At 34.9% G+C, this 126,521-nt stretch overlaps 14 protein-coding genes, 1 non-coding gene and 4 pseudogenes across 35 annotated transcripts; 7 read left to right on the forward strand and 12 right to left on the reverse strand.

The window, feature by feature from the left end:
- Positions 1 to 2,159: 2,159 nt before the first annotated feature.
- On the reverse strand, positions 2,160 to 3,847 carry LOC111313333 (abscisic acid receptor PYL9-like). Its single transcript, XM_022914000.2, has 3 exons — positions 3,486 to 3,847; positions 2,870 to 3,085; positions 2,160 to 2,795 (listed from the first exon to the last, which is right to left on the reverse strand). The coding sequence occupies exons 1-3, from the start codon at positions 3,609 to 3,611 to the stop codon at positions 2,586 to 2,588; spliced, it is 552 nt and encodes a 183-aa protein (XP_022769735.2). The 5' UTR covers positions 3,612 to 3,847; the 3' UTR covers positions 2,160 to 2,585.
- Positions 3,848 to 8,692: 4,845 nt separating this feature from the next.
- On the forward strand, positions 8,693 to 16,330 carry LOC111313938 (uncharacterized). 4 transcript variants are annotated; one of them, XR_016332412.1, is made up of 9 exons: positions 8,693 to 9,865; positions 10,169 to 10,357; positions 10,666 to 10,758; positions 10,868 to 11,050; positions 11,135 to 11,237; positions 11,351 to 11,527; positions 12,107 to 14,526; positions 14,840 to 15,681; positions 15,867 to 16,330. XR_016332412.1 is itself a non-coding variant. In XM_022914824.2 (9 exons), exons 1-9 carry the CDS (start codon positions 9,626 to 9,628, stop codon positions 15,874 to 15,876), a joined length of 4,017 nt encoding a protein of 1,338 aa, XP_022770559.2. In that variant the 5' UTR covers positions 8,695 to 9,625; the 3' UTR covers positions 15,877 to 16,330. The 4 variants fall into 4 exon arrangements, 3 of the variants coding, with proteins under 3 accessions (XP_022770559.2, XP_089608379.1, XP_089608380.1); XM_022914824.2 differs by having other exon boundaries at positions 8,695 to 9,865; positions 14,840 to 15,441; XM_089752253.1 differs by having other exon boundaries at positions 8,734 to 9,865; positions 14,840 to 15,441; positions 15,864 to 16,330.
- A 4,501-nt stretch (positions 16,331 to 20,831) lies between these two features.
- On the forward strand, positions 20,832 to 25,930 carry LOC111313939 (uncharacterized). Of its 5 annotated transcripts, none has more exons than XM_022914826.2 (10): positions 20,832 to 21,281; positions 21,443 to 21,511; positions 22,118 to 22,244; positions 22,446 to 22,601; positions 22,748 to 22,853; positions 23,100 to 23,282; positions 23,873 to 24,032; positions 24,552 to 24,877; positions 25,165 to 25,242; positions 25,597 to 25,930. In XM_022914826.2, the coding sequence occupies exons 3-10, from the start codon at positions 22,230 to 22,232 to the stop codon at positions 25,662 to 25,664; spliced, it is 1,092 nt and encodes a 363-aa protein (XP_022770561.1). In that variant the 5' UTR covers positions 20,832 to 21,281; positions 21,443 to 21,511; positions 22,118 to 22,229; the 3' UTR covers positions 25,665 to 25,930. The 5 variants fall into 5 exon arrangements, with proteins under 5 accessions (XP_022770561.1, XP_089608383.1, XP_089608384.1 ...); XM_089752257.1 differs by having other exon boundaries at positions 22,118 to 22,209; XM_089752258.1 differs by having other exon boundaries at positions 21,446 to 21,511; positions 22,118 to 22,209.
- A 3,064-nt stretch (positions 25,931 to 28,994) lies between these two features.
- On the forward strand, positions 28,995 to 33,122 carry LOC111313941 (cyclic nucleotide-gated ion channel 1-like). 3 transcript variants are annotated; one of them, XM_089752804.1, is made up of 10 exons: positions 29,081 to 29,297; positions 29,767 to 29,860; positions 29,946 to 30,075; positions 30,197 to 30,746; positions 30,894 to 31,106; positions 31,196 to 31,494; positions 31,596 to 31,707; positions 31,790 to 32,026; positions 32,099 to 32,493; positions 32,594 to 33,122. In XM_089752804.1, the coding sequence occupies exons 3-10, from the start codon at positions 30,050 to 30,052 to the stop codon at positions 32,895 to 32,897; spliced, it is 2,136 nt and encodes a 711-aa protein (XP_089608930.1). In that variant the 5' UTR covers positions 29,081 to 29,297; positions 29,767 to 29,860; positions 29,946 to 30,049; the 3' UTR covers positions 32,898 to 33,122. The 3 variants fall into 3 exon arrangements, with proteins under 3 accessions (XP_022770568.2, XP_022770565.2, XP_089608930.1); XM_022914833.2 differs by lacking the exon at positions 29,946 to 30,075 and having other exon boundaries at positions 28,995 to 29,372; XM_022914830.2 differs by lacking the exon at positions 29,946 to 30,075 and having other exon boundaries at positions 28,995 to 29,297.
- Positions 33,123 to 33,766: 644 nt separating this feature from the next.
- On the reverse strand, positions 33,767 to 37,689 carry LOC111313942 (beclin-1-like protein). Of its 2 annotated transcripts, XM_022914835.2 has the most exons (10): positions 37,447 to 37,689; positions 36,766 to 37,106; positions 36,519 to 36,689; positions 35,912 to 36,036; positions 35,647 to 35,695; positions 35,209 to 35,367; positions 35,039 to 35,124; positions 34,708 to 34,779; positions 34,353 to 34,502; positions 33,767 to 34,187 (listed from the first exon to the last, which is right to left on the reverse strand). In XM_022914835.2, exons 1-10 carry the CDS (start codon positions 37,595 to 37,597, stop codon positions 33,938 to 33,940), a joined length of 1,554 nt encoding a protein of 517 aa, XP_022770570.1. In that variant the 5' UTR covers positions 37,598 to 37,689; the 3' UTR covers positions 33,767 to 33,937. The 2 variants fall into 2 exon arrangements, with proteins under 2 accessions (XP_022770570.1, XP_022770572.1); XM_022914837.2 differs by lacking the exon at positions 34,353 to 34,502.
- A 944-nt stretch (positions 37,690 to 38,633) lies between these two features.
- On the forward strand, positions 38,634 to 40,945 carry LOC111313943 (uncharacterized). Its single transcript, XM_022914840.2, has 3 exons — positions 38,634 to 39,343; positions 39,429 to 40,035; positions 40,597 to 40,945. Exons 1-3 carry the CDS (start codon positions 38,700 to 38,702, stop codon positions 40,741 to 40,743), a joined length of 1,398 nt encoding a protein of 465 aa, XP_022770575.2. The 5' UTR covers positions 38,634 to 38,699; the 3' UTR covers positions 40,744 to 40,945.
- Positions 40,946 to 40,987: 42 nt separating this feature from the next.
- Positions 40,988 to 41,965, reverse strand: LOC111313946 (putative RING-H2 finger protein ATL21A). The gene has a single exon (XM_022914843.2). It carries the CDS (start codon positions 41,830 to 41,832, stop codon positions 41,128 to 41,130), a length of 705 nt encoding a protein of 234 aa, XP_022770578.1. The 5' UTR covers positions 41,833 to 41,965; the 3' UTR covers positions 40,988 to 41,127.
- Positions 41,966 to 42,525: 560 nt separating this feature from the next.
- Positions 42,526 to 46,331, reverse strand: LOC111313033 (putative F-box protein At5g36000). The gene is made up of 10 exons (XM_089752193.1): positions 46,139 to 46,331; positions 45,806 to 45,858; positions 45,430 to 45,569; positions 45,084 to 45,283; positions 44,962 to 45,006; positions 44,596 to 44,760; positions 44,444 to 44,491; positions 43,702 to 43,872; positions 42,927 to 43,034; positions 42,526 to 42,720 (listed from the first exon to the last, which is right to left on the reverse strand). The coding sequence occupies exons 1-10, from the start codon at positions 46,329 to 46,331 to the stop codon at positions 42,638 to 42,640; spliced, it is 1,206 nt and encodes a 401-aa protein (XP_089608319.1). The 3' UTR covers positions 42,526 to 42,637.
- Positions 46,332 to 47,125: 794 nt separating this feature from the next.
- LOC111313947 (histone-lysine N-methyltransferase ATX3-like) lies at positions 47,126 to 54,690 on the reverse strand (annotated as a pseudogene). Its single transcript, XR_016332365.1, has 23 exons — positions 53,705 to 54,690; positions 53,574 to 53,629; positions 53,296 to 53,479; positions 52,937 to 53,044; positions 52,773 to 52,841; positions 52,607 to 52,675; positions 52,417 to 52,505; positions 52,198 to 52,281; positions 51,944 to 52,084; positions 51,351 to 51,421; positions 51,118 to 51,223; positions 50,898 to 51,025; positions 50,452 to 50,597; positions 50,158 to 50,262; positions 49,895 to 49,959; positions 49,538 to 49,751; positions 49,170 to 49,256; positions 48,964 to 49,020; positions 48,791 to 48,880; positions 48,570 to 48,669; positions 47,844 to 47,893; positions 47,587 to 47,687; positions 47,126 to 47,456 (listed from the first exon to the last, which is right to left on the reverse strand). The product of XR_016332365.1 is annotated as a histone-lysine N-methyltransferase ATX3-like (transcript).
- Positions 54,691 to 63,253: 8,563 nt separating this feature from the next.
- LOC111313948 (protein REDUCED CHLOROPLAST COVERAGE 1) lies at positions 63,254 to 85,025 on the forward strand. Of its 6 annotated transcripts, XM_089752411.1 has the most exons (27): positions 63,284 to 63,582; positions 63,931 to 64,050; positions 64,161 to 64,222; positions 64,865 to 64,957; positions 65,562 to 65,634; positions 65,854 to 66,171; positions 66,254 to 66,321; positions 66,427 to 66,558; positions 68,044 to 68,085; positions 68,229 to 68,753; positions 68,862 to 69,016; positions 69,711 to 70,218; positions 70,297 to 70,359; positions 70,453 to 70,554; positions 70,884 to 71,201; positions 71,660 to 71,752; positions 71,861 to 71,962; positions 72,070 to 72,174; positions 72,344 to 72,477; positions 77,140 to 77,323; positions 77,844 to 77,975; positions 78,288 to 78,400; positions 79,249 to 79,339; positions 80,082 to 82,621; positions 82,868 to 82,938; positions 83,405 to 83,450; positions 84,118 to 85,025. In XM_089752411.1, exons 2-24 carry the CDS (start codon positions 63,990 to 63,992, stop codon positions 82,464 to 82,466), a joined length of 5,859 nt encoding a protein of 1,952 aa, XP_089608537.1. In that variant the 5' UTR covers positions 63,284 to 63,582; positions 63,931 to 63,989; the 3' UTR covers positions 82,467 to 82,621; positions 82,868 to 82,938; positions 83,405 to 83,450; positions 84,118 to 85,025. The 6 variants fall into 6 exon arrangements, with proteins under 6 accessions (XP_022770581.1, XP_089608537.1, XP_022770580.1 ...); XM_022914846.2 differs by lacking the exon at positions 84,118 to 85,025 and having other exon boundaries at positions 63,254 to 63,582; positions 63,939 to 64,050; positions 83,405 to 83,687; XM_022914845.2 differs by lacking the exon at positions 84,118 to 85,025 and having other exon boundaries at positions 83,405 to 83,687.
- On the reverse strand, positions 83,915 to 86,469 carry LOC111313949 (cytochrome b561 and DOMON domain-containing protein At3g61750-like). Its single transcript, XM_022914850.2, has 4 exons — positions 85,899 to 86,469; positions 85,047 to 85,443; positions 84,652 to 84,929; positions 83,915 to 84,576 (listed from the first exon to the last, which is right to left on the reverse strand). The coding sequence occupies exons 1-4, from the start codon at positions 86,235 to 86,237 to the stop codon at positions 84,301 to 84,303; spliced, it is 1,290 nt and encodes a 429-aa protein (XP_022770585.1). The 5' UTR covers positions 86,238 to 86,469; the 3' UTR covers positions 83,915 to 84,300.
- A 2,365-nt stretch (positions 86,470 to 88,834) lies between these two features.
- On the reverse strand, positions 88,835 to 89,712 carry LOC111313334 (pathogenesis-related protein 1A). The gene has a single exon (XM_022914001.2). It carries the CDS (start codon positions 89,579 to 89,581, stop codon positions 88,970 to 88,972), a length of 612 nt encoding a protein of 203 aa, XP_022769736.2. The 5' UTR covers positions 89,582 to 89,712; the 3' UTR covers positions 88,835 to 88,969.
- Positions 89,713 to 89,794: 82 nt separating this feature from the next.
- Positions 89,795 to 92,403, reverse strand: LOC111313335 (medium-chain-alcohol O-fatty-acyltransferase-like; annotated as a pseudogene). Its single transcript, XR_016332503.1, has 7 exons — positions 91,970 to 92,403; positions 91,111 to 91,660; positions 90,896 to 90,988; positions 90,741 to 90,852; positions 90,387 to 90,596; positions 90,169 to 90,294; positions 89,795 to 90,086 (listed from the first exon to the last, which is right to left on the reverse strand). The product of XR_016332503.1 is annotated as a medium-chain-alcohol O-fatty-acyltransferase-like (transcript).
- Positions 92,404 to 92,485: 82 nt separating this feature from the next.
- On the forward strand, positions 92,486 to 92,558 carry TRNAA-CGC (transfer RNA alanine (anticodon CGC)). Its single transcript has one exon. It is a non-coding gene; the product is annotated as a tRNA-Ala (tRNA).
- A 448-nt stretch (positions 92,559 to 93,006) lies between these two features.
- On the reverse strand, positions 93,007 to 99,440 carry LOC111313950 (phragmoplastin DRP1B). 2 transcript variants are annotated; one of them, XM_022914853.2, is made up of 16 exons: positions 99,176 to 99,440; positions 98,734 to 98,797; positions 98,549 to 98,653; positions 98,244 to 98,345; positions 97,780 to 97,830; positions 97,615 to 97,676; positions 97,260 to 97,350; positions 96,030 to 96,094; positions 95,562 to 95,756; positions 95,115 to 95,234; positions 94,822 to 94,892; positions 94,504 to 94,729; positions 94,367 to 94,417; positions 93,908 to 94,136; positions 93,425 to 93,564; positions 93,007 to 93,305 (listed from the first exon to the last, which is right to left on the reverse strand). In XM_022914853.2, the coding sequence occupies exons 1-16, from the start codon at positions 99,302 to 99,304 to the stop codon at positions 93,177 to 93,179; spliced, it is 1,830 nt and encodes a 609-aa protein (XP_022770588.2). In that variant the 5' UTR covers positions 99,305 to 99,440; the 3' UTR covers positions 93,007 to 93,176. The 2 variants fall into 2 exon arrangements, with proteins under 2 accessions (XP_022770588.2, XP_089608540.1); XM_089752414.1 differs by lacking the exon at positions 98,244 to 98,345 and having other exon boundaries at positions 99,176 to 99,439.
- Positions 99,441 to 104,223: 4,783 nt separating this feature from the next.
- On the forward strand, positions 104,224 to 107,249 carry LOC111313952 (phosphatidylinositol 4-kinase gamma 4-like). 2 transcript variants are annotated; one of them, XM_089752421.1, is made up of 3 exons: positions 104,224 to 104,359; positions 104,506 to 106,103; positions 106,641 to 107,249. In XM_089752421.1, exons 2-3 carry the CDS (start codon positions 104,700 to 104,702, stop codon positions 107,025 to 107,027), a joined length of 1,791 nt encoding a protein of 596 aa, XP_089608547.1. In that variant the 5' UTR covers positions 104,224 to 104,359; positions 104,506 to 104,699; the 3' UTR covers positions 107,028 to 107,249. The 2 variants fall into 2 exon arrangements, with proteins under 2 accessions (XP_089608547.1, XP_022770590.1); XM_022914855.2 differs by having other exon boundaries at positions 104,224 to 106,103.
- A 753-nt stretch (positions 107,250 to 108,002) lies between these two features.
- LOC111313953 (E3 ubiquitin-protein ligase SINAT3-like) lies at positions 108,003 to 112,161 on the reverse strand. The gene is made up of 3 exons (XM_022914856.2): positions 111,325 to 112,161; positions 109,236 to 109,622; positions 108,003 to 108,541 (listed from the first exon to the last, which is right to left on the reverse strand). Exons 1-3 carry the CDS (start codon positions 111,559 to 111,561, stop codon positions 108,179 to 108,181), a joined length of 987 nt encoding a protein of 328 aa, XP_022770591.1. The 5' UTR covers positions 111,562 to 112,161; the 3' UTR covers positions 108,003 to 108,178.
- Positions 112,162 to 114,027: 1,866 nt separating this feature from the next.
- LOC111313034 (UV-stimulated scaffold protein A homolog) lies at positions 114,028 to 116,383 on the reverse strand (annotated as a pseudogene).
- Positions 116,384 to 118,898: 2,515 nt separating this feature from the next.
- LOC111313954 (aspartyl protease family protein 2 pseudogene) lies at positions 118,899 to 121,037 on the reverse strand (annotated as a pseudogene). Its single transcript, XR_016332495.1, has one exon. The product of XR_016332495.1 is annotated as an aspartyl protease family protein 2 pseudogene (transcript).
- Positions 121,038 to 126,521: the final 5,484 nt, after the last annotated feature.

Raw genomic sequence — 126,521 nt, forward strand, 5'->3', positions numbered from 1 at the left:
TTGGTGTGGATCGAACGATTTAGGGCTGGCTCTGATACCACTTGTCACGGGTCGAGACTTAAGCTCCGAACCCGCGCGGCTCCGGGACCCGGGCATTCACCCTTCCGGCGTCCCGAATCAGCCTGACCACCACAGTTCACACCCTTGTGAGGTATTGTCCGCTCTGGCCCCCCTGGCCTCACGGTTTTGTCCTACAAAAGGCGCCTCACAAGGCGGAGATGGTGTGAACCCTTTTATACCCCAGGGACCTTTCTATTATGTTCGATGTGGGATTCAGGACTCTTCCTTAGGTCCGTGACACTGGGATAGTAGTGGCCATTCCTAACCAGTTCCGTAAGGCTTCGCTCATGCTGGAGTGAGCATCCCCACTTAGTGATCGGTCCGCTAGTTCACGCGAATCCGAAGAAGTTATCACGGATGATCCACACGCAGGAGAATTTACACGTGTGAAAAATTTACTAAAAAAGTAATTAAATAACTTCACTTTAAAAAATTTTTAAATTAAGATGTGAAGAATAAAAAGCATGATAATTAGGAGCCCTCATCCGAACCGAAATTGCTATTAGGTGAGGTGGTCAAGAATGTTTATTCTGCCTTCCAAAGGAATAAGATTGGAATAGTCATTCCATAAAATCGCCTTTCAGTCAACCAAACATTGTTTTTACTGTTTAGTTTAGAATAGAGACGGAAAATAATTGTGCTTCCGCCCGACCAAACGTGCTCTCAGGGTAATCAAGAACACAAGGATTTGCCCCGGCTGCCACACTGTAGCTAAATACATGTCTTTGGCAAAGGACCAAGAGATTTTCTTAAGGAATGATAGTCGGTTTCACCATTTTAGCTAAGGGAAGCGTTCCTGCAATGATAGTTGGCAACAATGGGCCTTGATGGCTTTCACCATCATCATGCAAAATCCTGCGGAAGGGTAAAAGGTGGTTGGAAACCGTCACTTTCTCCCGCTCAAGCGGAGGAAATGCATCTACCAGGCGGGAAGTTTGAACATTTTTTTTGACAACGAAAGGAGAATCAATCATTCCATAATTCAATTCTACACTCATCAGCAGAGAGCTAAAAGCAATAATACAGGCTTGAAAATAGTAGAACCCAGACTAAATTAAATGTAAATTTCATTACCCACTTACCTTCATGCATAGAAATTTAAAAGCTTCTTCTTGGGAGCATTGCGCTGTTACAGCTTCAAAACTAGAAGCATTACATCCCTATAACCTTTCAGGGAAAGAATGAATTTATGTTACTAACTTGCTATGACATGCTCCCGGTAATATTAGTGAACCAGATCTGCAACAGTTTAACAAAAAAAAAAAAAAAAACAGAGCTAATCACGAGTTCTCTCGTTTGGATACGTGTTGGAAATTCACTACATAAAAAATGAGTGATTGGTTGCTCCAGAGGAACCTTCTAGCGTGGTATGTCTAACTCAATAAAAATCGTCGCAAGATCTTTTCAGTTGAGAGTGCTCTGCGACTTTATGACTCAAAAAGCGACCCCTTGGTGCATTTCCATGTGTTCCCGCAATTTCTGCACTCAAATTCAGAGGCTGAGAACTGAACAAATATAAACTTAATAACGTGCTTGAATGTTGAAAAAAAGCATTCGTTAATGGTTTACCCAATCAAGCAGAAAAACCAAAAATAATCCAACAAGAAACTATTGAAAAGACACCAATACATACAAAACAGAGAAACGTGTGTAAATGTGAAAATTTACACTCGAGTTATAAAATATTATATATTTTATCTAAAAAATCTCACAATTTTATATAATATCTCACAAATCCTCAAAAATTTTAAGTTTATTTACCTAAGTATAAATTATTTTTATTCACGTTCTTTTAATATAATATTAAAAATATTATAATCTTTTCACTTTTAAAACTTAACAACTGATTTTAAATCAAATTTTAAAATTTTAAAAATAACTCCTTACCATCAAATAACACATTAAAATTTTAAAAGTAACTCTCATTCATCATATAACATTTAATAATTCTTACTATCCAACCAAATATCATTTAATAAATCTCATAATATAACACTTAATTTTTACTCATAAAAATTATTTCACATATTTAAATTTAAATATATATATTATTTTTTATTCACACTTTTTTTTCAAGGTGAGATCAAAGGCGTTTCAAGAAGAGTTAAAATGGTTCTCCAAATTCATCCTGCACCTACAGCTGCAGGTACAATACGGAAAGAAAAGCCTCCATCTTTGCTCATCTTACACAAATATTTACAAATAAGACTATAGTAGCGTACATTACCACCATTGTACAATACCCAGATAACCAGAAACAACGATGAAAAAAGAACCCCATGTTCTTCGACTTGGGAACCCCAAACCCCATTTATAGAACAGAAACTCACAGATAACTACTAAGGCATTCAACAAAGAAAGCTAAGAAAGCAGGAAAAAAAGAGTGTTAAGGACCACCCATGACAAAGTGAAAAATCACATCGAGCATTGTATCCAAAACTTGTTCAGACCACGAAATCCACAGCTCCTACCCCTCATCTTTCTCCACAAAAGCTAGTCTTCTTTGTCATCAAAATTCCACCTTCTCAATTTGTATTGGTTGATAGGCTCACAGCCATCCTCTCTGAAACATCGGCTAACGATTTCAGATTACATCGGATTAAAGCCTCGACAAAGTAACAAGTTTCATCCTTGGTGTTCCCTTCTGGCACATCGACAACGAATGATTCGATCACCATTGTCTCTTGCCTTCCTTCAATAACCTCAGGATGGACCGTTATGATTGAAGAATAATTCTGCAAATATATCAGTCAACAGAATTAGTACCAAAAAAAACATGTAAGGGAGAAAGAATAAATAGCATTTGTACCCTGAGACGGTGATCACCACCGACGATTTTGATGCCGAGAATGTGTTCTTCATCATCAAGAAGTTCTAATCGTTCGGTGCTGGTTGTGGCAGGAAGGCCAGATTTGACATTGACTTCTCTAACGCAACCAATTCCGAGGTCCCCTTCCATGATGCACCTGCTTACGAACGGCTTGTACTTTTGCGGCTGATCAAACCGCCTTACCAATGACCATACCTATCCATTATTAGTTGCAATAAAATTAATAAAAATTACTAAACTCCAACTAATTCGGATTCCCATTCCTGAGGGGAAAAAAAAAACCCATGTAACAAAATAATCAAAATCAAATCTCAGATCTGAGTGAAAAAGTGTGCTTTTTATATGTGAAAAAATAGAAAAAAAAATACTTAAAGATTTTTTTTGCTGTTAAATTTCCGACATGAACGTAGATTTGACTTTTGGTTGACAATTAAAGATGGGAAAGAGATGCCGGTTTTAGAAGTCCAGGGGAGAAAAAAAACAAGTCAACGGCCTAAGCGGTGGCAACAAAATCGAACAACAGACGCATTACGCATTAGGAAAAAAAAACGAAAATTTTGAAGGACAGATAGGTGAATCAGAGACAGAATCTTACGAGATGAACAGGAGCTTTGATGTGTTTCACAAGAGCAGAGGTGCACCGGTCATCTCTGATTTCGTTCCAGTGGTGTCTCCTTATGTACTGCCCCTCCATCATACCGTGAACGTCATCACCGTTCATTTTTTCTTTTCTTCTTTTCCTGACTGATATATCTGATGAATGAACAAATGCTCTTTCTTCTCTATAAATGAGAAGCTGAAAATAAGAGGAGAGTTCCAAGAGAGATTAGCTTCTTTCTTTCTTTTGGTTTTGGCAGGAGATGATTTGTTGTGGAAATCTTTCCAGCTTTAACCTATAGGGGGCTTTGCTTTGCTTTGCTCAGCTTGGATTGGATTGGCAGTCTATAAAAAATCTATAGATCCACTAAATACTGTGTTAATAAAAAAAAAAAAAAACTCAAAAACCTGCTTGCAGCTTTGCCCCTGGGCCCACTGTCCTCTTCCAATTGCCCTTATCCTCTTGCAATTGGAATTGCTTGGTTTTTACTTCTTTTATATATAAAATAATAATATTTTCTTTTCTATTAACATTAAATACCAAGTATAAAAAAGTTATCTAACGTTAGTTATGGTACGTCAAGGTTTCCCCTCACTCACGGTCCACCCTTTTGTCTCTGATTCGCCAATCAGAACTGGACATTTCCCCTCTCGTTTTTTTTATTTTTTTATTTTTCGTTTCCCTTAAAACCATAATTTTAGGTAAAAAATATAGTCATATCTACCGTGAAGAGGAGTTCCTAGTTTTTCCTTTTTCTATATAAAAATCGAAAATACAGTTTACATTAGTTTTTTTTTTTTCCCTAATTTTTGGTTAGATAATATATATTTCATATCTGCAATGGTTAAGTTATTTTCAAATTAACGTCTGGATTCTGCAACCTTTGTACCTCAGCCATCCATACCCAATTGAAGAATCTAATAGGACCATGAGAGCATTGAAATTTTATCTCCACATGTTTTATATGAAACCAATTGAATTTCCATCACCCACTTGGTGCGATTTGCACAAAAGACAAAATTGATCCAAATTTGCTTTACTCTCGGGCTTTTTTCTTATATATATATATATGTATTTCTTTGTTATTTTGATGGCCGACAAATAAAAAAAAAAACCTTCCTTTTTTTTATGTGCAATATCTAAAATAGCTAATAGTTATTGAACATTTTATCTTATGGTGTAATTTATGATCAAAAGTTGAAATTTTAATTTTAATAATTAAAATTTAATTTATGGCACTCAAATATATAAAAAATCATTATTTTATTTTTAAAAAATAATTGTTTGATTCTCTATTACAATTATTAACAAAATCTTTGTTTTTTGTCATGATATATGACATGTAATTTTTTTTTTTAATCATAATCTAAATAAAAAGATTGTAAATATTAAATTTTAAATTTTAAATTTAAATATATTTTTTTAAAGTAATTGAATTAAGCACACAATTTTATAAATAATGAAATTGAATCAAAAGTTTCGAACTTGAACCGTATATTTTGACCATTGTGACAAATGCCATAGTGCTTAAATGATATTTAACGATATTACTCTTTAACTATTTTTAAATTTTAATCATGGATCTATGAGGTTTTTTTTTTTTTTTTTTTTTTTTTTTTAACTTATCAATGAATTTCATATGAAAGTTAAACGTTCTTTTTTGGTTAGTTGAACCTAATTTATTTCGAATTTAAAATAAAAAAATATGTTATTGTAGAACTAATAATTCATATTTTTATATCGTATTTGATATAATTAATGATATGAATTATTAAAACATAAATACGATATGAATTATTAAATATATTTAAATCATAAATATAAGTATAATATATTTATTATACATGTTACAAGTGATAAAATGATTGACACGTATATAATTAATCAGTTTAAATATGATATCAATAACTAAGATATATACGAATAGACATGATAAACACGAATATACATGAATAAATATGATTAACACAAATATATACAAAACATAATTAAAATAATAAATAATTATAAATTATCAATAATTTACAAATTAATAAACTTCTCATATTAATAATATAAAAAATTACTTACGTATTAAAAAAATAAAAAATTTAATATCCATTTAATATGTATTTAATATATATATATATATTTAAAATTTAATACATATTACATAATTATATTAATTTTTAATACTAAATTCAAAATGATAAACTATTAAGATTAAAAAATAAAATAATAATGTATAGGATTAATGTTAATATTATATTTATATTATTAATATGAAAATATAATTTTATAATAATTATTAAATGAATATCATAATTAAATATTTAAAATCACTTTTTATACTATATTAAATTACTAATTAAATATCATAATTAAAATATTAAAAATCAAAATATTTTTTTTATATTTTTATATTAAATTAAAATAATTATAAAAAATATGTTTGTGTTAAAAATATATAATATATTAAAAATTAAATTAAACGTATTATTTATATTATATCATATATTTAAACATGTTAATATATATAAAATATAAATTATATTATATTAAAATTCGTATAAATATAAATAAATACGGAACACGTTTTTAAAACACAATATAATTTTTTTTTTATCATTTTTATGCCTTATAGTCGTGTCGTTTAGTTACGTTGCTGCCATTGTTTTGGCGACACACGGGGTACGGAGGATGAAGATGGGGTTACGTCAAGTAGTAGGTGGCAGGCAACTATTTGGGGAGGTCTTAAAGTTTAGTGAAAGGACCCACTATAAAGTAATTGTCATTCAACAAGACACTTTATGCTGCAACACTAAAGAAAATTCAGGAATCGACCCTTGGTGCCACGCTCAATGTTTCCGTCCGTTCGTTTTTTCCATCGAAATAAAATTCCACAACATTGAGTTGAAGCTAATTGCTTCCCACTGAAAATATTTTAAGTCAGGCCTGCAAAAACCACAGAGGGAAATGGCCGACTCGTGGGACCTCCATGTGACATTCACTAACCACTGATTTTTAATTTAAAAATAGTATATTGTTTCTGTAAGCCATTGCTGTATAAAAAAACAGAGGGCCAAAGGCTTCTCGGCACAAAGGAGAAAATGTTGAAATTTGGTCAGACTGCGAACATGGTCCTCAAATGCTTTTACAGCAAATGTAATTTTTAGAAAAATTTTTTTATTGAGTTGAAAAGTTAAATTTTTAACACAAAATTCATTTGCAAACAGCAATATCAAAGAAGACCTAAGTCTCCATTGAAGATCGCGTGAGTTATCTAGTGACCTTCTTCATTTTGATTGGATGTTTAGTATAGATCTTGTAATTCATATCAAAATATCATATAAAATATTATGTTCATAATTATTTTATATAAAAATTATATTATATTTTACATTAATATAAAAATATAAAATATAAATTTTTATTTTATTAAATTTATTTATAATTTTTAAAATTTTAAATTATATTATTTTTAAATCATATTATGTATCATGTTACAAATTATTTATCCAAAACTTTCCGCCTTGAAATAGGGTTCGGATAATCTTCAAAAAAACATCATAGAAAAAGAGGTAGCGTCCAAATTTTTGTTCTATTGTTTCAGCGTTGAATACTTGCAAGGGAAACACATTACTCAGTTGGGCCAATTTTCACAGAGCATAAGAAAGGACAACCTTATCTCCACCAAACATTATTTCATTAGCATTATTTTGTCCACTGCAGATAAAGTTCTCATTGATGCCATGCAGATTCTCACCTCAGCTTTCTTTAAAAGTTTTTTTTTTTTTTTTTGGGGAGGGGGGGTAGAGACAAGAAAACAAAGACAAATCTCATTTGAACTCCAAGCCATTCCAAAAATGATAAAGAAAGAATGATAAAGCCATTTCATTCTCTGCAAAAAAGCTTTTTTTTTTTTTTTTCAAAAATGGTTCAAGCATTATCCATTGCATTGAATTCTAGGACCACTTTCGGCACAAATATGAATCAAAATTTAATGTTAAAATCCAACAAACAAAAGTAGCATCAATAAATGCAAGATTCCTAACGTGTTCGTTTGTAAATGGGTTTTCCACTTCCTGTCAGCCTTTGAACGTTCCAAGCTCGGCTTTCAGTACTCTTCAGCAGGATACTTAGCTATCAAGGTAACAATTTCACGATTCTCAGCTAATTTTGAGATTTGCAGTTGAATGGATAAGATCCAGGCTTTTTTCATTTGTTCTTTTTTTTTTTCTCGTTTTTTTGACTGGCTGCCTAAAGGAAAGTTCAAGTCAATTTCTAATATTCTATGTAGGATGCACCGTCCAAAACATTTTTAAAGATTAAAATTCCAGAAGAATGCTCTCGTCTTTTCTCCATAAATAAGTATCTGTCTTGTTTTCAGCCGTTTCCGTTTGTTTCTTTGTCACTTTTGACCATTCCAAAAGGTCATCAATTTGCATTTAAGATTGAAGTTAGAACAATAAATCAACGAGTAATTGTCACTAATAAAGATTGGACTGCTTGTATCCTGGTGGTCCAGAACTCGAGGACTCATACCAGGCACAGTCCAAAAACCTCAGCCGATCCAATCACATCATTTCTCGGACCACTGGGTCAGACTTCTCCAACTAATGGGCTCGTGTTTTTAATTGGTCCAGGTGTGGTCTCATTCTCACTTTCCCCTTAATTTTAGAAGTTTCAATATATTTCAGGCTTCGGCCCTGGCTTTTTCTTAAACCTGATTACCTGAATATTTCTACTTAAAGGGAGCAAGCTACAGAATTGGTGTCAGTACGTGAATTTGATTTGAAATATTTTCAAAATAAACCATGCATCAGATCATCCAAAGTTGCAGCAAGTAGGAGATCTAGACTTCCCCTTGTCAAAGTTCTCGTCTCCAACCCGAAGCTTTCTGTTCCTTTTTCTGTTAGTAATGCATCGATATGTTACGAACAACAGAGCACAAAAATTACATGGACAAGGCCACCAGAAAAGGGATAAACTATACCCAGATTCATAATAAAGACAACAAACAAGCTTATAATATACTACATACTTATTAGTACTATAATTCTTCTTCTGTCTTGCCTCTGTTCTTAGCAGAGAAAAAACAAAGTAATTTTAAGTTACTACGCGAACTAACGGGTATCTTAGCAGGCTGCACCTACCCAATTCTTTTGGGCCTAAAAGTTTAGGGCCTAACTGTTTCTTAAAAGGCCAGACCATTTAAAGGGAATGCAGAATTTTTTTAATTCATTTTTCTATTTTCCATTTATTTTTTCTCTTCTCTTTTTCTGGAAGTGACTATCATCCCCTTCCTCCGAATTAAAATTTCCATTAAAAAAACCCTCAAATGCACAAACCTCCTCACCGTTAAACAATTACTATATGACTCTATCACGCCTACATAATCCCTTATTCTTGTAACCAAACGCCTCCTTCTCTCTTTCCCACCCCGTCTTTCGTTTCTCGGTCTCTTACCACAAAAACGTAAAGAAGTAGTATTATTCTTTTTGATCCTCTACACCCTTCTCTCTTTTCACCATTTATGAATTTCTCCCCAATCTTTTCTTTACATTTGCTATTTCGTGCTTCTTTGCCTTTCTTTTTGATTCTCCAACACTTCCCAATTTCCAGGATCGGTGCAATTTCTATTTAGGGTTTTGAATAATCTCACCGCCCCATTGCTTCCTTTTTCTTTACCCTCTAGCGCTTCCTTCTCCCTTTTCTCTTTTCCTGTTTCATTTTTTTGAATTTCTAGGATTTTCTTATCCATTTCTTTAGATTTTCTTAATCGACTAGAAAAAAAGAAAAAATAACCTGCATATTTTTTTTCATCATTTTACCTGGGAAATTAATTGGAATATCCCCTTCATTTTGGCAGTATTTACTGCACTTGCCATATTATTACTTCAGAAACGTTAAATACAATCTAGGGTTCTAACCTGATTAATTAAAAAAATTAAAACTAATTTCAAAGTTCCTTTCTTTTTTTCAAGTCAATAGTTTTACCAACAAACCGTACATATTGAAAAACAATCCATTTTTTTCGGATTAGTTTTTTTTTTTATTTTTCTTAATTTGAAATATATTTTCTTTGTTTTTGGTTGCGCTGTGGCTTCTGGGAGAGTTGAGAAGGTTTTTAGGGAGGAAAAGTGGTTTAGGATTGCATGGGAGAGCATGAAGGGTGGGCGGCGCAGAGGCCACCGAGCGGCCTATTGCCGAACGGTTTGTTACCGAACGAAGCCTCCTCGGTGGTTCAGATAATTGACTCGGAACGATGGATGAAGGCTGAGGAAAGAACCGCTGACCTCATTGCCTGCATTCAGCCTGATGCACCCTCGGAAGGTCTCCGCAATGCCGTTGCTGATTATGTCCAGCGTCTCATCTCCAAATGCTTCCCTTGTCAGGTTCAATCAAATGCCACTCCATTATAATTTCTTTTCTTAGTGAATGCCATTATATGAAATTATACATGTTTAATTCTACATTTTTATTTTATATGTTAACGAAATGATTGAATATTTTATAAAAAATGTCGAGGATGGATAAGTGGTATTCGTATAGAGGATCAAAAGGTTCCAATGTCTACATTTCATGTTGAGTGGAGGAATGAATGTAACTTAGATTATATGAAGATGTAACTTTTCTGGACTGGCATATTGAGTTCATCAATTAATTTTAATGTGGAGTTGCTTACTTTTTGTTGACAGGTGTTTACTTTTGGGTCTGTGCCCCTCAAGACATATTTGCCTGATGGGGATATTGACTTAACGGCCTTTAGTAAGAAGCAAAATTTGAAGGATTCATGGGCTTATCAGGTTCGGGATATGCTGGAAAATGAAGAAGAAAATGAGAATGCTGAATTCCGAGTAAAAGAAGTTCAGTACATTCAGGCTGAGGTAAAGTCATAATGAAATGCATTTTCTACCTAATCATGTGGAATCTTTCTCAGGAGTCTCAGATTTTGTCTCTTATTGGAATCCCTTGTTTACCATTTGCCAGATTTCTTTGATTAAAATTTGAGCATTTGTGACACTTGCTGCGGTGCTGGGACTCCTTATGTTCAGTGTTATTCTTCCTATTTTTCACGTTACCTATAGAAATGTCTTGCATAGAACTAGTTGTAGAATACTTCTGCACATTTGCTCAATGTTGTTGTCTTCATTAATTCATTTTGATATTTTTGTTTCCTTCACATACATTTCAGGTGAAGATAATAAAATGTCTTGTAGAAAATATTGTGGTAGACATTTCATTTAATCAGCTTGGTGGATTATGTACCCTTTGTTTCCTTGAAGAGGTTAGTGATGCAAAACTTGCCACTGTGTATCTTTAGATTTATTTTTGGAATGATAGACCTTTTAGGAATTAATGTAAGTTTTAACCTAATTTAACATCCATTTGTGTAGGTTGATCGTTTGATAAATCAGAACCATTTGTTCAAACGTAGCATCATATTGATAAAAGCATGGTGTTATTATGAGAGCCGTATATTGGGTGCTCATCATGGACTTATCTCAACTTACGCCCTGGAAACCTTGGTTCTTTACATATTCCATGTTTTCAATAAGTCATTTTCTGGACCACTTGAGGTTGATATGTTTATCTTTCTATTTTCTTATGCTTTTTGCATTTGTCTGTACATCTGTCTGATTTTTTTTCCTTTTTGTGCATAGGTCCTGTTTCGGTTTCTTGAGTTCTTTAGCAAGTTTGATTGGGAAAATTTTTGTGTTAGCCTCTGGGGTCCCGTTCCAATTAGTTCACTGCCGGACATAACAGGTACTACCATTTCTGAGAAATCTAATACTAGGCTTTGAACAAGAAGCTTCTACTTACAGAATATTTGCCAATTTCCTAGTCTTAATTATATTGTTTGAAATACTTTTTCACAGCGGAACCTCCTCGACAAGATGGTGGAGAGTTGTTACTTTGCAAGTATTTTCTTGATACTTGCAGTTCAAGATATGCTGTTTGCCAAGAAAATCAGGGCCAACCCTTTGTTTGTAAACATTTCAATGTGATTGATCCTTTGCGTATAAATAACAATCTTGGACGTAGTGTTAGCAAAGGTAGTTACATCTCTAATTTTTTAGTGGTTATTCGTTGTACTCTTTTGCGGTTTCTCTCCATTTTGGGACTCCCCCCCCCCCCCCCCTTTATAGCAATTCTGTGTTTCCATTACCATTGCTGCATGCTTTTGTTGGTCATAAGTTTATATCCTGGGCATAACTATTTGATATATTTAAATGTCCTTTCTCTCTATCTTGTTCCTGTAAGAAATCCTTTTGAGTATATATTGCAATGAACTTTTTAGATTCACATGATTACAAACTTTTGAAAATATTGAACTTAAATTGGTAGAAAGCAAGGTGAAGAGACTGTAATTGGAGGGAAGAAAGGTGATTGCAAACAATTGGAATCTTACTTTTGTTTACTTCTGCACAGTTTTGGCACTTACTAGAAACTTATATGATTCAGCATGTCATGAATCAAAAATGTATACTATTCAATTTCTACTGTACAACTATGTAAATCTTTCTCACAGTTTTAATGCTTTTGCAATAGCTGAGTTGTCAATTTTTTGGTTCGCTGTACGCATTGCTAATGATAGGTTTTATTGTGCATAAAAATAATATACTATTCTCCAGGTAATTTCTTTAGGATACGCAGTGCATTTGCATTTGGGGCCAAAAAGTTGGAAAGATTACTTGATTGTCCCAAAGAGGACCTGTATTATGAAGTAAATCAATTCTTTATGAATACATGGGAAAGGCATGGCAGTGGCCAACGCCCTGATGCACCTAGGAATGATCTGTGGTGCTTGAGATTGTCAAATTCAGATCACACTCATGGATCCAAGAATGCCGGGAACAATTCAAGCAGCAAAGGAAATGATATCTCTTCAGGGCATGAAACTCAAGCTGAAGGAGCTCAAGGATCATTTGGTGTGTCTTCACAGCATGTTAATTATCCATCGGAAAACACAACTAAGATTAGTGATGTATCTACTGTTTCTCGTACTCAATGCCAAAAGAGTTATGGTAGCATTAGCAACTCAAAGACCTCTGATCAGGTTATACCTGATTCTAATTCCAATCAGAATGCGCATAATGATGCAGGTCAGAGAATTTCTAAAGTAGAGAATTTGGTGACTGATGTTCAAGGAAGATATCTTTTTGCAAGGACACGTTCTAGTCCTGAGCTTACTGAAACGTATGGGGAAGTTACTTCTCGAGGAAGGCGGAACGGAATGCCAGAGAGTGGGAAAACCCATATTGCTTCTATGAGGTCAGATAATAACAGGAGGAAGAATATGGAATCTGATATGACGGCAGGCCGAAATGTTAAAACTTCACCTATTAGGCATGCTTCAACCCGTCAAAGCATTGATGCTGCTGCTGATCCAAACAGTCTTCTAAATACTTACCAAGATGATTTAGGCTTGGGAACTATGGGTCAGAACTTTTCTTCAATTCCAGGTGCACAAGCAATGCATCAAGAAGAGCAAGATCTAGTGAACATGATGGCTTCTTTTACAGCTTATGGCTTTAATGGTCAGGTTCCTGTTCCACTAAATTTAGCTGCAGGTCACTTACCTTTTCCTATCCAATCTCTATCAATGGGATACAATCAGAGAAATTTGGGCAGAATTGTACCGACAAATATTCAAATGTTTCCACAAGGATTGGTCTCTTCTCCTTTGGCCCATTATTTTTCTGGCATTGGGTTATCCTCAAATGCAGAGGATCCAATTGAGCCCGGCAGTGAAAATTTTGGTTCCTTAGAAATGAACCCAGAGGAAATGGAACATGAGCTATGGCATGAACAAGATAGGGGCTCTAGTGGTGGCTTTGATCTGGATAATGGAAGTTTTGAAATGCTTCAGCCAGATGATAAGCAACAGTCAACTTTAGCTGGCTATAATTTTGTCGCTTCATCTAGGGTAGGCAGCTCTGGTAGTTCTACTGAAGTCCAACCGAAATTTACTAAAGAAACTCGGGGATCAAGTTGGGAAGATCATGTAGATGTTTGCCAATATCAAGATAACAGAGGTAATGATGTCTACTTTAATGAAAGAACTGCAAGTTCTAGATCCATGCCTGCTTCTCATACTAGTTCACACAGAAGTAAAACCTCCTCAGAGAGTTCTTGGGAAGGGTCTTCAGCAAAGGTCTCTAAGCCAGCTAGGGAGAAGCCGGGTAGGAAAACAGCTGCTTCTGTGCTTTCTTCTACTGCATGTGGGAAAGGTAAGAATGTATCTGAACATTCCTCTCTGGAAGATGACAATGGTAGAGACTGGAATCCACCATCAATAGTGGGCAATGAAATGGCAGAAAGAACTACTGGACCTCAACCAATTGGTTCTTTGCCTGTTTCAAGAATGCCTGGATTTGAGGCAGCTCAGACAAGTGGCTCGGATCCACTGATACCAATTGCTTCATTCCTTTTAGGTCCAGGTTCAGGGCAAAGAACTATTGATAATTCTGGAGTTCCTCCCTTGGCATTCACGATAACAGGGCCACCAGTTCCCTTTTTGTTGTGCCCTGTGTACAACATTCCAGCTGAAACTGGAACTCCAGATGCATCAACAAGCCCTTTTAGTTGGGATGAAGGTTCGGATAACAATGATTCTGGTCAAAATTTTGAATCATCCGAGGGATTTGATCGGTCTGAGGTGTTAAATACTTCTAGTTCTACAACAAAGGTTACATCTCTTGAGCCATTGGAGCGTAAATCTGACATTCTTAATGGTGACATTGCTAGCCACTGGCAAAACTTGCAGTATGGACGGTTTTGCCAAAATTCACGATATCCTCGACCTCTGATTTATCCTTCTCCTGTTGTGATGCCATCTGTCTATTTACAAGGTCATTCTGCATGGGATGGTCCCGGGGACCCTCTTTCATCCAACTTGAACCTCTTTTCTCAACTTATGAATTATGGGCCTCGTAATGTTCCTGTTACTCCACACCAATCTGTTTCAAATGGACCTGCCAGTGTATACCAACGGTATGTTGATGAAATGCCAAGACATCGCACTGGTACTGGGACATACCTGCCAAACCCTGTAAGTCACATATTGACAATCTGTAATGAGCTTTTATTACCTTACATTTCTGCTCTTCAATTTTGCATGATTTGGAGAGTAATGTTGGTTACATGGTCCTGTTTTTCCCATTCTCAATTCATTGGGTATTCACTGTTATAGTGGACAATCATTCGAAATGCAGTTTTATATTGGTCTAAGATACTATTAGATTAGTCTGTTTTCATCATTTTTTGAAGTGATATTAACGTTGTTTAGTTTCCATTTCTGTGACATTTAACCTTGAGAACCATAGGCTTCAATAAATTTTTTATGTGATTTTTTTTTACTGCAGAAAGTTTCATCGAGAGAACGCCATTCTGCAAATATGAGGAGGGGAAAATACAATTATGATAGAAATGACCACCATGGCAATAGGGAAGGGAGCTGGAATGCCAATTCAAAGTCGCGAGCTGCTGGGCGCAGCCATAGTCGCCATCAAAATGAAAAATCAAGGTTAACATTTGACCAATTGGCAGCTGTTGCTGGTGAGAGCAGAGCTGAGAGGCCTTGGTTATCACATAGACATGATTCATTTACTTCATCCCAGTCTCATAATGAACCAGTCCCCTCAAGCTGTTCGCAAAATAGTTCTGCCAGCACGTCATATGGCATTTACCCACTGCCAGCCATGAACCCTAACGGGTTGTCATCTAATGGACCTACCATTCCGTCTGTTGTCATGCTGTATCCCTATGATCATAATTCTGGTTATGGTTCCCCTGCTGAACAGCTTGAGTTTGGCTCTCTTGGACCAGTGGGTTTGTCAGGCATGAATGAAGTATCACAGCTAAGTGATGGAAGCAGCTCAGGTGGGGTATTTGAGGAGCAAAGGTTTCATGGTACCTCTGCTCAACATTCTTCACCAGACCAGCCGCCTTCACCCCACCTGCAAAGGTAATTTGTCTTCTTGTTTGTCTGAGGTAGTTTCTTTACAAGACTTACTGAAAGCAGTTGGCCTGGAAAGTACCCTGCATGTTGAGTTAATTTGTCCAACTGCCTTTGCTGGTCTAACAATAGAGTTGATGGTGTAGTAATTTCTATGACCCAACTTGAATGAGCTGTGTGGAAATTGCTGCCTGCTCCCCCATCATCCCACCCTGACATAACCTTCTGCTGGTGATTCTCACATTTCTGGTGGGTTGTCTTTCAGTCCTAAACCATGAGTCTGTGACTAGCGGTTATATCATATATGGCAACTAAATTGAATTTAAAATTGGATCACAACTCTCTTTTTTAAGTTTATACCTTTAATATTCTGATTTCATTCCCTTTGTTGCAATCGGATTGTTTTATGATGCCCTCATTTATTATCTTAGCAGGGGATTTTGATTTTATTGCCAGTTCAGTGGCTAAGAAGAATCACAATTGAAAGATGAGGATTCTCCATCCCATGCTTTTCCATCTGAGGGAAGAAGAAATGATGGTGGGAGAACCTATAATGAGAAACCCTCCCCTTACCAGGCGTTTTTGTTCTCATCATCTTACTCATGAAAGCAGGAATTGGGTTTTCTGATTCTATGATTCTTAATGGTTTTCTCACAAGATGGCCACCCATGCTTCTTGGCTTGTGCTTGTATGTACACTATGAATAATGGTGAAAGGAAAACAGGACTCGGAGGTTAGAGTTTAAATTTAGGATTCTACACATTGTAACTGAAATAGGAGCTCGTTAGGATTACATCTAATTTCTATATCATGTTATAAACTACAAGGATTAGGATTCTTTCCCACAATGTTATAGGGTTTTTCATTATTGATTTCATGATTTCAGTCTTCTAGCTCATTTTTTTTAACTTTCTTGTTGAAAGTTACCTGTGTATTGATTACATTTCCATGGTAAAAAAAAAAAAAACGAGTCGAGTATAATTTATCATTTTTCAGAAACAGAAACTAGATGTGTTCATGGTTGTGATGACTTCATATTCTTCGTCTTCTAATTCACTACCTAACAGTTTACTGAACCGGATTTCCAAAATGACCGTAATGGTGAGTAGGGTTTTCGAAGGGTTTAAAGTTTGAATGACACGGGGATAGGATTCTAGACTTAACTTTTGTCAGTTGAAAAGGAAGAAAATTTTCGCACAGTACCTGGCCCATTTGCCCAAAAAATCTGACTGATGTGGGCTGAAAAAAAAGAAAGTTTTTCCCTATTGTAAGATAGGTTCAATGAATATCAGAATATGAGTTTGACGTTCCATCGTACCATCAATTCGTTTGTAATTTTGTTGTGTATAGTGTACATAAAAATAATCTAAAACAAGGAAACAAAAAATCAAACATTGATATTGAAGACAAATATAATTGGAAATAAATTTTATTTATTTTCCAGGCCTTTCTATACCAAACGGAGCGAGCAAGCAAGAAGAAAAAATCGACACCGTCACATCGTTGATCGGAATATAAATTTGGAAGAAGCTAGGCGGCAAGGCAAAGGCTTATTTGCTTGCCGGGTTTCTGTCCCTTGTTTAGACACAAAAGAATTTTTAGTGGCTCAAAATAATGAAAGTGTTTTCAAAGTGTGGACAAATGTATGAAAGAAGAAATATAGTTGGTGAAAGCCGATAGAAAGTGGTCCTGCTCCCAATAATTCCCATAATGAGTTTAAACAATGTGTTGGCCCATCTCATGCATGTTTTGTTTGCTCATTCTTTCATTCCTTTATGTTGTATATGCTAATTAGGAAAAATTGCTCAAAATAAAACTCGCTTAATCTTTCAATATTTCTTTATGTTAACGTGTCATGGAATGTGTAATGTAATAATCAAGTGGGGCACAGGGAATTTTTTGTGGTTTTGTGTAAAATGAAAACTACGGTCGTTGGTCGATTTTCTCTCTCTCTTTTTTTTTTTTTTTTCTTTCTTTTATGTTCCTTTTGTGCTGTTTGACATAACCAAAGGGTTGCTATGAAAGACCTTTGGAGGGCTTGGAAGATGAGAGTTGAGACACCACACGATCCAAAATAAATCCGACATATATGAATAAGAATATATATGATGCTTGAAAATGAATTGATGGTTCATCTGTAACATCCATATGCTGCATGCAGCCGACAATTCCTGACCTTCTCCCCTTTTTTGGTGGACTCTATTTTTCTATGGAGATTGAGACAAAAATGTTTGCCTACTGAAGCCATTTATATTATCAATTTACCATTCCTACATAACCTCTTTGCTATCAACCAATGAACAATAATTGAAAAGGAAGTTATTGTGGCCCAAACTTGTTAGTTAAATTTTGGAGTCATTAGTTTGTTTGGATATGACAGTGTAGGGGGCATCGGGTTTTGCCCGTTCGTTTTAATATGAATTAGTTCATGATAATCCACCACCACCATCGTCACTAAAACGTACGGTAACCGTTGTCATCATCATCACGATGTTAATGATATATCTTCATTACAAAAAACTGATTGATAGATGTTGCAAAAAAGTTTGAAGTAAGAGAGAGCATTATTGCTCAGAGTTTACTCGATCGGAAAAGCCAAATTACAAGTTACCAACACAATCACGAAAAACCTTGAATTGACATTGATTGGTATTTCATACTGGAAATTTCATGTTTATCAACAGAAATAGAAAGCACCGGACGACAAATTCTCAAATCACAACCAGAATTTTTTTTTTTTTTTTGAAATCAACGTTTCCCCAAACATGATGCTACTGCCCGTTGGTATTTGTCACCCGGCAAATACACTCTTTTGGAACTGTGAGTGCTGAGTGGGTCAAGGCTTGGAGATTTGTATGGGAAGAGGGGCCGCGGGGGTGGGGGGACATGTCAGTCAAGTGACTGGATTTGCAAATGGGACCGAACCAGTTGAAAGGGAAACTTAATTTCAGTCAAGACGATGGCGCCAAATGTCAGGACAGCAACCTTAGCCGGAATTTTGAAAGTCGTACCTTTTATCCCTCCCCGGCCCTTAAAACCACCCCAAATCCCAAGGCAATAAACGGCCACATATCGCCACGCTCCGCCTCTACCTTTTTGACATGTGTAATTCCATAGCCGGAGTATGTGTGATGCACTATTATTGGTTGGTGTGTGTAAGAAAACAAAAGCCGTCACATGTGTCGGTTTTATTGGTTTCTTTCTCTTCCGTCTTTACAATGCTAATGACTTGGAAAATGTTATCCTTTCTGAGTAATGATTCATTGGTTAGTGCCTGATTACCTTTTGCCTTTAACTTATACCACATGTATCTGCACGCTTGGCTCGTGATGGCTCACGAGCCAGCTTCCAAGTATTAATATATACATATATAAAAATATCTTGCATAATATTTCAAATTTTTTTATATTAAAAGAACAAAAATACATCTTTCTTTATTTTGATCTTGAAAAAGAAAAAATCTGTGTCTTCTAGTAAATGATTTGCTACTCGAACTTAGATTGAATAATAAGCCTAAGGTTAAATTTACGTTTAAATTTTAAATTTAATCGTAGAATTCTTTTTTGTTATTAACATAAAATTATTTACTAATTCAAAAAAATGTTAATAAGTGAATAATGATATTGATGAAAATAATATTTGAAAATTTTGAAAATTTATTTTTTATTGATTATGATAAAATAATACATTAAACTTTTTAAAATTAATATTTAATTAATATTTAATGTTTTAATAAATATCGGTTAACCTGACCCATTAAAAAACGTTGAAGTTTATCATTGAAAAATATTTTTAAAGTTGGATCTCAACTATAATTGTGGGGTGTGGTCCTAGGCTCCTAGCCAGCCACTTCTAAGTGGCAATAATATCTAGGAGTATGAGATCTCATTTCATGATCACGGATCGGCTTGATGGGCAAATGAAGATTTCCAGGGCATGGACCACGTTTCTAGTGGGCCTCCTGTACACGTTAAAGAAAATATATATGCATATCTGATTTCCATGGCGGGCATCATGCCATCATGTTATGTAGGCCAGGAATACCAATAAAACAACAATCAACAACTTGAATTGCATTACAGCATTCCTTGTCGTTTTCTTAGGTCCCTTAATGAAGAAGGCCGAACCCACTCCACCTTACATTTTTTTTTCTCGTTTCTTCTTTTGTTCTCCCACTTTTCCATATTCCTTATGTCTATACCTGAATTTTTATTTTTATTTTAACTAGTTTAAAAATCTTGTTATGCTCATAACAAGCAGAATCAATTACTGAAATTTTGGTTACGTTGGTTCCATTATTCATATAATGTAAATAAAAATTAAATTTTAGATTTGTTTTGATGTAAAAAATGTTATTTGAAAGTTTTTTATATTAAAAAATTACGAATAAAATTCAATTTGTAAGAACTAAAAATATCCAAATACTTTCAAATTAAATATTTTGAGTATATACATATATACTTGACCAATTATTTTTTATTTTTTATATAAAAATCTTAATTAAAGGATAAAAAATTTATAAATATTTAAATTTGAATTTTAAATTTATTAAATGTTATTTTTTTAAAATGATTATATAAATTAATTAAATTAAAATTTAAAATTATTATTTTTAAATTTTGATACAATAATTGAATTGCACAATATTAAATTATATGATAGTTATTCTCAAGCAATTTTACTTATCCCCCATCAACATGTCAATTTGGTTATTTCATTTTAAACATAGCAATATGTTAGTAATATATTAATAAATAAATTTGTATTTGATATATTATTAAAGTATATATGCAGTCAATAAATTAAATGATATTATTTTATTAATGAATAAATATTAATTTTAAAATAAATATATAAATATTTTTATATTTATTTATTAATAAAATAATATTATCTTATTTACATAATTAATAATATTATATTATTTAATTTATTAATAAAATATAAAATTTATATACAAACAATACATTAAATATAAATATTTATATATATATATATAAGTATTTCTCTATCGCAAATTTACTTGGGATTACCTTTAGTTTGATTTTAAAAAATTAAAATCCATCAAACTAAACAACAATAATTTAAATCACACAAAAATACGTTGTTTGTCATAAAGATGCTCAAATCACGACAGCCTCGTGAACCGTGATAAGTAAACATCATCCGCCCAAAGCCGAAGCTTAAGCCGTTGAAGCCGTGTCGGAATTTCAAAAGGCATCTTGTATTTTATCAAATCTATAAATATTTAAGATTAAAAAAAAAATGTAAATATTTTATATATTTTTTCTATTTCTCTTTTTTTCTCTTTTGTTCCAACCGTCATTTTCTCCCCAATTTGACGCTTTTTGTTACCAGAAAATCAAACCTATAAAAAATCAAAGAAAAACTCACCCATCGCTCGGTGAGATTTTTTTCCCCCAATTTTTTCTTCTCTGGTTTCTCTGCAATCTCCATTCCTTTCCACTTTAGGTTTAAACTTTCAACAACAACAACTACAACAACAACAATAATGCCATGATAAACCCTAAATTCAAAAAGGAAATTTCCAGTTTTTCCTCTTTATTTCGCTGTAAATATCTTTCAAAAGCCTTTCTCAAAATATCTATCAACTCCTAAGCGTTTGCATTTCACCGTCAATCGAGAATCTTCCATCAATAATCCTTCAAGTTACAGTTAAAGCAACTCTTCTGAACGTGTAACTGTTTCGTACAGTAAAATTTTCGGAGCAAATTTTTTTTTTTTTGTATTTCTTAAATCTTAAGTTCGGATCTCTAAATTTGTCGAAATAAAAAGTTTGAATTTCTTTGTTTTCGCGTGCTTTCAAGTTCGGCAACTTTGGTTGTAAGGTAAATTTTGCTAGATCTTTATTTATTTATTTCTTTTTTTTTAGTATTGCTAGCCTACTTAATTATACTTGTTTACTGTAGCTTAATGCCATAAAAAATTTCCAGAAATTTCGTTTTTATTTACTGAAATTGACTGTATTTTGCTTGCTGTTTTGAGCTAGAAGGGGAACAAAAGGGGAAAGTCTGCTTTGAAAAAGCTACGAAGGACTTTCAAAATGATAGCCAGAAAGGTCTTTCTTTTTAGCAAAAACAAGATGGAATGTGCAGATTGTGACTTTGCAAAGTTTATGTAATTATTTTAGATCTGTTTGATTGGATTAAAAAGCTGGACTTCTTTGCTTCTTATTTTTCTTTTTTGGGTAAAATGTGGACTTCATTTTCTTGTCGAAATTTTGCATTTGAAAATCGAAAAGTATCACGAGAAAATTCGAGAGGAAGCAAAGGATTTTAATTGTTAATAATGTTTTCTAAGTAACGAAACACTGATTGGTTCTTTTTGTCGACTTTTTTGGTTTGTGAATTCGAAGTAGTTAGTAGAATACTTTTTGTAAGTTGTTTTGGTGTTAATATTATATAACCTGATGATTGATTTGAGCAAAATGGTCACTTTCGCCTAAGAATGAGTAAAATTTTTTAGGAGAATGGCTAAACATGGCATATTTCTTTGTTTTGCCAAAAGATTCTTAACTCAGTAATTGGTGGCATTTGGGGTATTCTTGTTTCATTATGAACATAGCTCTTGTTTTTATCTGCTAAAATTTATAACAGTTAGTCAGTAGCAGTTCTCTTCACGGTGCTTTTGGCTCACGGCCTCATGTTTGTAAATTTCTTCCCAGGTTGGACGTGATTTACTTAGATGCCAACATTTCAATGTTGGTGAATTATGTGACCTTAGCTGGGAGTGTCTGAGCTGAGCAAAGAGATGCAGGTAGTTGGCTTTCAGTTGGAATGAGGAACTTACAGGTGTTTTTCTATATAAATAAGTAATCATATATAAAAAAATTGCTCTATTCGGTGTCAGCTAAGTAGTCGTTGCATCAAGTTGGAGGTGGTCGTAACTCCAAAAGTAACATATAGAAGAACTGTTTACAGCCTTTTTGTGCATTACTCTGCTTATTATTTCTTCCATATACTTACTTGACAATAAATTTTATTCGATTATAGAACACACAAGATATAAAACCCTCAACTCAAGCTTCACATGAACCAAAAACAGAACAGCAGAACAATCAAACGGCAGATGACCCCTTAGCAGACTCTGGCTCTTTATCTGCTTCAAGCAATGATAGCCGAAAAGTTTCACGGCAAGATATTGAACTTGTAAGAAACTGATCCTTTTTTATACTTCATATATTTCTCTTTTTTTTTTTTTTTAATTTCTTACCATGATGTTTGATGCTAGAGGGAGTTTCATTTATCCGCTTTTTAATAAGTGATTCACAATTTATGTAAACTGGCTGTTGCAGGTCCAGAATTTAATTGAACGATGTTTACAACTATACATGAATAAAGACGAGGTTGTCAAAACCCTCTTGACTCGAGCAAGAATAGACCCTGGATTCACAACTTTAGGTATGCTTTCTGAAATCTCTGTCAGTCTGCTTACGTGATTTTGTTATTCGAATTTTCAATAAAATGCATTGAATATTCCTGTGATAAAGTGGAACATGTCATAAAAGCAAAATAAAAACCAATCTACTGCAATGATATCTTTGAATTAGTTAAATCTTAGCCACCAATCAAGTATATTTCTAGTTTAACAGTGATAGAATTGGGAAACTTACTCTGGTGTGCTCTTTACTGTTCTTGTTTATTCAGTATGGCAGAAGCTGGAAGAGGAAAATGCTGATTTTTTCAGGGCATATTATATAAGGCTGAAATTGAAGAAGCAAATCCTTTTATTTAACCATTTGCTTGAGCATCAATATCATCTGATGAAATATCCTGTGCCTCCAAAGGTTCCTCTGGCCCCAATACAAAATGGGATTCATCCCATGCCTGGTAAGTTCTGACTAAATAAATAATGGAAGCTAGTCTCCATTATTTAGTTACATTATATTGATTATGGTTTTAAGTTAGACATGGTGATGCTTTCATTGCTGACCTAATCATCAGGATCAGCTTGGAATGGCCAAAATTTGCTAAGAAATTTTAAGAGTATTAGCATTGCTATAGAATTGTTTTTTTGAACTGGATAAATATCTGGGATTGTACTGTGCATCACATAATACTAATAATTTTAAAATTGGATGATCACATTCCTTTTTTCAAATTTACAACATAAGGAAAAGGATCCCTGTGTTTTGAACACTTGTAGAGAATGGTTTGTAAATTCACTTGATATGCTGTCTTTGTAGCTGTTTGTTTGACTACTTTCAGTTTAGTAAGTTTGCAGTTCTTTTCTCTATTGAGAGAAGAGAAGAACTGGTGAGAGGGATGGGGCACTAAAACCATATCACAACTTTCCTTTGGGATCAGTATCTGTGAAATATACTCTGAGGCAGAAAGTTTATTGTAGGAGTTCTGATTATTTGGTTTTCATGTTTATAGTCACTATCATGGTTATTCAATACCACTTCTTTGCAGTGCAGTTAACAACTTGCCAATGGGATACCCTGTGCTGCAGCAACCTCCAATTCCAGCTGCAGGGCAGCCTCATCTTGACTCCATGGATATATCAAGCTGTCATGTGGTCAATGGAGTCCCTGTACCCAGCAATTTTCAACCTATGCGGATGAATTCTGGGAATGAGTGAGAACTTAATTATCTTCATTTCTATATATTATTAATTGCTTATTAAACTTACAAATATTTACTTACTGATAATTGTGAAGATGCTTTTCTTTGTTATTTTCATGATCTAATCCTATAAATTATGCTATTTCTTTCAAGATAGCTTGCCTAATTAACCATTTACTACTTGCAACGTAATTATGTGCTGCTTTCTTTCTCCTTTTTTTTGGTTGAAATCTTCTGGAACTGCTTGATAAGATTTGCTGCACATGCATGAATGCTTTAAGGTTATATTACACTATTGTACACCATGTTCAATTAAACTGTTGTCATAAACTCTTTTTGGTTAGCTACATGAATAATTTTTAAAACCACATTCTTAAAGAATGTTTAGGTGTTAAGTCCTTGTCACATTATATCTAGCTTTACCCCTCTTTGTTATGCTTTTTTTTTTGGCTTTTATAATTTTTTATTTCTGTCAAGTATTTTGTTACGGAGAAGTTAAGCTAATGGTAACTGCTTTTCTTCTTATTCTAGCATGGTGATGGACAACAATGTCACTGATGTAACACCTGCGGTTCCTCCAACCACTACCATGTCATCTATGTCAGAGTTGCCTGTGAGCCCTACATCAGTGGCATCCAGTGGGAATTATCCTTTCACTGCATCAGACATGTCAGGGATGGGAGTAGACACGTCAGCACTTGATTCAGCCTTTACAACAGATGTGGCAAGTTCAGTAGGATTGCAGCTGGGACCTGATAATGGAGCTGGGAGTACTAGAGATTCCCTTAGATCACTTGATCAGATTCAGTGGAATTTCAGTCTCACAGATCTGACAGCAGACTTGTCAAACTTGGGAGGTAAGTTGTTACTATGAGACCCACACTAAGATATCCAGTTAAAAATTTTCATTTTTGTTGTTTGTTATCTCTCTCTCTCTCTATCATACACACACACATTTGAAGACTCATGCCTTTGTATTTGCTTTTCAATCTTCTGCTCTTAATAATTTGTGCATTGCTCCATTATTGGTCTAGGAAACCCTTATTCCAGGAACCTGGCATGTTTGTTATTTTATCATTCTTTTCTATTGTTCTTCTTTTATGGAGCTCATTCTCATAAAGTGTGGTCCTTGGAATTGCTACAGATTTAGGAGCCCTTGAGAATTACCCTGGCTCTCCTTTTCTTCCCTCAGATTCAGAAATTTTGGAGCAAGAGGATATAGGTAATGAGGTTGCATAATACTATTTACCTTGATGCCTATTTTGAATCATTAGAGGATGTTGATGTAGCTTAGAAAGTTAGAAACATTGTGATATCCATTCTATTTATTAACAGAAGTGGGATGCTTTAACTGGCATGAAGTATGATTTTACCAGACCTTTCATGCACTTGTTATGGTTGAATTTATATCCATGTGCAATTAAAATCTCCATTTAGGGCTTGTGAATTCTAGTGGTAAGTGGGCAAATGGCATCCATGTGACATTTTGAAATACTCAGCTTGTTGACATTTATGCCATTCATATATACTTGTATCTGTGTGTTTACCCTACACTGATAGATCTCACTTGTTTCAGTGGAGGAATTTTTTGTTGATTCTGTCCCTGGACAGTCATGCTCTCCGTCTGATGAAGAGGGATCCTAGACCAAGGTGAGTGCTGTACCTTATCTTTGTAAAATTGTTAGGATAGAATAGAGTTAGATCAATAAGAACATCATTTGACATTTATCCAGTAGGCATTTTGAATTTTTAACAAATTTGAACATTTCGGCAGTGTAATTTTATCTTGATCAATCAATAGCAATCAACAAACAGGGAAGTAGCCAACTTCTCCTCAGTTGTAATTTTTCAGATTGTGGATACGAGTCTTTTAATGTTACTTGGAGAACCTGAGGACCGTTTGTTCTTAATCTTTTGTTTTGTTTAAAATGAGGAAATCACTGCAATCTTTTCCCATCCTACCTGACTTTGTGATGAGGCAATCGATTGAGCTTCCATTCTGAAAATGGAATAAATTCTGTTATGACAGTAGGAGTATTTAAATGGTTTGCTTAGCATCGGGGACAGGGCATGCCTCGTTAAACTGTTGAATACCCAACTGACCCTGCACTGATAGTGAATTTCACATCACAAGTGGATGTGGCATCCACATGAATGTTAGGGGAAAAAGCATTGCAATGGGAGTATTGTTTACTTTCTTTACTGTGAGTTGATGATTTACCATAATACCTACTGAGCTGCAGCATATGCAATTACATCCTCAAACCAGAAGTTCATTTTTGGAAACTTTGCATTATCAGGTCATCTAGTTTAGAAAGTCGAGCTGTCAAATTTCATTTGTTTGGTGTTGTGGTAATGTTAGTTCCTCGTGACTTTTAGTGGATTCATCTAGAGTGTCAGTTGCTTTGCTCGTGATTAGTTTCTGGAACGACGACTGTGTCCTGACCAAAAAATTATCATTAAGAGACTAGAATTTAGCAGCATCAGCATGAATGAATATAAAACTCAAAGATGGCATTAGAAAAAAAAAAGGTATGGATTAAAGCCCACGAGGCCTACAACTGTTGAGCATATTCATTTCTTGAAAGTACAACTTTGAATGGAACGGACAAGATAAAAGGGTCAAAATAGTCTCTAAATTAAAATTTAATAATTATTTATTTTTATTATTTGAGTTTTTATCAGCGAAAAAATGTTAATTATTTTTGTTTAATTGAAAGTTTAATTGAGTGAAAATATATGTATAAAGATTTAATTAGGTCGAAATAAATTTTAAGTATTTAATTGATTTGAAATAATAAATAAAAAATTTAATTAATTATAATAAAATAGTAAATATTTAATTAATAAATTTTTTTTTATTCGATGAATTTTTAGACTCTAAAACCATAACAATCTAACAATAACAAAAACAAATATAATTAACGTCGTCTCGTCCCCATCGAAGCAAAGGGTACTATATTTTTAATGTGGGGCTCTTGTAGCGAAGGAAATGAGTGAGACAACTCTGACGCGTTAATACGCAAAATGTGACTCGTTGTACGGAACATTCCTCAACCATTTGTTCCGATCGGTGTCATAAAGTAATCCTACCATTATTTTGACTTGGTTGTCTTAAAATCCTCATTATTTGTTTTAAAAATTTTCTTTTCGATTGTTATTTATAATTATATCCGTAGTCGTCTTGTCTGACCAATGTTAGAAAAACATGAATGAGAAACTTCTCCCTTCACTTGTTGAAAAATTAAAAATTTTTTAAGTTTATTTCTTTCACGGCATCATCTTTAAAAAATAATTTTTAATAAAGTTAAATTTTAAATTTTAATACATATAATTTTTTAATTTTAAATTATGACTTTTTTATATAAAAAAACTAATATTTTTTAAATTACATGAATCATCGTAAGTACTAAATTATATAATTTGAATGAAAATTTTTTATGTTAAAATTGAGTTGAAATTAATGATTTTTTTTTCACGTGACATAAAGAATGGTGGAAACTAGAAAGTAAAAATGAAAAAAAAAAGTGCGTGACATTATTGACGGTAATCAATACGTGAGTTTAATCTAGTGGTAGAGACGATATCCTAAGAAATAAATAAATAAAATTTAATTAACAAATTATTGATTTAATCGGTTAAGATTTGATTTTTTTGATAAAAAAATTTTAAATTCGAATTTTATCAGTGATCACTTATTAAGATTATTTCGAATGTACGACTTATAATTATCTATCTTAAGTTATCAGATACAATTTATCTTATTTTGATATGAAAAATTAAATAATTTATCTATTTAAATTTTTTTATAAATAAATAAATAAATAAATAAAATTTAAGATCATGTCACCGTCTTTCCATTAAAGAATTTAATAGCCAAAAAATTTTTTTTTTTTGATTTAATCAAAGATTGAGACACTTATTTTCAACTTGACACACTGCCTTCAAAGGCCAACTGAGTTTTTAAAAGTTGAGAAATTGATGAGGTAAAGGTCATCATATCTAAATACAAATATCATTTGATTAATTGATTCTCAAAAAGAATACAAGAGAAACAATAACCTTTAGTGGTTGTGTTTCTGACTTTGTGCTTCCTAAATTTGGAATGTAGTCCGAAATTAGAAACAACTTACCCTCATAGTAAGACAAGCCAAAATTTCATTTTGTTTGACCAAAATATATTTATCTGCAAATTTACCAAATTCTTTTCTGGGACAACGTGGTTTTGAGAAAAAAAAAAAATCATAGTTTCAACTTAATTTTACTTTTCATCGACCCTCCTTTCTTATCCATAAGGACCATGACCATAGGTTAATCATTAATTTAAAATTCAATTTTCCAATTCCAATTATCCAAACATTTTTGTTTGCAAATAATTAAGCTTTTGTTTGAAATAAATTGTGTGAGAAGGTAATTATTAGTCTCTAATTTATGCGGAGTTAATATATTTTATTACTTTTATCTATTATTTTTTTATATATTATTTTTATTAAATATTTATTTTTAAAAATAATTATATAAATCACCTTAATTAATTTTTAAATTTGCATTCATTGTTACTATTCTATTGACTTCAAAATTAAAAATACAACTATTTTATAAAATCTTCATTAGCTCAATTATCAAAAACAATATATAACAAACCACTTTCGTATTAGGGTCTATAATCGACTGTTTTTAATGTTACTATCTTTGGTCAACAACTGTTCTAATAATTATTTAATAATCCTAGCACTTACTACATTTTCAAAACTTAGCAATTTGGACCGTAAAATCATACGATATAATACTTGAATGATTTTTTTTTTTTAATATGTACTGGTAATGGGCCCCGAAAGCACTGCCCTAACATGGCTTTGGGCTTGACTCCTCTTCCCCGTGGACTCGGTCTTCCTTTGATTTTTCTTTTGTTATATTTTAATATATATATATATATATATATTTCCCTCTCTCTCTTATTATTATTATTTTTTTGACAATAACCGCCATTAGCGACTCCCCTCCATGAACTTTCTTTTCTTCTTTTTAAAAGGGCTGCCCCTTAGCGAAACTTCTCCTTCATTTTCCGCTGTTTTGAACTTCGTTTTTATGTCTTTATGAGACCACAAACAAAACCGCTGCTGCTCTGTTCTTTCCTTTGTTCCTGGTTTGGTTTGGTTGGTCTGAAAAATCTTTGAAAACAATAAATTAAAGAAGTTTTTATCATCTGAATTATTACAGACCCCTCTTCATAAATGAAATCAAACTTAATCCTTCTTGAGTATCGACTTTGTTAAGGTAAGTCTTTCCTATATATTTTTTCTTTTTGGGGAGAAAGCAACGTAACAACGACATTTGTTATTTCGCTTTATGGTGAGTTTTTTCCTGAATTTATAAAAGATTGATGATCATGGTCTTCATTGGATTTTCATCTTGTTCTTCTTTCGTTTTTTGTTGAATACCCTTATTTTCATAGTGATACCAGACATTGTTTTGATTTCTGCAACTTAACGTTTTTTACACGCTGACCAAAAAGACCAAAAACTTGCGTTAGGTAAGGTTGATGGTGATCGTGGGACAAGTTGAAGTTAATGCTTTTTCTTAAATGATTTTATGGATAACTAATCCTTACTCAATATATACGTAAACGTACTTTTCATTATAATACATGCCAATTTATTAGTATTATTTATCTTCCAAGTTATTGGGTTGGTTTTACTTCTTATTTGAAGGCATTGCTAATATGAAGTTTGGTTTTGTTTGGCAGGGTTTGGATTTTAGACAGAGTTGAACATTTTTGCGTTTGAAACTACACAGAACTTGGCTGAAGTAATGAACTTCCGACGAGATAAATTTGTAAGGTTAGTCTTTGTAAGTAGAATTTAATGCTTAAACAGTTCCCATTTTGTTGTATAATAGTAGAATTATTTACCTATTCGTATATAGTACAAATCCTAGCATGAAATCATGAATAGTAGTCAACTGTAACGCCTGTTTGGAGGACCGTGGATTGAGTAATTGTCAACAACCGTAGGAGCTTAATTACATGGATGGTTGGCACAAGAATGAAAGCAGGGTAATTCACTTGTATTAATTATTGGAAGAATGAAAACTTGCCTCATGATTTGATTTTGAAGTAGTCTAATATTGTTTTCAACGAGGCTTTGGTCTTTATGATTTTTTCATGGATTGCTCAGGTTTCAAGATTGGAGTTCGGATGATGGATCATTTCCAATGAAAGTTAGACCATCATTGAATGCTGCCATGGACGGTCTCCGGAGAGTATTTGAGAAGAGTTCTGAAAGGGTTAGAAGCTTGAAGAAACCAATAAGCTTCCGTTCTTCGGGTAATAAACCAACAAAAGAGAAGGCATTGGGTAAGGGTTCCAGGAATAGAATTCTTAATCCACAGGGACAATTTCTTCAGACCTGGAATAAAATGTTTCTTCTCTCCTGTGCAATTGCTCTGGCCGTGGATCCCTTGTTCTTTTACATCCCTGTGATTGATGGCCGACGGAAATGCCTTAACTTGGATGACAGATTGGAAATAACTGCTTGCGTCCTTCGTACATTCATTGATGTCTTTTATATACTTCACATGATCTTTCAATTCCGTACTGCGTTTGTTGCCCCTCCTTCTCGGGTATTTGGTAGGGGTGAGTTGATTGAGGATCCTCGGGCTATAGCAAAGAGATACTTGTCCAAGTACTTCTTTTTTGATTTTCTGGCGATTCTTCCACTGCCGCAGGTATTAAATGCACTTTCTTCATTGAGCTTGAAGCTACACTATCATCTTCATCCATGACCAAATGACAAATGAAAGAAAATTCCATTCGAACTACAATTTTCATCTTCATCTGTTCTGTTGCTTAACACTTGTGTTGGTTTTGCTTAGGTGGTAATCTTAATTATAATTCCTACAATAGATGGCCCGGTTTCATTGATCACAAAGGAGTTATTGAAATCCATTATTTTCTGCCAATATGTTCCAAGAATCATTCGAATCTTTCCTCTTTACAAAGAAGTTACAAGAACTTCTGGCATACTTACTGAAACAGCATGGGCTGGAGCTGCTTTGAATCTCTTCCTCTACATGCTAGCCAGTCATGTAGGTTTGATTTGATATAGTTTATGAATCATTTAACATTATTCCAAGCAATTTTCTAATCTCGAAATAAAAATATGACATACCTGCAGATAGTTGGAGCCTTTTGGTACTTGTTTTCAATAGAACGAGAAGACACGTGCTGGCGCAATGCTATAGGCAGTGGTGAAGAAAGTGCGTTGTCCTGTGATAAACATGGTACAACAAAAAACGCCACATTAGTGAGTCTGCTGAATACTTCATGCCCTTTTACAAATCCTGACGACATAAAGGATCCTGAGGTCTTCAACTTCGGTATATTCATTGATGCACTTAATTCAGGGGTGGTGGAAACCTGGGATTTTCCAAAAAAGTTTTTTTACTGCTTTTGGTGGGGTTTGCGTAATCTAAGGTTTGCAAATAATAACCCATTAGTTTTGTTCATATACGTGACTGACTATTCCTTTGAATAGTTTGTTTACTTGTGGATTATTTTCCCTTTTTCCTGTTTAGTTCTCTGGGCCAAAATCTCAAAACAAGCACTTTTGTATGGGAGATATTCTTTGCTATTGGGATTTCAATTGCTGGACTGGTTCTATTTTCACTGCTTATTGGGAATATGCAGGTATTTCATAACTCTTCTTCATTGGTTTTGGCAATTTAAACTCTTTCATAGTCGCTGAACATTACTTGTTCCATTTTCACAGAAATATCTGCAGTCAACAGGAGTCAGAATAGAGGAAATGAGAGTGAAAAGGCAAGATGCAGAACAATGGATGTCCCATCGAATGCTTCCTGAGAACCTGCGGGAACGTATCAGGCGATATGAACAGTACAAATGGCAAGAAACCAGAGGGGTTGAAGAAGAGACGCTGATGTCTAACCTTCCTAAAGATCTCAAGAGGGATATAAAGAGGCATCTTTGCTTGGATCTTCTCAAGAGAGTGAGTGCGCATGTTCACCTAATTAATAAATTGAATTACGTCAAAGATTAAACCATAATTGTTGTTTTTTAGGTGCCAATGTTTGAAAAAATGGATGAGCAACTATTAGATGCAATGTGTGATCGTCTCAAGCCGGCGCTTTACACTGACAAGAGCTACATTGTCCGAGAGGGGGATCCAGTGGAAGAGATGCTATTTATCATCCGAGGAAATCTAGTAAGTACGACCACCAATGGTGGAAGAACTGGCTTCTTCAATGCTGTTTATCTAAAGGCTGGTGACTTTTGTGGAGATGATCTTCTTACCTGGGCCTTGGATCCCCAGTCCTCTTCCAACTTGCCTATCTCAACTAGAACTGTTCAGGCCGTAACAGAAGTTGAAGCCTTTGGTCTAATGGCAGGTGATTTGAAATTTGTCGCCTCCCAGTTTCGACGTCTTCACAGCAAGCAGTTCCAGCATACGTTCAAGTAAGTCTAGGAGCAACATCTCTCTTTAACTCCTATCCAAGTACTTCCTTTTTCTTTCTATTACCAAATCACATACTTATATCAATTGCTTTATTTTCAGGTTCTACTCGGTGCAATGGCAGACATGGGCAGCATCTTTTATACAAGCAGCTTGGCGCCGGCACTGCAAGAGGAAGCTTGTTAATTCTTTACGTGAAGCGGAGGATAAGCTGCAAGACGCTTTATCAAAAGAGTCTGGAACCTCGCCAAGCCTTGGTGCCACTCTTTATGCATCAAAATTTGCTGCCAATGCATTACGAACCTTGAGGAACAATGGTTCACAAAGCGCCAGATTTCCTCAAAGATTACCATCGCTGCTTCCTCAAAAGCCAGCCGAGCCTCATTTTACTGCTGAAGATAGCTAATTAAGAGTTTTGATCTTATGTTCGAGAAAATTTGGAAGAAATCACTGTTTGTATAATGCATTAAGCTAAACAGATGTCTGCATAATTTTTCTTAATTCCAAAATTTTTCCGGAGGAAATTAAAGTTTCTGTAAAATTTTCTGTATGATATGTATAATACTATATATAAAAAGAGAAAAAAAAAGAAAAAAGAAAAAGAGCAGTGCATGAAGCATGATTTCTCTAACATCAAGTATGATCATAAATGTCCACAATTAGGATTTGTTACACATTAACATCGAGTACAATGTAATTGCGTAACTAATTTCAGAGATGATTGATTCATATAGATACAATTTATTTGATATGCTCTTGTTTTTGACGTTTCTAACTTTTAACTCTTCCCTAGTTTGGCACAATTGATATATCAAAAAAAATGTTAAGCGAAGACCATGCAAGAAGAAAACTCAAAATCAAAATGACTTTTTAACGCTGAAATATTCATAAATGAAAGATGGAAGACAAAGGAAAATATTGGTACTTGCCTACCGGTAACAATCTGTATTGCCAGTAATTGAAGGAATACAAACATCAACACCGCATTTCTTGGCAATTAGAGGCACTCGGGAGGTGTCATATGGGCCAACTTTTGCCAATACTACTTTAAGGCATTCGCATACTACTTGTTGATCTTTTTGGTTTTTGCTTGGTTAGCACTACCTTTAGCACCTGCATAACGTCAACATGCCGGCGATTGGCTGCCTCCAGCATTTTTGCCTTTTAGCGAGGCACGAGCTTACTGCTTTGGTCACATCAATGCGCGACGCTACAGCTGAAATTTATGCAAACGCCAAGGCTGATACATTAAGACAAGCATGGCTAGAAAATTGATTGAGCAAGCTGCCACTTGAGGACTGATTATTGGCGTTTCGATTTGAATTACTGAAAAATATTTAGCCTCGAACATGTGCTATCATACAACAACATTAATAATGCAGTAACTTCACGAAACTAAACAGCCAATCACTATTTACATAATGGTATATTATGTGCAGATCTCTATCACGAATTTGATGGTTTTCGAGCTAAAATTTTGGGATCAGGACCACGTTTTGCATATAAAGAGCCCACAGCTGGAACTTCGGTAGCTGAAGAAACCATGGCGGACAGAGGCTGGAAATTAGTGCTCCCGATAAACCAGTAGAGAGCCCATTTCAGATTGCAGAGTGTATACTTCAGAGCTTTGGTCCAATTCTCTTGTTTATTGAAGCTTTGTGTGATGGAGTAGTTTTCCACTTTGTCGTTCTCAATCCTGTAAGATTCCATGAATAAAGAGGATGAAGCGTGAAGGGAAATGAGGTCACACCGTATACTCAGAGTTTGAATCTACTGTCTATTTAAAACCACCAAAATCACATTGAGATTCAGATACGTAAAAGACTAAGAAGTGCTATTCTATACCGAAAAGAAACCTTACTTATAGGGCAAGTTAAAGCGTTTCTCAGGTGGAATGTTGTTTTCTTGATCCTTGGAATTTGCAAACTCAGCAAAGTCCTTAAGGCATGTCAAGAATAGTGTCATTGCTTTGTCATACCGTGTACTCCAAAACAAGTTCACTGGACCAAACCTAAAACACATTCATGTCAATTGAAACACTACAAGCAACTGAAAACATACAGCAAGCATGATCCATAAAACACATAAGAGGACATTTCCCAGATTAATGCATTATGCATTCTGAGGATACAGCTACCCCTTCATGTTTACATGTTTGTGGTTTAACTAACGTTCCAAATCAAATAATTTAGAAAGTTGAAAGTTTTTATACTTACAAATCATATGTATTGTTGTTGCTGTCCATTATCCGAGGGTAGCTTCCCATGGGAATTATCTTTATCCGATAGCTGGAAGTCACTAATTAAGGATACATCACATATCACCTTATAAACAGCTTTAGGCATGAAAGGTAACAAAGTTCCCCATAGTTGAGACACTGCACATTAAAATATTATTTTACCTTGCGCAGGCAGAATTTGTATAGATGACAACTTGAGAAAAATAGTTGACCATATTCAACTTCAACAATTACACATACACACACATAGTGTAGATATGACTTTTCATGGAACTACTCCATAGACAAACACAGATTAGAAAGGATACAGAAATTTTGGCCGGAAATATTGACACATTGTATGAAGGAGGAGGCAAGCTTGGCCCCAGGCAGCATTTATTTCATCCCACTCAACCTAAACCAAAAGCACCAAATATCAGTCACTATTCACTGTCAACGAAAGCAATTTTCTATATGGAAAATGAAGCCAATTTCATACTGGAATTTTAGGCAGTCGGCCAAGACGAAAATTGTTTATAGTTCCAAATTCTCCATCATGCCAGATGGGGAAAGCATCGTTGAGCACATTAGTTCGCTTTAACAACTCTAAATGTGCTTGTGAAACTTCAGTCTTTGCCAAAATTGCATCTCTCTCTTCCTGTTAAGCAGAAATAATTTGCTCATGTAAGAATGCTGTTAAAGAGTTCTTTTGTTATTTTAAAGAAACATTTGTTAGAAAATGTTGATTAAATTTACTGCTTATAGCTATTTAACTAACACTTTGGTGTTAACAAAGTTTGATCCAATAGCATAGTGTTAAAATAACAACATTAGTAACATTGACATTTGAGAAAATTTCTGAACCATCTTGGACTGAGTTCATTGATTAATAGTAGATCTAAGAAAAAATGGTCATGAAAATGCATCTGCAACAAACCTGATGAGCAATTAATTGAAACTGAAAGTTGTTAAACTCTTGCCAGTACCTGTGACACATTTATTTCAAGAAGCATAAGGAGCTGAGACTTAAAAATCCCAGCCATATATGAATTGAAGTGTGCTTTGCATTCTGGTTTAACAAAGGGAAAACAGCTAAAATAAAAGTGTTGTACACTACAATTTTATCTGAGAACAAATAAGAAGGATAAAAATATAGAGGAATAATTGTCAAAAAAAAAAAAGATATAGAAGAAGAAGCTTACCGTTCTTGCAATTCTTTGAAGCGGTTTGATTTTTGCTCTAATTCTTTTAGTTCAGCATTTACTTCAACATTCTGTTTTTCTATTTCTTTAATTGCTGCTTCAAGTTTTCTTTCTTCTTCCTCAATCTTACAGAATGAACAGATAATCAAATATGCATTTAACTCAGAAAATCATTCAACAATGCAGTTGATGTTTATATTAATTATGAGGAACGTTGTTTACTAGTATCCTGGTTTAAAATCCATATTCTTTCAGTAGTACACTACGAGTTAACTTAGGAAAAAGTTTTAATATAATGAAACAGCTAGCCAACCATGCATTTAAAAAAAATTGCAGTTGATATTTTCCTGCATATTAACCATAGCAGTTGATAATTGATAGACTGAATTAATACCTTGCTTTGAAACCCAAAATTTATTCACATTTGGAAGTGAAACCTCCCTCATCCAACCAATAAGAAAAAGTGGAACTAAAATCTAGAGTGTCCAAACATCGAAAAAAGATTAAAAGCCCTTAATGATTCACTCAGTAGATTAAGCATGGTATGAGAATCATAATGTTTCTGTTCACCATAAAAGTTTACTCATAGAAACTGCCAAACAGTTACCTTTAATTTTTCCTTACAAAAATCAGCCTCACTGAGAACATCTCGTGGCTCCCCCTCCAAGCGCTGAAGACAGGCTTCATATGCTTCGATGTCCCTACTCGCATCTTCAATCTCCTTGTCAAGTTTGTCAGACAACACCCTCATGCATTCAAGGCATAGTGGTTGCTCAACCTAAAAACAGAATCAAATCTAGATACCCTCAACAACAATGAAGAACCAAAAGAAAAAGCCAGAAAATGAGTGACACCTGTGTCTGAGTCGTGGCAATCTCAAATGCACGTTTCAGGACAGTAATAGTTGAGTGAAATCCGGAGTTGTTAGGCTGCAAAGGACTATTTGGCCCACCTTCAGACAATGGTAATTGTGTCCCACCTCCATCAGAAGCAGACTCCGATTTATATACCACCACAAATGATTCTTCCATAGTTTTCCCAGGTTGGGCTGCATCAGACTGACCAGGCACACCACGAGGACCGGGTGGGATCCCTTGTGCAAGGGGCTTTTGCTTTGGCAGCAGAACAAAAGAGTTATCCATTCGTGTTGAACCCAGCACGCTGCTAGCTCCAGGAATTAAAGACCCCTGCATTGCTGCATTGTTCATACAGACCAATTTTCTTAGCACGAAACATCAGCTTGAAATATTGCAATCGTAGTCTGGTTTCGTACTCATTAGCCAAATTTTTGTTAAATAATTGAAGAATCCACAAAGTTTAGGTCTGCTTAAATACATGCAGATAACAGAAAATTACCAAATTTATAAAATTTGGAACTTGCTCTATTCCAAGGTCGATGAGAAAATATAGTAACACCAATTATTTCTCAATTAATTAAACTGAAAAAAAAAGTTAAATTCGACAATTGGACGCAAACCTAAATTTAAGAAGAAATTTACTAAATTTAAATAGGTAAAGATTGGAGAAACCCTAACCGGAGCGAGAGGAGTCGTTTGGGAATTTTTCGACGTAGGAATCGACGCCTACGATGCAGAGGGCGTGGTGACAGTTCTGGCAGACGCATCTAGGAAGATTCGGATCGACGGGAAAGGTCCGACCTTTATCGGGTATATCTTCTTTCTTCATTTAGCTATTCGAATTTTATATGAGGGGAGATGTTCGGGTTGTCGTGTAATCGTGGAGAGATGTGGGTTTCTTTGCTTCGATGGTTGAGCCGTGAGATCTGAAGAAAGAAATCATAACAGTTTTATAACTTGTTTGTTTCGTGATCAAAACGACGGAATCACTTTTTTCCTCTACCCTTTCCTCTTCCTTTCCAGGACTACCCATACCCGGTGGAGTTGAGATGATTCGGATCTAAAATCAGATTCTTTTATTTTTCATTTGCCCTTCATTATTTATTTATTAAAAGAAATGTCCATTAATTATATTATTGGTGGTCGATAGATAGTAGTAGTATTTTTTTTTTATAAAATAGGTAGTACCGTTAGCATTGGTCATGGGTATTTATATTTACGTTCACATGAATATTTATTATTTGATTTATTTTTAAACATATAATTATATATTTTATAATATTAATAATAAAATAATTTATAATAATAATTTAAGAATATAGTGAATATCAATGATTATTTTTGTTAATTTAAAATTTTTTATATCTATATTTTTATATATATTATAAATAGATTATAAATATAAATAAACTTTTTTTTTATTTTTAAAAAGATGTTTTGATTAATTATAAGAAAAAATGTATTTATTAAAATGTTGAAGTACTTTGTTAACTACTTAGTAGTAAGTATATTGATATCACATTTTATTAAAAAAATTTGACAAAAAAAGATTTTTTTTAATCGATTATGTTCAACATAAAATTACAGCAACAAAATTTTTAAAGTTTAAGCAAATAAATGGACAAAACTTGAGGAAGGTTAATAAAAAAAAAAAAAAAGGAAAAATTTGGGACTAATTAAAGCAACAACCCGAATATTTGACCCGGATATCCACAGAATGTAATGTTACTTGTACAAGGCGGGACCCACAAACGGCCATTCACCGCCACTTCCCAAAATAACCCGATTAAAAAAATTGATTACTCGGCAAAATTAGGGATTCTTTATAATCAGGATCCCCAACCCTATTTTCCCTCTTTCACCCTGATCTCCATATTCCATTCAGACAGAACCCAGAAATTTTCCTATCTCAAATCACAAGCTTAACAGTTATGGAAGATCATCAAATCAGTGGAGACAACATCAAGAACCTGAAGCCAAGGCAGTTACAGCTATTCGTTAAACTTCTCAATGGCAAAACTTTATCTCTTCAATTCCCTACCCCACAAGTCGAAGTCGGCTCCATCAAGCACCGAATCCAGAAAATTACCCAAATACCTATCAATTTTCAGCGTCTGATTCATGGTCATCAACTCAAGGACGATTCGGTAATTTCTCACGCCAACGCCACCCTCAACCTCACCTTCCGTCTTCTTGGTGGAAAAGGAGGATTCGGATCGCTGCTACGTGGCGCAGCCACAAAGGCCGGGCAAAAAAAGACGAGCAATTTCGAGGCGTGCCGAGACATGAGTGGAAGGAGGCTGAGGCATGTCAATGCTGAGAAGAGGTTGGAAGAGTGGAAGGCGGAGGAGGAAGAGAGGAAGTTGGAGAAGATCGCAGAGAATTTTATAAAGAAAAAGGCAAAAACTGGGAAAAAGGGGGTTGGAGATGGAGAGGCCGAGAAGTATGTGGAAAAGTACAGGGAGGAGTCAGCGAGGTGCGTGGCGGTGGTTGAAGAGTCCGTTAGGGCAGCGTGCCGGAATGCAAAGCAGAAGGCGGTGCCAGGAGGAGCTGACCCCAAAAGATTGAAAATTTGGTAAGTTTTTAAGATAATTTAACTTGTAATGTAGGGTTTGGTGTTAATATTTGGATTATTTATTTGTTTTTGTTTGCTTATATAGGTTGGGAAAGAGGAAATTGAATGAGAGTGATAGTGATGATAGCAGTGAGGATGAAGATGATGAGGAAAATGAGAAATCTGTAGTTTTGAACAATGGGAATGATTCAGATTCTAGTAAGGGAACTGAGGGGAGTTCTGCTTCAATTTCTGGAGGAAGACAGGATGGAGATTTTTCAGGTGGAGTCTCAAGTGAGAGTGGTTCTGAGGAAGAGAAAAAGATTGCTCTGCAGCAAAGCTCGGAATCTGGTGGGGAAGATGCTAATGCCATGATTGAAGTCGAACCAAAGGTTTATGAAGAGAAGGCTGCACGGTGTGCAAATGTAGCCTGCATGGATTTAGATGTGATTGCTGGAAGTGAAGCAGTTCAACCTGAGATGTTGGAACATAATGGAACTAACATTGAAGATCAGGAGGAAATAGCTAGTCAGCCTCTCAGTGTTCCACTTGCAGATAACGAAGCTGTTGGAAGCCAACTGATTGATGAAGTCAATTGTTCTTCTAATGCAAAATCAGAAGTTCACAAAGAAACGGTCGTTTCAAATACTAATGTGGCAGAACTAGAAAAGCCATTTAACTTTGATGACTTCAATTCTCCAGAAGAGATGGAGGTATGGCTACACACTTGAAGTTCTCTTCCTGTTTCCTCTTTGTGTGTAGGCTTAGTTGATTCCCATCCCTTGCTTCTTTCTCTTTTTTTATCTTTAAAGTTTGTAGATGTAGATGGTTTGAAGGAGAGTGTTTATAGAGTTGCAAAAAGAAATCTCAACTATTTGGCTTTCTCTGCGCTGTAGCCCTTATTACTCTCACCCTTAATATAGATCAATAGCATTGACATATCTAGGAGGTTAAAAAAAAGTTAGAACTTCCAGCCAACTCTATGATTGCATACCTAGACGAGATAGGATATTCAGCCATCTGTAGCTTGTTGTTGCAATTTTATCAAATGCTTTCCTATAGCCCAAGCTTAAATCTGGTCATAGTTATTTGATGTTATTTAGGCTTTTGTCTGTATGTCCTTGCTAAAAAATAGTTGCATCATGCAAACTAGAATATTGAAGATGTCATGGAGTGAAATTGAAATCTGCGTATGAATTAAATTGTCATGGTGATGCTGTTGTTTTTATAGTGCTTAATGTCATTTCAACACTAATATTTTATCATTTCTATAGGTTCTTGGATTGGAGAGGTTGAAATCGGAACTGCAGGCACGTGGTCTAAAATGCGGGGGTACTTTGCAAGAACGAGCTGCCCGTCTTTTCCTGCTAAAATCTATCCCTTTAGATAAGCTTCCAAAGAAGCTGCTTGCAAAGAAATGAAAACCTATGTAGTAGGCTTCATCTCACGTTATAGTATTGTTAAGGAGTTTCATTTTGTCAAACCAAGAATTGATTATATTTTTTTGTTCTGTTTAATATTTGTATGACATGGTATTTGTAAGATGAAACCCTGTTATCTAAGGAGATTGTGACAGTCTGTGCTCTTTTTTAATAAAATGGAACAACAAATGGTTGCTATAAATTACACCTTGCCTAAACTGAATTTGAGATTTGTGGTATGATGATGATGATGATGATGATGATGATGATGTTGATGATTTAGCTTATAAAACCCCATTCTTCTCTTTCTTTTTTATCCTTCCAATAAGTTGGAATATTAAGGTGTTTTTTGGTCTGTGTACATGTTGGTGCTCTCCTTTGGCTTCATAAGCGGATTCGGCATGAAAGATCCTTACCTGATTTAGGAAGATGGAAACGGTCAATTTCTTCACCACTGTTGCTCTTGAACCCGCAGATACCGCACTCTGCTTCACAATCTCCGCATTGAGGTGGTGTGTACCATTTTAGTTGAATATCATCACCAACGTCAGCTGAGAACGCGCCATCATATTGAGCTAGCCATGAGACTGAAATCGGCAATGGAGTAATTATCTGGCATGATGAGGCCACTGAATTCACAAGACTTTTGGAAGAAATAGCTAAGACGGAATTTGTTGAATTGCTTAGGCAATCAATGGTGGTGAAGCGAGACTTTGTGACTTGAGTTGTGCAGTTTAGGAAGGTGTAGTTCTGGTGAAAAGCAGCAAGAAAGGGAGAACCTGAAAGATTGAAGATGAGAAGTCGCCTGGAAAGGCAATTATAAGGGTCATACAGAGATATCCGTTGGTCCAGATAATTTATATGTCGCCAACAAAAAATTATCCAGAATAAGGAAGTTTTAGAACAATTGTACTGTGACATTTGCATCCTAGGTCGAATCCAGGATATCCACAGTTTTCTGGTAGCTTGCCTTCTAGTCAGAAAGGGAATCGGGTAGGAATTTAATTTTTGCCACACTTGGCTATGGAACAAGGCTCTGCTGCATATATAAAGGGAAACAAGAATGAGAAAAAGATTGAGGATATCCATACTCAAAAAGACTAAAGTTAGGGATGGGCATGTCTCAGGGGATAAATGGAGCAATCCATTTCAAGACTCCATTAAATTATTCAACTACATAGAAAGTCAACTATTAAAAAAAAGTTATCTAGCTTGTATGAGGGAAAACTTTCAATGACATCACCCAAGGCCGTCTGTTTATGGTCAGTAATTACTGGGGATTCTATAGACTATATAGACACACCAATCGAAATTCGAAACACCATATGCAAATATTTTATTTCTACTCGTTTTATATTGCATCCAAATGCAGAAAGGCGAAAACCCTAATGATTAAACATAGAAAGTATACCATGTGCTTGGTGCCATCCACTACAATAGTAAACTGGAAACCTGACGCTACTGACAAGCAAGCGTGTTTACTGCTTTGAATGGCCCTAAATTCTTTGTTTCCGCTCCTCTGGTATCTGTTTTACTCACTTTTTTTGTTTCTTTTTTGTACCGTTGTTTCTCTGGTTCTTGCTCTGATAGCCGAAAAAAAAAAAAGCTCACTGTGCCATTAATCCGCCCACACACACTAAAATTCAGGCAAGTTTACAAGCAGATGTTTGTCCTAACGTGTGGCGTGTCATTTTAATATTGGGCAGAAAAACAAAGCTACGTGAAGGAAGTCCAATCAAAGCAAATCTTATTTGAGTTAATTTTTCCTATTCTATTGGAACGGTTAGAAGTAAGAACAAATCAATTTGAATGATGAGAAAATTTTGAAAGGCATCACAACGGCCTTCGAGAGAGAAACAGAACTTCTGCGACATCGTGTGGTGTTCAAGCAATGTCATAGGAGCTGCTGAGAGATTCTAATTGAAACAACTTCTCCTTGAGCTCCAGCTCTCATGGTATGGTACTTTATTAGAATTCCTGCTTCTTAGAAAAAGAAAGAACAGTGAGCAAATCATTAAGAATTACTTAATAGGAAAAGAGATCTTCTGTAATCAATCATGTCATGCATAGTTGAAATCCGCAATGAATAATTCCAATCTAAGCCAGGTACAGCCCATCTGTTTATGCAATTTGCAAATTTCCTTCAACTTTCACACAAGATTTGTAGTTTATGGATTTGTTACCTTGATTTTCTTGTAAATTGGTGTTGACCGCAACTGCATGAAGAGCAATTATAGCTTTTGGTTGAAAGTCATTGGCTTTTCCTATCCATGACTTATAATTGAAGACCCCTGCGAGGTCATTGGTAAACTAATTCAGATCCTCAAATTTTTTTTCAATAATAGGTACTGTTTGATATTTGATGGCCTCAGCCGATCTCAAGAAAATATGTTAATGTTCTAAGCCAATAATATATATTAACCAATTAAATTAAGAGTTGCTGTGATCGAATGTAATTTTCGTTTTAAAACAGTTTATCTTTTTGTTAACAGGATTACTCGAGGTTTAGCTATGCAGGCAACCAAAAAGAGGACTATCCTTTAGCCTTATACTAAATGCAAACAAGGACTATTCTACCTCTCCAACTTATTACATAATTTGTTGAATGGTTAACGAAAACTGGAATTTTAGAACACCAAAAGCTGCCCCAATCCCATTGTATAAAAGTCCCAGTTTTCAATTGTCAATTTAATTCTTAGCAGTCTGTTGGAGGCTTGGACCACATACGTCAGCTTTGTGGGGCAAAGGTTTTCATTCCTTATCTTACCTAATTCACTAAGCAAAGCTCAGTAAATAAACTTCTCTGGCATGATCAAGCATGGATCAGGCATCCAAAAAAGCATTGTCATCTTAATAGTTGTTTGATTCTATCGAGCGTACCCAGCGGGCTAATGTTAATGCATTCTAGACAAGAAGAGAATGACGCGAGTAAATTTCAGGTGGAGAATTAGGTTTTACCCGCTGTTATCTTGCTTGTAAGGTACTTGAAGTCAAAAATGGCCCCATAAGCTCCTCGTACTCTCTTTTTGATTTCATGAGATCCAACAAGTTCATAGCCCCAACTTCCATCCTGGTAACCCTGGCTTAGGAACAGCTCAATGTGCCTTGCATCTAACATCTGCATTGTACCTACATAAACAATCAAAAGTTCTTTCTTCAGGTCTGTTGCTTCCTTTTTTGAAAAAAGTAAGCACCTTGTGTATGGTACAATTTAGAGTCCAAAGTCTAAACTCATGCTCTGCAGATTACTCAACTTGCCCTCGGATAAATTTGGCACCACACAAAACAAACCAGTAATCTAGGTTTCAACGGGAAACAGTGATATGATGCATCCATGATCCTCTTAGTTTTTTTTTCTCTACGTCATCCAGTGTCAAGCATGGTGTCCTGCCAAACACAAAGATATCCTTTCTGTTGATTAATTAGCACCTTTGTTAATGTGGCAACTATGATCCCTGCCGAAAGTAGTTGAGACTCCAGAGAACAGAACAGAGATCAGCAGAAAATGAGGCAAAAGAGATGAATGAAAGAGGAATATCATAGATTTCAATGCCACTATCATACTTGCACGTTCATAATCTACTATCATACTTGCACGTTCATAATCTACTATCATACTTGCATGTTCATTATCTGCTATCAAGAACAAAATCTCACACTGCACTTTCATGGGCAGTAGTATGTCATTTTCATTGCTCACCTTCACATTTTTCTTGGTCACACACTGGGCACCGAACAAGCTGTAAATCTGAAAAATCAACCATATTAAAATACAAACTTAGTTGGAATTTTGATCACAACTTGCATAAGAGCATGTTCCATATTACAAAAGAAAAATGCCAGGAGTTATACCAGCTATCCAGATTCCTGTCTTGACTTCCCTTAGCAGGCATGTCCCACACGATTGCAAAATATCATCTATAATTTCTTGTTTCGGGATTTTCACAGGTGGACTCATCCTTTCGCTCAAAAATGCTACTTCGGAATCGAATGAAAACGCCCCAATGCGCATCCAGTCTGATTACTCCCCAGGAAAAAGTATAATGCAGTCAATACCAAATTGTCCTTATACACGAAGACCACCAGCTCATAATCTCACTATAGATTAATGATCAAGTGCACCCAACAAAATCTAAAGTGAAAGGTGATAGAATGGTGATAGACTTGAAACTTCTAACTATTAACAAGCAAATTAATGGGTTGATAAAGAGAGCTCACCAATATGTTTCTCCTGTTGGCGGAGCATGTAAGAGTGACTCCCATCTAGCAAAAACGTTGGAATTTAAATTTCAAACAGTTAATATACACGTCAAAGATATCTAAAGGTATTTGATGTTTACCAAAAGCTGAAGCATAGAGTTTGGACCAACTGAATGACACTTGGCCAGTATCTGGAACCTGAAGATCACGCAAGCATGCGAACTTCCATATACAGTCTTGCATGATAACGCTGTTGAACCATTTACTCGTCACTCCCAGCATTACCAATGATTTTCCGCCCAAAAACCTAGCTATGTATGTCCATAGATCCTGCTCGTACCTTTTTAAGCATATGAAAAATATAGATTAATTTAACCATATGTCAAGAATTTAACAATTAATAACTCTTTGGCTGCTAAGAAAAAAAAAACTAAAAAAAAAAAAAAGAAATTGAATCAGTATATGAACTTGACTTGGACCAATCACTTTCTAGAAAATTGATTCGTGAGAATCGAAAATTTAAGAGTTGTCCCATTCTGTTTTGAGCTACCAAACAGTGAATATTTCAGATTCCGCCATTTCTCATCTACCAAACAGATCTTGACAATTAAAATAAACTCGATTGACTGAAAGTTGGTACAACCAACTCAAAAACAGAGACCGATTCCATTCGAGGAACAAAATGCATTTGCAATGCCAAAATTTCTAGGATTAACGGAGTTTAAAAGTGATTTATCCCTGAAGAGAATAGACTCGTTGAAACTTCTAGATCAACGGTTCGTAGAGAACTTTTTCCTGGAAAAAAAAAAAAAAAACAACAGAAATGATTTTTTTTTCTTTGCTTTGCTTTCTTTGAAAACACCTCATCGATGCATGAAGAAGCGCGAAACTTCGAGGATCGAAGAATGAGAAGAACTATCATAAACGGAAAAAGATTCATCATGTAATTGTTTTAGCTGAATCAGCTAAAACTCAAGAAGTTCAAATCCTTTTGATCGCTCGCTTCATTAGATTTAACTTTCATAGTTACTAAAATGACATAATTAAATCTAAATTTAACTTTGGGAAAAAAAACTGAATTTAGGTTAAAATGAACTGAACCAGCTCAGAATTTCAAAGGAATAAAGAAGAGATCGAAAATTCAAAATCATCATCAAGCTCCAAATCGTAAAAGAGAGAGAGAGAGGTTACCAACTGAAAGTAGAGCGATCAGTGCAAAGAGGAGAGGTGCAACTGCTAATTCCCTTCGTTCTCTTCAATCGCTTCCTCATTCTGTCTCTCTTCCGTGTTCCTTTCTGAATCTGGAAAGAAATTTGAAATCGATTGATATTTAAGAGGTTTTTAAATTCCGTGTATATACATATATAAGCGACGCGCCAAATCCTCATATTTAAAAATAATTCAAAAAGGAAAATGAAAATTGAACGGGATCGATTCAATAACGGATCTGAAACCTGGACCTTGCTATTGGGCTTTCTAAAAATATTTTTGAGCCACCCTGCTCCGTATCTGTTTGATTGGGCTTGGGAGATAATGGCGAAGGCCTAATACCTTAATTCCTATTATACGTTTTCTATAACGATTTAATTTTAAATTTAAGAGCAACAATATTATTATAGTATAAAAGCACCAGTAAGAGCTTATAAATTTACATGTTATTGAAAAAGAATTAAAACTATGTTGTCAAGGGGACAAAAAAGGAAAGAATTACAAGCTCACTGGTGACAAAATTAGAAGTATAAACAAACAAAATTTTCAACATATTGTTTGTAAATATATTCAATTTTTATTCATTTATATTTATTTATTAAATTTCTATTCATTTATGGTTATTTATTAAATTTAACAAGCAATTTTAAACAAATATTTTTATATTTATTTATTAAATAAATAAAAAATAAACAAAAATCTCTTCAATTTTTTTATATTCATAAATAAATTCATTTAAAATTTATTTAAAATTCATTCATTTATTATTTATAATAATACTAATAAAATTATATTTTTATCTTTAATCTTAATCTATTTTAAGATTTATTTTTATGTTAATTTAAATTCGTTTACATTCATTTAAAATTTGTTTATTTAAATTTATTTTATTATAATTTATTTATTATTTGTAAACAAATTCGTTTAATATTTACAAACGAATTTATTTAATTTAATTAAATCAAATATAAACTGAACATAAATATCATATCATTTAAACAAACTAAACTTGAATAAATAAAATAATTTTCTTATCAAACACTTTTAAAAATAAACAAACAAACAAAACACAAATATAAATCTATTCATTTATATTTAGCTCGTTTACAACCCTAAAAAAAACTGTGAGCAAAATACTGTCTCGAGGGGAGACGTTCCCCATCAGTTAGGAGCTCTTTAACGCTTCTTTCAGAGATAAATGGGACTGTAGATCTTAGTTCATATATTTTTGACAGTTGGGAGCTTTACATAGGCAAGGAACTTTGAGTTCATCCTGCTCATCAGGATCAAACAAATAATCATACCTGTCAGACAAATCATACAGATGTGATTATTGTATCATCCAAATTGTAATTAGAGTATTGATGAATGAATGCAGTAACTTGAATATCCAAGAACAAAAATAGGGAGAAAAGAGGGATCCACAAATCTTACATTAGCTCATCGCCTGCAGACACATTGGCCTTAGCAATAAGAACTATCCGGCTCTCCTCTTCACCAACACTGATGATCCTTGCGTAGCAATTAGGCATGCACTGCAAAAAGGATGATATTTTCAGCATACAAAGAGAATTCAGAAGGCTACACTAGTAACACCAACACTAAAGTAATCATAGGGGCATCATTTTCTGTTTTTCTTCATGGGGAGGAACAGGGGGTGAGGATGCATCAATCCAATTGTAAGCCGTTACCGAATGATTGATTAAGCATTGATCACTACTTCCTCATTGATTTTGAACAACTGCATTACATATTCAACAATCATTAAGAATTCAGTATGTAAAACAAAAAAATCAGCGGGCAGCAGCAGCAACAATAAAAAATAGACCTGTCCAAATAGCAAGGGTGATTCAAGCTTGATTAATTAGAAACAATCAAAGAGGCTCTAAGACTCTAGCATGTGTCAAGTCAGTACAGTAAATGGAGAAACTTCACACGTTCTATAAATGCTGTTAACAGACACATGATCACAAAGATGATAATGACATTTATCTTGGCCTACATTCAGTTCAATATTTGATGGTTGAGTCAAACCGTTGACATGCAATCTATTTCCGGAACTCCACCGATTCATCCAATCTACAGTATATATCAAGGTGTTCCAAAAGTCTAGGAACCTTTTCCAAACAGACTACATAGTCAAATGGGCACTTCAGCATTATCAAACCTTAAAAGTTCATGAAACCAAGAAAATATTGACATTCGCTTATCAATTTAACACTCTAAGTAGTACTTGTATACTATAAGCCGCTGAAAAATCTTGTGCAGAACTACAGTACTTCATGACAATTCATTGGTATGTAAATTTTATTTCTATCAACTAAAAATCTAGACCACAAAGATAGTCAAATCTAAACTGATTGAAATACCAATGCAGCACATCCACAAATTAAACAGAGGGATTATAAGAAACTTACATAGCAATCTTTTCCTTCAGAACGATATTGTGCCTCCCTAAGATCTGCAACACTGCCTAACCTGCTCGCCACAATACTCAACAACCAGGAGATGGACATGCTGATTATCAACACACCAAACATAATAATGGTTGTCTGAATGAAAATGCAACTTCCAACCCAATCTACATAGATGCTTTAAGAAATGGACAGAAACAGAGATAGCAGTACAAACAAAGTACCATTTCTCCCTCCTGAATGTTCCAACGTGCAAAGAGGCCCCATCCAGGAATACCAGATTTACCAAAACAAACTCAGTGATTCTCAGTTCTCTAAAAGTACATATGTAAATTGAATTAGAAAGCTACATCAAATGAAGAAATAATCATGGGACATAATCAAGAATCATAGCTACCTGTAACTGGTACAGTCAATCCTTGAATGACAAGAAAATGGTAGAATCATCTACTTCCTGTTATAAGACAAAGGAATTATAAAGATAGTAACTTCATTGACCAATCCAAAAGGACCAAGAAGGCAAAGATAAATGACGTCTGTTCCAAATGAAAAACTTGTGTTCAAAAGACAGGAGATCTAAAACAACAAAGACAAGAATAGTACCTTATATGTGCTCAATGCACTTAATGCATCTATAGGATGACGACTTGGCCTACTCAGTCATTGGAATATCGGCTCCGCTTCAGCCCTCTGCAAATAACAAGAGTAGTATAAGTAAGATAATAATGATACCAATAATTTCACCATGTTAGGAGTTTACTTTATATGAAGCTATTGGTAACTAGTACCAGCAATCGGCTTTAGCTTAAATTTGAAAAATTAATCACATAAAATCAATGGACTTCACCTTCATGAAGAAGGAAATAAAAAGGTTTAAGGAAGTATAAAAATAATAATCAGAGAATTAGAAAATATTAACAGAATAAAAAAAAATTAAATGAAAGCACATCACAAAATTCCTGGACATCTACCTTAAAATTTGACCTTCTAAAAACATGACATCTTGCGGCAGAGTATGCATCAAATTTATTTGTCTCTGGAGCTGGGGATCCAGGGAGCTCTGCATTCTTGGACGAAATTAGCCTTGAAACTTGAAGACATTCATTCTCGTTCTGAAGAATGTTTCTGGCGGCAAAAACCCCTGAAAGAGTATGCATAACAACCACTGCATCTGGATTTGGCCTCCTGTATCAAAGACCAAACTATGAGGATCCAATCCAAAGAAAAGATATGATGCATACAGGAGCAGAACCAAAATTTTATGCTTCCAGTTGTTGAGAAAATAGGTACAAGAAAAAATGAAAAAAGAGAAGGGACATAATCCAAACCTATGAACAGCACAGTACACTAACGTTTTTGTTCTCTGTGTCCCATTCTTCTCTGAGCAGTGTAGCTGTAAATTTAATATGTAAAATAGGCATAAATATGAGTTGACAATAAAAGAACATTTTCTATAAAAGTACGAACACCTAAAAAGTCAGTCATATGCATTCCAGCAGCCATTGGAGTTCATACAAGACTCTTCCACTTAGAAATCTAGTATAAACATTTGCCATTAACCAAAACATTAAAAAAAAAATTAAAGACTTACTTCCATGCTATATCCTGCTTTTGATGCACACATCAAATGAAAATAAGTTGCAAACTTGCAACACTGAGTGCAAGAACCATGAGTTTGCTTACTAATCACGCAACTCTGTCATCCACATGATTAAATCACACTTAGATGGAAAGCACCGAATTGTTGTGATGCAATCATAATAATAAGAAAATGCATTGCAGAAAATGATGACATTGCAGTTCTCAAGCTTACCAACAAAAGATCTTAGAACTTAATTCTCAAAAGACATAATAATTTAGAATGATCATTTAGTTCAGAAGGAACCTTCAAAAATGAACTCGATGGAAATCTAAGGATTCCAACAGCAGGTTCCATCCTCTCATGATTCAAGAAACCAATTTCAGGCTGAAACCAGGCATCTGTGACATGAATCCACTGTGACTCAACATCAGTTGGCTTCAAAGCACCCCCTGTAGAAGCAGATTTACATATTAGAAGAACAAACTGTTGAAAGAAACAGTCAAACTCCACAAAAAGCTATTCCATTTATAAGTGACTATATAAATCCCAAAAATGACTTTGATGGCAAGAAGTGAAATATGAGTCAATAAAAGGAGTGCCATTCATATTTTATTGCAACTAAGCAAATATATCCCAAAATTATTTTGCTAAGCAAATAACCCCCCCTCCACCCGCCACCCTCCTAATTCCCTCCTGCTACATAAATGAGAATGAAAAAGAAGCATGAAAACTAATTTTACATGACATGCCTTTTACAGGGCAAAGGCAACACTCCCTCTCAACATCAGGTGTTTCAAAAGTTCTACAAACCCAAGAAGCCAAATCTTTAACAAGGCTTGCCCCATAGCATTCTTGGTGAACAGCTATTTGACACCTGAACAAAGAAATTTCTCTCTTTCCAATAAATCTGGCAGTTATAAAATGGTTTGCAAGTCAACATAAAGAACTGATGCATGATGAAAATATCTGTTGCAGATAATAATTTTGTTATAATCCCGGTCTTCAACCCATCTACATACGGCGCATCTTTCGGTTGTCCATTTTGCATGAACAGGCTCATATTTTTCTATTACAATGAAAGTAATAATTAATTAAGTTTCAACCTTTTCAAAATTGGTTAACTTCTTCAACTCCAAACAAAAATAGGGGATAAAAGAACTTCAAGAAATAGTCCTTATAAAATGTATTTTACATTGCAAATAAACCAATTAACTTCTGCTTATCTAGCTTCAGTGTATCACCACCAAAGGCATTATATTCAACAATCTGCACACTAGAACCACAAATTTATATTTCATGTGAGCATAGATTATATCAAACAACAAAAAAAAATGGGATTATTTTGGCACTTTTGGGAGGTTGAGATGGGGCCTTGAGCTTGACCAATCAGAAATCAGCGACAATTTAGTATCTTCACATCAGTTACAACAGATACACACAAAAGTTAGCCTTAACAACATTATCTGAAAGGATTATAAGCTTAAGTTACATTTACATGTAATGACTACACAATCAAAAGCCAGATATGTACTGCTCAAAAGAAAGAAGAAAAATAGCACATTGGATTCAAGAACATTAAAGAACAGCCATGAACAATAACCATTCATGAGGAGAAGGTGGAAGTAAAATAAAAAAAAGAAAGAAAGTTTGTTTCTTTTGTGGGCTAAACCAAAGAGTACATTCTTCTCCTAATGAACCTATAAATTACCCCAAAAAAAGTTTTAAAGCAAATCAAACTATAAATGAATCAAGTAAAAGATCAAAGCCATACTTCCGAAATCACAAAAACCAGAACAGACCCATTTTTTCCAGAGGTATCATTATGCCTTTCACTTTCATGCTGTACTTCCATTTTTTGGCTCTACAGCCTGTATGCTGCTCCCATTCACTAAGCCAATACTTCTTTGACCCACATGCACCACACTCACATATAACTCTGGAACATAATGGAAATTTTTATGGAAGAAAATTATAGTAGATAGAAACAAAATAGATAACAACCTACTTTTCTAACCTATTCCAAATATGTTAAAGCTTTTCAAGACTTACAAATGAAGTTTTGGAATATAGGATCCTTCCACACCACCACAAACTAGATTTAGCTTGTCAGGAGGAACACTTTCTCCCCTTTTTCTGTAGATCTGTTTAGTGTTTCATCACATTATTAGGTCTAAATTTTGGAAATGAGTCAGAGGATTCCCTTAAGACAAATACATAAATTCAAATTAGAAACTGTCAAGAGGAGGAACACAGATTAAACCAACATACTAGATTTTTGGCTCACTTTTCACTAAGTATGATTCAAATTTGAACTTTGCTTTACATTCAGGGCAGTAATAATCAATGTGCTCCTGATCCTTCAGACAGTGACCAAGTCAGTACTTATGACTTAGGTACAACATAAAATAAGAAAGAATCATAAACATAAAAACAGGCAAGTTGGTTATGATAAGCATACCTTGAAAAGTTTACTGCTAATGTTGTCACATTCAGCATGTACCCACACATTACAACCATCACAACAGACCTAATCCACAGGTTTAAACGAACAATCTCAAAATAAGCAACTGTTTGATCAAAGAAAATACTCAAAATAGTTAAAAGCTCTAAAGCAAATATTTTACCCTGTTGCCACCATCTGAATGGTGCCAAATCTTCCTGCATATGCCACAATACTGCTTTGATTTCCACAGCTGTAATGAAACAAGAACACCATTTTAAGAAAGTAAAATTTTATTGTTCAACTCAAAGACACATACATCCTCAACAGAAAGAATCCTTTATTAACCTTAACACAATGTTTGCACAAAAGCTCAGCCTCATAAGCAGATCTCTTCATTTTCTTCATAGTTTTTAAAGGGACAATTGAGCCACAGCTGTCACAAGGTCTTGCATCCTGCTTAAATCAACAAGCAGTTCCCAAAACTGAAGTACTTTGCAAGCCCTACACACCAAAAAAGGAGAAACCAAAGAGCTTAAACCAAAATTGACATGAAGAAAGAAATATCCAACTGAGCTCGTCCATAGTAGAACTACAGTGCATTCCATGTCACTTAGACCCCCAAAATTAAGGATGCCTCATAAAACTATTAATTTCGAGAAGCTTAAAGTCATAAATACAACATAAATGGTTCTGAATAAACTTGCCAGGTTTTGAGAGTATAAATAATCCAAATCCTGACTTGAACCACTGGGTTGAGCATCTGGGCATCCTATTTGCTGGCTTTCATGGCCTGAGTCCAGGAAAACATTTTCTGCTAAAACTGCCTCCTCCAGTGCCATCTGAAAATCACTTTGTTTCCACTTGTAAAACTGGGTCTATCCCTGGTATCTGAACAAGGAAATTTTCAAGAACATTAGAAACCCCTTATTTCCAAGGCATTATAGTAAAGTCAACTAAGGATGGTCATTTACAAAGTACACACCTGTCCATGAATTTTGCAAATGGGAATATCATTCCGTGTTTCACCCACGCATAATCCTGCTTTCAATTGCAGATAAATGAGCATATTAGCCATTAACTAAACAACAAAAGCTACTTAAGAGATGTGATTACCCACTGAGTTCCATTTTTGAGTAACCAAAAACCATAACGCAAATAGCACCAGGAACACAACAACTTAAGACGGCTTCAGGAGCTTGCAATATCGGATCAATCACAATAGCTGGCCAAGTAGGGTATCTCTTCCCGCATTTAGCCCAAACTATACCACCCAAAGCAAAATCTTCAGGCTTATACACATCTTTCCTTTTTCCAGCTCTCTCTTTTCTCAACCTTTCTAGACCCTTATAAGTGTTATACCTAGGCACAAACTCCTCAGTGTCTGGCAATGCCAAAGAAAAATTCAAATAATTTCCATAATCAAAACTACTATTAACCCCTACGTAATCCATTTCTCTTTCCTCTCTTCTTTTACTAATTAGATACAAGTCGGAGCTTCCATATCCTAACTTAAGTTTCATATATCTCGACTCATCAAATTCATCTTCCTCCAAGCTCGAATCCGTGTAATCGACATTCAATTCTCCATTTTTCGATGAACCAAGAACGGCATCGTTGAATCTGGAAGGAAGCATTTGAGTTCTTCCTCCAGATAATTTTAACAACGGAGGCTTAAAATTCTTCTTGGAACTTTTCTTACATTGTTTTGCTTTATTCAAATTCATTGAATTCGACTTCAATTCACCAGCCTGGTACAACACCTCTCTGCTCCAATAACCTGAGCCACTGCTGAAATCTTCGAAGTCGCCATAGGAATAATAACCTTTCGATTTTAATCTCTTGGGATTCACGTCATAATCGTAGTAAATTTCTTCTTCGTAGGAGTCGTGGCTCGTTTCTTCCATCTTGCAGCGTTTCATGCTCGGCATTTCAAGATTCCCCGTCCGTTTGATTATCCTCCCTATCTGTCTAGGCACGTCAACCAAAACCCTAATTTCACATTGAAACAAAACCCCACTAGATTTAACGTAATCGGTTGCCCCAAATTCAAGTTTCAAGTCGGTAGTTGCGCAATTGAAATCCACGCACTGGAATCCGGATTAAAACCCTAAAAATCTCCCGATCGATTCAATGAAACAAAAAAAGAAGGAAGCTACAATATTTTAACGTAATTTGTTGCCCCAAATTCAAGTCGGTGTTTGCGCAATTGAAAACCAAGCGCACCGAATCCCAATTAAAACCCTAAAAATCTCCCGTTCGATTTAATGAAACAAAAAAGAAGGAAGCTATAAAATTTTAACGTAATTGGTTGCCCCAAATTCAAGTCGGTGTTTGCGCAATTGAAAACCAAGCGCACCGGAATCCCGATTAAAACCCTAAAAAACTCCCGATCGATGCAATGATACAAAAAAGAAGGAAGCTATAAAATTTTAACGTAATTGGTTGCCCCAAATTCAAGTCGGTGGTTGTGCAATTGAAAACCACGCCCACCGGAATCCCGATTAAAACCCTAAAAACTCCCAATCGATGCAATGCACCAAAAATAAAGAAGGGATCTATAAAATTAGCACGTTTCTTCCCGCTTTGTGTTATCTTCCAAGTTCCAACAAAACACTGAAAGAAGGTTCGAATATCAAGACTTAATTTTAGCAAAAGAGATTAAAAAAATGGAAAAACAAAATAGAGTAATAAAAAAGTTGGCGGAGGAATTAGTGCTGATTTGGAATTTTCATAGACAAGGAAAGGAAGGGATCTTGTTTTGTACAAGGACCAAATTTGCCAACGACCTTAAGGCCTACCGAGACGGTTATTATTTTTTTAAAATAATCTTTTAGGGTTTAATTACTGGTGTAAAAGGTGATAATATTATAGGTTTAATTAAAAAGATTGGGGCCGTGTGGCGGGGTGGCACAGATGGCGGCGTGTTTCGTCTCCAAGCCTCCAACTATTGGAATGATGGCGGGAGTTGGAGAGGAGGAGAAATTTTTGAATTCGTGCGAAGCGCGAAATGAAAATCGAAAGGTTGGGAGAAAGTGGCAGTGGGGATGGGTATATAATGGGCTGGGACTTGGGAAGTTTTTCGAGGCTTACTCTTCGGCATGTGGTGTGGGCATTGGGCCTCTGCTCTATCCTGTTTTAAAGTACAGGTGTATCTTCTCTGTTGTCTAGAGCTATAAAAAGATGTCTCGCAGTGAAACTGTCGGTTTAGATCAAAAGAATGTGGTAAAAAAAAAAAAGTTACTACTACTAAAATCCAAACTCGAATGGATAGCCTTTTTCTATCAATAGTAGGAAATTAGGAATCAAGAGGAGTTTGACTCGGTAAAAATTAAAATTTTATTTTTTATAATATATTTTTTGTTTGATATTTTAATATAATTTTTTAAAATTTTTAATTTTATCAAAAAAAGGAGAAAATAAACTTAAATCATAAACCTTCGTTTCCTTAAATTTTTTTTAAGATTTCAAATAAAATATAAAATTTATCTCACTTTTATCATCAATAAATAGTATTTATAATCCATTTTATCCTTCAATATTTCAAAAATTATATAATAAACTTGACTCACAAAACATTTTAAGTCTCATCATTTAGCACTTGACAATGATCATGTTAAAATTTTATTTTTCAAAAAATATAAAATTAATTCAAATTTTATTTGTATTGAGTTTTATCCATTAGGATTAAATTTTTATTTAGTTTATATAATTAATTTTAATTTATTTTAATAAAAATGCAATAATAGTTAACATTTGTATATTTTTTTAATTCACAAACCGATAGTCCATTAGGATATTATGATTGATTACTTATTGAAACGATATCAAGAAATTAGGCAGCTGGCACATTACAAAACGACGCTGTTTTTGGTTGTTTATAAATTATAAACCACCTAATCAGATTTGCTCACGTTTGTTTTCTTTTTCTTTTAATTGTTTATTATGGAATTGGAAATGATGGCCGACAGAAAAAGGTCTGGGAAGGAAAATTATTTTGGTAGTGACAGCATTAATGGAAAGGGGGAGGGCCCTCGTCCTCGTTGAAGTTATAGCATGGTGAGTTTTGCAGCCTCTGCTTAAAATCCTGATCAAAACGGCTGGCAATGGGTTGGAACAAAAGGCATGGGCTGTATGTATTCTAGTATTGAATTCTCTTAAGTCTTGACATTTTTAAAATGTCTTGTCAGCTCCTTCATGATTCCTGCGTTGATCAAATCTCCATGCTGATCCTTAATCCTTTCTTTTATTTTTCATTTATTCTATTGAGAAAGCACTTATAAGATTCACCTTGCATTAACTTCTTTGAAATCATGTTAAGTGTTAGCATCTGGATTTGTTAGAGTGGGAAATCGTTAAACTAACTTTGTGCTTTGAAGGTGGAAATGCCAGTTACAAGCTCTGACACTGTAAACTTTTATTCTGATGAATGCAATCCTCTCTGTTTCCCAGTCAAATTATGAAATATATATATTACTGAAAATGAACCAGGCAATATCTGACCATTAAACAGGGAACTACAATCGTGCAATGTATATAATGTAAAGGAGAATCACTTTTATAAAAGTGCCAACGAACAAAATTTAGTGTGTTTGGTCCCCATCAGGATCATGCAATGCCACTCCCATTATTTGGCGTTTTGAACTCTCCGGTTAACGTAGCTTTTTGGGACTCTTTCATTGGTTCTCTTGGAAAATAAACACAATGACTTCATTGGCCAGTTTTGACCAGTCCGCTGTCATTAAAATTTGTTCAAATTAACATTAAAATACCATGATGATTAATGTAGATACCGAATTTTGTTCGAGTCTATATTTTTTATAATCTAAAAAAAATTAATTAATTAAAAAAATTAAAATTTTAAATTAAAAAAAAAAGAAAAAAAAACAAACAAAAAATCCAAACAGAATAAATAAAATGGAAAGGGTTGGTGCCAGCAGGTGCCGTGCACGGCACCGCTGGCCACCTACGCCCTGTCAAGCTACCCCAGCCATCATACCACCCATCGTCCAATCCCTTCACTCTATCAGCATACGCAACCATCGTTTCTAACCTTATAAAATACTTGATCTCCCTCCTCTAAAATGGTTAGATATCATTTCATCAGAACACCAAAAAATACGCACCCCTACTAACAATCTCTCAGACAAAAAAAAAACCTAAACAACCCCCCAAATACCCAAACAAAAAAATAAACAGATCTACAAAAATCAACACAAAAAAATCATAAAAACAAAAACCATAGTCCTCACCAAATCGGTGAGGAACCAACGCCAAAGAGATACCTACAACAAAAAATAAAGGTTATTAGTTTGAGTTAAAAAAAAAAAGAAGAACAGAAAACTTCGAACCCCGATCTATATCAATCGAGGCTATTTCCAACAAAGAGGAGATCGGATCTGGAAAGATCGCTTCGAAAAGAGCTTTCAGGAGGATTTCAGAATTTTTAATCACTGGCGACCACCGCCGACGGGGACCCACACGGCGGCTGGCCCCACGCACAGCGTCGGATTTCGGCTGAGGATAGAGAGAACTGAAAGCTCTACAAAAATTTTTTTGGTGAAAATGGAGAAATAGTTGAAAAAAATTGACTTTTATAAAAAACATAGAAGCATAACCACGTCGTTTTGAGCATAGAACCAAAACGACATCGTTTCAAGCATAAGAGGATCCACGTGTGGACCAAACCCGACCCGAGATCTACGTAAATCGACTCGTCAATCCGCTTCAGCCAACCTTCAACCGATTTAGATGAACCATTATTGAACCGATTGAACCGGTCCGAACCGTTCCTCAACCGAACTGCGCGCCAAACCAAATCTTTTTCGGTCCAATCGAACCGCCGTTGACTGATCCAATTCAATAAAAAAATTTTTTTATTTTTTTATATATTATTATTTTTGTTATTTTAAGTTTTTATATTTATACATGATAAAAAATTTTAAATTTATTAGGATAAATATTTAATTATTTTTAATAATAATAAATAATAATAAAAGTAAGATAATAATTAAAAAATATATATTTACAATGCTTAAAAATGAATAACAATAATACTTTTGATTATTTTTTTGCCTAGATGTTGGAGGGAATAAAACGTATTCCTAAAAAATAATTTTGCCTAGATGTTGAAAAATTATTATTAATAAATTTTAAAAAAATAAAATATATAATAAATTTTTTATTAATTTTCAAAAATTGTAGAAATTAAACTTACTCCGAAAGTCCGCCTAGATGATGGAAATTTTTAGAGATGTTCACGTTTTAATTAAACCACAAACTTAAATCCTAAACCTTTATCCTAAATCTATTTCAAAACCTTAAGGATACGTGTAAAAATCTCACATAAAATGATTTGTTCCCGAATGCTGCCTAAATAATGTAATTCCGCCTAAATATTAGGGAATTATTATTAATAAATTTTTAAAAAAATTAAATATATAAGAAATTTTTTATTAATTTTCAAAAATTATAGAAATTAAACTTTCTCCGAAAGTTCGCTTAGATGATAGAGATTTTTAAAGATGTTCGCGTTTTAATTAAACCCCAAACTTAAACCCTAAACTTTTACCCTAAGTCTATTTCTAAATCTTAAAGATACGTGCAAAAATCTCACATGAAATGATTTGTTCTCGAATGCTGCTTAAATGATAGGGTATTTATGAAACTCAATTTCATTAAGTTTTTCACACGAGTGCTTAATTCACATTAATAATAAGATTAATAAATAAAAAGTATAATAATAAATTGGGATCTTAAATATAAACAGTCGCACCTAAACTCTGCCTAAATATTACGGTGGTCTCATTATACTTAAGAACTAAACTTTTAAATTGCATTTCATTTTACATGACATTCATTAGTATATATATATTAGCGTGTTATCATTAATAATTGTTGACATTATTCTTTATTTAATTTACTATTTGATGATAAAATATTTTATAATAAAAAAATAATGCTTTAAAATTTTTTTTGTGATATTATAAAGCAAAATAAAAATAACACTCCAAAAAAATAATTTCTGATACTTTGCCTAGATGTTAGAAAGTTATTAACAATTATTTTTTATAAAGATTGTTATTTCATTTTAAGAATTATTGTGTTAAATCTTAACCGAAAATAATTATTTTAAATTTTACCTAGATGTTGAAAAATTTTAAGATAATTCTTTAACTTAAAGAATTTTTTAATATTTTAAAATAAAAATTTTAAAAAATTTTTATTTTTTCAAATGAAGGGAATTAGTGTTAAATTTCAAATTAAAATCATTTTTATCCAACACAAAAAATAACGTAAAATTAAATGGTATCAATTTATGGGCGTTATGGGATGCTAATCATTTTCACGCATAACCGACTCTTAGATTCAACTTGATTTTTAATATACCGAAATTTATCTTTTTGATAAACTTTAAACATATTTTTATAATTTTATTAAAATGATAAACTTTTGAGTGACCAATCACACTTTAATAAAAATTTATGATGACTCTCATTTTATTTTTCTCAATTTTAAAGCACATTACGTCTGACGATTCCAAAATTATTACGATAATTAAATGATAAATGAGTGTGCAAGAGCCCTAAATGCACACTAGCCAATGACGATACCGTTGACAAATGCGAAAAAGAACTTATAATTTATCAAAATCGACTATCTTTTCAAGCATAAACAAAATTAAAACTCAATCTAATGCCGCCCCACTTGGTTTAGTTAAGTGCCCAGTAGAAGTAGTGGCCATTATATTACTTGTTAATCCATGGTATGTTATAGCATGTCACCTTCATAAAAGACTATAGCAAATTATTTTTCTCCACGAGTGATAGAAGAACCCAGTCTTCGCTGACTCGTTTTTCAATATTAAAATTCAATTTTACTTATTCTAATTCTTAATTATTAAGATTGTTCAATCCTTGTAACTGATTTTCAACATTTTTTTTTTGGAATACCGCGTCTCAAGTAAAAATGAAAAAAAAATGATGAATTCAAAAAAAAAAAAAATGTAATCCGATTGGTGAAAAATCCACATGAAATGAAAAATGTTTCGTGTTCATGTAGGCATCATCAAGTGGTATGAAATTTTGATACTAACAGCTAAAGTAATAGCCTAAAAGGAATGTATGTTTGAGATCATGTTAATTTAGGCACAATAGTTTCCTCCACTTTCATGAGTGCTGATGTAATCCATATACAGAAAGCAAATGAAAAACTTAATGCTGCGTCGGTTCTGTCCATCTTTGGTGGAATTCAAAATTATAGTATTTGCTAATGTAATCAAATTTCGTACATGAAACAAAATTATGCTCTTTTCTTGTTATAATATAAATAAACAAATAAATTAATAAAACTACTGACACAATTTGTAGATTGAACTAATAATCTTTTTAATGTGATAGAATTTGTTGTCTTGACCTGAATTCTTGCCTTTATGTTAGCCACTTTGTATATATGCACAGATACGAGTCTTATAATTTATATATTTTTTTTAATTTTTTGAGAACTTGAAAATTTTGTACTCCCAATATCCTAATTTCAATACAATAATTTTGGAAACTATTATAAAATATAAACCGTGAAAATTATGTGGCGATTTAATTGAAGAAAAAACAAAGAAAAAAGTAGAGCAGAAAGTCACGCAACTAGAGATTTATCTGTCAATCAAACTACTGTCTATTTGTCTCTTAATGTAACATTAAATTTCTTTTTTGTTCTCTTTTGTTTTCCATTTGTTATATTTAATAATATATACATATTCAAATGTGCATATTACTTGTTGCAGTATAAATATTTTCTCGTGTTTGGGTAAAAAAAAGTATATATTATGTTTTCAAATAATCAAGTTAATTATTGCTTTAAAAACTAAATTCATCGTAATAGTTAAAGAAATAAATGGAGTGTATAATTTCCAGGAGTGAGAAAAATGGAAGGTCGACGTCAAACTTATCCGGAGAACATCATTTTCAGAGTTATCCAGCCACATGGTTCACGACTACACGTACTACAAACGTTTTTACTGCATTTCTGGGCAAATGGGATTATAGGCATTTTTTTTTTTTTCCGATGGGCAAATGTTGAATTTGATTAATGAAAAGTTTCCCATGCTTAAATTTAAAAAAAAAAAAAAAAATGAAGGACGAGCTTCTATAAGTAGTGTACTATTTAGTACATTTCTTGGCATTCTCACCAGCTAATTGTTCTCGCCCAGCTACTAGTTAATGCCATTAGTCCTAATTATTTCACCTAGACTTTTATACGCAATAAGTGTATGTTTTTTGTATTACTTCCTAAAAGATTGTCATATGCAAGAAGTGTGATTATGTAATTTGGTTGGCAAGAAATTAAAAAGAAAAATGAAAGAAAAGGAGGAAAAATTTTCTTTCATGGTGCTTTTTTTGGCCATTCTTCTTTCGTTGTGTTCATATAAAAAATAAATAAAATAATTAATTTAAGTTGAATAAATAAATTTGTTTTATTCGAAAAAAATAAATAACTTCACTTTTTTTTTTTCATCCTTTTATTTTTCTTCTATCATCAAAAGAGGTGACTAGGAGTTCGTTTTGATCAACGGTTTCTTTCAGAGCGACACGATTAAAGTACCCAATCGCGCCAAAAACTTGTTTAGATAACAAGGTGCTGCGAGATTGAAGCTTGGCCATCGCACTGAAGCTCCAGAGAGCCGCTAGACCTCAAGGTTCTGGTGGAAGTTTCTTCTCCCATCGCAGTCTACCTTTTTCATTTTTGCCCGTGTTTCAATTTTTTTTCTTTAACTCTCCTCACTGAAGTGTTGTAAAAAAAAAAATCCTTGTCACTAACTTTTATTTTTATTAGTTTAATATTATAATTATTTTATTTGTTTAATATAAATATTTTTATTAGTTTAATATAATAATTATTTTATTAAATTTTAACACTATTTTTTGTTTTTAATTTTGATTAGCAAAATTATTAATTTATTTAAAAATAATTTAATAAATTTTAATAAATTATTAATTTTATAAATATTAAATAATTTATTTTTTGTTTTTAATATGATTTTTACTATATTATCTTTAAAGTCATTTTCTTATTATAATTCATTTTATCGTTATCAATATTTTTACATTTAAACATATATTTTATTATTGATTTTAATTTCATCGTTACATTAATTAATATTATATTTATTATTATTTTCAATATCAATGAAATTAATCTCATTGACCATCTAAATGGATCTTTAGTATGAACTCTGATAAGATAAGGATGAGGAGATCCCCCGCTTGCAATGTGAATTATCAAAACTTAGTGTCCAGTTGGATTTAATATACTTTTATAGCAATACAATTAAATTTATTATATCATTAATTGAATTTAAATGTTAATTTTAATTAAATTTATTCAATATAAATTTTTTATTGATATTTTTTAATTACAATTATTATAAAATATTTTTTAACTATAATTATAATAATAATAATTATTATTTTTAATTTATTATAATTAATTTTATCGTCCATACAAATATAACTTTAAATGGTGAGGAGCAGTGGCCAAATATACTTTTCAGTTTTTACCATTTTCTTGAAAGAAACGATTTTATTATTTTATATTTATATTTTTAGGTATACTGGTATTACTAATAAAAAAATATAAGTTAAAAAAATCCACAAAATGATAATCATTATATAAGCCTAGAAGCAGCCATAAATTTCCATATACTCATCTGAATGTTAAATCTCCGCCCTTCCTTCCTTATCACACCCCACACTCTCTTATATCGTCTCCCCACCACCATTCTCTTCTAGCGGATGAGAGCTTCAATTCTTACTGTTTCAATGCTTATGCCCTCTTTGTTATCCTATCTTTAAAATACCTTTGTTTTTCAGCTTTTAACTAATTGGCTATTGCTGCCCTTCCTTGAGAAGTTTGACAGTGCATTAAATACCCCTTTTTTCTCTCTGTTCTTCAACATTGAAGTTTCGGAAAATCTTCTGTTTTGCTGCCGCTGCTCGGTAATTATTGAATCTTAATTCCAACATTCGAAATAAGTAGTCCATATGTTCGAAAGTTTGCTTGAACTGTACTTTTTTTTCTTTTGGGGGAGGGGGGGATTCTTTTGGTATTTTGCATAGAATTTAAGCTAGTTTTAAGGTTTAATGAGGTATAGATATCTAAGCAATGATTCTTTGTTGGAGATACTGAATTTCAGCCTTTTATTTTTTTTTCTTGGAATTGAAATAAGAATTGGATTATGCTCCAAAACATACTTTTACAAATATGATTATTGTTTGCTTAAGTTTTGATTACGACAAAACATTTGGAAAGAAAATGACAAGCAACTAATTCATTTTCTTGGAAAGGCCTGCAGCTATATATATCTAGCTAAAGAAACTCGTTCTTCCTATCTACTCAGTTGAAAATGGCTCCCAGGAACAGCCGCGGAAAGGCCAAAGGAGATAAGAAGAAGAAAGAAGAGAAGGGTATTAGTATTTCTCTATCAGCTTAATTAATTATTTCCACTTCTCACTTCCCCTATTAAAATCTTCTGCATAGCCCGAAAGTAACCTCTCCTTTTTTTTTTCTTTTGCAGTTCTTCCAGTGGTCATGGACATCACCGTACACCTTCCTGACGAAACTCATGTTATTCTCAAGGTTCGTCCGTCGTTCTTAAAATTTCATGTTCTTGTGTCCCCCATAACTAACAAGCTTACTCAAATTATTCCACTTGTAATATTTGTTTACCGTGGCACCATGTCCGCGTGGTGCGTGCGCGTTTCTTTAGGCGTCTTTTCCTTGTTCACGCTTTTCGAGCTTTATATTTCGTTTTACAGATCGTCTTCTCCAGCATTAATATTTTAATACCTTTATCATCAAAACGCTTACTTTCGTTACCTTGATTGGGTTTCAATGAAACGGAGATTACAAACTAAATATCTGAACTACTTATGAAAAATTAAAGCAGTTGAATTATGGAAAAAATGCATTTAAAAAAATCTTTTTTTTTTTCAAAATCATTATTAGTATAAGTTTTTTTTTTTTATTAGTAGGTAGGTATTTTGTCATTTGACTACAGATATGCTACTACTATTTTGTTTTTATTAAAATCAATAAGTGGTTATCAACAATTGCGTGGTTAAGTACCACAACAAAGCAAGGGTTGCGTAATTTGACTATTGTAATAGTATTGGTTTTTATGGTCAAATTGGCTGTTTTTATTTCGGAAGAAATTAACAATTTTATTTATTTATTTATTTTTTCGCAATTGGTCTAAATTTAAATTGAAAAAATGGGCAGGGAATATCAACAGACAGGATCATTGATGTTCGTCGTCTTTTATCGGTGAATACTGAGACCTGCAACATCACAAATTTCTCGTTATCCCATGAGGTAAGGATAACAAGGTGCATGCATTATTTTGGTGAAGTACTTTAGAAAATATATTAGTTTTATAAATATTTATTTTTTATGAGTGATAAAATTATTAGACACGTTAGCATATTTATTTTAAAATTCATAAAATTTTGACCAAAAATCTGAAAAAAGCAGAAGGGACACACACATCAGGTTCAAATTGACAACATGGCTTTTGGAATATTGCATGAAGTCCTGCATTGACTATGACAATCGTTTTCAATCTCTGGAATAATGGACGATTTTTGTTTTTACTTCTTTTCGGTAAAGGGTTCATGTGCATTTCATTTTGCACAAGATACAAATTTTTTTTCAATATTCATAATAATGAAGATATTAGTAAAAATAAATGTTTAACTTAATTATTTCATATGTCGAAAAAATTTTACTACCTATAAAAGAAATTCCAACTTTATATTTTTGTTTTCAGTTTATTATTATAAAAAATATAAATGAGATTTTAGAGAAAGTTAGGCTTAATACTCTTTTTAGCAAATTTAATGCCAAGAAATTTCTTGGCTTAATTGAAGGGCATGACCATTCTTAGTGGAACTAACTTCATTTACCCAACGCTTTAAAGGTTAGAGGGTCGCGGTTAAAAGACACTGTCCACGTTTCAGCGCTCAAGCCGTACGTCCTAACTTTGACCGAAGGTAAGACTTAACGAGGGTAAAAATGTAAAAGACGTAATTTAACCATGTTGGTTTACCATGACCGTTACGTTCTGCTTAGACATGACGCCATTGCATAGCTCAGCTTCATAATTACGCTATTCCCTTCTCCCCCATAAAAGACTTAACGGCTAGTTTCTCTCTCTTTCTGTTTCGCGACATCAAAATTTGTAAAAAAAAAAAAAAAAAACACGCACACAGAGGGCTACGATGAAGAGAGCGCGGTGGCGCACGTTAGACGGGTTCTGGATATCGTGGCTTGCACCACGTGCTTTGGTCCATCGGCCACGGCCAAAGATCAGCCCAAGCCCGACGCCAGCAAGAATGCTCCGTTTGCGCAGGACAAGGGCGGTGCCGCCGCTAAGAAAACCACCACCTGTGCGAATAAGGAATCGTCGTCAAAATCTTCATCTAAGGACGTGGCGGTGGATGTAGAAGGAGAGATGAGCCATTCTTGTCCTAAACTCGGCACCTTCTATGAATTCTTTTCGCTTTCTCATCTCACTCCTCCTCTTCAATGTATTGTCTCTTTCATCCTTCTTTCTTCTTATTTTCTCTTGTTTCAGTTTCAACATAACTTAGCAACTATTCTTTTTTTCAGTCATAAGGAGGACAACTAAGCGGCAAGTTAAGGGGACCTCAGGCGACGATCGTATCTTCTTCCTTGAAGTGAGATCTTCGTCCTTGAACCACTTGCAAGGATGCGACTATTTCATGGCTAAACTGTTCTCTGTATTTCTCTTATATTTATGATATATTTTATGATAATGACAGGTTAAGCTTTGCAATGGAAAGCTGGTTCACGTGGAAGCTTGCCGGGAAGGTTTTTATAGCGTTGGGAAGCAGCGGATTCTTTGTCACAATCTTGTTGATTTGTTACGCCAACTTAGCAGAGCTTTTGATAATGTCAGTTTTTTTGTTTTCCCTTCTCCTAAGATATTACGTATGCGCCTTTATTTTTGGTTTATCTAAATTGAAAAATGCTTTGGAATGTGATAAGCTTTTGATTCTCTTCTTAACCAGCTTGCTGGTATTGAAGATGATAGTCTTTCATGCGTTATTTAATGGTTTTCCCTTGATAATATTTGGTGGCATAGTTTGTTTATCTGCAAATCTTAAGAGTCCATGGAGTTTTTGTGATGAGAGTTTTGATAATATAGATATTTTTAAGCTGAATGAGTATTGTGGAGAATGATTTTGACACTGGGAGATCTTATGGATATGAGATTAGATTTTCAATCTATATAGATTTTGGAGTTGTGATGGATTTTTAGTGAATCTTTGATCATGGATTTGAATTGTGCTACTTTGGGACTAAAGTACGATGTATTGGAGTTGTCATGAGATAATATTTTGAAAATTTGAGGTATTTATTGGTATTACTGTTTTTGAATTGCCTTGGTGGATTTTTTTTTTAACATTACACTTGTGGTGAATCAGTATTATGATGCTTAAGAGGATGTTTGCTTATTTTGGTGTTGTTTGTTTTGGTGAAAAAGTATCTAAACTTGATGCTAAGAATTGGTGTGCGTGCATTTGTTAAAGTTTGCTATTTAAATGTCTATTTTGGTTGGTTTTTGTACTTGAACATCTAATATGATTTCTATTACTTGGAGTTTTATTGGTTGAAAATTTTATAAGCAGATTTTCCTTTTGGTAGATAGATTTTGACTTTGACTTGGAGGTAATAATAATAACAACATATTGGGTTAAAAGGAAATTTTGGGATATTGTGGTTTTTATAAGCTTTGTAGTGCAATTGTTAGGTGATAGTTGACCTTGGAAATTTGAAAGCAATAATATTTGGATTTGGAGTTATGTTGGGTACTCAAAGATTTATGTTTGAATTTGTGTGGTGCGAAACTAGTGAAATATGATCTATTGTATTGGCTTGACCTTTATCATAGTTGTATAAGGGTTAAATTTATGAGAAATATTTCAATAATCAGTGGAAAAGAAAATGATATTAGTATATGATTTTTGAGGTAACTAGATGATTTGTTGACATATTCAGATTTAAAGTTTTATATGGCTATAATTACTTGACATGGATTGGAATAAAGACAATATTGAAAGTAAAATTTGTTGTTTTTAGGTTATATTTGAATGGAATATCAGAGTGCATAGTGGAAGTATTGATTTTGGTTTAGTTCAATATCGATTGCTTTACATGCTTATGGGATTCGTCTTACGAGTATGTGACATTGTTATGTCCTAAATCCTAGGTTTGGGGCCCGACAATTTTATGAATCTGATGCATTTCGTTTTATATGTTTTTTTACTAGTTTTAAATTCATTTTTGTCAAGTTAAATGGCTTCTCTTTGAATGGATGTGTATTATTCAGTTCATGTTTCCTCTTTTATGTTAATATTTTGATAAGAATATTACAGGCATACACTGATCTCATGAAAGCATTTTCAGAACGGAACAAGGTATATGATTATTTCATCATTGTTTGTCCTTTTATTTAGTTACTTTGACTGACAATGCTCAAGAATCAAGATATTGTTCATTAAGATAGCCTAGCTCTTGTATTGTTTCACAATTTTGTTTTTTTTCCTCTTCTCTTTTCCAGTTTGGGAATCTTCCCTATGGCTTCAGAGCCAATACCTGGCTCATACCTCCAATTGCAGCACAATCACCTTCAAATTTCCCACCTCTCCCTATGGAGGATGAAACATGGGGGGGTAATCAAGGCGGTGTAGAAAGAGATTGCAAAACTAATTTGATACCTTGGGCCAATGAGTTTTCATTTCTTGCATCTATGCCCTGCAAGACAGCAGAGGAGAGACAGACACGGGACAGGAAAGCATTCCTTCTTCACAGCCTATTTGTAGACATGGCCATTCTTAGAGCCATTAAGGCTGTGAAGCATGTAATGCAAAAGCTGAATCCCAGTTGTTCAGTAAAAAATTGTGAAACTCTGTACACTGAGAGAGTGGGGGACTTGAATATTATGGTAATGAAAGATGCTTCCAATGCAAGCTGCAAGGTGGATACTAAAATTGATGGAATTCAAGCAATTGGAGTAGATCACAAGAATTTGCTTGAAAGAAACTTATTGAAAGGGATAACAGCTGATGAAAATACGGCTCCAGATGTAAGATATTTTCTGGAAAATGTTAATGACGAATGAAAGTCTGTTCACAGTTCGAGATGCTACTTTCTGAATTGGTAAGATTGAAACAATTTTTCCTTTTGACCGCAGGACATTTCCACTCTTGGTGTACTAAATGTGAGATACTGTGGCTATATTGCCATTGTGAAAGTTGAGGGGAGAGAGAATGAGAAAAGCAGTCCCCCATCTCAAAGCATTGAACTTGAACAGCCTGAAGGCGGGGCCAATGCCCTCAATATTAACAGGTTATTCTTATTCCTACTGTGTGTCAAACATATACATGTATGGCTGTAATATATTTTATATTTTATATTTTATAGTTGAGGGATCAAACTGTTAATTTGAGATATTTTCACAAGTTTGATAAATGAAACTCTTTTTAAGTGTATTTATAGTTTGATTTAAAAATAATAATGTTTCAAGTTTCAACTAAATCTTTTCTGATGTTCAATATTCATCTATCTTGGAGGGAAAACTTAAGCCTCAAAGATGCAAATCATTGGATTGTTGGTCGCTTGACTTGCTTGCATCTAGATGGTGTGGCTCACTTATATTTTTAGGTTTCAACTAAATCATTCCTAGTGTTCAGTATTTATTTGTCCTGGAAGGAAAACTCAAACCCCAATGATGGAAATCATTGGATTGGTGGTTGCTTGACTTGCATCTTGATGGTTTGGCTTACATACGGTTGTTGGTTTTCATGGAGTTTTAACATTTTTATGTCCTTTTATGCATTTTTTTCTTCTTTTTTTTCCTTCAAAAAAGCCTGAAAAAAGAGAGTTGCCTTTGAAATGTTAAGGCATAATAATTGCCTTTGAAATGTTAAGGCATAATAATTCATTTACTGTGATGCATTTATTGCTCAGTAGTTTGTGGTTTTTTTTTTGGCTTCTTCGGCTTCATGAGCAGAATTCTTAACAGTTCCTTTTTTTCTCTCAGTTTGAGATTACTTCTTCACAAAACAATACCTTCAGAACTCAATAAACCAGCTTTGCCTTCACAAATTTTGGAACATGAAGAGCTTAGTTCTTCCCAAGTCTTGGTAGAGAGACTGCTGGAAGAAAGTCTTGCTAAGCTTGAGGAAGAGGAACTCGAAGAGAAACCATTTGTTAGATGGGAACTAGGAGCCTGCTGGATACAACATTTACAGGACCAAAATAATACAGAAAAAGATAAAAAACCATCTGGGGAGAAGCCTAAGAATGAGATGAAGGTTGAGGGACTTGGGACGCCTCTTAGGTCCCTCAAAAACAAGAAAAACTCAGATGGGAATATGGTGTCTGGAAACTCAAATTCTCATCCAGATGCTGTTGAAAATGTTACAGCAGCTTCTATAGAATCTCAGCTTGAAACCAGTTCAAGAGATGATGAACTTGTGCTGAAGAGGAAGTTATCTGAAGAGGCCTTTGCTCGACTAAAAGAATCAGAGACTGGACTTCATTGCAAGGTAGATATTCTTGAATACTGTGGTATTGAATTTTGTATATAGGAAGCATTTGTCTAAGATGTCCATTTTGCTTGACAGTCTTTACAGGAACTAATTGAGTTGTCACAGAAATATTACACTGAAGTTGCTCTTCCAAAACTGGTAATCCTGAGTGTTATTTCCTCACTTTCCTGATTGTGTCTGTTGGTAAGTTTGTAGTAGTTCCTGGTCCTAGTACTTATTATGCAATTACAGGTTGCAGATTTTGGTTCTTTGGAACTTTCACCAGTTGATGGACGGACTCTAACTGATTTCATGCATGCTAGAGGTCTTCAGATGCGTTCTTTGGGACATGTTGTAAGTGCCATACTCTGATATCTTTTGATTTTTAAATGCTTGCCTTGTACAACATCTTTATCCAGCTTGAAAAGGAATTCTTTAACTTTTTCCTTTTTGTTTCCAAAGCTCTGTCAAGCACTGCCAATTTTCTATATATGTGTTTGTTAGAAATGTATACTGCAGACACTGCATCATAGTTTGTGAAAATTCACTACACAGTCCATCCTTTGCTACCTATCCCATGTCATAAAATTGCTCGGGGTGTGTGAGCCTGTGAGATGTGGCACAATGAAATACTTTATTATTTCCCTTATTAAGTTATTGGTTGATATTTCTTTTCTGCTCAGGTCAAGCTTTCAGAAAAGCTATCACATGTGCAGTCACTTTGTATTCATGAGATGATTGTTCGGGCATTCAAGCATGTTCTGCAAGCAGTGATTGCCACTGTTGTTAACACTTATAAAATGGCTCTATCAATAGCTTCTGCTCTGAACCTGATGCTTGGAGTTCCTGAGAACGGAGAACTACACAAGTCATGCAAAATCCATTCCCTAGTGTGGAAGTGGTTGCAGGTCTTCTTGATGAAGCGATATGAATGGGATATTAGCAACTTAGACTTCAAGGACATTAGGAAATATGCAATTCTACGCGGATTATGCCATAAGGTATTAAAGGCTATAACTTCCAGTTAAAGCTTTTAAGGATTTGGAGATGAAGTACATTCCATTCTGTTCACTGAGTAGTTGGAAGAAGCTATATTGCCCTTTGTCACTATTTTTGAAATTGCAATGAGATTATGCATAAGGATCATCCTGGATAGCTTATATTGTAGTTTCATTACTGTTTTTCTCATGGAAAGAGGGATGCATATAAGCTATGTTGGGAAGAATCCGTCTCCGTACCTTGGTCACCTTCCCTCTCTTAGTAGATTTATGATGGATTTTGCTATCAAATTGATTAAAATCAAATTTTACTGATCAGAATTGAGAATAAGGGAACAATTCTCTATGGCTATTTAGGGTACTTTGTATGCCTAGTTAAGTTGCCAAAAGTAGGATGTGGTTGTTGATGAAGCATGAACATTAATTATCAATTTCCTTTTTCTCTCCCTTGCTTCTTTTAGGTAGGAATTGAGTTGGTTCCAAGGGATTTTGACATGGATTCTCCTAGTCCATTCCAACCATCTGATGTTGTCAGCCTGGTTCCTGTGCATAAGGTGATAAATCATTCCCGGAACATTGTCTTTTCTCCTTCCTCAACTTTGTTTCAGAATTTGTTGATTTTATCATGGTTTTGTATTTGATTGCATTTTATTTCTCTTCAGCAAGCGGCATGCTCATCTGCTGATGGAAGGCAACTTTTAGAATCATCAAAAACAGCCTTAGATAAGGGAAAACTGGAAGATGCAGTGACTTTTGGAACCAAGGTATATGACTTGTATCCTCTTTCCAAGATGGTATTTCTATCATGTGCTTCATCAACTTTATTTTCATCTCTAGTCTCTAACCTGTTGTACGTTTCCGGTATTGACAGGCTCTTTCAAAACTGGTAGCAGTTTGTGGTCCATATCATCGAATGACAGCTGGAGTTTACAGCCTTCTTGCTGTAGTTTTATATCACACCGGGGACTTCAATCAGGTCTTGTTGTTAATTGTTTCTATCTGCAATGTATGGAAATCCATATCATACTAGAATAACAGCAGCCTAAACAATTTTATAGAAGTATTCTTACTAAAAACCATTGTTTTGATTTCTGTTCACCGAGGGTTTCAAGTTAGTTTGAATCATTAATCTGTCCCAATTGCAGGCCACAATATACCAGCAAAAAGCCTTGGATATCAACGAGAGAGAACTGGGACTAGATCATCCAGACACAATGAAGAGTTATGGAGACCTTGCTGTATTCTATTACAGGCTTCAACATACAGAACTTGCTGTTAAGTATGTTTGTTTGCATTTTACAAGTTATATTTGGTGCCTTGTAGCTATTGTAGTCAGTGGAAAAACTAAGAAATAAATCAGTGTGGAAACTGAATGTATATTGGAAAACTGCTTATTGAGAATTATACAAGAATCTTAGGTTTATATACAATTAACTAGGGGTTAAATTAGGAAACTAAATCTTCCTAAAAAACTAATCCTATAATTGAGGGATCATAATTTTAGGGATACAAATACTTAATTCTAGAGATACAAATATAAATATACAGATTACAAGATAAGTGTTTTCCCACACTCCCCCTCAAGCTGGTGAATAGGTGTTTTCCATTCCCAGCTTGGAAATAATTTCTTGAAATGTTGCACTACTGAGACCTTTAGTCAATACATCTGTAAGTTGACCCTTGGTTGAAACATAAGGTGTACAAATCAACCCATTGTCTAGTTTCTCCTTTATGAAATGCCGGTCTACTTCAATGTGTTTTGTTCTGTCATGTTGCACAGGATTGTGTGCAATGCTTATTGCAGACTTGTTATCACAGTAGAGTCTCATTGGTCCATCCCACTTGATCTTCAAGTCTTCTAGGATAATTTTTAACCATAGTAGTTCACAAATTCCTTGAGCCATTGCTCTGAACTCTGCTTCAGCACTTGATCTTGCCACCACATTCTGTTTTTTACTCCTCCAAGTCACAAGATTACCACCTAAGAAAGTGCAGTAGCCTGAGGTGGATCTTCTATCAGTTACTGAACCTGCATAATCAGCATCTGTATATGCTTCTAGAAGAACTAACCCCGAATTTCTTTTAAACAAGATACCTCTCCCAGGATTGGCCTTCAAATAGTGTAATATACGGTAGACAGCCTGTAGGTGCACTTCTTTAGGACTATGCATACATTGACTTACCACACTCACAACATATGCTATATATCAGCGCTATATATCAGCTCTAGTATATGAGAGATAAATGAGTCTTCCAACTAATCTTTGGTACATCTCTTTATTTACAGCAGCATCTTCATTAGCTTATCTAATTTTATGATTAGGATCTATAGGGGTATTTGCAGGTTTACATGCAAGCTTCCCAGTTTCTTTCAGAAGATCCATCATATATTTCTGTTGTGAGATGAAAATACCATGCCGTGAGTGACCTGCTTCAATTCCTAGGAAGTACTTCAATCTCCCTAGCTCTTTTATCTCAAATTCTCTAGTCAAACACTGTTTTAGAGATTCTCTCTCTTTTTCATCATCTCCAGTTACAATTATATCATCCACATACACTAATAGAATTGTGACACTCCCTGAATCAGAGTGCTTGATAAACAATGTGTGATCTCCTTGACTCTGTTTATATCCCATTGCTAGCATCACTTTGGCAAATTTCCATAACCAAGCTGTAGGAGACTGTTTAAGGCTATATAAAGCTTTTTTCAGCCTGCATACTTTGTTTGCTTCTAGATGACCTCCAAATCCCGATGGAACCTTCATATATATATTTCTTTTTCCAAATCACCATGTAGAAAAGCATTCTTTACATCAAATTGTTGAAGCTGCCAATTGTAATTTGCAACCAATGATAACAAAATCCTAACTGTATTCATCTTGGCAACTGGAGCAAAGGTTTCCTGGTAATCCACTCCATACCTTTCAACAGTACCATCTGCCTTGTATTTTACAGTGAAAATCCATTTACACCCCACTGGATTTTTTCCTTTAGGCAACTCTACCAACTCCCATGTTTGATTTTTCTCTAAGGCCTCCATTTCTATTTTCATGGCTTGCCTCCATTTCTCACTGGATAATGCCTCGGATAATGTAGTTGGAACAGAAATAGTGTTTAGGCTCACAAGAAAATTTTTGTGGGATGGTGAGAATTTTTCAAATGACACAAAATTAGAGATTGGGTATAGTGGATGCTTGGTACATTCTCTGGTTCCTTTCCTAATGGCAATAGGCAGATCATAATCACTAGTTATAGTTTTAGGATATTCATGCTCATTTTGAGAAACAGAGTCAAAAACTGTAGTTACCTCATTTCTAGAGTTAGGATCAGGTTCTTGGACTGGCACTGGTTCAGGATCTGGAACTTTCTTTCTTGAGTACACCTGTAATTCCTTTATAGAATGGCAATAGGCAGATCATAATCACTAGTTATAGTTTTAGGATATTCATGCTCATTTTGAGAAACAGAGTCAAAAACTGTAGTTACCTCATTTCTAGAGTTAGGATCAGGTTCTTGGACTGGCACTGGTTCAGGATCTGAAACTTTCTTTCTTGAGTACACCTGTAATTCCTTTATAGAATCAAGAACAATATTATCCTTTGTCACATCTTCCGTATTTGGAATGGGTTCAGACTCAAATTCAGTGTTTGACTTAGGCTCAGCAGAAACAGGTTTCGACTCAGAAGAATTAATGGGTGTAAATGTTGAAGAATGAGGCAAATCAAGCAAAAAGAAGTCTTTATCCTTATCTTCCATGAATGAAGTCTCCCCCTGAAGATAAGGTTGAGTAAAAAATGGTTTATTTTCTTCAAAAGTGATATCTGCAGACACATAGAATTTTTTGGTAGGAGGATGATAGCACTTATATCATTTTTGAGTTGAAGAATACCCCACAAAAATACACTTAATCGCTCTTGGATCCAACTTTCCCCTGGTATGACTGTGAACATGAACAAATGATGTACAACCAAATATCCTAGGTGTGAGATTGTTTGTGGTACTGAGGTTGGGATAAAATTGTGAGAGTAGTTCCATAGGAGTTTTAAATCCCAAAATCCTTGAAGGTAACCTATTTATAATATGTGTGGCAATGAGAACAGCTTCCCCCCAATAAAATTTAGGTACATTTGCTTGAAAAAGAAAGGCTCGAGTTGTGGCTAGTAAATGACTATTTTTCCTCTCTGCCATTCCATTCTGCTGTGGAGTATTAACACAAGATGACTCATGGATAATCCCCTCTTTTTGGAAATAGGTAGATAGACTCTGGTTGAAGTAGTCTCTTGCATTATCAGACCTAAATCTCTTGATTCTCACTCCAAATTGATTTTGGATCATGTTTTGGAAACTTAAAAATACACTATTCACATCTGATTTGGATTTAAGTAAAAAAACCCTAGAGACTTTGGTACAATCATCTATGAATGAAACAAACCATCTCGCACCAGAAATATTAGAAATTGTAGAGGGACCCCAAATGTCACTATGAATCAAGTAAAAGGGAGTAGAACTTCTTTTGTTACTGATTGGAAAAGACACGTCTATGCTTTGCAAGTTCGCAAACATCACAATGAAAATCTTCGACATTTAATCCTTTGAACAAAGAAGGAAACATGTTTCTCAAGGTTCCGAAAGAAGGATGTCCAAGACGAAAATGATAAAGCCAGATTTTGTCTTTATTGGAAGATTTTTCAGAAAGAAATGACAAAGGTAAACTATTCTTGATACTACTTGTGTTATTTGATGTCTCAAGATAGTATAGTCCATCCTTTTCCTTAGCAAGTCCAATCATCTTCTCCGAACTCTGGTCCTGAAATTCACAATAAGAGGGATAAAAAGTTACTTTGCAATTCATATCTTTGGTAAGTTTTTGTATAGATATCATATTAGTAGACAATCCAGGAACATGAAGAACATTTTTGAGAACAAACGAAGGATTAACTTGAACATCTCTTAATCCTGCCACTGTGGTAAGTGAACCATCTGCAACAACAATTTTCTTATTACCAGGACACAGATTATATGTACTAAACTTTTGTGAGGAATGTGTCATGTGGTTTGTGACTCCTGAGTCAATGAGCTAAGAACTCATAATAGGCTTAGCCGAGACATTTAATCCATGAGAACCGGAAGCTTTACCTGAATTAGAAACCTTACTATATAGTAGGCTTTTCAAGGATTTTCAATAAGTTTCTCAGCTTTTCAATCTCTTCCCTGTCGAACTCTCCTTGTTTCTGAGACATCTGTAGTACTCCAGTGATTTTTTCAGTTAACATTTCCTCAAATTGGGTGGTAGTGATATCTTTCTTTGAAAGGGTTCGGCAATGAAGGTTGAAAACTTTGCTTCCCAAGAAGAGCCTAAAACTCTGATACCATGTGGAAAAACTAAGAAATAAATCAGTGTGGAAACTGAATGTATATTGGAAAACTGCTTATTGAGAATTATACAAGAATCTTAGGTTTATATACAACTAACTAGAGGTTAAACTAGGAAACTAAATCTTCCTAAAAAACTAATCCTATAATTGAGGGATTGTCTATCCTAATTTTAGGGATACAAATACTTAATTCTAGAGATACAAATATAAATATACAGATTACAAGATTACAACCAGCCGTAAATAAGTGTTTTCCCACATAGTCTACTTTTTAATAGCATACAATATTCATTATAGATGTTGAACCAGCCATCTGCGCATTTTCTAGTGGGCCATTAAATGGATTTCATTGTCATTGATAAAGTTTAATTTGCTTAAATTCCTATAACTAGATGCATTTTCTTTTTCAAATCTTACTTGTTGAACCTAATCTTATTGTTTGCTTCTGTGCATTGTAAGTTTCTGAAGAAATATCTTGCAAGATGGCAGTGGCACTTTCAAATCATATTTTTCATCTTTCTCGTTAACCTTTTAACCTGAACATCTATAAATTATTGTTGGATCAGATATGTAAAGCGCGCTCTGTATCTTTTACATCTTACCTGCGGCCCATCTCATCCAAATACTGCCGCAACATACATAAATGTAGCTATGATGGAAGAAGGCCTGGGCAATGTGCATGTTGCCCTCAGATATCTTCACAAAGCTCTGAAGTGTAACCAAAGGTTACTTGGTCCAGACCATATTCAGGTTTGAGTTTCTATCTTTTCTCACTTAATTTCTTTGAGCTTTTTGTTATATCATCTATGATACTATTTTGTGATCTGGAGAAATTAAATCATTACAAAACCTTTCTTATATGGCTAAATGCCTAAAACTAAAGTCATTGCAGAGGTTTTTGACTTTTTGGCTTGGGTTTCCTTTTAAAGGTTGTTTGGTTGTATAAAACTAATTAACAAAATGCATTCAGGACTACAGAGAATTAATGCTGTTTATAAAAATGATAAAGTTAAGTCATATTGTGGGTGGTAAGACAATGCTGTCTCAGATGTTTTTGCTGAAATGCGGCTTTTTATAAAACATGTAAATGACTGCATGAATGATGAAACTTAATTTTGAGTTTATACATGCTTCCCAATCAGCTGTTAGGAAGTATTGCTAATTTTTTATCCTGTTTTGTACTTTTGTCTTCCTTTTTCTCCGTCATTCTTTTTAATAACAAAGAGAAAACTTTTGAAGGAATGATCCTTTTTTCTGTTAATGCCTTCAGACAGCAGCAAGTTATCATGCAATTGCAATTGCTCTCTCGTTGATGGAAGCATACCCTTTAAGTGTCCAACATGAACAAACAACCTTGCACATTCTCCGAGCAAAGCTAGGCCCAGATGATTTGCGTACCCAGGTATCTTTCTTATGCAGTCCATAGATTGAACATGTGCTCTCTTTCTTGGATATATGATTCGTACCACTAAAAGATTTAAGTAACCTATGAACTAGGGATAATGCAGCTACTGCTTAAAACTCTTTCTTGACGAGCAAAGTATAATGAAGTGAAAGTTGGCAGCAATTGCAGCTCGATAATATTTGACAGAAGCACATCAAATGCATGACTTAAATCAATAATTTCTGGCAGCATGTGATAGATATGATAACTTTTTAGGGTTGTATTTATTTTATTCATCATCACCAGTTCAATTTTGATGAATTCTTGAAGGATGCTGCTGCATGGCTTGAGTACTTTGAGTCCAAGGCATTTGAACAGCAAGAAGCTGCTCGAAATGGTACTAGGAAGCCAGATGCATCCATTGCTAGCAAGGGCCATTTAAGGTAAAATATCTTAACATATTCCCTAAAGAAGTGGACTAGGAAATAGTTTATTGTTTTTGAATGTCATGTAGTTTTGTCTTGCTACTTCATGTGCTATTCACATAATTGGTCCTGCTATTTTGCCAGTTGCTTCTTCTACATCTCCCAGCTTGATGTAGAAAAAGTAATCCATGCCTTTGCTTATGGAACCATCTTTAAATTGCTTATGGAAAGATATTTATATCTGCTTAACCAAAAACGCATCTTGAGCACATTAACAAAATAAGAAATCAGTTTTTATTTATGAGTTCTAATTGGAGAGTGTTTTTAAAGCCTGCGTCAGCCTCTGTTTCTGTAGTACCTCTATTCTTCACCTTTCATGTTGGCTCACCCTACCCAGATCCTTGTTCCCCACACAAAAGAAACAAAACAAAACCTACTCCATTCATGGCTGTTGGACCCAACCTTCATGGTTTATTTGTCCCCGCCATATACCTGTTCTCAAGTTCTTTCTTTGATACCCCATTCATTTCTATTGTGGATTAATGCTTTTTTATATTAATTTGAATCAGCTTATTGTTACAGGTGTGTTAGAGCTGGCATTGTTACCTACATAATATATGAAGGGCTGCTGTAATGATTTAAAAATTAATATAGTAGTAGTTAGTTTAGCTCTCTAAAAATTCTTTTGGTGCTTGGCCAAAGTGAAAAAATTCTTTTGGTCAGCACCTTGTTGGATTATCAGCAGTTGTATACGTATTCTCTATTCTTGTGTCCACTAGAGGTTATGAATGTGACACCCTCTTTTTCCTATAAGCGAAAATTTGGTCATCCTTGTATTGGTGCTGATGTTTTATGCTTCTTTGCAGTGTATCTGATTTGCTTGACTATATTAATCCTAATCACGATGCCAAAGGGAAAGATCTTGCAGCAGGAAAGAGAAGAAGCTATGTTATGAAGGTAGGGTGGAGTTTAATATGTGGTTGGTCAAACTTATTTTTGACATACTATTATTATTCATGATAGGAACCAGACTCAAATCTGATTCTCTTACTAATACCATTGCTTGAAATGAGTTAATATGTAGCTGCTGTCAGTAGGGCATTACCTAGATGTTGGTGAACAAGTTTATGCAGACTGTACCAGTGGCTAAGAACTATAGAAAGAAATTTGTAGTTTCAGGTCCTTAATTACTGAGGTAGCCAAACGGTAATAGCCTGATATTGTGCTTAATTGAACCTGGTCTCAATCTGTCCATGTAACAATCAGAAGGCTTATCATGGGTGGGTGGAGAATGGTGAAAATTAGAACCTTTAGATATGGGGCTGTGTAACTGGCATGGTATCTATAGAATCTGGTGAAAATATTGTCTTCAGAAATGGATTCCATCTTTCTCCAATAGGGAAAAATAACTGTGCCTTCTACAATAAAAGACATGTTGGCACATTCTTCTCCAACGAAGGGAAAATTTTCTCGTTCTAATTTTATTTAACAATTTTAAATTAAAGAGGAAAGTATCTATGCATCTTGGTAGAGGCATAATCATGCAAAGACTCTCCAGACAAGCCTGGATAATTGCAAGTCCATATACCAGGGAAAGGGCTGCATGACTTTTGGAGTGCACCATCAGGTGCATGTGATATATTTCTTTTTCTTTTTACCTAAAATTCACCTTATATGCAATTTCAATTCTCCTCTGCAGGTGAAGGGAAAACTCCATCCATCAAGTTCTGAGGGATCCCCCAAACAGGCTGCAAACGAAGCTTCAGATGAAGAGACACTTTTATCTGAACAGGAAGATAAACCAGATGCTAACAAGGAGACGGGCTCTTCTTTATCAGTGCAGTCCCAGGTTCCTGATGTGGAAGAGACAACAGAAGCAAGACGAAACCTTGATAACCACATTCTGTCTGAATCACATGCTGAAGGGGATGATGGGTGGCAATCTGTTCAAAGGCCAAGAGCATCTGTCTCGCTTGGACGGAGACTAAAGCAGAGGCGAGCAACCATAGGCAAGTTTTTCAGTTATCAGAAAAAGAATGTTGATTCTGATATGGAATTTCCTCTGGTCAAGGCCACTCAACAAAATAGTAGGTTTTACCTTTTAAAGAAACGAACAATATCTCATGGAGCTTATACAGATCAGCGCACAATGAATCCCTCCCAAGGTTCAAAATTTGGACGGAGAATAATTAAAACTGTTACATACAGGGTTAAGCCCACTCCTTCATCTTCTAAAAATTCAACTGAAATCTATAGAAATGGAGGTGAGGTGTTTAATTCTTCAGGGGAATCTGCTTCCAGCCTTGCACCTAATGATCACCGTCCAATAAAAAATTCTATGGTCAGTCTTGGGAAATCTCCTTCGTACAAGGAAGTAGCGTTGGCCCCTCCAGGTAGTATTTTCAAACTGCATTTCAGGCCTGAAACTGATTGTTCTGATAACCCAAACTTCAACACTGAAAAATGTCGAGAGGAAATGAACGAAATGAAAGACAATTTTGATCCGTTGACTACGGGGATAACAAACATATTTGAAAAGAAGAGTGAGAACACCATATTGGATTCAACAGACAGCTCGAAAGAGGAAATTGGTATAGTTGAAAACAAAGAAGGAACTAGGCCAACTGCTGTGATGGAAGATCACTCTCCTTTGGTGGTGTCTGAAGTAGCGTTGGCCCCTCCAGGTAGTATTTTCAAACTGCATTTCAGGCCTGAAACTGATTGTTCTGATAACCCAAACTTCAACACTGAAAAATGTCGAGAGGAAATGAATGAAATGAAAGACAATTTTGATCCGTTGACTACGGGGATAACAAACATATTTGAAAAGAAGAGTGAAAACACCATATTGGATCCAACAGACAGCTCGAAAGAGGAAATTGGTATAGTTGAAAACAAAGAAGGAACTAGGCCAACTGCTGTGATGGAAGATAACTCTCCTTTGGTGATGTCTGAGGGAGTGGAGGGACAAGAACTTGAAGCTGGTGGTCATGAGGTTCTTGAAGTTGTACAGGATGGCATATTCATAAATGGCATGCCGAATTCAATTGATTCTCCTAAAAAGGAACTCTGTAATTCAAACTCCAAATTACAAGGGGTGGAAGAATTGAAGGAGAAACCCTTGGTCCTTAATTCAGGTAATGTTCAGGGACTTGCCACTAAGAAGTTATCTGCATCTGCAGCTCCTTTCAACCCATCAACACCCATTTCACGTGCGGCACCGCTCCCCATCAACATCACCCTTCCTCCTGCTCCTAGACCTGTTCCAGCCATTGCCCCTTGGCCGGTGAACATGCCTATTCACCCTGCACCTCCTACCGTCTTACCAAATCCAATATGCTCTTCCCCTCACCATCCATATCCATCACCCCCTCCAACTCCAAACTTGATGCAGTCTCTACCCTTTATGTATCCACCCTATACCCAAACCCAACCTGTACCAACAAGCACCTTTCCTATAACTAGCAATCCTTTTCATCCCAGTCAATTCTCATGGCAGTGCAATGTGAACCCCAGTGTACCAGAGTTCATTCCTGGGGCAATTTGGCCTGGTCATCCATTGGAGTTCTCTATACCACCATTGATTGTTGAGCCAATTGCTGATCAGATATTGGAGCCCAAAATGCAAGGTGATGTTGCAAACCCAAGTTTCGCTCCAATGCTGCCGGTGGATATTGACACCGTTGGAGAAGCTAAGAAAGAAGTCAACATTTCAGCATCTGAGGCAAAAAATATTGTTAATGAAGTAGCTAGAGTTGGGCCGGAAAGTCTAAAGGAAAATGGTCACTTGAATCAAGGTATGGTTGACAGTTCTGGGAATGGACTGAGCCAATACAACAGCCCAAACAAAAATGCTGAAAGCAGTGCTGAAAGGAAGAGTGATGGTGAGAAAACCTTCAGCATTTTAATCAGGGGTAGAAGAAACCGAAAGCAGACGTTGAGAATGCCAATCAGTTTGCTTAGTCGACCATATGGCTCACAGTCTTTTAAAGTTGTATATAACAGAGTGGTCAGAGGGAGTGAAGCTCCAAAATCTGCTAGCTTCTGTTCGAGTGAAAATTATACAGCTAGTTCTACTAGCTGAAAGTTTTATTTCTTGCTGATTTAGCATAGCAGGATTGTCAGGAACGGGGTAGAAGGAACAAACTTCGATCAATCCTATGAAAGGCAAAGACAAATCTTTCTAGCTTCACGGTAACAAACTACATTGCCCATTGGATTTGTGATCTAAAAATTCAGGTTGGTTTTGTTTAACAGAGAGGCCTTTTGTTTTCCATTTGAAATTGTGCTCACAGTGAAAAATGTATGTGCATGGCCTGCCTCACTATGTTCTGTCAATTTTGATACTTCCATTTCACAAAATTAGGTTATGATAACTCTTTTAAGCTCATCCATCTCTTTCTCTCTTGTAAAATCATACTGATGCAGAAGACTTTTCTCTTTCCCTTTGAACCATCATATTAACAGTCATAAAATTTTTCGCAGATGCTATATATTTGGCTTCTACTTGATTCAGCTGAAGTCTGAACAAGGACGGAAGTGACTTTTCAAATCAGGTATTGTGACTTCACAGTTTCTACGTGTGTCATCTTTTTGCTGCTTAGAAAATTGTAGGAAATGATCCAACTTGGTTAAGAGGGAGGGAGGAGGGGAAGGATGAATGTTCAAAACTCTAGTCTTATTCTAGTTTGTCTTTGTGACTGTTAATTACTCCATATTTTAGAATATGACTTAGGTTATAGTAGTTAAAACATTCATTTAAGAGTGTTCAAACATTTTAAGTGACTATGGTCTGGAAAAGATAACCTTTGATTGAGCTACCTCTTGTATAAAGAGGACGTTTTGAGTCATGTTGGGTCAGAGACTGGAAAAGCATGCCCAACAAGGTGGGGGTAGAGTTCCCTATTTTTTTAATCTTCGGGGCTTTGTCAGTTTGGTTTGTTACAAGGATGAACTTCACTTTCCCCTCATTAAGCTGGTGTGTTTTTATGTGCTCACTTGCCATTTTGGTTTGTTCTGCAGGTTCAAGTGGTAATTAACTATTGGGGATTAAGTAGGCATTGTTAAGGTGACAATTTTGGTTTATACTTAAGTTGGGAAATTTATAATATCTTGGATCACAGAATTTTAGACTGATTTCGCCTTTTTGATTTTCCATGGCAATGACATTGATTATTGATTTCATTCAATTGTATATGACTTCAATTTGGCCTTTTAATTTTTCCACTTGGGTATTGTATTGTTCAAAATAACTTGTTGCTCCGGTATAAAAAGACTGCAACATGAGCAAATAGCTTTTGCTTCCCTTGAACTTCCTCATTGGTGTTATGGAGAGAGATATCCATGAGCACTACTCGATATATATGTTGGTGCTTGCCCTACTCTTGCATGGTAATAGTATTGTAACAGAGCGATATAATGATGAGCTTCATAAATACTAGGATTCGATGAAAAATGTAACTTTATTTTACGGAAACAACATCAAGAAGCTAAAATCAAAATCGCTCTAGATACATCTTTGATGGACCGTCATTATCTGACCACAAAAGACAAATGAATGCATCTTCATTCTTTGAGTAAGATTACAGTTACACTTGGCAGGGAAAGTTGAGTCCCGGTTGTATCCCAGGGAAACTGAAACTAGAATGGTTCAACTTGGAAACAAATATGAAGCTAATTAATCTCCTCACACGAAGAAAACTCACACATCAATTCGGATTGTATTTGTTTTGCAGGGTCAGGTCAGGAGATGAATTCAAACCAGGTCCCATATGAGTTGAAAAATACAGTCACACATGGCTTGACTTACAACGCTAAACTGGTGCAACGCTGAGCGCTCCGTTCAGATGCAAAACACGATCCATCATTATCAACCACTCAGTTCCATCAAAGTATTGAGAATATTTGAACATGAGCTACTAAATTGGATTCATTTGGAAGGTTGGCGGCAGACTAGACTCGTCTCTTCTTCGCAGACACGATAATGCTTCTAAAACAATAACCGCAACTAGAGTTATAGCTAGAAGAAATCCGTAGCCAATCTTCCATTCATCCCCTGCACCTGCAGCTTGAATTCCCAATATTACATTCAAAGATCCAAAAAATAGGGCGATCCTTCCAAACCAATGGTGGTACCAGTTCCAATATCGTCTGTACTTGGAATCTTTATTGGGCCGTAGAAAAAATGCCATTATCTGAAATCATATTTGTCATATTTCATTAGCAATAATTCAAGCTCTATAAAGTAGTATCGGAGATGACGAGCAAACCTGAAGAATGCTAAGCACAAGCACAAAGATTCCTATGCCTCTATGCGCTGGAATATCGGCATTCATGCTTCTGTAAAGTTGTATTCCAAGGACAACAGCAGCGAGTCCTATGATGAATCCTAGAAATTGAATCCCAGCATGAAGATAATACCATAGTGGATCTTCGTGCTTTAAGTATCTCGCAACGATTGCCCCCGCAGGGAGGATTAAACCCCATCCTATGATACCCAATATCCCATGATTCTTTTTCTGGCTCATGTCTATGTTTAAAACGGACGCTGCAAACAGTGTCCATGAGTTTCTGTTAGCAATGGTTCAAATTGTGATAGTTTTGAAAGAATGGTAAGCTAACAGTTGCAAATATTTGAATTGAAGATTTTCTAGGATGAGCAAACCTTGAGAGAAGTCAAATAAAACGGCCGTCTTGTCGTCGTGTTTAGTTAGGCGCAAATGGGTAGGATATCTGCTTCCAAAAGCCAATATAATAGGTTGCCGACCAAGAGGACGTTCGAACTTCGCTTCAAATGCCAAGTAAATCATGGCCCCATGAAGGGCCACAACCGGTGGAATATTGTTAAGGGGCAATTCACCCTTGTCAGGGATGACTTGTGATACATGGGCACCCTGCAAGTAGTATTGCTTAATTCTTGCGTGACCTTTTCTATTAAACCATCCCACCATGGCACTGGATCCAACCATCATTCCATTCCTCGAAAAACCAATCCCTACCCATCCAGTTGTGTAGACTGCCGATAGTATGATTGTCATGACTTTATCTGCTCTCTCATAATACTGCATAAAACGGTGGCAGACATGAGTAGCTAAGTAGAAGATTGGCTAATTCATATTATGTCACTCTGTCTTGTCAACAAAGTCTGATTTCAATGCACAACGATGAACGAACATGATCTTACAATTATTACATGCAATAAAGGCACAACACTGACAACCGCGCCCCCCCCCCCCCCCCTCCCAAAAAAAAAAAAAAAACTCTCCACATTGAAACATAGCATTCTAAAAGAGAAAGAACACAAGACTGCTATTTTAGGTTTCTAGAAGCCATTTTTTTTCTTGCAGCAATAACGGGAAATGACCAACTAATCAATGCCGCAAGACCAAGCTCCACAAATTTCACCATTTTCTAAAACCTCTAAATCAACTAAGGAAATAAGATTCAATTCATTCAAATTTGCAACAATAGACAGAGAAACGTACAAAACCAGAAAATAAGAGTTGAAACAACTTACCCTCAAAACAAAGGTATTCCATATAGGAGAACAGACCATATTGGAAGTGGATATGTTGCCATATGGTGGATCAAGAAAACTTAGATCAGTACCGCAAAGCTCATGTCTTCTACCGTCACCATTACCAGCAGTACTAATAGTGGCATTGGTTAAAGGATCATTGGTATCATGGATGAGGACTTCAAACTTAGCATCATTATCTGGATCAGTTTTATCAGGGTCGACCAGGATCTCATTAAACCCTGCAGTGGCGAAATCCTTAGGTTCTAGGAAAATATAAAGAAGGTATAACCCAACAAGAATCCTGGAAAACAAAACCCTGAATCTTGAAGTTGCCATTGAGATACAAGGGCATCAACTGACAAGCAGTTGCAAGGAAAGGAAAGTCAAGAACAAGAAGAGAAAGTGTGAAGGTGAAGTGAGCCAAGGAGGTTAAGATGTTTCAGTTTCTTTGGTCTCAAGACTGAATTATGTTGTTGTTGGCGATGGTGGGGATGGTGGGTAATCATCATTCTCGCCAGCAAACTCATCAACAAATCGTATTTCTTTTGTCTCTATCTCTCTGTGTTTTATGAACGTTTAATATCTGTTAAAGCCTTTTATATGTTTTGGGTAGCTGTCATTTAGCAACAAGAATTGGCTGAACTGAATTAGAATATTGGAGAGGAAGACGTTTTTGCCTTCCAAAATAAGCCAATTTTTAGCAAATTTAGGTTGTGATGTCAATTCCTTTTGTTTAGTTATTAATGTTTTAGCTCTGATAGATTTTTCAAGACAAAAAGGTTTTATTTAATTTGCTTTGCTTTGCTTTGCAAGAGAGATTTAGTTTTGACAACTCAACCAAAAAAGAAGTTGATGGAACATTGCACTTGATATGTTAATATCAGTCATGTAAGCAAAATTGGTAATCACGCCTTTCATTTTTAACTTTTGCCTTGACCAAAACTTGTAACCAATGTTTTATGCAGTTTCTTGTCTTTTTAATAGATATGATATATAACACAATTAGATTCAAAATAGTAGGTAATCAGTAAGAATTCGGGAATGTCTATGATGACTTTTCCTGATGAAATTTCCTTGGATGGATTGTTTTTGAAGGAAATGAGTCTTTTTAAGCTCGACTTAGTTGTTATGTCCTTTTTTTAATATGCTTTCTTAAAATTTACTACTATAAAGTATAAGTAAATGATTAAAAAATATATTTGATTAGAAACAAATAAAGGGTAAAAAGGTTTATCAATTATAAATAGGAACAATCATTTGAATCTTTTCTTTGAGTCGGAGGAAATTTTCCAGGCAAACATTGCAAGGTTGGAGCCCCGTTTATAACAAGGATCATATCTACTGTAAATTTCCATAACTATTATTTATGAACTAGATTTGTTTTTAGATTTTGAAAATTTTTGAAACATTAGTATTTTAAGATGTATCAATTCGAAATAATATGGATCATATCTATTTTAAATATTTGAAAGGTGCATTTGAACGAAAAATATTTAAAATATTAGCATTTTGAGATGCATTAATTCAAAATAATAAAATTTGTAGTTATATTGTTTGAATAATTACTTTTTAAAAAAATTTTAAATATTAGAATTTGATAAGATAAAAAATAATTATAATAGATAAATAAAATTACGAAAAACAAAATATTAATATATATAATATGGATGTTATTATATAGTTATTACTAATAATATAAAAATTTTACAAAGTTATAATGCGTAAAATCACTAATTTTTTAATTTTATATTCATATATATATATATGTATATGTATATCTATATATATATATTATATTAATAAATTTATCTATTTATCTATCTATCTATTTATATTTTAAATTTTAGACATATATGCCATTCCCTTGCAGTGAAATCACTTTTATTTTTTTCTATTTCTTTTTTTTTACTTTCTTTATTTTCCTTTCTAATTTTATTAAATATTTAATAAATATTTTTATATTTTTAATTTTTGTAAGATCCATTTAATATTATTAATTAAAAACATTTATTTTTTCTTTTTTTAAAATTAGATATATATTTTTTAAAAAGATATTGACAGAAACGTTGGCGGGTCATTTAAATTTTTTTAAATCTATAATATAGATTTTTCAAAAAAAAAAAAAGTTTATCTTGATCACTTAATTTTCTTTTGCTTTTTTTTTTTTTTCCCTTTTTTAGTTTTTTTTATTTTCTTTAATTAGATCAATTTTTTTTAAAAAGTCGACGAATGTGTACACGTGCATTCTATCTTGCTTTTTTTGTTTTTTATTTTTTTATTAAATAAATTTTACAAAAAAAAACAGTGAATAAATTTTTTAAAAAAAGTCAACCCAAGTCCTTTTTTTTTCAATTTTTTCTAATTTTTGGCTGTTGGTTTTTATTTGTTATATTAGGTAAATTTTATAAAAAATAAGATCAAGATATTCACTTATTATCTTTATTTATTTTTTTAATTAAATAAATTTTATAATAAAAAATCGATAAATAAAAAAAAAACAAAATATAAAATTTATCCACGCGCGGTTATCTTCTGGGTATCAACTGACCATGTTAAAAGAAGTTAGATTGCAATATCTCATCATCTGTACTAAGTTTCTGAGAACCTGAGAGGCTCAAGGCTTGAGCTTTGCGTTTTTGCTTTAAATTGATACTGACTAACATTGTTTTCGGAAAAAAATCCCTTCAAATCCAGATGCCCAGTATGCATGCTTTGAAGAGATAAAACAATTTAAACGTTTTTGCGTTTTCCAATTTCTGTTTTTCAGGTTATAACAGATACTACAAAGCCAATAGCAAACTAACGGTGGAAATTTAAACAGACAACAAATGTTACTTCTCATTGACAACACTGACATTTGGACTTCATTGATTTCATGCAAAAACTAAATGAAATCAACCATCAAAATTCACAAATAGCCAAAAGTTACCCAATTAAAAGACAAAAAAAAAGATTATTCCACGTTTGTTAAACGAACAATATACTATAAATAGAATATAAAATATAAAATAAACAATTAATTAAGCTAGAGAGAAGATTGGTTTGCCGGAGATGGTCTACTGTGATTGTTAGTTGTTGTTATTCGGCTGAAATGGGTTTTCATTAACGTAATTTCCAGGAGGATCGTAGGAGCATATAACAAAGACGCCACCGTTTGAACATTTGGTTCGGGCACATCCTAGTCTGACCGTATCCCTCCATACAACCTGTGTATAGTGGCCGCAGAGTTTCCCTGGGAGGCAAGCATTGGTCTTCCGATCGTAAAACCTGTGTTCCTGCACCCATAACTTGACGACATCCAGGGGACTCCAGTGGTCTCTGCCGCCCCAGAAGATGTTCTCGCCGTAGTGCCCGAAGGAGTGGATCATAAGGCAGTCCTCGCTCCGCTTGTTGGCCCACGCGCGAGCGTAGGAGGCCAAGGTTTCATTCCAGACAAAAAGGGGCTCACCCTCCTGGGCCCGGGCCTCGTTGTGGGCAGTGAGGAATTGTTGATGTTCTGATTGAGGCGACTGGGGGGGCCGCGGCAGGGGGGTCTCCGGCTGAGGTTGTTGAAAGTTTGGTTGCCGGAGTGGATTCAAGTTGGGCAAAATTGGGAAAGTGAGAACAATGGGGAATAGTTGAAAGAAGAAGACGAAGATGAAGAGTGTGAAAATCTGGGTTTCGGTGTTTGGGAGTCCCATTGTTGTCTGCCAGATTTTGGTTATTTTCCTCGTATGAGATCAGGGAAAGAGAGGGAGAGACTTGAAAGGAAGATGTGTCATGCACGGACGATTGAACGAAATTATGGGATTACCACAAAATTTTGACAATAATAGATCCTACTGCATTTAGAAAATTACTTAATTCCATTAATATGCAACAATGAGAAATAATTAAATAAACTATAAGATGGTAATGACTTGACGAAAGTCCTCTTTCACCATTATTTAATCTCTAATTAATGCTTGAGGTTCATGAATTATTGGTCGATGGTGAAGATGAGTATCTCATGAAGTAGACTTTGAGGTTCAGGTATGATGTTTCTCTTTTCTATCTAGGCAAGACCCGTAGTCAGTACTGCATCCTTGATGAGCTGGAGTTTTTCCACGAAGTCATCACATATCTGGTGAGGGTTGGGTATAGTTCCTTCATCCACCGATAGTACAATTCTCATCTTGTTGATGTAAAGAAGTTGATCATTAATGCCTGCAATTTTTAGTCACCAGCTGATCGATCAACCCAACATTAACAGGACAAACATAGTAGTTTTTCTCAAATGAACACTAACATAAGGTTGACCATAAGAACTTGGAGCAAGGAAAGCTATGGGATGAATTTCCTCCAGAGGTCCAACCAGATTCGAAAAGCACATTGTTGTGCGAGATACTACTTTCTGGGACAGAGCACTTGCCACCTGTTATTACCAGTGGAAAAACAAACTAATTATAATAGAGGAATTCTTTTCATTTTAGCAGAAAGTAGTCAATTGGAATATTCAAATTAAACCTTGATGCCAAAAAGCTTGAGCGCTAAATCAGCAATAGAGAAAGTGGATACAGCTTCAAGGGAGCGTTTCTTTCTGTCAATTATGGCCTTAGCATCACGAACATAATCTAATGGATCATCTCGTATTGCAATGGTGAAGGAGAGGAGAACATAACCAATCCAGTTACCCCACTTTGCTTCACCATCCTTCCCTCTTATATCTGCTAAAGCCTGGCAGGCATTAAACGTGAATAAGTTTCGAGACTTGGGCAAATATAACACCCAGGATGCCTAATTAAACCTGTAAACCATAATAAGCTTGACATTTGGTGAAATTATATAACTGCTAAATTAGTTTGAAAGAGAACTATTAACCTGGATTCCTGGAGATATATGGTCTTATGTTGACGAGAAGAGTTGATCGAAGGCGAATATTCTTTGGAAGATTATCCTTCTCTATCGCTCCCCCCCCCATCTTTCTTGTTCCCTAGCAAGTGAAAAAATGAATAAGACAATCTTTCTTGTTTCACCCATAAGTTAAAAAAAAAAATCTCACCACATATTCTCTTGATATAGCGGGACAAACCAGCCTGTGTGATCCCGAAAGCAACACTATTTATGGTCTGAACTCTGAAAATTGAGTTTGAAAGATTTTATTTTCTGAAATAACTCATGATCATCAGAGAGCAGCTTGCTTATGGGATTTTCTTCCTAATTAATGCAAGTATGCAACGCATGGACTTACAGTGTTCATTGCAAATTTCACAACTTGATGTCATCCAAGCTAACTGTCCTGTAAACAATTCGCCGAGGAGTCAACTCACTTCCTGGCGGACCCTTGAGAGGATTCTCAATATCTTTCAAGAACAATGCCGTAGCAAGAAACATGAAAACATCAACCACAGTATTCCAAAACAAGAACATAATTCTCCAACATCCTCTATGATCATTCTTCTTCTTCTCTTGGTTCTTCCTGATTGGAATGGTATGCAAAGCCAGAGGATCATTCATTTGACGAGTGCAAGCAAGTAGAAGAGACATCAGAGAAGTGCCATCACCAAGGGAGTGATGGATCCTGAAAACATCAACTGCCTCGAATTCTGAGGTTCTTAAGTTAAGCAGATGAAGGTCCCAGAGAGGTTGTGATTTGTCAATGTTGGTTTGGCTCAGGTTGTAGATGTAATCTTCAAGGAACTTGGCTGGTGAGGTCCATGTTCTGGGACAATAACATGCCTTTCCAAATCCACTTCCGTTCGAACCCATTTCATTTCTCCCTTTTTTTTCTCGTCCACCACCTAACATTTCTATGTATATTGGTGTATTAAAAATGAAAATTAGAAAAGCAAAAGGAAATAAAAAATCAAATTTAAATGAAATCAACTACTTAAAAATTTTTCAAGAAATAATCCTATAATTAATTATTATTAGTAGTAGTATTTAAGATGTATGCAAATAGCCTACTAAATATATAGACATAGTTTCTCTACAAGTTTAAGTATACTTCAATTGGCTAGGAGATGCTGCTTTCAGTACCCAAAAAATAAAAAATAAAAAATAAAGGAGAGAAAGTTTAATATAAAAGTTGAGTAGTGTTCTTTTTGTACCTGCAAACTAGAGAAACGAGGGTGTTTAAGCAAAGTATGGCCCAAGTTGGCTTTGACAACATCTGGGTAAATTCTAGTCTTGCACCCCATGATGGTTATAACATACACGTTGAAGTTTGGTTCGTGATACAGACGAGATGGCGGGCTCAACGGCTCTTCAACGGCTCTTCTTCTGCTGTTCTTTGGCCATTCTTAATATTCTCTCCCTTTTCTTCTTCTCCGTTTCCTGATCTTCTTGTTTCAGTCGGTTTGGGAGCTTGCTTTCTCCATCTGAAACCGTTTCTAGATTCCATTTTACCTCTCAAAGCCTTCTTCCAAACGAAATTCTTTTGGTTTGCTGCTTGGTAAGGATCATGAAAAAAATAAATGGAATTATGGGGGAGTAGCTCCAGTGTGTTGGTGTGTAACTTATGGATACATTAATTAATTTTTTTTTTTTGCATTCACAGGGGGAGTCTGTCGGTGAAAAACAACAAGTACACATTTTAGGTTTATTGATGGCGTTACTTCATCAAAGGGGGTGTAGCTCATATGGTAGAGCGCTCGCTTCGCATGCGAGAGGCACGGGGTTCGATTCCCCGCACCTCCACTATTTTCTTTCTTGCTGAAAAACTCTGTTTTTCTTTTCTGCTGAACATTCAAAGCTAACCATGATTAATCAGAGTGCTTCCTTTCCTTCATGAAGGAACCAAACAGGACAGAGTAGAACTTCTCATTGATCAAAAGGTCTGCCAGTGTCAAAAATGATCTTATTTTTTAAGATGGTGCTGTGAATTAGAGCCACTGGTTATCTACCCTGATTCGGCACTCAGAAAGGTGTCAGTGAACTAAGCACCTTCATTTAGGATGATCACAATTCGCAAGCAGAGGATCAGATCAAACACCTTCAAGTTGAGTTGCGTCAAATTATGCCAGAATTTTGTGTGAACGCAAATATGTATATAGTGACCAACGGAAATATGTATATAGGAGAATTTGATATTAAATGGGAATATATATATATATATATATATATGAAATAAAATGTAGCCGTAAAGGAACTAGAATAAAAGCTGGTTGATATATAATATCAAAATGTCCTAACCAAGATAGCCGTGGCAAATTAACTCTCCACCCTCCTCTTCCAATGAATAAAAGAATCATCCTATGGATAAATCTCAATTCAACTACCAAGAAACGGAACAAGGTTAAAATAGTTAATTCTCCACTACTTCGACCAGGCAACAGCATCGATCTCTTCTTGTGCGCTCCTGTACAATTCCAGTCGCTTTGCAAGGTTGGTACGACGCTGCATAACTGCTGGATCCTCATCCAGCAACTTAGCCAATTGCTTCGACTGCAAATATAGCGAATGGACAGGTTATTAGCAGAGTTCATCCGCTGTCTGCTTTTTCCATTTTCCATTTTGTTGCAATTTGCAACAGGGAGGGGAGACTTGGCCGTGGGAATGCTTACCTCTTTCTTACCCAATTCAGTGAAGAAGTAGTCAAGCAAGCTACGTTTCGCCTCACGAACTTGACAGTAGACAACGGACTTCGGAATAGAGTTTCTCAAACTTGCACAAGTCATGTTGACATATGACAGGACAGTACTACCTGTTTTTGCCAATCAAAAACATTAAGAAACAGGAACGGATCATAGTTAGAATGGGACAGAGTCACAGAGATGAAATGTGTCCCTAGGCCCTAGCTAGCCTTTTAGTAGTCTAGTTATCTGTAGGATATATCATAAATTAACACAGTAACTAACATCTCTTCTGCTTTCCTTTAGGAAACGAGAAAAGGGGGAGAGTCTTCTCTGAGCAAACAATTGATGAAAAAACCATGAAAAATAGAAACTTCAAAAATTTAGAAATTAGAACTCCAAAACATTGCATAAACCAACTGAGCCAAAGCTTCTTTTCCAATAGTAAAACTGTCCGAGCCTTTTAGTACTTACCGACTCGTCGAAGATAGGAATCATTATATCTATCAAAGAGTGAATGTGTAGGATTTCCACCCTTCTCAATATCTTGAGGAAGCTTCCGGAAGAATTCAACCGTCAGATAACCACATTCCATATCAACTAGCTGTAGAGTTGCCTTCTTGCTTTCTTCCCTCAGTCTTTCCAATGATTCAATAGCAGCATTCCCTACTTCCACTCTCAGAGTGGGATACTGTTTTAGTTCCTATATACAATAAAAAATAAATTAAGAATTTAAGATGGAAAAAGGGAAGGGGGAAGGGGGAGTTGATATGGCATTGAACAAGTAATCATCACAACAGAGCAAAGATGGTGAGCAATTATATTTGAGGTCTGAACAAGAAAAGAAGAGATGCTTGACTCTAACATAGAATGTAAAATAAAAAAATATAAAGTATGATAAAAATCATAAAGTTAGCATGGCCAGGAACTTGCCGTTGTCTCACTCATAGCCTTGTGAACAAGATCCTTAAGTATAGAATGAACCTGAAATTGAATCATGAAATGTATCAACCAAACCACATGCCACAAAAAGTTCAGAAAGATGATTGATATAGAAATGAATTTAGTACCGCATCAACAGCTGCTTCAGCAGGACTTTTGATAGATACTAAACAAGAATCAATAAGACGGCGATATCCTTGCTCAGGGGCTATAAGATGTGGTTGGTATCCATCAGCTTCAGTAATTAACTTGCGTACATTTTCCATTGAAAGATGTTTATCAAATTGCAACCTCTTCAAAGCAGCAGGAAGTTGGCTATCAAATACGGAATATATTTTATCACCTCCAGGGCGTCTGTAAACATTGATGTAACCAAAAGCACATTAAATTGGAAATTGGCAAGAGATTAACAAATTGATAAAACACACTAGTACATAAAAACATACACGCCGTCAAGATGTTCTTTGAAGTTTTGGTCAAAAGCTCGACAGATTTCCATGATTGTATATAACTTCCCCTGCACAAAGAAAGAAAATAGTCAGTGGCTAAACCTGTCAACAGCGTTCTCCAAATACCAAAAGACAGAGGGAAAGAAAAGTCCCTCCACCCTACCTATCAAAGACTGACAAATCGGTAATAGTAATACAACTTCCATAAAAAGGTCGTCCAAAATAAATTAAGCTGAGAAAATTTGAAAAGAGGCAAAACATGAAAGGGATAGAATAGGTTTAACGCTTACTCCAGCATCAGCAGCAATAGGCTTCCCAAGACGGCTCAATTCCGCCTCCAGATCAATAATAGTCTTGCTAACAAGAGACTGAAGACCAGGGATTCGAGACTTTATCACACTTTCCAAGTGCTGCAAAATCAGCCAATTTCAGTATTAAGAATAACATTAATAACTTGAAATGCAAATTATCACTTAAGGAATCCCAAAAAAAAAATTTATCAGTAGACAAATTAAATGTTAGTTTAATTTTTTTTCTGTTTTAGATGTTTGAATGAATTTAACTATTAAAATTAACATCAAAGAATAGATGCGTATGCAGGAAACTACCAGATAATTAACTTTTAAGAAAATATGTGTATATCCATCTACATAAAAATCTCTGTATGCCTCAAAATGGATCGAAACACATAATATAAATCTATTTACATAGATTTCAAGAAAATAGTATTCGTATACCTTAGAAAGCATCTTTCCCAAGTGCTCAGAACCCATCCTGCTAGCAAGGTGACTATACTCCGGGCTATTTTGAAAATATTCTCTCTCTCTACGCCGAGCAGCAATCATATCAACACTCTTGTTAATGTCAGCTTGAGAGCGATTAACAACACCAATCCATGGAAACTGTAGCTTATATGCTTTTCCTTCCAGAATCTAAATCCCGAAATATAAGAAGCAAAAATAGTCATTGCAAGAAACTGAATACATGATTATTGGTAACAAAATGCACAAAGATATTGAAATAAATAACAAGTTCAAATACAACTTTCTAAGAATATTCTTGTCTAGGAACGGAAAGGCTTTAAAAGAAAAAAAGTTTAACTTGATTTGTATATATTATAAAAGACAAATATATTATCATATAGCTGCTCCTAACATTATATCATATAATATCAGTTATGTCAACAATTTGAAGTAAAAACTTACATCAACTGCATTGGTACCCTTGTCCATCAGATCAATCTTAGTTAAAACCCCAAATGTCCTCTCTCCTGATTTTTGACAACCAACCAAGATGAAATTCAATATAAGTAAAATGGAAAACTAGGAAAATAATCATCTCGGCAAATAGGAAAAGAAGTTCCAATGCTGAAAATGATGGATAGTTTAAATCAATAACTATCCATTTCTCATTCCAGAAGGCAATTGACACCCGAATCATAGTGAAAAGTATCAAGACCATTAAAATGAAACCCAACAATGCTGCCATAACCATTGCTATTCTCCCTTTGGTCAGTTACATCACCATTCCATACACATTTTTATATCGTCTTTAAGCAGGATCCTTTCTACAAGATGTTTTTATGCAGGATAATAGCTGCAAAATTCAAGTTTCTGCTATAGATGCTTATTATACCACAGAAGCACCAGTTGAAAATACTCAGTTGAGCAGGTCAGCAAAGGCATGAGGCAAGGCGAAGGCAAAGGAAACCGATGCTCCAACAAAGGAAATGGACTTCATTTCTTTAATTGGAATTGTTTTCCAGCCAAATTTCATTCCATCTTTACCTCATACAACTTCTGTCAACCAGTTCAAGAGTGGCTGTTAATCAAATTCAAAGAGGTAATGCAATTTTGGAGGAGACTTGATTCTTTAAGAATAATTTTTCTTGTTATAAACTTAATTACAGCGAAAATCCCATGCTCAGTGCACCGTAACCTATGGGGCACACATGAACCATTCGATCACAATACTCATAGATATTTTACAGGAGGATCCCATCTGTGCTACAAGGGGTGCATGAATTAAAACCATAAAATAATTGCACTGCCAGACGCAATAATTGGTACAAACGAGGTGCATCCAGCAATCCTCGTGTTGTAGGGAAAGATCCTGTCACATTAGTATCCGCATATTGCACAGGGAAAAGCAATTCAAACAACTAGTGTTAACATACAGTAACTTGTAGAGATACCACTCTAGCATGCCCTTCAAAAGCCCTCCATCAACAAGACGATTTTATTTTCCATTTCCCATACTCTTCATTATTGAATCTTATATCAACTTTTAAAATACTTAAGCCTATTTTATTTTGTTTTACCTCCCTTCTTTCACCTATTTCTATTACAGCAAGTAGATTTCTTTCTACTACCAACTTTCTGAATAAAAATAATGTCTATTGTCCAATACATGAAAGAATTTGGCCAAAATCATACCTTTAGGGTCAACCTCGCGCGAGATCTTTATTGCATCAGAAGTAGCAAGATCTTGATTGGCAGGAGAAATTGCCAGTATGATACAGTTGGGCTGCAATAAGAGACAGGTATAGCACAATAATTTTTTTTTCAAAAAGCATACCCTTTTACATATGATAAAAATGTAAGAAACAAAGAATATTTTAGGCATTTACTAGACCCTGGAAAATTACTTCATACCATCATGCTTATCACTTCATAAATATTTACATAATTGCACATTTATTAGATGAACAATAGTTAACACTGTTTTCAATTATGCTAGTTTAGTGTACCAAGAATAAGCAAGAACCTCTCAAGTTCTGCCTCTATTTACCTTTTCAATAAATGCCCGAACCATATTTTCAATGTCTTGCACAATGCTTTCAGATTGTCCCTCTACATGACAAGTCAATTACCACAACTTTTTAGCTAAATTAATCGACATTGTGACATGATTATTTCAACATAAAAAAAACTTGCAAAAGGTTGAAACACTCACCAATAGCTACTTTTGTAAGTCCAGGGAGGTCAACCAATGTCAAGTTCACCACTGCAAAGGAATTGAAGCAAAATAAACAAACAAATAAAAACAAGAGATAAGAAATACATTTAGCAGCTCTTACGAAAGAATTGAAGTTCATAAAATTGGATGTAATAATTCAAGCCAATTTAAAGAAATAGCACAGATCCAATCTACCAATAAACTAATAATAACCACTGAATGATGGGCAGTAGGATTACTTGTTAATCTCAAAAGCAAATTCAGCTCATGTTGATATTGCAAAAAAGTTGGCAAGATGAATTGAAACCATTAAATGTCTAATCTGAAATCCTCTAATTTCTGTTATCTGAGATGAAAATAATTGGGAGGTTCATTTTGGGTACAAATTAATTATTGGTTTATTTTAGATAACGCCTATTCATGAAAAGGGATTAAACAACTTGACTAACACTCTATCTCACCATTAGGAGAGAAGATACTGAGATGAATTGGAACACTAGAGATTTGTTTGGTATGGCCAGTTTCTCTATCTGTCTCATCAGAAATCTCCTTCCTAACAGCAGCTGCAAAAATGTATCATATTCATATATAAGCTAGCCTTCAAGATTAAACAAAGATATAAACAACTAAAAGAAGCTGCAAAAATTAATTCAAGAACACAGCACTAAAGTTAATTGATCATGACTATTAGATTAACAAACGGGAAGAAGATAATATAGATAAGTTAATTAGCACTAAGAAAAACTCTACTCCAACGAGCGCATACCGAAATCAGTGAATTTCTTTCTCGGGAGATGCATAAACTCTGCATATTCTTTTCCTTCATCTATCTTATGAAGTTGCAAGACGAGAGGCCGCCTTGTAACAATCCCTGCAAACAAGAATTTTGCATCATATCCAGGCTTTTACAATGGTGAAGAAATAACAAGAAAAATTAACAGCAAAAATTACCTGCGCCACGAGGCAAGAAATCTTTTCCAACAATACTCTCTAGCACAGATGACTTACCAGAACTCTACAACCATTAAATTTCTGAAATTATTATATCAAAACCTTATTCTATAAAAAGAATGTGAATGTTTAATTAATTAATTAACCATATTTAAGGGGCTAATTTGAATAAATTCAAATTTCAAACTTCAAAATAGGAAAAGCACAACCAAGAAATGATCGTCGCATTTGAGGAAAAGAAAAACAAAATTTTTAGTCAAAATCACCTTAGAATCAAACTGTAAAGGAGACGGATCAACGCAGAAATAAACAAAATAAAATAAATATTAAAATTCGGCAGAATAATTTAAAATCAAACAAAAAGAAAAGATCAAGAGAGGAACACGCAAATCATCAGAAAAATGAAAAGTATAATTCGTAGTTTTAACGAAGGGGATCATACTTGGCCACCGACAACGGCGATGGCAGGCAAGGAATCCCAAAGGGTAGGCAAAGCGCTTTCTTCGCCGTGATCGCCAAGCGCCGTACACGCTCTCTGTATCTTGTTCACCAATGATATCAGGTTCTCCATGTTGTGATGAAGGAGTCAAAAAAATGGGGGAGCCGAGTTTAGGTCGAGGCGAGTGAGCGGACTAGGAAGGTAGCACTTTTTCAAAGAAAAATGTGCTTTGCCTTGTTTTGATTAGAAAATTGAAAGGAAAGAAGAAGGAGGAGGGAGGCTGCATTTTTCTTCAAGTGGGAACTTTGGGTTGGCTAAGGAACCGGGAAAAAGTCGGAAGAGACGGTTGGAGCCTTTGAATGGAGAGAAAAACGAACGTGACGCGGATTCTTTATAACGGTCAACTACTGGCTGGGCTAGTTATTGGGCGGTCTGATTCAATGTGGAAGCCCAATTTGGCTCTTTGATTATATTTTTGCTTATGCTTCGATTATAATAAATAACGCTTTAATTAATTTTTTTATTTTTATTTAAATATTTATATTCTTTAATTTAAATAAAAATAATAATATTTTTTAAAAAATAAATATTTATTAAAGGTCTATCTTATCCCGGTTTACTTAATTTTTTATTTTTATTTTTATGAGGTATGGAGCATTTTTGACATAAAAAATTTGGATATTATTTGGTTGAATTTAATATTTAGATTTTATCTAAATTTTTTATTTTGGATAATATTTATTAGAATAATCAAATTTGATATATTTAACAATTTTTAATGATATTGTGATGATAAATTAAAATTCAGTATTTTATTTGAAAATTAAATGAAAGTTTAATGACATAAAATTATGTGGTTTAGTAAGATGATGTGATTAAGATATGACAGTTTTATCATTTTTTATCAAAATTTAAATGAATTATATTAGAGTGACTAATTTTAATATATTTAATAAATTCAACGACCTAAATGTAACAAATTAAAATTTAATGATCCAAATTAGATTTGAGCATAAATTGGATAAATTACGGTGAAATTTGTCCAAAATTAGGCTTGGATGTTGAATAAAACCTAAATCTAATCGTAGGCCCAACAACTGGCCCAACCAGAAGTAAACCGTTGTAAAGTATCCACGTCACCGTTGTTTTTATCTCCCTCCAAGGCCCCAATAACTAACCCAATCGTCGCCTTATTGAAAAAAAACACTATTACACGACCAATTCGGCTTCACTTATTTATCTGCAAATGGTCGTGAAGGGTCGTGTAAGAGTGCTAACCTTTTTTTTTTTTTTTCAAGCATTATCCGGACAAGTCATTAGTTCTGTTAAATGTGGCGATAATTGGATTAGATGTTTGATTATACATGGTTATTGCCAAAGTTTGAACACTAAAGTATGCCTAAATTGTGGGTGAATGACTAGCCGATGATATCCTCCCTGGAATATGTAACACCATAATATAGTGTTAGAAATAACATTAAGTTTCCATTTTCAAAATCTGGTTGAGGGTCTTAGATATGGTATTATGGGTTACATCCTATGCTTTTATAAGTGAATTTCCTACTATAGTTTTCCCCATGGTGACTGGAGCTTGATTTGATTTAGTATACCGTTGTTTTGGGCTTTGAAGTGGAAATGTGGGAATGGATTCTTTTAATATTGGAGAAGCAAAGATGTTATCACAGTAAACGGTGCTTGAAATTATTTCAAGTTATGAACAGATTTTGACTTGCAGTGTTGCTTTCCTTTGTGTTAATGAATTTATATCAAATAATGAAGTTTTATTCTCATTTAGGTAAATCACAGGACAAGTGATGTGGCTAATTTTGAAAGACACATTTAACATTTTAATAACCTTTTTGCAGCTGGTAATTGAATCTGAATCAGGGAAATAAATATTATAGCTGATATCATGCTTCAACTTATAATGGTTAATTGGCAGTATCTGTCTGCTACATATCAGTGCTATCATATGTAATATGAATGTCTTTGCATTTTTTCTATCACACAGAAATATTGAAACTCAGGGTAAGCATGTTTTTCACAGGTCTATAGCTGCAGTTTCCCTATTGCCTAATGTCTACTTATATCTGCCTAAATTTCATGCGTTTTTTGACCTGGGTTCAAACATGACCTTAACTTGAATTTTATTTCCTCCTCAAATAATTATATGCAATATGTGAACATTCTGGCAGCTAGCTTGCCTTGAGAACTGTCATTTAATTCTGTGATTGCTAACTTGTGTAGGAATCATGGAATAATTTTGTATTCCTGGTTGTAGGTTCTTGGTATGATCGTTGTGGACCTATTTCAAGGGCTGCAGGGCATCCTATCAGTCAAAGAAAACTCAAGGAACTTCTTGGCTCACTCCATCACAGGTCCTTGCTGGAGCTATGCTTGGCATTGTGGTAGCTTGTATATCTTCTGGGACAGTGTTATCTCGAGGCTACCTAATTATCTTCTAGGACACGGCCACCAGCCATTCCAGCATGTGCTAGAAGTGCCATCTCATTTAAGGTTTAGTATGTGTGAAAGGCTTCGAAAGAACCGATAGCAATGCGCCACGTGGTGGGCATATGATCCAACGGCCCACACATCCACCACGTTTGCTGATGACAACCATTAATCCCGGTATCCTCCAAATACCTCCTTGATCAATCTCTCGTTAGATCCTGTCCGAATCATGTACATCTGTGCAGAGGTCAACCAAAAGAGAAACAATAAAAATTTCCGAAGATTCAAGACAACAACTGTCATTCTGTTTATCAGTTTATGTCAGCTGAATATCCCAAAATCTTTGTCTCGTATTTTCTTAAGCATTTCTTTTCGTACATTTTTTCTCATTTCCGTACCATTCAACTAATTTTGTTAATGGCTGATTTGCCTAATATTTGTGAAAGTTAGCCACATCTGTTGAACTAAATTCTCGACGATTCTCACATCATATTCATAATTTCAGCTTTTAGATTATAAAAAAATTTGTAGCAAAACTGAAAAATCTACTACCACCTCCTACCCGCACTTGCCCTGAAAGGTAAAAGAAATTGAAAATAGAAAACGACAAAAGTAAAGAGAAAATAAAGTAGTAGCAGCAAAGTGTATTCATGAAACTTAAATTCACAGATCGATTAATTTTCATTGCAAAATATTATTTCCAGTTAGGGTCTGGTCTAGAGCTCCTTTGAAGCTCAATTGCAACCATTTGATTTCCCAGTTGCCACCTCTGAGTTTGATGAACCGTTTGTTTGATTATGTAGGATGAAATGCTGTATAGACTACAAATTAACGATCAACATTTGTCACCTGAATTACATGTTTGTTAAATAGTTTGCAATGAGTGACTTTGAATTGGTAACGCTTTCATGTCTTTGCACCTTTTTACGGACATTTCTCGAGCATTTCCTAGCTTTGTGCTGAACAGTGAAGCAGAACACTGCAAGCAGCTAGCATACCTGAATGCAAATACAACTTATTTTCGTCATGGTTTCACCTCTCGGCGACTATTCAAAGAAGAAAAGTTCCAGATTGGTGAGAACTGGGGGAAAAATGTTGGCGTCTAGGATACGAATAAGTTTATGCAGCGGCATGTTCAACGAGGAATCCTTCCGCATCTGACAGCAGAATCTGCCTCAATTGAAAACCTAGCCCCTAATTTCTTCTTTAAAACTGGCTTTTTCTGTACTATATATGAAATCTGTCATAACATGTCTCTTGTAGACTCAATAAGCTAACATATTTGATCAATGGGTGAATACACACCCTTTTCAGCTCCCATTCATTGGTTTTTTTTACTATTTTAATTTGAAATATGTGATTGGAAATTATATGACAAGATAGATCGTGAAGAATTTAAATATTTTTTCTTATGTTGTTTTAAATGTTTAGAAAAAAAAATACTAATCTAATAGGAAGGATTAAATTAAAGAGTTCTCCTAACAGTACTAATATATACATATAAATATTTTGAAAGAACTAGTATTATATTTTTATTTTCTTATTTTATTTACTTATCAAATGATTCGTAATTTCCCTTCACTCGAAAGTTAAAAAATGGAGTTTTCACAAAGTAATTATTATCATATTTTTATATAAAAATATTTAATTCTTCAAGCGATCAAGTCTTATCTGCTGAATTTGATTTTTTTTTAATAAAAAATTATTAAAAAGATAGTTGATCGGCCATCTCAGTCGTCATCACCGACCCTCTGGAAAACTTGGAAATTTCGTATCAACAACGCCTGCCGTTTAAAGTATCCTATTCAAATGAGAAATTCCAACCTCCAAAAAATATTATTATCCAAACCGAATATTCCAATGGAATCGGAACAGACGTAACCAATACGCACCGCTGTCCTTGGAATTTGATTGTATTATTACTATATTGTTTTTAACGTCCCTGTGTTTGATTTTGACCAGCTTGTGTTCCACTTCAAAACTTGAGATGTGACGGCAAGAAAACAATAATAATAAAAAAATCTCTATTTCATTTGTAGAATAATATAACATTATTTTAGAATAATTGAGGAACAAATTTTAAGAGGTAAATATTAGTAATAGAAAAAATATTATAAAGTTACTACAGAATATAAATATTATAATAGTAATTATTTTTATTGAAATATTTATGATTTCATTTGAATTATATTTTTATTATTTATATTTATTTTTAAATAAAAAAAAAATTCACCAATCAAATGAAAATATATCACCGTCTATATAAAAGTCTTTTGGGCCATGCATAAATCTTTAGCATTTAATTTGTTTTATATTGGAGAAAATGTGTACTTTAAAACAAATCATTAAAGTTAAGAGTTATCGGAAGGGATAATATCAGGAGAGATGAGTACAAAATTAATAGATAGGGAGACTTGGAAACTACTCCAAGAATTTTACTCTTTTAGGAAAATTTAGATCCTAAATATAGGAAATACCTAAAATCGTTTTCCCTTGTTGCAAAAGTTTCGTACAATTCACACGTATACAAAAATTGGGCAAAGCTAGCACAAGTTTACGCGTTACCTATAAAAGGATGATGGCTCCACGCGACCGTCGCTTCTCCAATCCTTTTCTCTTCAGCTAAACTATTTTCTGCGTAAGCATCAGTTAAAAAAAAACAATAGCTTCCCAAATTTGACTTTTGACTTAAGCTTCAATTTCTTGTCTCCCCTCTCTTCGGTTCTTCTTCTGGTAAGGATCCTCACTCTTTCGTAATTTAATTTTTCTCCTTTTTTATTTTGTTAATAATTTCCGTACATCCAATCTCTAAACCATAATCTTACAAATCAAGATGATTGAGCTGTGAGATTCTTTAATATATCGTTTCTGATACCTAGGGTTTCGATTTCCCTGGTTTAGGGGTTTTTTTCCCTAGGCCTCGATTGGGATTTTTCTTTTCTCTGTTCTGTAGAACTGTTAGATTGTAAGAACATGGGGAAACTGTTGCGAATTTGTACAGTTTAGTTTAAATTTTAGCATTCATTTTTAGAGTGTTGGAATCTCTTGGTTCTTCTAAATTTCACTGTTAGAAATGTCGTCGGCTGGTCTTGCTGTTATTCCGGTTCGAAATGAACATATGGTTCCACCTGTTCACATGAATCCTGAATTGGGTCTTTGCGAAAACGAATCAATTTGGATATATTTGGACCTTTCCGGATTGATGATTCCAATGAAGGTTCTGGAATCAGATTCTATTAAATCCGTGAAGCTACGCATTCAAATCTGTAAAGGGTTTGTTGTGAAGAATCAGAAGTTGGTTTGTGGGGGCCGTGAGCTGGCTCGGAGCAATTCCCTTATTCGTGACTACGGAGTCAATGATGGGAATGTTCTGCAATTGATACTTAGGCTTTCTGATCTTCAGGTCATTAATGTTAAGACCACGTCTGGGAAAGAATTTACATTTCATGTTGAACGGGGACGCGATGTTGGTTATGTGAAACAGCAGATTGCAAAGAGGGAGAAAGGGTTTACCAATCTTGATGAGCAAGAAGTCGTTTGTGATGGGGAGCGATTAGAGGATCAGAGGCTTATTGATGACATATGTAAGCACAATGATGCTGTATTGCATTTATTGGTCCGAAAATCTGCCAAAGTTAGGTCTAAGCCTGTTGCGAAGAATTTTGAGTTGACTATTGTGGCACCAGAATTGAAAGAAGAGCGATATTATGATGTTGGTGAGAAGAACAGTAGAAAACAATATGATGTTGGTGGTGAAGAGAATTATAGTAGAGGATATGAAGTTGATAGGGATGTAGAACCAAGAAAGCCTCCTGATAGAGATTTCTCATTGGAACCAGTTATTGTTAATCCCGAGGTTGAATTACCTTCAGTGATTGTAGATATGATTAATTCCGCATTCGATGGATTAGATAGCAGGAAAATTCCAATCAGGTCCATGGAGGGCACTGGAGGAGCCTATTTCATGCAGGATTCATCAGGCCAAAAATTTGTTGCTGTTTTTAAGCCAATTGATGAGGAGCCTTTAGCTGTTAACAACCCTCGAAAACTACCGGTGTCACCTGATGGGGAAGGTTTGAAGAAGGGTACAAGAGTTGGAGAAGGAGCATTCAGGGAAGTTGCGGCTTATATTTTGGATCATCCTAATAATGAGCAACGCACTATATATGGTCATGAGAAGGGTTTTGCTGGTGTCCCTCCTACTGCTATGATCAAGTGTTTGCATAGTGGGTTTAACAATCCTGATGATTTAGCAACAGTCAAGATTGGGTCATTGCAGATGTTTGTGGAAAACAGTGGAAGTTGTGAGGATATGGGTCCTGGGTCTTTCCCAGTCGAGCAAGTACATAAAATCTGTGTGTTGGATATAAGATTGGCTAATGCAGATAGGCATGCTGGAAATATTTTATTGAGCAAAGATGAAGATGGGCAGACATTGCTGATTCCGATCGATCATGGCTATTGCTTGCCTGAAAGCGTAAGTTTTTCTCTACTGATGTCTTAATTTCCTGCAATTTCATGCATGTTTCATTTTTGGTTTTATTTTTTTCGTACTTTACCCCGACCTTTTTTCTTTTTATTTTTTATTCTAGGTTCATCCACTAGGTTATATATGTTAAATATCATACTGAGGTTTGTTTGAATTCAACTCTGAATTGAACTCAAATCGTATATAGATTCCTGATTAGAAGGCTATTGAACTTGTTTTAAGTCTTATTGAATCAAGATACTCTAATACATTGCAAAAATTCTCAAGATTCACTGATCCGGTTAATTTTAAACTGTCTGGCAAGCTGAGTGGTGCTGCCAGCCTGATTCTGTCCCTACATTTTCTGGGTTTTTTTTTTTTTTTTTTAAACCTTATCTCATGCAGTGTTTATGAGTCTGTCATTACACTTGTCGTTTTTCTTTCACAACCTTGAAAATGTCATATTCTTTCTGTTTTAGGGTCTTTCCAATTTTATTTTCCCGCCTGCATTTGCCTAATCACTATTTATATGTTTTGTTTCTATAGTTTGAAGATTGCACATTTGACTGGCTGTATTGGCCTCAAGCTCACCAATCTTACTCTTCTGAGACAATTGACTATATAAAATCCCTGGATGCCGAAGAAGATATTGCCCTTCTGAAATTCCTTGGATGGGATATGCCACCTAAATGTGCACGCACTCTTCGCATCTCCACCATGCTTCTCAAGAAGGGTGCGGAGAGGGGACTCACTCCCTTTGCCATTGGAAGTATAATGTGCAGAGAGAACTTGAAGGAGGAATCTGTCATTGAGAAAATTGTCCAAGAGGCTCAGGATTCTGTGCTGCCTGGCACAAGTGAAGCTGCATTTCTCGAAACACTATCTCAAATCATGGATCGCCGTCTTGATGAGGTTGATGGGTCACTCCTATGATAGAAGTGCTGAACATCTGTAGAGAATGCTGGTTCATAGTTGATAGTTATGTAGTTGCTGATTCATAGTTGATAGTTGTGTAACTCGTACTTGTGCATGCATTGCTAGATGATGGGACCTCAAATGGCCCGGCAGACTGGTTATGAAGGCACAATGCTTTATTCTTCTCAACCTTTTCTTGTGATTCTCTATTTTTTATGGCACTTAACCAAAGCTTTTTAATTTGAGGCCTTGATTAACGTTCATTTCAATTAATTTGTTGAGATATTTTTTATTGGTCTTTTGAGATTTGAATTGAAGACATGGGTTTCTTTTTATTTCACTGTTTTTTTTTTTTGGTTCATTATTAGGTTTTTCACCCTAGAATGAATTTAAGTACTAGGTTTTAAGTTGTAGTCACTATTAGTTCATAAAAAGTATTAGTTTATCTTACTCTCTCAATCATGTGTGCTGATTCCATAATTTTGGAATAAAATTGTTTCTTTTATTTGCTGAAAGCGTATTCGAGCTACGTAACTTGGATTACATGTGGCATTGAAAAGATATGAAGATGCGTAGATCGGCTGGTAGTATAATTGAATTTTACTCTATAAATCAAGTTAATGGTCATCAGCTCATTGCTGACCCATTGCAGATAAAGAAACAAAGAGGAAGGCTTTCGGTTACCCTATAGGCCACGGACAGTTGAACTGACATATCAGCAGCTTAGTTGTCAGGGAAAGCAAGGATGCAGCAGAAATTGCAAGATGGAAGCCAAGATCTCAGTGCCTCTAATGGATAAGTTGCGTAAGAATGCCTAACTTTCTAATCTGAGAGTGTGACGTCACTCAACACAATCCATAGTTTTAGTTGTTTACTAAACCAAAATTTCTCATCGAGAGAAGATTGGTTTTTGCAAGGGGAATTGATAGATGATTTCATTTAGACTGCATTTCTAATATTTACAATATTATGCAGACCATATAGAACTTTCGTTTTGAGGCTATAAAAAGAGCTGGGAAGCTTATTGTTAATTGAGAAAAGGATTAAGCCTTCAATATCCATACAGAATTCCAGAATCTTCAACAATAACAGCAGGCTACTATTAGTATTACAAGAATATGCAGCAAACATTATAATTGGTTGTGCAGCAGGGATCCAAACTGGACATTTTAACTACAAAGGTTGGGTATGCAGGCACCACCTTCTGGGTTTTGTTGCTCTTTCCATATCCGTCCCGTTACTCGCAGCTTCAACTCTTTCCTATCCCCTCCAGAGAAGAAAAGCGCCATGTTACGCTGTATAATAAGGCCATCATGGCTATCCCTAACCTTTCGATGGCTATCTCTTATGCTTCTTGGGGTGCCTTCCCAAATGAGTTTCCTGCCATTCCCACCGACTTCTAGGCTATAACTGTAGTTGCGAGCTTCAATCTCATCGCCCATGAATCGAAGGAATGCCATATAAACAGGGGCCATCCCAAGCTGGAAGGCTTCAAAATGGAGACAGAAGTACTGGCCAAAACAGTGGAATACCTAAACAGAGATTACGAAAGATACAAACCATTTAGTATTTAGGAAATTTTAAGAAGATTGTAATATACTGTCTGACTTCAGGACTGGAAATTCGAATAACAGGCAATGAACATATGTCAACAGCATATTATTCATTATCTACATCAAAGCGGTTTAGCAAGGTTTACATTGTCACATATCTATATTTCTAATACATTTTATTAAGAAAATTAAAGCAACAGACTGGTTCAGTGGAGGCAGAGAGAGCAAGAACAAGAATGAAGATTTATTTTTTGGATAGACTAAGCATCCTGTCATTGTAATCTCCCTTTTGAGTTTCAAAAAATATTAACGAGTTGAGGCACTTGCTCCCAAAAAAAAAAAAAATACCAACAGTATAACGGGCGATTTTATAATTTGGGAATTACAAACATTACATAACGTAATCGTTAGAATTGTACATTATTGGTTATTCATCATGGATATTAGTTGAACTTCTGGCATTTGTGTGAAGGGTATGGCTACCATGTGGAAAAACTGGTAACTTTTCAAGTACAGAGTATACAGGTGAACTCCTTGTCACATAATTGTCAAGACCATGTTCCATGTATAAAAATGAAATAAATTACCAACAAGATGCATATCTCGTTTATTCTTATCCAATATAGTTCAATTCTTAATCAGAACAAAGATGCTTAAGAATGAGTGTACTTACAGTTAGCATCCACGTGGCATTTTCCACTTCCCGAGGATTAGACTTCACATAACGATGGTTAAATGTGCATCCAGAGTGCATGTCCACCTTGTGGTCATCCCTTAGATGAGCAACAAGAAATGGAATATCACCAACAACAGCACATTCTGATCCAGCATATGGGCAATTGTATGGCCTGAAGTTACATAGGGCCTCATGTTTGAGTTTACTGTAGTATGGAAAGATTTCTGGGCATCCAAGCGATGTATATTTGCAAGGCAGTTCAAGTGATTCAGCTACCTTTTCAAGTGCTAGACACCTAATATCACCAAGCTCCTGTCTACAAGTGGGGCACCGATTGTGTACCCTTGTTTTACAGGTTGAACAGAGGGTATGCCCATTGTGGCACTGTGGAACAACAAATCATTAAACACCTATCATAAGTACCAAATTATTTGGACAGCTAGATCTTCTCTGCTTAGGACAATGAGAAATCCAGTCCAGTGGTACTAGCATTCAAAGAAATTGATAAACTCTATTGCACAAAAGTCAATGGTTTAGAAAACAGAATCTAGCGTTTGAAGTGTGAAATTTGAGAAACCGGCACAATTTTGGGACAACTTTCATAGCAAAACATGCAAATATGGTTATACTAGCACACAACAGAGACAACATAAAAACATGCAGATGTACAACGTCTAAACAAATAATTACATATGCCAAAGTTCCTGCACCCCACCCCCCAACCCCCAAGTGAAAGAACAAAGGAAAAAAGGCTGTTTTAAGCATCATTGATTTTGCTCAGCAGCCTATTTAACCAACCACCTGATCCTGTGCGGGCTAATGATATGTGCTGGCACCCCTAAGAAGGAAAAAGAATAAAAAAAGAAAAATGCACGGAATTCACTTAACTTCAAGATGATACTCCACCTCAATTCAAGTATTTTATCATAGGAAATACATTATTGTGAGAAGGATGAACAGAAACAACAGACCCTAAGGCACTCTTCAGTTACTATAGCTATAAACACAATCTTTATCAGCATTTCTTATTATGTAGATGAAGGCACTATGCTATGTTTTTTTTTCTGTGAAATTATGAAACTTAAAAAACATCCATCTCTGATTTTCTTGACTCCCAAAATATCCTAGTAAACTCCCATGGGAATAGACATGGATTCTTACATATGCCTGACCAGATAGTATTCTAAAAGGTCTTTAGCTTCCTTTTCACTATGCGCTTCTTAGCCTCTCCAGAATGAGAGAAAATGAAAATCAAACTTAAAAACACACTTTTCTAATACCCTTCCCAGAACAGACAGATACGCATGCCACCTCTGCTAATAATCCACAATTCCCTGCACCTGATCTGAAAAGCTCAATCAGCTTAGGAAACCTTTGCCAAATATAATAAAAGACATCCTCATGAGTAGGGGGCAGGAGAGGAAACAAAAAACTACAGTCTTGATCGCTCACATTTACAATATGATCAGTTCATCACCCTCTTCTATTTGTTCCTTTTCTATCCTACTCATGGAAAAGCTGTTAAAAATTTCATCATTATATGGAAAGGATTCTAATGTTAACTTCTTTAATCAATTAAAACTGAAGCAGTAAGCAACTTACAGAAGGGGCGGATAAGAAAACCAACGAAGAATATCTGCCTTAGTCTTAACTCTTAATCCCCCAAAACAAAAAGAAAACAGTGTAGTGTACTTCTAAGTAAACACAGCAAAACCGAACTACAGAAATTCCAAAAATCAAATTCCCAAAAGATGCAACTTTAGACCCATGCCATCCTCTAATCCATTAAATGTCCTTCAAGTTCACCCTCTCTAACACAACCCCATATCAAAGAATCAATTAAACAAAGTCACCCTAAAATAGCATCCCTGCCAACAAGTTTTTCCAATCTGTTGTCCTAATTCTAACCCTAAAAAAACACAGATTCAACACGAGATTAAACCTCAATAAATCACTCAAAGCCACAAAGTGACAGAAAAAAACCAAGAAAAAGAAAGAAATTTAAACTATTCAAACACCCAAAAGAAAGCAATTTACCTCAAAAGAAAAAAAAAAAACCATCAGAGAAATTGGATTAAAGACTGACCTGATGGATAGGAGGGTACATAGAATTGGTACAAACAGGGCATTCAAGGAGTTCATGGACACTGGTGGTGCCTGGGTGAACCACTGATGACAAAGTAGTACCGTTGTTGTTGCCATTGTTGCCATGGGGTTTCGACAACGAAGGCAACTGATGATGGTGATGATGATTATGATGATGGATCTCATCATCATCAATCACATCTGAAGATGTCATGCAATCAATGCTATCCAATTCCATAGAAGATGAAATAAAACTAATCAAATTTGATCGGCTATTTACCGATGGGTGTAATTCCTTTTTGGAAAGACACAAACTTTGGGTGCTCTTTGTTTGATGAAAAAAAAAAAAGACGGTCTTTTCTTTGGCTGTGGAATGGCAAGTCAATTTTTGAGTTGATTGAAGAATAAACAAAGAATAAAATGGGTCAAAAAAACCAGACAAAAATGAATTCAATCTACACAGAAAAAAAAACTATTATTTCTCTTTTCTTGTGCTTTCTTCATTGGCTCCAGAGAGAGAAGAGAAGAGAAGAGAAGAGAGAGAGAGTGCGTCACCGTCAAACTTTTCTGAGACAGTTGATCAACATCAAACGGTTTCCAGTTAAAGAAAAAGAAGTAAAGATTGATAAGGGGATTAGGTGGAATCATGAGAGGAAACACACAGTAATTATCATCATCCACTGTGATTACTTAAACTAATAAAAAAATTTACTACTAACATTTCACAATTGATGCTGGTTGTTACCGCTTGTTAATTGTATATAGATTTGGATTTGGTGGGAGTGGGGAGAGTAGGGCCAGGGTCTCAAGCAAATGCTGACGAGATGAGTTTCCTGCCACTTTCTAGGGTGCATGTCATGCACATAATTATAGTGTATGAATGAGCAACTGGCCTACAACTAGTATTTGCTTAGTATTAAAGAATTGAATCATCTTTTGCGGTGAGTTGTCCCAGTTATCCTTATCGTGTTCTTGCTATATTTATTGCATGTGGCCGCTATTCATTCAATGCTTTCTGCCCCTACCGTGTCTGACCATGACAAGATTTAGATTAAATTTTGTAGATAAAGTTGCGTAGTTTTTTATTAAAAAATTTTAAATTAATTAATTAAAATATTTTGTTAAATTTTTAAAAAACAATAATAAGTTTTGATATTCTAAATAAATATTTTTATTAAAACTTTATGAGAATTTTTTCTTTTGAATAAATACTTTATACTTATAAGATTTTGATTATAAATGATATTTTTAATAATTATTTTTACATATTATTAATTTTTATTAATTAAAAAAATTATTAATTTTTTATTGATTTTTATTAATTTATAAGTTTTGATTTCCAAGATAAATTTACAAAACTCACATAATTAACTTCATTTAAGTTTTGTTCATTTAATCATGAACTAATATATTTTGAGGTTTTAAATATGTTTTAAACATTGAAAAAATAATAACCAAAGTCTAATGAGTAATGACATTGGTTAAGATGATATTTAAAGAAAACAAATTATGATTAATGCATTGCCTCTTATTGGATTTGATAAAAATAATGCATTAAATATAAAAATCAATTTTAAAATAACAATTTAACTAACATTAATAAGTGTTCATAAACATCCATTAACAAAACCATTAAACATTTATATCAAGGTAAACTTAATGTAAGATTATATAATCAAACCTCCAAAAAAAAAAAAAAAACTCAAATAGCTCAGCCGGAGCCAACCTTACCTTATTGGAACTTGAGACAACGGATGGGATACGACTACAAGTTGATCACATCGTATCCTTAAAAGGGTTTAATTTCAAGCATCGTTGAAGGATTTTTGTTTGAAAATTTTACCTATTTTTGGTAACTATGTACAAATTGAATTCACAATTAGGATGTGTCAGGTCTACATCCACGTACGTCGTTGTCGTCGTATATGTAGTGATTGGAACGTGGAATGGCCATTTGCCAATATTATTTCAAAAATAAAAAAGAAATATGGGTTAGTTATAATTAGTTTTAAAGAAATATTAGGAGAATAATGGCATAGAGAGGTGACTTGGGTTCGACGTTACTTCAACTTGAAAGGGAAATCAATAATCCTTTCTATTTAACTGTAGTTAGTACTTTTATTTTTACGACCCAAGTCCGAGCTGGTTTGCTGGATAGAAGGCCGAACATACATTTTGTTTCCTCCTGGCTTTGTCTGTTGTTCGGAACATGACAGCATGTGTCTCTGAGAAGAACTCGTACCTATCCAAGTGATAGAAATAGTTTTGTTTATGGACTACAGCTTATGCCTTAGGCCAGTTAGATCATAAATATATACCTGAATAAGTTTCCTTATTTATTTGTGACATAGTTAGAAAACTAGGCAATTTCATTTTCTTAATTTTAACTGTACAATACAGTAAAATTTCCTTGGAAACAATCAACCTGAATGAAGTTCTGTAACTGTTACAACAAGAAAACAGAGTAATATACTTCATTAGTTCGCAATGAGAGAAAATCTCACTTACTGTATAAAAAACCTATTTTTAACATTCTAGCTCTTTATTTGTCTCCAAGAATCTGTAAAAAGAAATCTTCAAAAAAAATAAACCAAAACTATGTATATTATAAACTAACCTAATAACAGCTGTGCTTAAATGCTTCATCATCCCTGGTTCACAAAATGACGCAAACAGGTTCCCCAGGTGGTAGAGGAATTTCATTTAAGTACCCTGACTAATGCAATAGATATTCGATCAGTTTGTGTTTATATATGCACAGGGACACCACTGGAGTTGTTTGTCCAGTACTTGCCTATGGATATACGGCCATTTACCCTCCAACGAATGCCTGAAAACTTAGTAGGGGAACCATCTACCACTGATTGGAAGAGGCTTCTCTATAAGTTGCATCCTCACCCCGGTCATCTGACTTGTTGTTGCATCTGCTGTCCAGGTATTCAGAAGTCCCTGAGCAAACCTATCTTTTGTTGTAACTTTCTTCCACAGCATGGATGTCAGAGTTTGTTTGTTTCTCCCCACTGATCTCCCCAATAGTTTTCCCCATATCTTCTCCAACAACTGCAGATCATGATGTTGAAGCCATTGCAGCATCACGAAGAAGAACTTCATTGTGTTCCCAAACTTTAGCAAGCTTTGCCCCTTGTAATGACTGTTTATCAAGTTTTGTCTTCCTTGCTTCCTCGTTATTTCGCTCCCTAACATTCTTCACATCTTGTTTTGCTAAATGCTCTGCTAAATCAGGCCCTAAATCAGGATTTGTATCATCTGTTGAAGAATTCTCATAGATTGGGTTTCCTTCATCATCTTGAGGCATAATGGGCCCACGGAATGGGCAAACCCTCAAATCTCTTCTCTGACAAAGTCCACCTTTGTTAAAAGGTGCACGGCATGGTTGGATTTCTCCTAACTTTTCCTGGTAAACAGACGCCTGAAGATTCAATTCTACAAATTTTTCTGCCGGAATTACAGCATCATAATCTACTCTTTCCCAGTGACCTTCAACCTCCAAGCCTCTGTGATTAGCCAACATATCCCCATTAGAGACGGAGCCCCAATTATCCAGAAAGAACCCCACTTGACAACTGGAGCTTCAGCCAAAAGCTTACTCCTAACAGAGTTTTCACTACCCAGAGACTCATTGCCCTTATAACTTAAGTTACTGCAGTCTTTAGCTTTGGCCTTAGAACTTAACAGAGTTTTCTTCTGAATCCGACGCTTAAGGCCAACAGCTGATCTAAGTTCTCAATCAGAAGGGTTCTAAAAAGCTGAGACCGCATGAGAAGTTCATCAATTATAAGAAGCGTGAGATAACGAACCTGCAATAACAAGTCTCAAAACTCAAATTCCTTGAACACCAATCTTTATGGATTTTTTTTTCTTTTTTTGCATTAAAACCAATAAATGAATACTTGTTCAAAAGAAAAGATCCTAAATTTTGTTTCAAAAATAAATGGAAACTCTTGAAACGAGATATCAGAACATGCATTAAGTAGCAAAATTAAAATTGAATTAAACCAAGAAAAAAATGAGAAATGTTACGGAATTCAAAATATGCATATTTAGTAACTAATAAAAGAAAGATAGATAGTGAACCTAGGAATGATCGCGTTTCATGAGGTCCATCAGGTTATGGGCTGCGACTCGGAGCTCCGAATCACAGAACCGGACCACCGATTAGATTGCTTTGAGAAGGATGGATCAACCTCGGCAGCCGTTTAGTTCGCGGCTTTTTCTATCAAAGCCCTAAAATTTCCTCTCTCCTCCATCTCCATCCCCATCCCCAATCTTATCAGCTTTCCATTTTTTTTTTTTTCAAAATCCCTAATTTATATAGGGTTTTGAAACTTCTCCTTAATTTTACAATGCGCGCAAAGTCAACAGTTAACTGAACAGCGGCGGTTTCAAAGCCAAGGGAAAGGTTAAATTTGGTTTACGTGGCATTTTGTAAAGAAGGCCTGCAACGTGGCTTTTTTGGAGATTTGGGCAGTCAGAGTTCAGCCCAAAAAGTAAAGTAAATCTTGGGCCTAACTCTGTAAGAATAGGATCAATAAATGGGCATGGTTTTAGCATAAGCTAAGAACCCAAAAGTTGAAATAACATTTTTTAATTATGTCTGAAAGTTTAAAATTGAATTTGATCATTGAAATTAGAACTTAAATAATCTATCATCTTTTCGAATTTTCTTACATTTTTTGGAAAAAATCATAAAAAAAAAAAGACAAAACTCACCACTCAAGGAAAAGGATTGAAATATGAAGCTGTGGTCCTCAATTGGAAGGGTATACCTTCTTATTGGTAGTTGTGCTGAAATCTTTTATTGATTTGGGTAGATTATAAATCAAGTTTGATCTTCAAAAAAGGCTTAAAAATTACTCAACTAATGCATTTAGAAAATTGAATTTCTTGCTCTTTATTGAAGCTAGGCAGTTTGACAAATCCCATGTATATATACCTAATACTCTCTTAAGTTTCTGGAACAGTGATTGACTGTTTTCTCGATGTCCCAGGTCAAGATTCAAGGCTTCATTTATTCTATTCCCTTTAAGATTACATCGCATGGAAAAAAAATATATATTGGGCAAAATGTTTTGTTCTTCATGGGCCACTACAGCACATGCATTGGAAAGGGATGTAGATTCCATTGTTTCCCAATGATTGCTTTGCTAAATTATAACAAGATAAAGAAAGAGGAGTGCTTGCATTATTAGAAGAAAATGGTTTTTCACATTCTGTAAAATGTAAGTGCTACTTATAGTTCTTAACCATATTCTCCAAGTTACCAATATATATATATATATATATATATATATATATGGATTAATTAACATATCATTGATGTTGACATTTGAAAAATATAAATTTGAAAAAAAAATTCATGCACAAAATATTTTTTTTAAAATCAGATAAATATAAAAAACAAGTATCAAAAGTAGATTAGATAATTAAGAGAATATTCTCCCAGTTAAAAAACCAAATCGATTCAATGATGGATTTTTTTTTTTTTTTTTTTTGTAATTGCAAATAATGGAATGAAAAGTGAAAATAAAGGAATATTCTTCCATTACGATGCCACAAGGCAACCAGTGGGTACTTTCATTCTTTTACTAGAACTCTAGTAGACTTTAAATGATGTACATGAAGTATGAACAAGGAACCTTCCCTTGGAAAAATTTCATTTGTTAAGGTGGAGTAAAAGTGAAATTTGTCCAAACCAACTAATCTGCAAAGTCAAAATAAGTCAATTACTAAATATCATATAAGAAACTTGCCCTAGTTTCCTGCTTGCTCATCCAAAGTGTCCCATTATAGACAAAAAAACGGAAGATTGATTTCTAATGAAGGAAAACATAAAACATAAAAGGTGGAGGGAGCCACCGCTCATATGCCAACGTACTAAATAAAGTTGAAAGTTCAGTTTTCTTTTCTTAGCCTTAACTTGATCCATGTGCTCAATTGCTAATTGCCAAATTTGATGCCATGACCCTAGATTTCGTAATACAGTAACAATAATGAAATGAAGTGTCCTACGGGTTTTCACCAACAGTATCGTCTTTTCACAACCCACTGTCCCAGTTTCAGTTTAATGGATTGTTAATCAGGGTCCAGGGAAAGTAATTGATAAACAGCTCAAGCTACAAAAAGGCTAGTACTCAACGCCAGAATGAAATCTGATGCCACCAAACCAGATTTACAGCTTGATTCAATTGAAAATATAATCTCTACTTCTAAGCCCGGCTCTTGTAAATTGGCCTGAGAAAAGGCAGAGCTTCTTTATAAAGTAAATATAGGCACCCACTATGACAGGATAGGACTCTGATGACTACTTCCTTGCAGCCAGCCTGCAAAAAAGAGGAGACAGAACAATATACCATCTGCAATATCAACAAACAAAAGAAGATTGTTACTCTCATATAGCATTATAATGTAGAAACCATACTCTATCATTAGAGAAAGCAAAAGGCTTCTATCTTGGCAACCAAAACGTCCCAAAAATTGCCATTGCAATCGAATAATAATGCTTCCTGTTACAACTGGAACAGAAAACTGGCATTAGTGACTTATCAAACTTCCCTCCCAAATGTTTTTTTATTGAACTTACCGTCCAAATCAAAGCTAGAAGTAATTCATTCTTGAACATTATGGGATACAGCAAATGTAAGATTGTAATAACTGACCAGTACAACTATTGATGCACAAAATAGTTTTCTATGTACATTTTTCTGCTGTTAAATAAAACAGGAACAAGTAATCAAGACCAGATCCCATAAAGAGCAATAAAAACTGTAAAGCCTTAATATTGGGAGGGGGCTTGGGAAGAAAAAGGAGCATGCTTGCCTACAAACTTACAAGAATATCTGTATCTGATTTACTAGGACCAGTTATGTGGGATCAGCCCATGTAAGTACTTCAATGAGGAATCTGCCATTGAGTCTCATACAGTTTATTCTACATTCTATCACATGGCACTAGCAGTGACATTCAGATACATAAAACTCTAGGTGGGCACAACACTTTGAATGCAAATGTGTAGAATTTAAGAGTGAAATTGAGTAAATGAATACTGGTAAAATTTCCCCTTACCTTAAACCAAAAAAATAAAACAGTTTGCTGGACTTGTATGGCAAATTTTGTTACATCCACCATATTAACGATACATCCACTGTATTAACATGTGCCAAGCCACTCCTTCAATGCCCTGTGAAAAAGAAGTTACAATGGTCTGGTCTGTCTCAACCACTTGCTTATGGTTGGACAACCAGCCGTTGGATCTCTTGAAGATCTCAATTCAAGACACGATGCCACCAGGTAGAAGAATAATAGAACACCAGCTTGATGCAAATATGAGAAGAGTGGAATAGAAGTAACTCAACACCTTCTTCTTCCATTTAAACAGGGTAAGATCTCTTTAGCTAGAGATGCAAAGCAATAAAAGAAGCCTTATCAACGATATATCACTAATCATTCGTAACCATGATCAATGCTCTTCACAGGATCTCAATACCCTCTTAAGTGAATCATCATTTCAACCAATTCTAAATCCACAATGAGGAAAATACAGGCAACAACGAGAAATAGAAAATAATGATGCAAATGCTGTTGATATTCAACATATAGCAGTTAAATTCAACTTACAATAAAAAATATATATAAATATATTACCCCTATATCAGAGTAACAATTCTCTTGAGCAGTCGATCATCATCATATTTTAAAAATACAACAGACAACTCGTGAAAACCGCCAAATGACATTCCCTTCTCCTAACCAGCTACCTGCCTTTTTATCATCTCTTGTTTTTCTTACATCCAAATCCAAGAAAGATTCTTTTTTCTTCCCTTCTTACACTCCAAAAAAGAAAGCTAACGCCATTTTTAAGCGCATCCACGGGGGGCAAACCCGATTCGAGAATCCGCCAAATCATAAGCAACCCGGAAACCTTGTTGCTGGATATTTCCAATTATGGACAAAGCGCTCATGGTACCCGCGAAAGCAAAGCAAAAAGTCCCCCCGGAATCAACCGGAACCAAATAATTCGTCGCCGGCAATGACACATCAGCTCCTCTAAAATGCAGCATCACCGTCGGCACCTTAACGGAAGTCTTCCCTGACAAGTCGAAACATGTGTCGAACAATGAGAAATCAGGCGCCCGTTTCAGATTCGAAGCCCCAAGCCGGAAAGCATCCCTCATTGCGATGTAAGCGCGTCGGGTCAAGCGGGTCACGGACGTACCTGAGTCGATAATGACCCCTCCGTTACCATCTTGACCCATTTTGAACAAAGAAGGCGTGATCCTGGAGACACGGGTCCCACCGACACTGACACCAAGCAGTTCAACGTAGTAGAAAGTGTCGAGCTTCGGGTTTGTTAACAAAGGAGTGAATAGGCCGGCTCGGGGAATGGCGGCGTCACCGAAAACCATGGAGGACGGTTTAGAAGAAGCGGACCGGTCGACCAAACAGTAAGAGAACTTCTGGTTGAACCGGTGTCCCGTTTGGGAGGGAAATGATAATCTCCCCCGACCAAGCCCTAACAAACCTGCTGCACCAACAAACAAGCCCTCATTGTCGTGACCACAACCGATCGCCACGCGTCCCACTCTAGTTCTTCTAAACGTCAGCGTTTCAGTCGAGAAGTCGCCGAAAGTAACCGAACCATCGCCGTAGGATACTTGGTAAAGACACATTCGGCGTTTATTACATCCCGATGAATCTAAGCTACGGCAAAGCGGGGATCCACAAGGAATACCGGAGAAAGAGCGTGATTTAGTCGGGTCGAAAATCGGGTCCGATTGAGAGTAGCATTTCTTGCAAGGTGAACACTGGACCCAAACAACGTCGCTACCAGTGTCGAGCACCATATAAAGATACCTCGGAGGAGTACCGACACCAAGGCGCGTGAAGTACTCTCCACTACCTTGAGCGAGTCCGGAAATAATGGAACTACTGAACCCAGAACGTCTTCCGGGCGCGCGTGGAGGGTTACGCGCAACAGCTTTCGAAACGAGGGAGTAGATTGTCTGGGCACGGAGCTCGTCGCGTTGGAGTCGGAGGTCAAAGAGTCGCTCCGGAGTCTCTTCCGAAGACCAAGCGTCCACATGGTGCAATTCTAACTGCACTTCCAGTGTCGTGTTGGAAAGAACAGTGTCGAGTTCGGAGTTTTCGACGAGGGAATTGGATTCCGGTAGAGAGTCGTGCCATGAGAGAGTGGGAGGTGAAGGAAGACGGCCGGGCACTAGGGTTTGGAAGTGGAATGGGGAGGAGACAGCTGCGGAGAGAGAAAGGAGGAGGAGAAAAATGGAGGAGGAAAAGAGAAGGGTGTTTTTTGATATTTCTCCCATTGATTCGAGTGAGGTTATGGAGTTTGCACTTTGCAGGGAGAATTTAAATAATGGAATGTGAACGGAGTAACGCGGTTCTTTATTACACTCATTCTTTCTTTAGTTAGTGGATTTATCACGTTTTCTGGTTTAATCTTATCATTACCCCCGTTTTATTACTTCCAAGTGGAAGAAACTGAAAATGTCTGTCTTACCCTTGTGGTCTGGTTTTTCTTGTTTTTGGGTTTGGGACCCCAGATCCGGTGTGAATCCAAACTAATGCCTAAAAGGTAAAAGGGAGCGGGAGTATATGTCTTGCAGTAGAGATGAAAATGGCTCGAGGTATGTTTTTGTTCACTTTCATTTTGATTTAATTTTATGAAATTTATGTTTGATTTCTATAGTAACCCACTTCTCTGAATGTTACTCCTCATGCATTAATTATTTACTTAACATTGTACGACTGAATGAAATGAACTTCAAAAAATTGGGCAAAGAAAGCAATCTCTTAATTCTACATATTAATTCACAAACTAATCGACTACAAATTTTTTGTTCTTTTTGGCCACGAGAGTTAAATGATCCAAAACATCATCCGATTCTTGTCAAAAATTCCAACAAGTTCATTGCGTTTGCACCAAAGTCTATCTGCTCCTAAGATTTGTTTGAGTCTGATAGCAACGAATCAATGACGGTATTCCTATGTTACCAGTTCTCTAGATCAGGTGGCAAAACAATGACTCACGTCCCAGATATATTTCATAAGCTTTTTCATGTTCTTAGGTCTCAGCTTCTTTTGAAAGTGTCATCTTTACTGCCGTGACTCATGTCTTCTCTTCATTGAATTCTTGTCTTAAGCTACTTCCCAACCTCCCTTTCCCTTTACAAACCTTACAAGATTCGTCAAGCTGGAGCTTGCTGTGAAACTTTTTGATAATATATAAATCAGCTATGTCTATTTTGTCTAACTATTTTTAGTATTTACGACTAATTTAAATCCATATTATTAAAATTAAAATTTTAATATTTTATCAACAAATCACTCAACTATTAATTTATTTTATTTAATATTTTGTGACCCTTTCAGTTCTATATTGAAAAGATATGTAGATATAATATATATATTGAGAGTTAAACTTAAATTTATGAGATATTTTATGTGAGATAAAATTATAAAATTTTTAAATTAAAACGAATAATATTTTATAAGTTACGTGTGAATCTACACACATTTGAGATGTATATTAAGGTTTGATGAGACACAAATACATATCCTAGATTTGTCGATAGGGGTGGTAAAGGTGAAGCATAGTGTATATAAATGGCTTGTAATATCTGAACAAGGTGCTCCATTCATCAAGCCCAGTACTCCACTCATAGGCTTACATCTTTGTAAGAAAATGACGTATCCTTATGATAGCTGATTTTGTGTGGGTTACAGGCACATGCAGCTTGGCCCCATCATGATCAGCACCCATTTGCCAGTGGAGCTTCGCGGCAATGCCAACACGACTATAATATATTAAAAACTTTGGGTGTGAAAGCAAGAACCCAACTCACTTGTGCAACAAGAATTATCTGACTTAAGTAGATCTTCGAGAGGTTAAGAAAATTATGTCCAGCTAATTAAGATTACAGAGGCGATCATATGTTAATTCTTAATGAGTTGAATATTTTGAATATTCGAACCCTTGGCTTGTAGCTACTTGTTTGTAATTTGATCACATCAAACGGTAAAATAATCAACTTCGGTTCTGGGCCACCGCATTCTGCAGCACATGCGTTGGAAAGGGATGGAGGTTCCTGTCTTCTCGTGATTATTCTACTATAGTACCAAGTTTAATAAAATAATTGCTTCATGAGAACTGGTCTCTGCTCTAAATTTTCACAAGCATAATAAATAAGAATCCCTGTTTCAGATCTTTGAACATTGTCCTTAAGATAATTAATTAAAAAAAATCTGCCATGTTCATGCAAGTGTGTATCAGTTGTATTCATTTGAAATCAGAAGTTTCCTGGTAGTTATACGATTGGGGCCAATATATATCCAATCCATCACTTATATAGTGTCATTTCTTTTGGTCATATGATCTTAATATGAATAATTTTGTTTTGGTCTTACTTCCCACAGACATGTTCTTGTTGCATTAATTGAAGAAATGGAGAAGTTTACAGAAAAATGTCAATGTCAATTCTTAATTTCAATCTTGGTTTCAGAACCGTATAATTAATAGATCTCTAATGAGTTGAAATGATATTTTTAATGGAAAACAAAACAGTGTGACAAGGAATGAAGAATGATAAGTACTGGGGAAAAAAAAATCTCCTTCCCTGTACTTCAACCCTCTGGGCACCAGAGGCCAACATGGTAAGCAGAAGTTCTAAACATCCATGATTGCAATCAAAACAGAGTCTCATAACAGGTAAAGAAGAAAACTGCAATTGCTCCTATGATCTTATCTATGCCACGCATTCCAACAGTCGACTTTTTAGCAGATTCTCCAGCCATCCATGCCCCTGTTGTTGTTTACTTGTTTACGGGGAAGACATGGTGGGGTGCCCACCTTTGTTGACTACCTGATGCTGGGCATGTGCTACAAACATACCGGTAGTTGGATTTTTGCACCGTGTTGGTTATGATAATTCGATGGAGACAACATAAAATTACAAAACTATCATTGAATAAAATCCAAACGTTTCTGGTTAAAAATTTTGTGTGAAACGCCAAAGTGAAGCTTGTCTATAGTAATTAATTTGCAGAGTCAACATAGAAATCAGTTCTTAAATGTTTACGGAAACTTCCCTGCTTGAGACTGCATGCACCAAAAGAAAAAGTGCATAAGAGTGAATTACCGAAAAGTAATAATGAGTTTACATCAAAGTAAAGAAAAATAGAAAGGTGGAGAGGACCACCAGCATATACCAATATAAGGCCAACATCATGGAGAAATTGAAGCTTTTGTTTTCTTTACCTTAACTTTCCCCGTGACTTTAGGCCATCTAATTTTTCAGCAGTTATTACTTAAATTATGAAGGCTAATAGCTGCCTCCTTTGGTCCTTCGAAGGGATATCTTAGCGTTGGCTTAGCCATATCAGGACAGAAGTCAGGTTCCAAAGGTCATTGGAATACCAGCTTGATGCAACTTTCAGGCGATTGGTTGAATATAGCAAGTACTAAAAGAGGGTTTGAGTCTTCAACGTACCATTGGACCAATGGGTACGGTTTCAGCCACGGAAGCACTTCTCATTTGGATTATGGAAACGTGGCAGTGCTGTTGTCTCGTTATATCAATACAGTGAATTGTGCTAACCTTTGCATTCGTATAACAATTTTCTTCGATTTTGACTAAAAGAAAGAATTAAGATTAGAAAAGACCACTTTACTGGATTGGTTGTAAGACATCATGTGAATGTGATCAATTTTAGTATTTCCAACACTGTTTATACAATCCAATGACTCTGGCCTCAACGACATAACAGCATTCCCCTGCTCCTCCGATCGATGAGAAATAAAACAATGTTTGACATATTTGACGCTTTTCACCCCCCTTTGGATTAGCTTCTTCTGGAAGGCTGATCTTCATCCGTGACTGGATTTTCTTGTTTTGATTTGATTGTTGTTTTCTAACTCACCATCTCCCTTTGCCCTTTCCTCACGAAGAGAAAGTTCACAAGAAGATAGGCCACAATGACGCAATCTTTCTCAGGATTTCTCAATACTGAGAATGTCGGGTAGTATTAGAACGTGAAGATGTACTAGTCAAGACTCGAGAGTACTCCACTTGGAATATATTTTATTAGAAAGTTGACATGAAAGGGTAACAGACAGAAAGCTGTAGGTCCAGTTGTCATTAATGGGACACCTTTCTGCTACCGCACTTCTCACCAAACAATATACTGATATTTACACTTTTCTCTTTATATTTATATGTTATATTTTCAATCACAAAAACTATAGTTGAGATGCATCAGAATGATGAATCTATTCAAGCTATGGTTTTTATTTTGGGTGTGAAAGAGATGAAATAAGTAATGCTCCAAAGATGAATCAAGAGTGCATTTTGTTTCAAAACAAGTTGCTAAAAAGAACAGTAAAACCTAGTAAGAAAAGGGTGCCTGCTGAGGTGCTGATGATGACCAAAACTAGGATATCATTCAGCTGCAGATGTTGTTATGTTGATGATGTGGCAGATCTTGATAATTAATATGAAATTTATGCCTTAAACCCCTAAAGTACAAATCCTGTAGTCATAAATAGACTTAGAGAAGCTAACCAACCAAGTCATCGGATTCTCTTAAATTCATGTCCCTGGAAGATCAAGATATAAATCCAGACCAGTATACAGTGGATACTTATTTACGGCCAAAACTAAATTTGACAGGTAAAGGATAAAGAAAGTAAATGCTTGAAGAGGTTGCAAAACTAGTAGCAGCAGCGGCATGGCATGTTGTATAATAAATGCACAAATCTTTTTCTTCAAGAATGCAGATATATATATATATATATTTTTCACCATATCGCATTGATTTCCACAAGTATTTTCCTGTTCCATATTCATTTCTTATTGAGTCGGATAGCAAATAAATGTGAATTAGGAAAATTTTTATGAAGTTTCTGATGTTTAGCCTTTTGTCAGGATTACTTGAATAACATAAAAGCCACCACTACGTAGACATTATGACCAATCGAATGGATGCAACATGAAGAGACCCATCTCGGTTACTGACATAAATTTATATTAAACGCATCTAAAAAAGGGGATAGCAGATAAACATAATACCCCACCCCCCACCCCCTCTTTGAAACCAAAAAAAAAAAAATAGAAGAAGTAATTTATTGGATCAGGAAAAAAAAATAAAGAGAGGATAAGAAAGCCCACAAGTAACTTTAAAGGATCCTTTGTTTCATAAGAAAAATATTCTTGGAAGGTAGGTTTAGCACAATGGCCAGCTGAGAGAAACATCAACTTTTCTCTTTTACATAAATTTCAATTGAAACCTGTTTCTCATACCGTGTGGGGTAAGAACTTCCAAAGAGCCAAAAAGGAGAGTAGAGGAACAAGAAGATAATAAGCTGCAAAGATTGCTAAATGGGAGACTCAATAAGGAATTACAGAACAAGGACATTATTATTTATTAGGGCAAATCCAAGACAGTAAAGATAAAGTAAATGATACATAAGCATTTGACATGTCTTAGACTTTTTCACATAAATAGCCATGTCTATGCTCTCAGTCCATGATGCCATCCAATTCAACCAGTTAGTGACAAAATATAACAAGCCCTCAGAATTGGATCCTAATTCCTATATATGATTGCAGTTGTTTAAAAAAAATCTAAATAAAGAATCACGAAAAAAACTATTAAAAAAGAAAAGGGCTTTGGCTTTCCCTTTTGGTCGCTGCCTTGCTAGGCAATGAATGATATATATCTCAAAATGACATCCTAAAGTAAACTTCAAGGAGAAGAAACTAACTAATTAAAGCAAACATCAGATTTAGAAGTTAACTTTAGATTCAACAACCAAATAAAGCAATCTGCTAATTAGAATGAGAAAAAAATATTTGCAATATTGGCTCCCAATGAACCCGAGAAAAAGAAAAGGTAGGTCAATTTAAGGTCTAATTATTACAATGTTAATCCCATAAATCAACAATTATTCAATAGTTAGATGCTAATTCTGACATTATTCTTCCTTTTTACTTTAAATCTAATTTCACTTACAGATTGCAGGCTAACTTGTAAACTGTAAAATAATCCCAAGAATTAAATCATCAGTTCTACAATTTACCTGTTAGAGTTTGTCCTTCACATTTCTTGCAGTTTCCTGAGCAGTCACATAGGGTCCTTGCCTGTTAGCACTAGAAGTATGCAGGA

The sequence above is a fragment of the Durio zibethinus genome, chromosome 23, assembly GCF_047325235.1.
Source record: "Durio zibethinus cultivar Kanyao isolate XHJ-2024 chromosome 23, ASM4732523v1, whole genome shotgun sequence".
NCBI lineage: Eukaryota > Viridiplantae > Streptophyta > Magnoliopsida > Malvales > Malvaceae > Durio > Durio zibethinus.

Coding starts and splice junctions, on each gene's coding strand:
- LOC111313946 (XM_022914843.2), bottom strand. CDS start 41,832: ATGGATATCCTCAATCTTTTTCTCATTCTTGTTTCCCTTTATATATGC.
- LOC111313033 (XM_089752193.1), bottom strand. CDS start 46,331: ATGAGGATTTGGCGCGTCGCTTATATATGTATATACACGGAATTTAAA. Junction 45,859..46,138: donor CACTGATCGCTCTACTTTCA/GTTGGTAACCTC, acceptor CGTTTATGATAG/TTCTTCTCATTCTTCGATCC. Junction 42,721..42,926: donor CAATTTACAAGAAAATCAAG/GTAACAAATCCA, acceptor TCTAAGAAGCAG/GAATTCTAATAAAGTACCAT.
- LOC111313939 (XM_022914826.2), top strand. Junction 22,854..23,099: donor CCCTGGATTCACAACTTTAG/GTATGCTTTCTG, acceptor TTGTTTATTCAG/TATGGCAGAAGCTGGAAGAG. Junction 24,033..24,551: donor CGGATGAATTCTGGGAATGA/GTGAGAACTTAA, acceptor TTCTTATTCTAG/CATGGTGATGGACAACAATG.
- LOC111313948 (XM_022914846.2), top strand. CDS start 63,990: ATGGCTCCCAGGAACAGCCGCGGAAAGGCCAAAGGAGATAAGAAGAAG. Junction 65,635..65,853: donor CGTCCTAACTTTGACCGAAG/GTAAGACTTAAC, acceptor ACACGCACACAG/AGGGCTACGATGAAGAGAGC. Junction 68,086..68,228: donor CATTTTCAGAACGGAACAAG/GTATATGATTAT, acceptor TCTCTTTTCCAG/TTTGGGAATCTTCCCTATGG.
- LOC111313942 (XM_022914835.2), bottom strand. CDS start 37,597: ATGAAGAAAGAAGATATACCCGATAAAGGTCGGACCTTTCCCGTCGAT. Junction 36,037..36,518: donor TTTGTAAGGAAAAATTAAAG/GTAACTGTTTGG, acceptor TCATTCTGTAAG/ATTGAGGAAGAAGAAAGAAA. Junction 34,780..35,038: donor TATTTCCGGCCAAAATTTCT/GTATCCTTTCTA, acceptor AGTGACTTCCAG/CTATCGGATAAAGATAATTC.
- LOC111313941 (XM_022914833.2), top strand. CDS start 29,832: ATGAACTTCCGACGAGATAAATTTGTAAG. Junction 31,495..31,595: donor TGGGGTTTGCGTAATCTAAG/GTTTGCAAATAA, acceptor TTTCCTGTTTAG/TTCTCTGGGCCAAAATCTCA. Junction 32,027..32,098: donor GCTTGGATCTTCTCAAGAGA/GTGAGTGCGCAT, acceptor GTTGTTTTTTAG/GTGCCAATGTTTGAAAAAAT.
- LOC111313949 (XM_022914850.2), bottom strand. CDS start 86,237: ATGGCAACTTCAAGATTCAGGGTTTTGTTTTCCAGGATTCTTGTTGGG. Junction 85,444..85,898: donor GGAATACCTTTGTTTTGAGG/GTAAGTTGTTTC, acceptor CGTTTTATGCAG/TATTATGAGAGAGCAGATAA. Junction 84,930..85,046: donor TTTATTTGACTTCTCTCAAG/GTTTGCTCATCC, acceptor CACTGTTTGCAG/CGTCCGTTTTAAACATAGAC.
- LOC111313334 (XM_022914001.2), bottom strand. CDS start 89,581: ATGGGACTCCCAAACACCGAAACCCAGATTTTCACACTCTTCATCTTC.
- LOC111313938 (XM_089752253.1), top strand. CDS start 9,626: ATGGGAGAGCATGAAGGGTGGGCGGCGCAGAGGCCACCGAGCGGCCTA. Junction 11,051..11,134: donor CATTTTCTGGACCACTTGAG/GTTGATATGTTT, acceptor TTTTGTGCATAG/GTCCTGTTTCGGTTTCTTGA. Junction 14,527..14,839: donor GGACATACCTGCCAAACCCT/GTAAGTCACATA, acceptor TTTTTACTGCAG/AAAGTTTCATCGAGAGAACG.
- LOC111313950 (XM_022914853.2), bottom strand. CDS start 99,304: ATGGAGAACCTGATATCATTGGTGAACAAGATACAGAGAGCGTGTACG. Junction 98,346..98,548: donor AAAGAAATTCACTGATTTCG/GTATGCGCTCGT, acceptor ACATTTTTGCAG/CTGCTGTTAGGAAGGAGATT. Junction 93,565..93,907: donor TTCCTATCTTCGACGAGTCG/GTAAGTACTAAA, acceptor TGGCAAAAACAG/GTAGTACTGTCCTGTCATAT.
- LOC111313943 (XM_022914840.2), top strand. CDS start 38,700: ATGGAAGATCATCAAATCAGTGGAGACAACATCAAGAACCTGAAGCCA. Junction 39,344..39,428: donor CCCAAAAGATTGAAAATTTG/GTAAGTTTTTAA, acceptor TTGCTTATATAG/GTTGGGAAAGAGGAAATTGA. Junction 40,036..40,596: donor ATTCTCCAGAAGAGATGGAG/GTATGGCTACAC, acceptor TCATTTCTATAG/GTTCTTGGATTGGAGAGGTT.
- LOC111313953 (XM_022914856.2), bottom strand. CDS start 111,561: ATGGAATTGGATAGCATTGATTGCATGACATCTTCAGATGTGATTGAT. Junction 109,623..111,324: donor TGTACCCTCCTATCCATCAG/GTCAGTCTTTAA, acceptor GTTGTTCCACAG/TGCCACAATGGGCATACCCT. Junction 108,542..109,235: donor ATGCCACGTGGATGCTAACT/GTAAGTACACTC, acceptor ATCTCTGTTTAG/GTATTCCACTGTTTTGGCCA.
- LOC111313333 (XM_022914000.2), bottom strand. CDS start 3,611: ATGAACGGTGATGACGTTCACGGTATGATGGAGGGGCAGTACATAAGG. Junction 3,086..3,485: donor TCAAAGCTCCTGTTCATCTC/GTAAGATTCTGT, acceptor AATAATGGATAG/GTATGGTCATTGGTAAGGCG. Junction 2,796..2,869: donor GTGGTGATCACCGTCTCAGG/GTACAAATGCTA, acceptor ATATATTTGCAG/AATTATTCTTCAATCATAAC.
- LOC111313952 (XM_022914855.2), top strand. CDS start 104,700: ATGTCGTCGGCTGGTCTTGCTGTTATTCCGGTTCGAAATGAACATATG. Junction 106,104..106,640: donor GCTATTGCTTGCCTGAAAGC/GTAAGTTTTTCT, acceptor TTGTTTCTATAG/TTTGAAGATTGCACATTTGA.